Raw genomic sequence first — 141794 nt, 5'->3', positions numbered from 1 at the left:
GGGGGTTAAATTTCTTACGTTTCGGGGTTAGTAATTCTTACGTTTGGGGGTTAGTAATTCTTCTTTTTGGGTGTTAGATTTCTTACGTTTTGGGGTTAGTACTTCTTATGTTTGGGGGTTAAATTTCTTAGGTTTTGGGGTTAGTAATTCTTACGTTTGGGGTTAGTAATTCTTACGTTTGGAGGTTAGATTTCTTACGATTTGGAGTTATTAATTGTTACGTTTGGGGGTTAGTACTTCTTACGTTTGGCGGTTAGATTTCTTACGTTTGTGGGTTAGATTTCTTACGTTTGGGGGTTAGTAATTCTTACGTTTGGGGGTTAGATTTCTTACGTTTGGGGGTTAGTAATTCTTACCTTTGAGGATTAGATTTCTTACGTTTTTGGGTTAGTAATTCTTACGTTTAGGGGTTAGTAATTCTTACGTTTGGAGGTTAGATAACTTACGTTTTGGGGTTAGTAATTCTTACGTTTGGGGTTAGTAATTCTTACGTTGGGGGGTTAGTAATTCTTACGTTTGGGGGTTAGATTTCTTACGTTTTGGGGTTAGTAATTCTTACGTTTTGGGGTTAGTAATTCTTACGTTTGTTGGTTAAATTTCTTACGTTTTGGAGTTAGTAATTCTTACGTTTAGGGGTTAGTAATTTTTACGTTTTGGGGGTTAGATTTTTTACGTTTTTGGGTAAGTAATTCTTACGTTTGAGGGTTAGATTTCTTATGTTTTGGGGTTAGCAATTGTTACGTTTGTGGGTTAGATTTCTTACGTTTAAGGGTTAGTAATTCTTACGTTTAAGGGTTAGTAATTCTTACGTTCGGTGTTTCTTATTTTTACGTTTGGGGGATAAATTTCTTACGTTTTGGGGTTAGTAATTCTTACGTTTAAGGGTTGAGGAATTCTTACGTTTTGGGGTTAGAATTCTTACTTTTTAGGGTTAGTAATTCTTACGTTTGGGGGTTAGTATTTCTTACGTTCGGGGGTTAGATTTCTTACTTTTTGGGGTTAGTAATTCTTACGTTTGGGGGTTAGATTTCTAACGTTTTGGGGTTAGCAATTCTAACGTTTGGGGGTTAGATTTCTTACGATTTTGAGTTATTAATTCTTACGTTTGGGCCTTAGTAATTCTTACGTTTGAGGATTAGATTTCTTACGTTTTTGGGTTAGTAATTCTTACGTTTGAGGGTTAGAAATTCTTACGTTTGTTGGTTAGATATCTTACGTTTTCGGGTTAGTAATTCTAACGTTTGGGGGTTAAATTTCTTACGTTTTGGGGTTAGTAATTCTTACGTTTGGGGGTTAGGGAATTCTTACGTTTTGGGGTTAGAATTCTTACTTTTTAGGGTTCGTAATTCTTACGTTGGGGGGTTAGTAATTCATACTTTTGGGGGTTAGATTTCTTACGCTTTGGGGTTAGTAATTCTTACGTTTGGGGGTTAGTAATTCTTACGTTTGGGGGTTAGATTTCTTACGTTTTGGGGTTAGTAATTCTTACGTTTTGGAGTTAGTAATTCTTACGTTTGGGGGTTAGTAATTTTTACGTTTGGGGGTTAGATTTTTTACGTTTTTGGGTTAGTAATTCTTACATTTGAGGGTTAGATTTCTTATGTTTTGGGGTTAGTAATTCTTACGTTTGGGGGTTAGATTTCTTACGTTTAAGGGTTAGTAATTCTTACGTTTAAGGGTTAGTAATTCTTACGTTTGGGGTCTAGATTTCTTACGTTTTGGGGTTAGTAATTCTTACGTTTTGGGGTTAGCAAATCTTACGTTTGGGGGTTAGATTTCTTTCGTTTGGGGGTTAGTAATTCTTACGTTTAGAGTTAGATTTCTTACGTTTTGGGGTTAGTAATTCTTACGTTTGGGGGTTAGTAATTCTTACGTTTGGGGGTTAGATTTCTTACCTTTTGGGGTTTGTAATTCTTACGTTTGGCGGTGAGATTTCTAACGTTTTGGGGTTAGTAATTCTTACGTTTGGGGGTTAGTAATTTTTACGTTTGGGGGTTGGATTTCTAACGTTTTGGGGTTAGCAATTCTAACGTTTGGGGGTTAGATTTCTTACGATTTGGAGTTATTAATTCTTACGTATGGGGGTTAGTAATTCTTACGTTTGGCGGTTAGTTTTCGTACGTTTTGGGGTTAGTAATTCTTACGTTTGGGGTTTAGTAAATTCTTACGTTTGGGGTTTAGAATTCTTACTTTTTAGGGTTAGTAATTCTTATGTTTGGGGGATAGAAATTCATACGTTTTGGGGTTAGATTTCTTATGTTTTGGGATTAGTAATTCTTACGTTTGGGGGTTAGTAATTGTTACGTTTGGGGGTAAGATTTCTTATGTTTTGGGATTAGTAATTCTGACGTTTGGGGTTAGTAATTCTTACGTTTGGGGGTTAGATTTCTTACGTTTTGAGGTTAGTAACTCTTACGGTTGGGGGTTAGTAATTTATACGTTTGTTGGTTAAATTTCTTACGTTTTGGAGTTAGTAATTCTTACGTTTGGGGGTTAGTTATTTTTACGTTTGGGGGTTAGATTTCTTACGTTTAAGGGTTAGTAATTCTTACGTTTAAGGGTTAGTAATTCTTACGTTTGGGGTTTAGATTTCTTACGTTTTTGGGTTAGTAATTCTTACGTTTGGTGTTTGTAATTCTTACTTTTGGGGGTTAGTAATTCTTACGTTCGGGGGTAAGATTTCTTACGTTTTGGGGTTAGTAATTCTTCTGTTTGGGTGTTAGATTTCTTACGTTTTGGGGTTAGTACTTCTTATGTTTGGGGGTTAAATTTCTTAAGTTTTGAGGTTAGTAATTCTTACGTTTGGGGGTTAGTAATTCTTACGTTTGGGGGTAAGATTTCCTACGTTTTGGGGTTAAAAATTCTCCTGTTTAGGTGTTAGATTTCTTACGTTTTGGTGTTAGTACTTCTTATGCTTGGGGGTTAAATTTCTTAAGTTTTGAGGTTAGTAATTCTTACGTTTGGGGGTTAGTAATTCTTACGTTTCGGGGTTAGGGAATTCTTACGTTTTGGGGTTAGAATTCTTACTTTTTGGGGTTAGTAATTCTTACGTTGGGGGGTTAGTAATTCATACGTTTGGGGGTTAGATTTCTTACGTTTTGGGGTTAGTAATTCTTACGTCTCAGGGTTAGTAATTCTTACGTTTGTTGGTTAAATTTCTTACGTTTTGGAGTTAGTAATTCTTACGTTTAGGGGTTAGTAATTTTTACGTTTTGGGGGTTAGATTTTTTACGTTTTTGGGTAAGTAATTCTTACGTTTGAGGGTTAGATTTCTTATGTTTTGGGGTTAGCAATTGTTACGTTTGTGGGTTAGATTTCTTACGTTTAAGGGTTAGTAATTCTTACGTTTAAGGGTTAGTAATTCTTACGTTCGGTGTTTCTTATTTTTACGTTTGGGGGATAAATTTCTTACGTTTTGGGGTTAGTAATTCTTACGTTTGGGGGTTGAGGAATTCTTACGTTTTGGGGTTAGAATTCTTACTTTTTAGGGTTAGTAATTCTTACGTTTGGGGGTTAGTATTTCTTACGTTCGGGGGTTAGATTTCTTACTTTTTGGGGTTAGTAATTCTTACGTTTGGGGGTTAGATTTCTAACGTTTTGGGGTTAGCAATTCTAACGTTTGGGGGTTAGATTTCTTACGATTTTGAGTTATTAATTCTTACGTTTGGGCCTTAGTAATTCTTACGTTTGAGGATTAGATTTCTTACGTTTTTGGGTTAGTAATTCTTACGTTTGAGGGTTAGAAATTCTTACGTTTGTTGGTTAGATATCTTACGTTTTCGGGTTAGTAATTCTAACGTTTGGGGGTTAAATTTCTTACGTTTTGGGGTTAGTAATTCTTACGTTTGGGGGTTAGGGAATTCTTACGTTTTGGGGTTAGAATTCTTACTTTTTAGGGTTCGTAATTCTTACGTTGGGGGGTTAGTAATTCATACTTTTGGGGGTTAGATTTCTTACGCTTTGGGGTTAGTAATTCTTACGTTTGGGGGTTAGTAATTCTTACGTTTGGGGGTTAGATTTCTTACGTTTTGGGGTTAGTAATTCTTACGTTTTGGAGTTAGTAATTCTTACGTTTGGGGGTTAGTAATTTTTACGTTTGGGGGTTAGATTTTTTACGTTTTTGGGTTAGTAATTCTTACATTTGAGGGTTAGATTTCTTATGTTTTGGGGTTAGTAATTCTTACGTTTGGGGGTTAGATTTCTTACGTTTAAGGGTTAGTAATTCTTACGTTTAAGGGTTAGTAATTCTTACGTTTGGGGTCTAGATTTCTTACGTTTTGGGGTTAGTAATTCTTACGTTTGGGGGTTAGGGAATTCTTACGTTTTGGGGTTAGAATTCTTACTTTTTAGGGTTCGTAATTCTTACGTTGGGGGGTTAGTAATTCATACTTTTGGGGGTTAGATTTCTTACGCTTTGGGGTTAGTAATTCTTACGTTTGGGGGTTAGTAATTCTTCCGTTTGGGGGTTAGATTTCTTACGTTTTGGGGTTAGTAATTCTTACGTTTTGGAGTTAGTAATTCTTACGTTTGGGGGTTAGTAATTTTTACGTTTGGGGGTTAGATTTTTTACGTTTTTGGGTTAGTAATTCTTACATTTGAGGGTTAGATTTCTTATGTTTTGGGGTTAGTAATTCTTACGTTTGGGGGTTAGATTTCTTACGTTTAAGGGTTAGTAATTCTTACGTTTAAGGGTTAGTAATTCTTACGTTTGGGGTCTAGATTTCTTACGTTTTGGGGTTAGTAATTCTTACGTTTTGGGGTTAGCAAATCTTACGTTTGGGGGTTAGATTTCTTTCGTTTGGGGGTTAGTAATTCTTACGTTTAGAGTTAGATTTCTTACGTTTTGGGGTTAGTAATTCTTACGTTTGGGGGTTAGTAATTCTTACGTTTGGGGGTTAGATTTCTTACCTTTTGGGGTTTGTAATTCTTACGTTTGGCGGTGAGATTTCTAACGTTTTGGGGTTAGTAATTCTTACGTTTGGGGGTTAGTAATTTTTACGTTTGGGGGTTGGATTTCTAACGTTTGGGGGTTAGATTTCTTACGATTTGGAGTTATTAATTCTTACGTATGGGGGTTAGTAATTCTTACGTTTGGCGGTTAGTTTTCGTACGTTTTGGGGTTAGTAATTCTTACGTTTGGGGTTTAGTAAATTCTTACGTTTGGGGTTTAGAATTCTTACTTTTTAGGGTTAGTAATTCTTATGTTTGGGGGATAGAAATTCATACGTTTTGGGGTTAGATTTCTTATGTTTTGGGATTAGTAATTCTTACGTTTGGGGGTTAGTAATTGTTAGGTTTGGGGGTAAGATTTCTTATGTTTTGGGATTAGTAATTCTGACGTTTGGGGTTAGTAATTCTTACGTTTGGGGGTTAGATTTCTTACGTTTTGAGGTTAGTAACTCTTACGGTTGGGGGTTAGTAATTTATACGTTTGTTGGTTAAATTTCTTACGTTTTGGAGTTAGTAATTCTTACGTTTGGGGGTTAGTTATTTTTACGTTTGGGGGTTAGATTTCTTACGTTTAAGGGTTAGTAATTCTTACGTTTAAGGGTTAGTAATTCTTACGTTTGGGGTTTAGATTTCTTACGTTTTTGGGTTAGTAATTCTTACGTTTGGTGTTTGTAATTCTTACTTTTGGGGGTTAGTAATTCTTACGTTCGGGGGTAAGATTTCTTACGTTTTGGGGTTAGTAATTCTTCTGTTTGGGTGTTAGATTTCTTACGTTTTGGGGTTAGTACTTCTTATGTTTGGGGGTTAAATTTCTTAAGTTTTGAGGTTAGTAATTCTTACGTTTGGGGGTTAGTAATTCTTACGTTTGGGGGTAAGATTTCCTACGTTTTGGGGTTAAAAATTCTTCTGTTTAGGTGTTAGATTTCTTACGTTTTGGTGTTAGTACTTCTTATGCTTGGGGGTTAAATTTCTTAAGTTTTGAGGTTAGTAATTCTTACGTTTGGGGGTTAGTAATTCTTACGTTTCGGGGTTAGGGAATTCTTACGTTTTGGGGTTAGAATTCTTACTTTTTGGGGTTAGTAATTCTTACGTTGGGGGGTTAGTAATTCATACGTTTGGGGGTTAGATTTCTTACGTTTTGGGGTTAGTAATTCTTACGTCTCAGGGTTAGTAATTCTTACGTTTGTTGGTTAAATTTCTTACGTTTTGGAGTTAGTAATTCTTACGTTTGGGGTTAGTAATTTTTACGTTTGCGGGTTAGATTTTTTACGTTTTTGGGTAAGTAATTCTTACGTTTGAGGGTTAGATTTCTTATGTTTTGGGGTTAGTAATTCTTACGTTTGGGGTTAGTAATTCTTACGTTGGGGGGTTAGTAATTCTTACGTTTGGGGGTTAGATTTCTTACGTTTTGGGGTTAGTAATTCTTACGTTTTGGGGTTAGTAATTCTTACGTTTGTTGGTTAAATTTCTTACGTTTTGGAGTTAGTAATTCTTACGTTTAGGGGTTAGTAATTTTTACGTTTTGGGGGTTAGATTTTTTACGTTTTTGGGTAAGTAATTCTTACGTTTGAGGGTTAGATTTCTTATGTTTTGGGGTTAGCAATTGTTACGTTTGTGGGTTAGATTTCTTACGTTTAAGGGTTAGTAATTCTTACGTTTAAGGGTTAGTAATTCTTACGTTCGGTGTTTCTTATTTTTACGTTTGGGGGATAAATTTCTTACGTTTTGGGGTTAGTAATTCTTACGTTTGGGGGTTGAGGAATTCTTACGTTTTGGGGTTAGAATTCTTACTTTTTAGGGTTAGTAATTCTTACGTTTGGGGGTTAGTATTTCTTACGTTTGGGGGTTAGATTTCTTACTTTTTGGGGTTTGTAATTCTTACGTTTGGGGGTTAGATTTCTAACGTTTTGGGGTTAGCAATTCTAACGTTTGGGGGTTAGATTTCTTACGATTTTGAGTTATTAATTCTTACGTTTGGGCCTTAGTAATTCTTACGTTTGAGGATTAGATTTCTTACGTTTTTGGGTTAGTAATTCTTACGTTTGAGGGTTAGAAATTCTTACGTTTGTTGGTTAGATATCTTACGTTTTCGGGTTAGTAATTCTAACGTTTGGGGGTTAAATTTCTTACGTTTTGGGGTTAGTAATTCTTACGTTTGGGGGTTAGGGAATTCTTACGTTTTGGGGTTAGAATTCTTACTTTTTAGGGTTCGTAATTCTTACGTTGGGGGGTTAGTAATTCATACTTTTGGGGGTTAGATTTCTTACGCTTTGGGGTTAGTAATTCTTACGTTTGGGGGTTAGTAATTCTTACGTTTGGGGGTTAGATTTCTTACGTTTTGGGGTTAGTAATTCTTACGTTTTGGAGTTAGTAATTCTTACGTTTGGGGGTTAGTAATTTTTACGTTTGGGGGTTAGATTTTTTACGTTTTTGGGTTAGTAATTCTTACATTTGAGGGTTAGATTTCTTATGTTTTGGGGTTAGTAATTCTTACGTTTGGGGGTTAGATTTCTTACGTTTAAGGGTTAGTAATTCTTACGTTTAAGGGTTAGTAATTCTTACGTTTGGGGTCTAGATTTCTTACGTTTTGGGGTTAGTAATTCTTACGTTTTGGGGTTAGCAAATCTTACGTTTGGGGGTTAGATTTCTTTCGTTTGGGGGTTAGTAATTCTTACGTTTAGAGTTAGATTTCTTACGTTTTGGGGTTAGTAATTCTTACGTTTGGGGGTTAGTAATTCTTACGTTTGGGGGTTAGATTTCTTACCTTTTGGGGTTTGTAATTCTTACGTTTGGCGGTGAGATTTCTAACGTTTTGGGGTTAGTAATTCTTACGTTTGGGGGTTAGTAATTTTTACGTTTGGGGGTTGGATTTCTAACGTTTTGGGGTTAGCAATTCTAACGTTTGGGGGTTAGATTTCTTACGATTTGGAGTTATTAATTCTTACGTATGGGGGTTAGTAATTCTTACGTTTGGCGGTTAGTTTTCGTACGTTTTGGGGTTAGTAATTCTTACGTTTGGGGTTTAGTAAATTCTTACGTTTGGGGTTTAGAATTCTTACTTTTTAGGGTTAGTAATTCTTATGTTTGGGGGATAGAAATTCATACGTTTTGGGGTTAGATTTCTTATGTTTTGGGATTAGTAATTCTTACGTTTGGGGGTTAGTAATTGTTACGTTTGGGGGTTAGATTTCTTACGTTTTGAGGTTAGTAACTCTTACGGTTGGGGGTTAGTAATTTATACGTTTGTTGGTTAAATTTCTTACGTTTTGGAGTTAGTAATTCTTACGTTTGGGGGTTAGTTATTTTTACGTTTGGGGGTTAGATTTCCTACGTTTAAGGGTTAGTAATTCTTACGTTTAAGGGTTAGTAATTCTTACGTTTGGGGTTTAGATTTCTTACGTTTTTGGGTTAGTAATTCTTACGTTTGGTGTTTGTAATTCTTACTTTTGGGGGTTAGTAATTCTTACGTTCGGGGGTAAGATTTCTTACGTTTTGGGGTTAGTAATTCTTCTGTTTGGGTGTTAGATTTCTTACGTTTTGGGGTTAGTACTTCTTATGTTTGGGGGTTAAATTTCTTAAGTTTTGAGGTTAGTAATTCTTACGTTTGGGGGTAAGATTTCCTACGTTTTGGGGTTAAAAATTCTTCTGTTTAGGTGTTAGATTTCTTACGTTTTGGTGTTAGTACTTCTTATGCTTGGGGGTTAAATTTCTTAAGTTTTGAGGTTAGTAATTCTTACGTTTAGGGGTTAGTAATTCTTACGTTTCGGGGTTAGGGAATTCTTACGTTTTGGGGTTAGAATTCTTACTTTTTGGGGTTAGTAATTCTTACGTTGGGGGGTTAGTAATTCATACGTTTGGGGGTTAGATTTCTTACGTTTTGGGGTTAGTAATTCTTACGTCTCAGGGTTAGTAATTCTTACGTTTGTTGGTTAAATTTCTTACGTTTTGGAGTTAGTAATTCTTACGTTTGGGGTTAGTAATTTTTACGTTTGCGGGTTAGATTTTTTACGTTTTTGGGTTAGTAATTCTTACGTTTGAGGGTTAGATTTCTTATGTTTTGGGGTTAGTAATTCTTACGTTTGGGGGTTAGATTTCTTACGTTTTGAAGTTAGTAATTCTTACTTTACGGAGTTTGTAATTCTTATGTTTGGGGGTTAGATTTCTTACGTTATGGGGTTAGTAATTCGTACGTTTAAGGGTTAATAATTCTTACGTTTGGGGTTTAGATTTCTTACGTTTTGGGGTTAGTAATTCTTACGTTTGGGGGTTAAATTTCTTACGTTTTGGGGTTAGTAATTCTTCCGTTTGGGGGTGAGATTTCTTATGTTTGGGGGTTAGTAATTCTTACGTTTACGGTAAGATTTCTTCGTTTTGGGCTTAGTAATTCTTACGTTTGGGGGTTAGTAATTCTTACGATGGGGATTAGATTTCTTACGTTTTGGGGTTAGTAAATCTTCCGTTTCGGGGTTAGCAATTCTTACGTTTGGGGGTTAGATTTTTTACGTTTTGGGGTTAGTAATTCTTACGTTTGGGAGTTAGTAAATTCTTACGTTTGGTGGTTAGGATTCTTACTCTTTTGGGTTAGTATTTCTTACGTTTGGGGGTTGGTAATTCATACGTTTGGGGGTTAGATTTCTTATGTTTTGGGATTAGTAATTCTTACGTTTAGGGGTTAGTAATTGTTACGTTTGGGGGTTAGTAATTCTTACGTTCGGGGGTTAAATTTCTTACGTTTTGGGGTTAGTAATTCTTACGTTTGGGAGTTAGTAAATTCTTACGTTTTTGGGTTAGAATTCTTACTTTTTGGGGTTAGTAATTCTTACGTTTGGGGGTTAGTAATTCATACGTTTGGGAGTTAGATTTCTTATATTTTGGGATTAGTAATTCTTACGTTTGTGGGTTAGTAATTGTTACGTTTGGGGGTTAGCTTTCTTACGTTTTTGGGTTAGTATTTCTTACGTTTGGGGGTTAGATTTCTTACGTTTTGGGGTTAGTAATTCTCACGTTTGTTGGTTAAATGTCTTACGTTTTGGAGTTAGTAATTCTTACGTTTTTAGGTTAGTAATTTTTACGTTTGGGGGTTAGATTTCTTACGTTTTTGGGTTAGTAATTCTTACGTTTGGGGGTTAGATTTCTTACGTTTTGGGGTTAGTAATTCTTACGTTTGGGGGTTAGATTTCTTACGTTTTGAGGTTAGTAATTCTTTTTTTTGCGGGGTTAGTAATTTTTACGTTTCGGGTTGAGATTTCTCACGTTTTGGGGTTAGTAATTCTTACGTTTGAGGATTAGATTTCTTACGTTTTAGTGTTAGTAATTCTTACGTTTGGGGGTTAGTAATTCTTACGTTTGGGGGTTAGATTTCTTACGTTTGGGGGTTAGTAATTCTTACCTTTAAGTTTTAAATTTCTTATGTTTTTGGGTTAGTAATTCTTACGTTTAGGGGTTAGTAATTCTTATGTTTGGGGGTTAGATTTCTTACGTTTTGGGGTTAGTAATGCTTACGTTTGGGGGTTATTAATTCTTACGTTTGGGGGTTAGTAATTCTTACGTTCGGGGGTTAAATTTCTTACGTTTTGGGGTTAGTAATTCTTACGTTTGGGAGTTAGTAAATTCTTACGTTTTTGGGTTAGAATTCTTACTTTTTGGGGTTAGTAATTCTTACGTTTGGGGGTTAGTAATTCATACGTTTGGGAGTTAGATTTCTTATATTTTGGGATTAGTAATTCTTACGTTTGGGGGTATGTAATTGTTACGTTTGGGGGTTAGATTTCTTACGTTTTCGGGTTAGTAATTTTTACGTTTGGGGGTTAGTAATTCTTACGTTTTGGGGTTAGTAATTCTTACGTTTGGGGGTTACATTTCTTACGTTTTGAGGTTAGTAATTCTTTTTTTTGCGGGGTTAGTAATTTTTACGTTTGGGGGTTAGATTTCTTACGTTTTTGGGTTAGTAATTCTTACGTTTGGGGGTTAGATTTCTTACGTTTTGAGGTTAGTAATTCTTTTTTTTGCGGGGTTAGTAATTTTTACGTTTGGGGGTTAGTAATTCTTACGTTTGTTGGTTAAATGTCTTACGTTTTGGAGTTAGTAATTGTTACGTTTTGGGGTTAGTAATTTTTACGTTTGGGGGTTAGATTTCTTACGTTTTTGGGTTAGTAATTCTTACGTTTGGGGGTTAGATTTCTTACGTTTTGGGGTTAATAATGCTTACGTTTTGGGGTAAGATTTCTTACGTTTTGGGGTTAGTAATTCTAACGTTTGGGGGTTAGATTTCTTAAGTTTTGGGGTTAGTAATTCTTACGTCTTGCGATTAGTAATTCTTACGTTTGGGGGTTATATTTCGTACGTTTTGGGGTTAGTAATTCTTACGTTTGGGGGTTAGATTTCTGACGTTTTGGGGTTAGTAATTCTTACTCTTGGGGGTTAGTAATTCTTACGTTTGGGGGTTCGTAATTCTTACGTTTAAGGATTAGATTTCTTACGTTTTTCGGTTAGTAATTCTTACGTTTAGGGGTTAGTAATTCTTACAATTGGGGGTTAGATTTCTTACGTTTTAAGGTTAGTAATTCTTACGTTTGGAAGTTAAATTTCTTACGTTTTGGGGTTTGTAATTCTTACGTTTGGGAGTTAGTAAATTCTTACGTTTCTGGGTTAGAATTCTTACTTTTCGGGGTTAGTAATTCTTACGTTTGGGGGTTAGTACTTGTTACGTTTGGGGGTTAGTAATTCTTACTTTTGGGGGTTAGATTTCTTACGATTTGGAGTTAGTAATTCTTACGTTTGGGGGTTAGTAATTCTTACGTTTGGGGGTTAGATTTCTTACGTTTTGGGGTTAGTAATTCTTACGTTTGGGAGTTAGATTTCTTACGTTGTGGGGTTAGTAATTCTTAGATTTGGGGGTTGGTAATTCTTACGTTTGTTGGTTAAACTTTTTACGTTTTGGAGTTAGTAATTCTTACGTTTTGGGGTTAGTTTTCTTACGTTTTGGGGTTAGTAATTCTTACGTTTGTAGGTTAGATTTCTTACGATTTGGAGTTAGTAATTATTACGTTTGGGGGTTAGTAATTCTTACGTTAGGGGGTTAGATTTCTTACGTTTTGGGGTTATTAATTCTTGCGTTTCTGGGTTAGTAATTCTTACATTTGAGGATTAGATTTCTTACGTTTTGGGGTTAGTAATTCTTACGTTTAGGGGTTAGTAATTCTTACGTTTGGGGGTTACATTTCTTACGTTTTGGGGTTAGTAATTCTTACGTTTGGGGGTTAGTAATTCTTACGTTTGAGGATTAGATTTCTTACGTTTTGGGGTTAGTAATTCTTACGTGTAAGGGTTATATTTCTTACGTTTTAGGGTTAGTAATTCTTACGTTTCGGGGTTAAATTTCTCACTTTTGGGGGTTAGTAATTCTTACGTTTGGGGGTTAGCAATTCTTACGTTTGAGGATTAGATTTCTTACGTTTTGGGGTTAGTAATTCTTACGTTTGGGGGTTAGTAATTCTTACGTTTGGGGGTTAGATTTCTTACGTTTTGGGGTTAGTAATTCTTACGTTTGGGGGTTACTAATTCTTACGTTTGGGGGTTAGATTTCTTACGTTTTGGGGTTAGTAATTCTTACGTTTCGGGGTTAGTAATTCTTCCGTTTGAGGATTAGATTTCTTACGTTTTGGGGTCAGTAATTCTTACGTTTAGGGGTTAGTAATTCTTACGTTTGGGGGTTAAATTTCGTACGTTTTGGGGTTAGTGATTCTTACGTTTGGGGGTTAGTAATTCTTACGTTTGGGGGTTAAATTTCTTACGTTTTAGGGTTATTAATTCTTACGTTTGGGGGTTAGTAATTCTTACGTTTGAGGATTAGATTTCTTACGTTTGGAGGTTAGTAATTCTTACGTTTGGGGGTTAGATTTCTTACGTTTGGGGGTTAGTAATTCTTACGTTTGGGGTTAGATTTCTTACGTTTGGGGGTTAGTAATTTTTACGTTTGGGGGTTAGATTTCTTACGTTTTGGGGTTAGTAATTTTTACGTTTATGGGTTAGTAATTCTTACGTTTGGGGGTTAGATTTCTTACATTTTTGGGTTAGTAATTCTTACGTTTGGGGGTTAGTAATTCTTACGTTTAGGGGTTATATTTCTTACGTTTTGGGGTTAGTAATTCTTACGTTTATGGTTAGATTTCTTACGTTTTGGGGTTATTAATTCTTACGTTTGGGGGTTAGTGATTCTTACGTTTGGGGGTTAGATTTCTTACGTTTTGGGGTTAGTAATTCTTACGTTTCGGGGTTTGTAATTCTTATGTTTGGGGGTTAGATTTCTTACGTTTTGGGGTTAGTAATTCTTACGTTTGCAGGTTAGATTTCTTACGATTTGGAGTTAGTAATTCTTACGTTTGGGTGTTAGTAATTCTTACGTTTGGCGGTTAGTTTTCTTACGTTTTGGGGTTAGTAATTCTTACGTTTGAGGGTTAGTAATTCTTACGTTTGGGGGTAAGATTTCTTACGTTTTGGGGTTAGCAATTCTTACGTTTGGGGGTTAGTAATTCTTACGTTTGGGGGTTAGATTTCTTATCTTTTTGGGGTTAGTAATTCTTACGTTTGGGGGTTAGTAATTCTAACGTTTGGGGGTTAGTATTTCTTACTTTTGGGGGTTAGATTTCTTACTTTTTGGGGTTAGTAATTGTTACGTTTCGGGGCTAGTAATTCTTACGTTTAAGAATTAGATTTCTTACGTTTTGGGGTTAGTAATTCTTACGTTTAGGGGTTAGTAATTCTTACGTTTGGGGGTTAGATTTCTTACTTTTTGGGGTTAGTAATTCTTACGTTTAGGAGTTAGTAATTCTTACGTTTGGGGGTTAGTAATTCTTACGTTTGGGGGTAAGATTTCTTACGTTTTGGGGTTAGTAATTCTTACGTTTGGGGGTTAGTAATTCTTACGTTTGGGGGTTTTGATTTCTTACGTTTTGGGGTTAGTAATTCTTACGTTTGAGGGTTAAATTTCTTACGTTTTGGGGTTAGTAATTCTTACGTTTGGGGGTTAGTAATTTTTACGTTTGGGGGTTAGATTTCTTACGTTTGGGGGTTAGTAATTCTTACGTTTGGGGTTAGATTTCTTACGTTCCGGGGTTAGTAATTCTTACGTTTGGGGGTTAGTAATTCTTACGTTTGGGGGTTAGATTTCTTACGTTTTGGTGTTACTAATTCTTACTTTTCGGGGTTAGTAATTCTTACGTTTGGGGGTTAGATTTCTTACGTTTTAGGGTTAGTAATTTTTCCGTTTGTAGGTTAGATTTCTTATGATTTGGACTTAGTTATTCTTAAGTTTGGGGGTTAGTAATTCTTACGTTTGGGGGATAGTAATTCTTACGTTTGTGAGTTAAATTTCTTACGTTTTAAGGTTAGTAATTCTTACGTTTGGGGGTTAGTAATTCTTACGTTTGAGGATTAGATTTCTTACGTTTTGGGGATAGTAATTCTTACGTTTGGGGGTTAGATTTCTTACGTTAGGGTGTTATTAATTCTTACGTTTGTAGGTTAGATTTCTTACGATTTGGAGTTAGTAATTCTTACGTTTGGGGGTTAGTAATTCTTACGTTTGGCGGTTAGATTTCTTACGTTTTGGGGTTAGTAATTCTTACGTTTGGGGGTTAGTAATTCTAACGTTTGAGGGTTAGATTTCTTACGTTTTGGGGTTAGTAATTCTTACGTTTCGGAGTTAGTAATTCTTACGTTTAAGGATTAGATTTCTTACGTTTTAGGGTTAGTAATTCTTACGTTTAGGGGTTAGTAATTCTTACGTTTGGGGGTTACATTTCTTACGTTTTGGGGTTAGTAATTCTAACGTTTGGGGTTAGTAATTGTTACGTTTGGGGGTTAAAGTTCTTACGTTTTAGGGTTAGTAATTCTTACTTTTGGGGGTTTTTAATTCTTACGTTTGAGGATTAGATTTCTTACGTTTTGGGGTTAGTAATTCTTACGTTTCGTGGTTAGTAATTCTTACGTTTAGGGGTGAGATTTCTTACGTTTTAGGGTTAGTAATTCTTACGTTTGTAGGTTAGATTTCTTACGATTTGGAGTTAGTAATTCTTACGTTTGGGGGTAAGTAATTCTTACGTTTGGCGGTTAGATTTCTTACGTTTTCTGGTTAGTAATTCTTACGTTTGGGGGTTAGTAATTCTTATGTTTGGGGGTTAGATTACTTACGTTTTAGGGTTAGTAATTCTTACGTTTATGGATTAGTAATTCTTACGTTTGGGGGTTACATTTCTTACGTTTTGGGGTTAGTAATTCTTACGTTTGGGGGTTAAGAATTCTTACGTTTGGGGGTCAAATTTCTTACGTTTTAGGGTTAGTAATTCTTACGTTTGGGGGTTAGTAATTCTTACGTTTGAGGATTAGATATCTTACGTTTTGGGGTTAGTAATTCTTACGTTTAGGGGTTATGTTTCTTTCGTTTTGAGGGTAGTAATTCTTACGTTTGGGGGTTTAATTTCTCACGTTTGGGGGTTAGTAATTCTTACGTTTGGGGGTTAGCAGTTCTTACGTTTAAAGATTAGATTTCTTACGTTTTGGGGTTAGTAATTCTTACGTTTGGGGTTAGTAATTCTTACGTTTAGGGGTTATATTTCTTACGTTTTGGGGTTAGTAATTCTTACGTTTGGGGGTTAGTAATTCTTACCTTTGGGGGTTAGTAATTCTTACGTTTGGGGGTTAGATTTCCTACCTTTTGGGGTTAGTAATTCTTACGTTTCGGGGTTAGTAATTCTTACGTTTGAAGATTAGATTTCTTACGTTTTGGGGTTAGTAATTCTTACGTTTACGGGTTAGTAATTCTTACGTTTGGGGGTTAGATTTCTTACGTTTTGGGGTTAGTAATTCTTACGTTTGGGGGTTAGTAATTCCTACGTTTAGGGGTTATATTTCTTACGTTTTGGGGTTAGTAATTCTTACGTTTGAGGTTAGATTTCTTACGTTTTGGGGTTAGTGATTCTGAGATTTGGGGGTTAGTAATTCTTACGTTTGGGGGTTAGATTTCTTACCTTTTGGGTTAGTAATTCTTACGTTTCGGGGTTAGATTTCTTACGTTTTGGGGTTAGTAATTCTTACGTTTGTAGGTTAGATTTCTTACGATTTTGAGTTAGTAATTCTTACCTTTGGGGGTTAGTAATTCTTACGTTTGGCGGTTAGATTTCTTACGTTTTGGGGTTAGTAATTCTCACGTTTGGGGGTTAGTATTTCTTACGTTTGGGGATTAGATTTCTTACGTTTTGGGGTTAGTAATTTCTACGTTTGGGGGTTAGTAATTCTTACGTTTAAGAAATAGATTTCTTACGTTTTGGGGTTAGTAATTGTTACGTTTAGGGGTTAGTAATTCTGACGTTTGGGCGTTAGATTTCTTACGTTTTGGGGTTAGTAATTCTTACGTTTGGGGGTTAGTAATTCTTACGTTTGGGGGTTAAATTTCTTACGTTTTCGGGTGAGTAATTCTTACGTTTGGCGGTTAGTAATTCTTACATTTGAGGGTAAGATTTCTTACGTTTTGGGGTTAGTAATTCTTACGTTTGGGGGTTAGATTTCTTACGTTTTGGGGTTATTAATTCTTACGTTTGGGGGTTAAATTTCTTACGTTTTGGGGATAGTAATTCTTACATTTGGGGGTTAGTAATTCTTACGTTTGGGGTTAGATTTCTTACGTTTTGGGGTTAGTAATTCTTACGTTTAGGGGTTAGATTTCTTACGTTTTGGGGTTAGTAATTCTTACGTTTTGGGGTTAGTAATTTTTACGTTTGGGGGTTAGATTTCTTACTTTTTGGGGTTAGTAATTCTTATGTTTGTACATTAGATTTTTCACGATTTGGAGTTAGTAATTCTTACGTTTGGGGGTTAGATTTCTTACGTTTTGCGGTTAGTAATTTTTACGTTTCGGTGTTAGTAATTCTTACGTTTAAGAATTATAATTCTTACGTTTTGGGGTTAGTAATTCTTACATTCAGGGGTTAGCAATTCTTACGTTTGGGAGTTAGATTTCTTACGTTCGGGATTAGTAATTCTTACGTTTGGGGGTTGAATTTCTTACGTTTTGGGGTTATTAATTCTTACGTTTAGGGGTTAGTAATTCTCACGTTTGGGGGTAAGAGTTCTTACGTTTTGGGGTTAGTAACTCTTACGTTTGGGGGTTAGTAATTCTTACGTTTGGGGGTTAGATTTCCTACCTTTTGGGGTTAGTAATTCCTACTTTTTGGGGTTAAATTTCTTACGTTTTGAGGTTAGTAATTCTTACGTTTGGGGGTTAGTAATTTTTACGTTTGGGGGTTAGATTTCTTACGTTTGGGGGTTAGTAATTTTTACGTTTGGCCTTAGATTTCTTACGTTTTGGGGTTAGTAATTCTTACGTTTGGGGGTTAGTAATTCTTACCTTTGGGAGTTAGATTTCTTACGTTTTGGGATTAGTAATTCTTACGTTTCGGGGTTAGTAATTCTTACGTTTGGGGGTTAGATTTCTTACGTTTTGGGGTTAGTAATTCTTACTTTTGTAGGTTAGATTTCTTACGATTTGGAGTTAGTAATTCTTACGTTTGGGGGTTAGTTATTCTTAGGTTTGGCAGTTGGCTTTCTTACGTTTTGGGGTTAGTAATTCTTACGTTTGGGGGTTAGTAATTCTTACGTTTGGGGGTTAGATTTCTTACGTTTTGGGGTTAGTAATTCTTACGTTTCGGGGTTATTAATTCTTACGTTTTGGGGTTAGTAATTCTTACGTTTGTGGGTTAAATTTCTTACGTTTTGGCGTTAGTAATTCTTACGTTTCGGGGTTAGTAATTCTTACATTTGTAGGTTAGATTTCTTACTATTTGGAGTTAGTAATTCTTACGTTTGGGGTTAGTAAGTCTTACGTTTGGCGGTTAGATTTCTTACGTTTTGGCGTTAGCAATTCTTACGTTTCGGGGTTAGTAATTCTTACGTTTGGGGTTAGATTTCTTGCTTTTTGGGGTTAGTTATTCTTACGTTTGGGGGTTAGTAATTCTTACCTTTGGGGGTTAGTAATTCTTACGTTTGGGGGTTAGATTTCCTACCTTTTGGGGTTAGTAATTCTTACGTTTCGGGATTAGTAATTCTTACGTTTGAAGATTAGATCTCTTACGTTTTGGGGTTAGTAATTCTTACGTTTAGGGGTTAGTAATTCTTACGTTCGGGGGTTACATTTGTTACGTTTTGGGGTCAGTAATTCTTACGTTTGGTGGTTAGCTTTCTTACGTTTTGGGGATACTAATTCTTACATTTGGGGGTTAGTAATTTTTACGTTTGGGGGTTAGATTTCTTACGTTTGGGGGTTAGTAATTCTTACGTTTGGGGTTAGATTTCTTACGTTTTGGGGTTAGTAATTCTTTCGTTTAGGGGTTAGATTTCTTACGTTTTGGGGTTAGATTTCTTACGTTTTGGGGTTAGTAATTCTTATGTTTGTAGGTTAGATTTCTTACGATTAGGGGTTAGATTTCTTACGTCTTGTGGTTAGTAATTCTTACGTTTTGGGGTTAGTAATTCTTACGTTTGGGGGTTAGTAATTCTTACGTTTTGGGGTTAGATTTCTTACGTTTTGGGGTTAGTAATTCTTACGTTTCGGGGTTAGTAATTCTTACGTTTGGGGGTTAAATTTCTTAGGTTTAGGGGTTAGTAATTCTTACGTTTGGGGGTTACATTTCTTACGTTTTGGGGTTAGTAATTCTTACGTTTGGGGGTTAGTACCTCTTACGTTTGGGAGTTAAATTTCTTACGTTTGGGAGTTAAATTTCTTACGTTTTGGCGTTAGTAATTCTTACGTTTCGGGGTTAGTAATTCTTACGTTTGGGGGTTAGATTTCTTACGTTTTGGGGTTAGTAATTCTTCCGTTTGGGGTTAGATTTCTTGCTTTTTGGGGTTAGTAATTCTTACGTTTGGGGGTTAGTAATTCTTACCTTTGGGGGTTAGTAATTCTTACGTTTGGGGGTTAGATTTCCTACCTTTTGGGGTTAGTATTTCTTACGTTTCGGGGTTAGTAATTCTTACGTTTGAAGATTAGATTTCTTACGTTTTGGGGTTAGTAATTCTTACGTTTAGGGGTTAGTAATTCTTACGTTCGGGGGTTACATTTCTTACGTTTTGGGGTTAGTAATTCTTACGTTTGGTGGTTAGATTTCTTACGTTTTGGGGATAGTAATTCTTACATTTGGGGGTTAGTAATTTTTACGTCTCGGGGTTAGATTTCTTACGTTTGGGGGTTAGTAATTCTAACGTTTGGGGTTAGATTTCTTACGTTTTCGGATTAGTAATTCTTACGTTTAGGGGTTAGATTTCTTACGTTTTGGGGTTAGTAATTCTTACGTTTTGGGGTTAGACATTCTTACGTTTACGGGTTATATTTCTTACGTTTTGGGGTTAGTAATTCTTACGTTTGGGGGTTAGTAATTCTTACGTTTTGGGGTTAGTAATTCTTACGTTTGGGGGTTAAATTTCTTACGTTTTGGCGTTAGTAATTCTTACGTTTCGGGGTTAGTAATTCTTACGTTTGGGGGTTAGATTTCTTACGTTTTGGGGTAGTAATTCTTACGTTTGGGGTTAGATTTCTTGCTTTTTGGGGTTAGTAATTCTTACGTTTGGGGGTTAGTAATTCTTACCTTTGGGGGTTAGTAATTCTTACGTTTGGGGGTTAGATTTCCTACCTTTTGGGGTTAGTAATTTTTACGTTTCGGGGTTAGTAATTCTTACGTTTGAAGATTAGATTTCTTACGTTTTGGGGTTAGTAATTCTTACGTTTAGGGGTTAGTAATTCTTACGTTCGGGGGTTACATTTCTTACGTTTTGGGGTTAGTAATTCTTACGTTTGGTGGTTAGATTTCTTACGTTTTGGGGATAGTAATTCTTACATTTGGGGGTTAGTAATTTTTACGTTTCGGGGTTAGATTTCTTACGTTTGGGGGTTAAAAATTCAAACGTTTGGGGTTAGATTTCTTACGTTTTGGGATTAGTAATTCTTACGTTTAGGGGTTAGATTTCTTACGTTTTGGGGTTAGTAATTCTTACGTTTTGGGGTTAGTAATTTTTACGTTTGGGGGTTAGATTTCTTACGTTTTGGGGTTAGTAATTCTTACGTTTGGGGGTTAGATTTCTTACGTTTTGGGGTAAGTAATTCTTACGTTTGGGGGTTAAAGTTCTTACGTTTGAGGGTTAGTAATTCTTACGTTTGGGGGTTAGATTTCTTACGTTTTGGGGTTAGTAATTCTTACGTGTCGGGGTAAGTAATTCTTACGTTTAGGGGTTAGATTTCTTAGGTTTACGGGTTAGTAATTCTTACGTTTGGGGGTTACATTTCTTACGTTTGGGGGTTAGTAATTCTTACGTTTGGGAGTTAAATTTCTTACGTTTTGGGGTTAGTAATTGTTACGTTTGGGGGTTAGTAATTCTTACGTTTAAGGATCAGATTTCTTACGTTTTGGGGTTAGTAATTCTTACGTTTAGGGGCTAGTAATTCTTACGTTTGGGGGTTAGATTTCTTACGTTTTGAAGCTAGTAATTCTTATGTTTGGGGGTTAGTAATTCTTACGTTTAGGGGTTATATTTCTTACGTTTGGGGGTTAAATTTCTCACGTTTGGGGGTTAGTAATTCTTTCGTTTGGGGGTTAGCAATTCTTACGTTTGAGGATTAGATTTCTTACGTGTTAATGTTAGTAATTCTTACGTTTAGGGGTTAGTAATTCTTACGTTCGGGTGTTAGATTTCTTATGTTTCGGGGTTAGTAATTCTTACGTTTGGGGTTAGATTTCTTACGTTGTGGGGTTAATAATTCTTACGTTTGATGTTTAGTAATTCTTACGTTTAGGGGTTGGATTTCTTACGTTGTGGGGTAAGTAATTCTTACGTTTCGGGGTTAGTAATTCTTACGTTTGGGGTTAGATTTCTTACGGTTTGGGGTTAATAATTCTTACGTTTGTAGGTTAGATTTCTTACGATTTGGAGTTAGTAATTCTTACGTTTGGGGGTTAGTAATTCTTACGTTTGGCGGTTAGATTTCTTACGTTTTGGGGTGAGTAATTCTTACGTTTCGGGGTTAGATTTCTTACATTTTGGGGTTAGTAATTCTTACGTTTCGGGGTTAGTAATTCTTACGTTTGAATATTAGATTTCTTATTTTTTGGGGTTAGTAATTCTTACGTTTGGGGGTTAGATTTCTTACGTTTTAAGGTTAGTAATTCTTACGTTTGGGGGTTAGTAATTCTTACGTTTGGGGGTTAAATTCCTTACGTTCCGGGGTTAGTAATTCTTACGTTTGGGGGTTAGCAATTCTTACGTTTAAGGATTAGATTACTTACGTTTTGGGGTGAGAAATTCTTTCGTTTAGGGGTTAGTAATTCTTACGTTTGGGGGTTAGATTTCTTACGTTTTGGGGTTAGTAATTCTTGCGTTTGGGGGTTAGTAATTCTTACGTTTAGGGGTTATATTTCTTACGTTTTGGGGTTAGTAATTCTTACGTTTGGGGTTAGATTTCTTACGTTTTGGGGTTAGTAATTCTTACGTTTGGGGGTTAGTAATTCTTACGTTTGGGGGTTAGATTTCTTACGTTTTGGGGTTAGTAATTCTTACGTTTCGGGGTTAGATTTCTTACGTTTTGGGGTTAGTAATTCTTAACTTTCGAGGTTAGTAATTCTTATGTTTGAGGATTAGATTTCTTACGTTTTGGGGTTAGTAATTCTTACGTTTAGGGGTTAGTAATTCTTACGTTTGGGGGTTCAACTTCTTACGTTTTCGGGTTAGTAATTCTTACGTTTGGGGGTTAAATTTCTTACGTTTGGGGGTTAGTAGTTCTTACGTTTAGGGGTTATATTTCTTACGTTTTGGGGTTAGTAATTCTTATGTTTGGGGGTTAGATTTCTGATGTTTAGGGGTTAGTAATTCTTACGTTTGGGGGTTAGACATTGTTACGTTTACGGGTTATATTTCTTACGTTTTCGGGTTAGTAATTCTTACGTTTGGGGGTTAAATTTCTTACGTTTGGGGGTTAGTAATTCTTATGTTTGGGGGTTAGCAATTCTTACGTTTGGGGGTTAGATTTCTTACGTTTTGGGGTCAGTAATTCTTACGTTTGGGGGTTAGTCATTCTTACGTTTGGGGGTTAGATTTCTGATGTTTAGGGGGTAGTAATTCTTACGTTTGGGGGTTAGACATTCTTACGTTTAGGGGTTGTATTTCTTACGTTTTGGGGTTAGTAATTCTTACATTTGGGAGTTGGATTTCTTATGTTTTGGGGTTAGTAATTCCTACGTTTAAGGCTTAGTAATTCGTACCTTTGGGGGTTAGATTTGTTACCTTTTAGGGTAAGTAATTCTTACGTTTGGGGGTTTGATTTCTTACGATTTGGAGTGAGTAATTCTTACCTTTGGGGGTTAGTAATTCTTACGTTTGGCGGTTAGCTTTTTTACGTTTTGGGGTTAGTAATTCTTACGTTTGGGGGTTAGATTTCTGATGTTTAGGGATTAGTAATTCTTACGTTTGGGGGTTAGACATTCTTACGTTTACGGGTTATATTTCTTACGTTTTGGGGTTAGTAATTCTTACGTTTGGGGGTTAAATTTCTTACGTTTGGGGGTTAGTTATTCTTACGTTTGGGGGTTAGCAATTCTTACGTTTGGGGGTTAGATTTCTTACGTTTTGGGGTTAGTAATTCTTACGTTTGGGGGTTAGTAATTCTTACGTTTGGGGGTTAGATTTCTGACGTTTTGGGGTTAGTAATTCTTACGTTTCGGATTCGTAATTTTTACATTTAGGGGTTATATTTCTTACGTTTTGGGGTTAGTAATTCTTACGTTTGGGGGTTAGATTTCTGATGTTTAGGAGTTAGTAATTCTTACGTTTGGGGGTTAGACATTCTTAAGTTTAGGGGTTATATTTCTTACGTTTTGGGTTAGTAATTTTTACGTTTGGGAGTTGGATTTCTTATGTTTTGGGGTTAGTAATTCTTACGTTTGGGGGTTTGATTTCTTACGATTTGGAGTTAGTAATTCTTACGTTTGGGGGTTAGTAATTCTTACGTTTGGCTGTTAGCTTTCTTACGTTTTGGGGTTAGTAATTCTCACGTTTGGGGGTTAGATTTCTTACGTTTTGGGATTAGTAATTCTTACGTTTCGGGGTTAGTAATTCTTACGTTTGAGGATTAGATTTCTTACGTTTTGGGGTTAGTAATTCTTACGTTTAGGGGTTAGTAATTCTTACGTTTGGGGGTTATATTTCTTACGTTTTGGGGTTAGTAATTCTTACGTTTGGGGGTTAGTAATTCTTACGTTTGGGGGTTAAATGTCTTACGTTTTAGGGTTAGTATTTCTTACGTTTGGGGGTTAGTAATTCTTACGTTTGGGGGTTAGACTTCTTACGTTTTGGCGTTAGTAATTCTTACGTTTGGGGGTTAGATTTCTTACGTTTTGGCGTTAGTAATTCTTACGTTTATGGGTTAGATTTCTTACGATTTGGAGTTAGTAATTCTTACGTTTTGGAGTTAGTGATGCTTACTTTTGGGGGTTTGGTTTCTTACGTTTTGGGGTTAGTAATTCTTACGTTTGGGGGTTACTAATTCTTTCGTTAGAGGTTTAGATTTCTTACGTTTTGGGGTTAGTAATTCTTACGTTTAGGGGTTAGTAATTCTTACGTTTGGGGGTTAGATTTCTTACGTTTTGGGGTTACTAATTCTTACGTTTGGGGGTTAGTAATTCTTACGTTTGGGGGTTAGATTTCTGATGTTTAGGGGTTAGTAATTCTTACGTTTGGGGGTTAGATATTCTTACGTTTAGGGGTTATATTTCTTACGTTTTGGAGTTAGTAATTCTTACGTTTGGGAGTTGGATTTCTTATGTTTTGGGGTTAGTAATTCTTACGTTTCGGGGTTAGATTTCTTACGTTTTGGGGTTAGTAATTCTTACGTTTAAGGGTTAGTAATTCTTACCTTTTGGGGTTAGATTTCTTACCTTTTGGGGTTAGTAATTCTTACGTTTGGGGGTTTGATTTCTTACGATTTGGAGTTAGTAATTCTTACGTTTGGGGGTTAGTAATTCTTACGTTTGGCTGTTACCTTTCTTACGTTTTGGGGTTAGTAATTCTTACGTTTGCGGGTTAGATTTCTTACGTTTTGGGGTTAGTAATTCTTACGTTTCGGGGTTAGTAATTCTTACGTTTGAGGATTAGATTTCTTACGTTTTGGGGTTAGTAATTCTTACGTTTAGGGGTTAGTAATTCTTACGTTTGACTGTTAGTTTTCTTACGTTTTGGGGTTAGTAATTCTTACGTTTGCGGGTTAGATTTCTTACGTTTTGGGGTTAGTAATTCTTACGTTTTGGGGTTAATAATTCTTACGTTTGGGGGTTAGATTTCTTACGTTTTGGGGTTAGTAATTCGTACGTTTGGGGGTTAGTAATTCTTACGGTTGGGGGGTAGATTTGTTACGTTTTTGTGTTAATAATTCTTTCGTTTGGGGGTTAGTAATTCTTTCGTTTGGGGGGCTAGATTTGTTACGTTTTGGGGTTAGTAATTCTCACGTTTGGGGGTTAGTAATTCTTACGTTTAGGGGTTATATTTCTTACGTTTTGGGGTTAGTAATTCTTACGTTTTGGGGTTAATAATTCTTACGTTTGGGGGTTAGTAATTCTTACGTTTAGGTGTTAGATTTTTTACGTTTTGGGCTTAGTAATTCTTACGTTCGGGGGTTAGTAATTCTTAATCTTTGGGGTTTGATTTCTTACGTTTTGGGGTTAGTAATTCTTACGTTTAAAGGTTTGTAAGTTTTACGTTTGGGAGTTAGATTTCTTACGTTTTGGGGTTAGTAATTCTTACGTTTTGGGGTTAGTAATTCTTACGTTTGGGGGTTAGATTTCTTACGTTTTGGGGTTAGTAATTCTTACGGTTGGGGGGTAGATTTGTTACGTTTTTGTGTTAATAATTCTTTCGTTTGGGGGTTAGTAATTCTTTCGTTTGGCGGGCTAGATTTGTTACGTTTTGGGGTTAGTAATTCTTACGTTTGTGTTTTAGTAATTCTTACGTTTGGGGGTTAGATTTCTTACGTTTTGGGGTTAGTAAATCTTACGTTTTTGGGTTACATTTCTCACGTTTTGGGGTTAATAATTCTTATGTTTGAGGGTTAGTAATTCTTACGTTTAGGGGTTAGATTTCTTACGTTTTGGGGTTAGTAATTCTCACGTTTGGGGGTTAGTAATTCTTACGTTTCGGGGTTAGATTTCTTACGTTTTTGGGTTAGTAATTCTTACGTTTTGTGGTTAGTCATTCTTACGTTTGAGGGTTAGTAATTCTTACGTTTGAAGGGTTAGATTTCTTACGTTTTGGTGTTAGTAATTCTTACGTTTGGGGGTTAGTAATTCTTACGTTTGGGGGTTAGATTTCTGACGTTTTGGGGTTAGTAATTCTTACGTTTGGGGGTTAGTAATTCTTACGTTTAGGGGTTATATTTCCTACGTTTTGCGGTTAGTAATTCTTACATTTCGGGGAGGGATTTTTTGACGTTTTGGTATTAGTAATTCTTACGTTTGGGGGTTAGTAATTCTTCCGTTTAGTGGTTAGTAAATCTTACGTTTGGGGGTTAGATTTCTTACGTTTTGGGGTTAGTAATTCTTACGTTTGGGGGTTAGTAATTCTAAAGTTTGGGGGTTTCATTTCTTACGTTTTGGGGTTAGCAATTCTTACGTTTGGGGGTTAGATTTCTTACGTTTTGCGGTTAGTAATTCTTACGTTTAAGGGTTAGTAATTCTTACCTTTGGAGGTTAGATTTCTTGCGTTTTGGGGTTAGTAATTCATCAGTTTGGGGTTTAATAATTCTCACGTTTGGGTGTTAGATTTCTTACGTTTTGGGGTTAGTAATTCTTACGTGTGGGGGTAAGATTTCTTACGTTTTGGGGTTAGTAATTCTTACGTTTGGGGGTTAGTAATTCTTACGTTTCGGGGTTAGATTTCTTACGTTTTGGGGTTAGTAATTCTTACGTTTGGGGATTAGATTTCTTACGTTTTGGGGTTAGTAATTCTTACGTTTAAGGGTTAGTAATTCTTACGTTTGGGAGTTACATTTCTTACGTTTTGTGGTTAGTAATTCTTGCGTTTTGGGGGTTAGTAATTCTTACGTTTAAGGGTAAGATTTCTTACGTTTTGGGGTTAGTAATTCTTACGTTTGGGGGTTAGATTTGTTACGTTTGGGGTGAGTAATTCTTACGTTTGGGGGTTAGATTTCTTACGTTTTCGGGTTAGTAATTATTATGTTTGGGGGTTAGATTTCTTACGTTTTGGGGTTAGTAATTGTTACGTTTAAAGGTTTGTAAGTTTTACGTTTGGGAGTCAGATTTCCTACGTTTTGGGGTTAGTAATTATTACGTTTGGAGGTTAGATTTCTTACGTTTTGGGGTTAGTAATTCTTACGTTTAAGGGTTAGTAATTCTTACGTTTGGGAGTTACATTTCTTACGTTTTGTGGTTAGTAATTCTTGCGTTTTGGGGGTTAGTAATTCTTACGTTTAAGGGTAAGATTTCTTACGTTTTGGGGTTAGTAATTCTTACGTTTGGGGGTTAGATTTGTTACGTTTGGGGTGAGTAATTCTTACGTTTGGGGGTTAGATTTCTTACGTTTTCGGGTTAGTAATTATTATGTTTGGGGGTTAGATTTCTTACGTTTTGGGGTTAGTAATTGTTACGTTTAAAGGTTTGTAAGTTTTACGTTTGGGAGTCAGATTTCCTACGTTTTGGGGTTAGTAATTATTACGTTTGGAGGTTAGATTTCTTACGTTTAGGGGTCAGTAATTCTTTCGTTTTTAGTAATTCTTACCTTTAAAGGTAAGATTTCTTACGTTTTGGGGTTAGTAATTCTTGCGTTTAGGGGTTAGTAATTCTTACGTTTTAGGGTTAGTAATTCTTACGTTTAGGGGTTAGTAATTCTTACGTTTGTAGGTTAGAGTACTTACGTTTGGGGTTAGTAATTCTTACATTTGGGGGTTAGTAAATCTTACGTTTCGGGGTTAGTAATTCTTACGTTTGGGGGTTAGTAATTCTTACGTTTGGTTGTTAGTAATTCTTAATCTGTGGGGTTAGATTTCTGACGTTCTGGGGTTAATCATTCTTACGTTTGGGGGTTAGTAATTCTTACGTTTGGGGGTTAGATTTCTTACTTTTTGGGGTTAGTAATTCTTACGTTTAGGGGTTAGTAATTCTTACGTTTGGGGGTTCGATTTCTTACGTTTTGTGGATAGTAATTCTTACGTTTTGGGGTTAGTAATTCTTACGTTTCGGGGTTAGATTTCTTACGTTTTGGGGTTAGTAATTCTTACGTTTGGGGGTTAGTATGTCTTACGTTTTGGGGTTAGTAATTTTTACGTTTGGGGGTTAGTAATTCTTACGTTTGGGGGTTAGTAATTCTTACTTTTAGGGGTAAGATTTTTTACGTTTTGGGGTTAGTAATTCTTACGTTTGGGGGTTACAAATTCTTACGTTTGGGGGTTAGATTTCTTACTTTTTGGGGTTAGTAATTCTAACGTTTGGGGGTTAGATTTCTTACGTTTTGGGGTTAGTAATTCTTACGTTTAAGAGTTAGTAATTCTTACGTTTAGGGGTTAGATTTCTTACGTTTTGGGGTTAGTGATTCTTACGTTTGGGGGTTAGTAATTCTTACGTTTGGGGGTTAGATTTTTTTTACGTTTTGGGGTTAGTAATTCTTTTGTTTAAGGGTTAGTAATTCTTACGTTTGGGGGTTAGTAATTCTTACCTTTGGAGGTTGGATTTCTCTCGTTTTGAGCTGAGAAATTCTTAGGTTTGGCGTTTAATAATTCACATGTTTGGGGGTTAGTTTTCTTACGTTTTGGGGTTAGTAATTCTTACGTTTGGAGGTAAGATTACTTACGTTTTGGGATTAGTTATTCTTACGTTTGGTGGTTAGTAATTCTTTCGTTTGGGGGTTAGATTTCTAAGATTTTGGGGTTAGTAATTCTTACAATTAAATGTTAGTAATTTTTACGTTTGGGAGTTAGATTTCTTACGTTTTGGGGTTAGTAATTCTTACTTTTTGGGGTTAGTAATTTCTACGTTTGGGGGTTCGATTTCTTACGTTTTGGGGTTAGTAATTCTTACGGTTTGGGGGAAAGATTTCTTACGTTTTGGGGTTAGTAATTCTTACGTTTGAGGGTTAGGAATTCTTACCTTTGGGGGTTAGATTTCTTACGTTTGGGGTTAGTAATTCTTACGTTTAGGGGTTAGTAATTCGTACATTTGGGGGTTAGATTTCTTACGTTTTGGGGTGAGTAATTCTTACGTTTGGGGTAAGATTTCTTACGTTTTGGGGTTAGTAATTCTTAAGTTTGGGGGTTAGTAATTCTTACGTTTGGGGGTTAGATTTCTTACGTTTTGAGATTAGTAATTCTTACGTTTAGGGGCTAGTAATTCTTACCTTTGGGCGTAAGATTTCTTACGTTTTGGGGTTAGTAATTCTTACGTTTAAGGGTTAGTAATTCTTACGTTTCGGGGTTATATTTCTTACGTTTTGGGGTTAGTAATTCTTACGTTTGGGGGTTAGTAATTTTTAATCTGTGGTGTTTGATTTCTTACGTTTTGGGGTTAGCAATTCTTACGTTTGGGGGTTAGTAATTCTTACGTTTGGGGGTTAGATTTCTTACATTTTGAGGTTAGTAATTCTTACGTTTGGAAGTTAGTAATTCTTACGTTTGGGGGTTAGATATCTTATGTTTTGGGGTTAGTAATTCTTAAGTTTGAGGGTTAGTAAGTCTTACATTTGGGGGTTAGAGTTCTTACGTTTTGGGGTTAGTAATTCTTACGTTTTGGGGTTAGTAGTTCTTACGTTTGGGGGTTAGATTTGTTAGGTTTTGGGGTTAGTAAATCTTACGTTTGGGGGTTAGATTTCTGACGTTTTGGGGTTAGTAATTCTTACGTTTCGGGGTTAGTAATTCTTACGTTTAGGGGTTATATTTCTTACGTTTTGGGGTTAGTAATTCTTACGTTTAGGGGTTATATTTCTTACGTTTTGGGGTTAGTAATTCTTACGTTTAGGGGTTAAACTTCTTACGTTTTGGCGTTAGTAATTCTTACGTTTTGGGGTTAGTAATTCTTACGTTTAGGGGTTATATTTCTTACGTTTTTGGGGTTAGTAATTCTTACGTTTAGGGGTTAAACTTCTTACGTTTTGGGGTTAGTAATTCTTACGTTTAAGGGTTAGTAATTCTTAGGTTTGGGGGTTAGATTTCTTACGTTTTGGGGTTAGTAATTCTTACGTTTGGGGGTTAGTAATTCTTATGTTTTGGGGTTAGATTTCTTACGTTTTGGGGTTAGTAATTCTTACGTTTAAGGGTTAGTAATTCTTACGTTTTGGGGTTAGATTTCTTACGTTTTGGGGTTAGTAATTCTTAAGTTTGGGGGTTAGATTTCTGACGTTTTGGGGTTAGGAATTCTTACGTTTTTGGGTTAGTAATTCTTACGTTTGGGGGTTAGTAATTCTTATGTTTTGGGGTAAGATTTCTTACGTTTTGGGGTTAGTAATTCTTACGTTTAAGGGTTAGTAATTCTTACGTTTTGGGGTTAGATTTCTTACGTTTAAAGCTTAGTAATTGTTACGTTTGGGGGTTAGATTTCTTACGTTTTGGGGTTAGTAATTCTTAAGTTTGGGGGTTAGATTTCTGACGTTTTGGGGTTAGGAATTCTTACGTTTTGGGGTTAGTAATTCTTTCGTTTGGGGGTTAGATTTCTGACGTTTTGGGGTTAGGAATTCTTACGTTTGGGGGTTAGTAATTCTTATGTTTAGGGGTTATATTTCTTACGTTTTGGGGTTAGTAATTCTTACGTTTGGGGGTTAAACTTCTTACGTTTTTGGGTTAGTAATTCTTACGTTTGGGGGTTTGTAATTCTTACGTTTTGGGGTTCGATTTCTTACGTTTTGGGGTTAGTAATTCTTACGTTTAAGGGTTAGTAATTCTTACGTTTGGGGGTTAGATTTCTTACGTTTTGGGGTTAGTAATTCTTACGTTTGGGGGTTAGTAATTCTTACGTTTTTGGGTTAGATTTCTTACGTTTTGGGGTTAGTAATTCTTACGTTTAAGGGTTAGTAATTCTTACGTTTTGGGGTTAGTAATTCTTAAGTTTGGGGGTTAGATTTCTGACGTTTTGGGGTTAGGAATTCTTACGTTTTGGGGTTAGTAATTCTTTCGTTTGGGGGTTAGATTTCGAACGTTTTGGGGTTAGGAATTCTTACGTTTGGGGGTTAGTAATTCTTATGTTTAGGGGTGATATTTCTTACGTTTTGGGGTTAGTAGTTCTTACGTTTGGGGGTTAAACTTCTTACGTTTTGGGGTTAGTAATTCTTACGTTTGCGGGTTAGTAATTCTTACGTTTTGGGGTTCGATTTCTTACGTTTTCGGGTTAGTAATTCTTACGTTTAAGGGTTAGTAATTCTTACGTTTGGGGGTTAGCTTTCTTACGTTTTTGGGTTAGTAATTCTTACGTTTGGGGGTTAGTACTTCTTAATCTGTGGGGTTTGATATCTTACGTTTCGGGGTTAGCAATTGTTACGTTTGGGGGTTAGTAATTCTTACGTTTGGGGGTTAGACTTCTTACGTTTTGGGGTTAGTAATTCTTACGTTTGGAGATTAGATTTCGCTCGTTTTGGGGTTAGTAGTTTTTACGTTTAATGGTTAGTAATTCTTACGTTTGGGGGTTAAATTTCTTACGTTTTGGGGTTAGTAATTGTTACGTTTGGGGGTTAGTAATTCTTACGTTTTAGGGTTGGATTTCTTACGTTTTGGGGTTAGTAATTTTTACATTTAAGGGTTAGTAATTCTTACGTTTGGGGGTTAGATTTCTTACGTTTTGGGGTTAGTAATTCTTACGTTTCGGGGTTAGTAATTCTTAATCTGTGGGGTTTGATTTCTTACGTTTTGGGGTTAGTAATTCTTACGTTTGGGGGTTAGTAATTCTTACGTTTGGGGGTTAGATTTCTGACGTTTTGGGGTTAGTAATTCTTACGTTTGGGGGTTAGTTATTCTTACAATTAGGGGTTATATTTCTTACGTTTTGGGTTAGTAATTATTACGTTTGGGGTTAGATTTCTGACGTTTTGGGGTTAGGAATTCTTACGTTTGGGGGTTAGTAATTCTTACGTTGAATGGTTAGTAATTCTTACGTTTGGGGGTTAGATTTCTTACGTTTTGGGGTTAGTAATTCTTACGTTTGGAGGTTAGTAATTTTTACGTTTGGGGGTTAGATTTCTTACGTTCTGGGGTTAGTAATTCTTACGTTTGGGGGTTATATTGCTGAGGTTTTGGGGTTAGTAATTTTTACGTTTGGGGGTTAGTAATTCTTACGTTTGGGGGTTAGCTTTCTTACGTTTTGGGGTTAGTAATTCTTACGTTTTGAAGTTAGTAATTCTTACGTTTGGGGGTTAGATATCTTACGTTTTGGGGTTAGTAATTCTTAAGTTTGGGGGTTAGATTTCTGACGGTTTGGGGTTAGTAATTCTTACGTTTGGGGGTTAGTAATTCTTATGTTTAAGGGTTATATTTCTTACGTTTTGGGGATAGTAATTCTTACGTTTGGGGATTAGATTTCTGACGTTTTGGGGTTAGTATTTCTTACGTCTGGGGGTTAGTAATTCTTACGTTTAGGGGTTATATCTCTTACGTTTTGGGGTTAGTAATTCTTACGTTTGCGGGTTAGATTTCTTACGTTTTGGGGTTTGTAATTCTTACGTTTGGGGGTTAGTAATTCTTACGTTTTGGGGTTAGATTTCTTACGTTTTGGGGTTAGTAATTCTTACGTTTAAGGGTTAGTAATTCTTACGTTTGGGGATTAGATTACTTACGTTTTGGGTTTAGTAATTCTTACGTTTGGGGGTTAATAATTCTTACGTTTAGGGGTTAGATTTCTTAAGTTTTATAGTTAGTAATTCTTTCGTTTAAGGGTTAGTATTTCCTACCTTTGGAGGTTAGATTTCTTACGATTTGGGGTTAGTAATTCCTACGTTTGGGGTTTAGTAATTCTCACGATTGGGGGTTAGATTTCTTACGTTTTGGGGTTAGTACTTCTTACGTTTGGGAGTTAGTAATTCTTATGTTTGGGGGTTAGATTTCTGACGTTTGGGGGTTTGTAATTCTTACGTTTGGGGGTTAGATTTCTTACCCTTTGGGGTTAGTAATTCTTACGTTTCGGGGTTAAATTTCTTACGTTTTGCGGATAGTAATTCTTAAGTTTAAGGGGTTAGTAATTCTTACGTTTGTGGGTTAGATTTCTTACGTTTTGGGGTTCGTAATTCTTAAGTTTGGGAGTTAGTAATTCTTACGTTTTGGGGTTAGATTTTTTATGTTTTGGGGTTAGTAATTCTTACGTTTGCGGGTTAGTAATTCTTACTTTTGGGGGTTAAATTTCTTACGTTTTGGGGTTAGTAATTGTTACGTTTGGGGGTTAGATTTCTTACGTTTAGGGGTTAGTAATTCTTACGTGTGGGGGTTAGATATCTTACGTTTTGGGGTTAGTAATTCTTACGTTTGGGGGTTAGATATCTTACAGTTTAAGGTTAGTAATTCTTATGTTTGGGGGTTAGATTTCTTACGTTTTGGGGTTAGTATTTCTTACGTTTGGGGGTTAGATTTCTTACGTTTGGGGTTAGTAATTCTTACGTTTGGGGGTTAGTAATTCTTACGTTTGGAGGTTAGATTTCTTACGTTTTGGGGTTAGTAATTCTTACCTTTGGCGGTTAGTAATTCTTACGTTTGGAGGTTAGATTTCTTACGTTTTGGGGTTAGTAATTCTTACGTTTGGGGGTTAGTAATTCTTACCTTTGGCGGTTACATTTCTTACGTTTTGTGGTTAGTAATTCTTACGTTTGGGGGGTTAGATTTCTTACGTTTTATGGTTAGTAATTCTTACGTTTAAGGGTTTCTAATTCCTACCTTTGGAGGTTAGATTTCTTACGTTTTGGGGTTAGTAATTCCTACGTTTGGGGTTGAGTAATTCTCACGTTTGGGGGTTAGATTTCTTACGTTTTAGGGTTAGTAATTCTTACGTTTGGGGGTTAAATTTTTTACGTTTTGGGGTTAGTAATTCTTACGTTCTGGGGTTAGTAATTCTTACGTTTTAGGGTTAGTAATTCTTACGTTTGGTGGTTAGTAATTCTTACGTTTGGAAGTTTAATTTCTTACGTTTGGGGGTTAGATTTCTTACGTTTTGGGGTTAGTAATTCTTACGTTTAAATGTTAGTAATTCTTACCTTTGGAGGTTAGATTTCTTACGTTTTGGGGTTAGTAATTCTTACGTTTGGGGTTTAGTAATTATCACGTTTGGGGGTTAGATTTCTTACGTTTTGGGGTTAGTAATTTTTACGTTTGGGAGTTAGATTTCTTACGTTTTGGGGTTAGTAATTCTTACGTTTGGGGGTTAGATTTCTTACGTTTTGGGGTTAGTAATTCTTACGTTTGGGGGTTAGTAATTCTCACGTTTGGGGGTAAGATTTCTTACGTTTTGGGGTTAGTAATTCTTTCGTTTGGAAGTTAGATTTCTTACGTTTTGGGTTAGTAATTCTTACGTTTGGGGGTTAGTAATTCTTACGTTTTGGAGTTAGTAATTTATACTTTTGGGGGTTAGTAATTCTTACGTTTGGGGGTTATTAATTCTTTCGTTTAGGAGTAAGATTTTTTACGTTTTGGGGTTAGTAATTCTTACGTTTGGGGGTTAGTAATTCTTACGTTTTGAGGTTAGATTTTTTACGTTTTGGGGTTAGTAATTCTTACGTTTGGGGGTTAGTAATTCTTATTTTTGGGGGTTAGATTTCTTACTTTTTATGGTTAGTAATTCTTACGTTTAAGGGTTACTAATTCCTACCTTTGGAGGTTAGATTTCTTACGTCTTGGGGTTAGTAATTCCTACGTTTGGGGTTGAGTAATTCTCACGTTTGGGGGTTAGATTTTCTACGTTTTGGGGTTAGTAATTCTTATGATTGGGGATTAAATTTTTTACGTTTTGGGGTTAGTAATTCTTACGCTGTGGGGTTAGTAATTCTCACGTTTTGGGGTTAGTAATTCTTACGTTTGGGGGTTGGTAATTCTTACGTTTGGGGGTTAGATTTCTTACGTTTTTGGGTTAGTAATTCTTACGTTTGGGGGTTAGATGACTTACGTTTTGGGTATAGTAATTCTTACGTTGAAGTGTTAGTAATTTTTACGTTTGGAGGTTAGATTTCTTACGTTTTGGGGTTAGTAATTCTTAGGTTTGGGGGTTAGTAATTCTTACTTTCGGGGGTTAGATTTCTTACGTTTTGGGGTTAGTAATTCTTACGTTTGGGGTTTAGTAATTATCACGTTTGGGGGTTAGATTTCTTACGTTTTGGGGTTAGTAATTTTTACGTTTGGGAGTTAGATTTCTTACGTTTTGGGGTTAGTAATTCTTACGTTTGGGGGTTAGATTTCTTACGTTTTGGGGTTAGTAATTCTTACGTTTGGGGGTTAGTAATTCTCACGTTTGGGGGTAAGATTTCTTACGTTTTGGGGTTAGTAATTCTTTCGTTTGGAAGTTAGATTTCTTACGTTTTGGGTTAGTAATTCTTACGTTTGGGGGTTAGTAATTCTTACGTTTTGGAGTTAGTAATTTATACTTTTGGGGGTTAGTAATTCTTACGTTTGGGGGTTATTAATTCTTTCGTTTAGGAGTAAGATTTTTTACGTTTTGGGGTTAGTAATTCTTACGTTTGGGGGTTAGTAATTCTTACGTTTTGAGGTTACATTTTTTACGTTTTGGGGTTAGTAATTCTTACGTTTGGGGGTTAGTAATTTTTATTTTTGGGGGTTAGATTTCTTACTTTTTATGGTTAGTAATTCTTACGTTTAAGGGTTAGTAATTCCTACCTTTGGAGGTTAGATTTCTTACGTCTTGGGGTTAGTAATTCCTACGTTTGGGGTTGAGTAATTCTTACGTTTGGGGGTTAGATTTTTTACGTTTTGGGGTTAGTAATTCTTATGTTTGGGGATTAAATTTTTTACGTTTTGGGGTTAGTAATTCTTACGCTGTGGGGTTAGTAATTCTCACGTTTTGGGGTTAGTAATTCTTACGTTTGGGGGTTGGTAATTCTTACGTTTGGGGGTTAGATTTCTTACGTTTTTGGGTTAGTAATTCTTACGTTTGGGGGTTAGATGACTTACGTTTTGGGTATAGTAATTCTTACGTTGAAGTGTTAGTAATTTTTACGTTTGGAGGTTAGATTTCTTACGTTTTGGGGTTAGTAATTCTTAGGTTTGGGGGTTAGTAATTCTTACTTTCGGGGGTTAGATTTCTTACGTTTTGGGGTTAGTAATTCTTACGTTTGGGGGTTAGTAATTCCTACGTTTGGGGGTTAGATTTCTTACCTTTTTGGGGTTAGTAATTCTTACGTTTGGGGGTTAGATTTTTTACGTTTTATGGTTAGTAATTCTTATGTTTAAGGGTTAGTAATTCTTACGTTTGGGGGTTTGTAATTCTTACGTTTGGGGGTTAGATTTCTTAGGTTTTGGGGTTAGTAATTCTTCCGTTTGCCGGTTAGTAATTCTTACTTTTGGAGTTAGATTTCTGAAGTTTTGGAGTTAGTAATTCTTACGTTTGGGGGTTAGATTTTTTACGTTTTATGGTTAGTAATTCTTACGTTTAAGGGTTAGTAATTTCTACCTTTGGAGGTTAGATGTCTTACGTTTTGGGGTTAGTAATTCCTACCTTTGGGGTTTAGATTTCTTACGTTTTGGGGATAGCAATTCTTATGTTTGGGGGTTAGTAATTCTTACGTTTGGGAGTTAGATTTCTTACACTTTGGGGTTAGTAATTCTTAAGTTTGGGGGTTAGTAATTCTTACGTCTGGGGGTTAGATTTCTTACTTTTTGGGGTTAGTAATTCTTTCCTTTGGGGGTTAGATTTCTAAAGTTTTGCGGTTAATAATTCTTACGTTAAAGGGTTAATAATTCTCACCTTTGGAGGTTAGAGTTTTTACGTTTTGGGGTTAGTAATTCTTACGTTTGGTGTTTAGTAATTCTCACGTTTGGGGGTTAGATTTCTTACGTTTTAAGGTTAGTAATTCTTACGTTTGGGGGTTAGTAATTCTTACGTTTAGGGGTAAGATTTCTTACGTTTTGGGTTAGTAATTCTAACGTTTTGGTGTTAGTAATTCTTACGTTTCGGGGTTAGATTTCTTACGTTTTAGGGTTAGTAATTCTTACGTTTGCGGGTTAGTAATTTTTACTTTTGGGGTTAGATTTCTCAAGTTTTGGGGTTAGTTATTCTTACATTTGGGGGTTAATAATTCTTACGTTTAGGGGTTAGATTTCTTAAGTTTTATAGTTAGTAATTCTTTCGTTTAAGGGTTAGTATTTCCTACCTTTGGAGGTTAGATGTCTTACGATTTGGGGTTAGTAATTCCTACGTTTGGGGTTTAGTAATTCTCACGATTGGGGGTTAGATTTCTTACGTTTTGGGGTTAGTACTTCTTACGTTTGGGAGTTAGTAATTCTTATGTTTGGGGGTTAGATTTCTGACGTTTGGGGGTTTGTAATTCTTACGTTTGGGGGTTAGATTTCTTACGTTTTGGGGTTAGTAATTCTTACGTTTGGGGGTTAAATTTCTTACGTTTTGGGGATAGTAATTCTTAAGTTTAAGAGGTTAGTAATTCTTACGTTTGTGGGTTAGATCTCCTACGTTTTGGGGTTCGTAATTCTTAAGTTTGGGAGTTAGTAATTCTTACGTTTTGGGGTTAGATTTTTTATATTTTGGGGTTAGTAATTCTTACGTTTGCAGGTTAGTAATTCTTACTTTTGGGGGTTAAATTTCTTACGTTTTGGGGTTAGTAATTCTTTCGTTTGGGGGTTAGTAATTGTTACGTTTGGGGGTTAGATTTCTTACGTTTAGGGGTTCGTAATTCTTACGTGTGGGGGTTAGATATCTTACGTTTTGGGGTTAGTAATTCTTACGTTTGGGGGTTAGATATCTTACGGTTTAAAGTTAGTAATTCTTATGTTTGGGGGTTAGATTTCTTACGTTTTGGGGTTTGTAATTCTTACGTTTGGGGGTTAGATTTCTTACGTTTTGGGGTTAGTAATTCTTACGTTTGGGGGTTAGATTTCTTACGTTTTGGGGTTATTAATTATTATGTTTGGGGGTTAGTAATTCTTATGTTTGAAGGTAAGAATTTTTACGTTTTGGGGTTACAAATTCTTACGTTAAGGGGTTAGTAATTCTTACGTTTGGGGATTAGATTTCTTACGTTTTGGGGTTAGTAATTCTTACGTTTGAGGGTTAGTAATTCTTACGTTTGGAGGTTAGATTTCTTACGTTTTATGGTTGGTAATTCTTACGTTTGGGGGTTAGATTTCTTACGTTTTGGGGTTAGTAATTTTTACGTTTAGGGGTTACTAATTCTTACGTTTGGGGGTTAAATTTCTTACGTTTTGGGGTTAGTAATTCTTACCTTCGGGGGTTAGTAATTCTTACGTTTGGGGGTTAGATTTCTTACGTTTTGGGGTTAGTAATTCTTACGTTTGGGTGTTAGATTTCTTACGTTTTTGGGCTAGTAAATATTACGTTTGGGGGTTAGATTTCTTACGTTTTGGGTTTAGTAATTCTTACATTTAAGGGTTTTTAATTTTTTCGTTTGGGTGTTAGCTTTCTTACGTTTTGGGGTTAGTAATTCTTACGTTTGGGGGTTAGTAATTCTTACGTTTGGGGGTTAGATTTTTTACGTTTTGGGGTTAGTAATTCTTACGTTTAAGGGTTAGTAATTCTTACGTTTGAGGGTTAGATTTCTCACCTTTTTGGGTTAGTAATTCTTACGTTTGGGGGTTAGTAATTCTTACGTTTGGAATTTTAATTACTTACGTTTGGGGGTTAGTAATTCTTACGTTTGGGGGTCAGATTTCTTACGTTTTGGGGGTAGTAATTCTTACGTGTAAGGGTTAGTAATTCTTACCTTTGGAGGTTAGATTTCTTACGTTTTGGGGTTAGTAATTCTTACGTTTGGGGTTTAGTAATTCTCACGTTTGGAGGTTAGATTTCTTCCGTTTTGGGGTTAGTAATTTTTACGTTTGGGAGTTAGATTTCTTACGTTTTGGGGTTAGTAATTCTTCCGTTTGGGGGTTAGATTTCTTACGTTTTGGGGTTAGTAATTCTTACGTTTGGGGGTAAGATTTTTTACCTTTTGGGGTTAGTATTTCTTACGTTTGGGGGTTAGATTTCTTACGTTTGGGGTTAGTAATTCTTACGTTTGGGGGTTAGTAATTCTTACGTTTTGGAGGTTAGATTTCTTACGTTTTGGGGTTAGTAATTCTTACGTTTGGCGGTTAGTAATTCTTACGTTTGGAGGTTAGATTTCTTACGTTTTGGGGTTAGTAATTCTTACGTTTGGGGGTTAGTAATTCTTACCTTTGGGGGTTACATTTCTTACGTTTCGTGGTTAGTAATTCTTACGTTTGGGGGGTTAGATTTCTTACGTTTTATGGTTAGTAATTCTTACGTTTGGCGGTTAGTAATTCTTACGTTTGGAGGTTAGATTTCTTACGTTTTGGGGTTAGTAATTCTTAGGTTTGGGGGTTAGTAATTCTTACTTTCGGGGGTTAGATTTCTTACGTTTTGGGGTTAGTAATTCTTACGTTTGAGGGTTAGTAATTCCTACGTTTGGGGGTTAGATTTCTTACCTTTTTGGGGTTAGTAATTCTTACGTTTGGGGGTTAGATTTCTTACGTTTTTGGGTTAGTAATTCTTACGTTTGGGGGTTAGATGACTTACGTTTTGGGTATAGTAATTCTTACGTTGAAGGGTTAGTAATTCTTACGTTTGGAGGTTAGATTTCTTACGTTTTGGGGTTAGTAATTCTTAGGTTTGGGGGTTAGTAATTCTTACTTTCGGGGGTTAGATTTCTTACGTTTTGGGGTTAGTAATTCTTACCTTTGGGGGTTAGTAATTCCTACGTTTGGGGGTTAGATTTCTTACCTTTTCGGGGTTCGTAATTCTTACGTTTGGGGGTTAGTAATTCTTACGTTTGGGGGTTAGATTTCTTACGGTTTGGGGTTAGTAATTCTTATGTTTGGAGGTTTGTAATTCTTACGTTTGGGGGTTAGATTTCTTACGTTTGGGGTTAGTAATTCTTACGTTTGGGGGTTAGTAATTCTTACGTTTAGGGGTTAGATTTTTTACGTTTTGGGGTTAGTAATTCTTACGTTTGGGGGTTAGTAAATCTTACCATTGGGGGTTATATTTCTTAAGTTTTGGGGTTAGTAATTCTTACGTTTGGGGGTTAGTAATTCTTACGTTTGGGGGTTAGTAATTCTTACGTATTGGGGTTAGTAATTCTTACGTTTGGGGGTTAGTAATTCTTACGTTTGGGGGTTAGATTTCTTACGTTTTGGGGTTAGTAATTCTTATGTTTGGGGATTAAATTTTTTACGTTTTGAGGTTAGTAATTCTTACGCTGTGGGGTTAGTAATTCTCACGTTTTGGGGTTAGTAATTCTTACGTTTAGGGGTTGGTAATTCTTACGTTTGGGGGTTAGATTTCTTACGTTTTGGGGTTAGTATATCTTACGTTTGGGGGTTAGATCACTTACGTTTTGGGTATAGTAATTCTTACGTTGAAGGGTTAGTAATTCTTACGTTTGGAGGTTAGATTTCTTACGTTTTGGGGTTAATAATTCTTAGGTTTGGGGGTTAGTAATTCTTACTTTCGGGGGTTAGATTTCTTACGTTTTGGGGTTAGTAATTCTTACGTTTGGCGGTTAGTAATTCCTACGTTTGGGGGTTAGATTTCTTACCTTTTTGGGGTTAGTAATTCTTACGTTTGGGGGTTAGTAATTCTTACGTTTGGGGGTTAGATTTCTTACGTTTTGGGGTTAGTAATTCTTACGTTTGGGGGTTAGTAATTCTTACGTTTGGGGGTTAGATTTCTTAAGTTTTGGGGTTAGTAATTCTTACGTTTGGGGGTTAGTAATTCTTACGTTTGGGGGTTAGTAATTCTTACGGATTGGGGTTAGTAATTCTTACGTTTGGGGGTTAGTAATTCTTACCTTTGGGGGCTAGATTTCTTACGTTTTGGGGTTAGTAATTCTTACGTTTGGGGGCTGGTAATTCTTACGTTTAGGGGTTAGATTTCTTACGTTTTGGAGTTAGTAATTCTTACGTATGGGGGTTAGGTTTCTTACGTTTTGGGGTTAGTAATTCTTAGGTTTGGGGGTTAGTAATTCTTACTTTCGGGGGTTAGATTTCTTACGTTTTGGGGTTAGTAATTCTTACGTTTGGGGGCTGGTAATTCTTACGTTTAGGGGTTAGATTTCTTACGTTTTGGAGTTAGTAATTCTTACGTATGGGGGTTAGGTTTCTTACGTTTTGGGGTTAGTAATTCTTAGGTTTGGGGGTTAGTAATTCTTACTTTCGGGGGTTAGATTTCTTACGTTTTGGGGTTAGTAATTCTTACGTTTGGGGGTTGGATTTCTTACGTTTTGGGGTTAGTAATTCTTACGTTTGGGGGTTAGTAATTCTTACGTTTGGGGGTTAGATTTCTTACGTTTTGGGGTTAGTAATTCTTACGTTTGGGGGTTAGTAATTCTTACGTTTGTGGGTTAGATTTCTTACGTTTTGGGGTTAGTATTTCTTACGTTTGGGATTTAGTAATTCTTACGTTTGGGGGTTAGATTTCCTACGTTTTGGGGTTAGTAATTCTTACGTTTGGGGGTTAGATTTCTTACGTTTTGGGGTTACTAATTCTTACGTTTGGGGTTAGTAATTCTTACGTTTGGGGGTTAGTAATTCTTACGTTTGGTGTTAGAGTTCTTACCTTTTGGGGTTAGTACTTCTTACGTTTGGGGGTTATATTTCTTACGTTTTGGGGTTAGTAATTCTTACGTTTGTGGGTTAGTTATTCTCAGGTTTGGGGTGTAGATTTTTTACGTTTTGGGGTTAGTAATTATTACGTTTGGGAGTTAGTAATTCTTACGTTTGGGGGTTAGATTTCTTACGTTTTGGGGTTAGTAATTATTACGTTTGGGGGGATAGTAATTCTTACGTGTGGGGGTTAGATTTCTTACGGTTTGGGGTTAGTAATTGTTACGTTTGGGGGTAAGTAATTCTTACGTTTGGGGGTTAGATTTCTTACGTTTTGGGGTTAGTAATTCTTACGCTTGGGGTTAGTAATTCTTACGTTTGGGGGTTAGATTTCTTACGTTTTGGGGTTAGTAATTCTTACGTTTAGGGGCTGGTAATTCTTACGTTTGGGGGTTAGATTTCTTACGTTTTGGAGTTAGTAATTCTTACGTTTGGGGGTTAGGTTTCTTACGTTTTGGGGTTAGTAATTCTTAGGTTTGGGGGTTAGTAATTCTTATTTTCGGGGGTTAGATTTCTTACGTTTTGGGGTTAGTAATTCTTACGTTTGAGGGTTAGTAATTCCTAAGTTTGGGGGTTAGATTTCTTACCTTTTTGGGGTTAGTAATTCGTACGTTTGGGGGTTAGATTTCTTACGTTTTTGGGTTAGTAATTCTTACGTTTGGGGGTTAGATGACTTACGTTTTGGGTATAGTAATTCTTACGTTGAAGGGTTAGTAATTCTTACGTTTGGAGGTTAGATTTCTTACGGTTTGGGGTTAGTAATTCTTATGTTTGGAGGTTTGTAATTCTTACGTTTGGGGGTTAGATTTCTTACGTTTGGGGTTAGTAATTCTTACGTTTGGGGGTTAGTAATTCTTACGTTTAGGGGTTAGATTTTTTACGTTTTGGGGTTAGTAATTCTTACGTTTGGGGGTTAGTAAATCTTACCATTGGGGGTTATATTTCTTAAGTTTTGGGGTTAGTAATTCTTACGTTTGGGGGTTAGTAATTCTTACGTTTGGGGGTTAGTAATTCTTACGTATTGGGGTTAGTAATTCTTACGTTTGGGGGTTAGTAATTCTTACGTTTGGGGGTTAGATTTCTTACGTTTTGGGGTTAGTAATTCTTATGTTTGGGGATTAAATTTTTTACGTTTTGAGGTTAGTAATTCTTACGCTGTGGGGTTAGTAATTCTCACGTTTTGGGGTTAGTAATTCTTACGTTTAGGGGTTGGTAATTCTTACGTTTGGGGGTTAGATTTCTTACGTTTTGGGGTTAGTATATCTTACGTTTGGAGGTTAGATCACTTACGTTTTGGGTATAGTAATTCTTACGTTGAAGGGTTAGTAATTCTTACGTTTGGAGGTTAGATTTCTTACGTTTTGGGGTTAATAATTCTTAGGTTTGGGGGTTAGTAATTCTTACTTTCGGGGGTTAGATTTCTTACGTTTTGGGGTTAGTAATTCTTACGTTTGGCGGTTAGTAATTCCTACGTTTGGGGGTTAGATTTCTTACCTTTTTGGGGTTAGTAATTCTTACGTTTGGGGGTTAGTAATTCTTACGTTTGGGGGTTAGATTTCTTACGTTTTGGGGTTAGTAATTCTTACGTTTGGGGGTTAGTAATTCTTACGTTTGGGGGTTAGATTTCTTAAGTTTTGGGGTTAGTAATTCTTACGTTTGGGGGTTAGTAATTCTTACGTTTGGGGGTTAGTAATTCTTACGGATTGGGGTTAGTAATTCTTACGTTTGGGGGTTAGTAATTCTTACCTTTGGGGGCTAGATTTCTTACGTTTTGGGGTTAGTAATTCTTACGCTTGGGGTTAGTAATTCTTACGTTTGGGGGCTGGTAATTCTTACGTTTAGGGGTTAGATTTCTTACGTTTTGGAGTTAGTAATTCTTACGTATGGGGGTTAGGTTTCTTACGTTTTGGGGTTAGTAATTCTTAGGTTTGGGGGTTAGTAATTCTTACTTTCGGGGGTTAGATTTCTTACGTTTTGGGGTTAGTAATTCTTACGTTTGGGGGCTGGTAATTCTTACGTTTAGGGGTTAGATTTCTTACGTTGAAGGGTTAGTAATTCTTACGTTTGGAGGTTAGATTTCTTACGGTTTGGGGTTAGTAATTCTTATGTTTGGAGGTTTGTAATTCTTACGTTTGGGGGTTAGATTTCTTACGTTTGGGGTTAGTAATTCTTACGTTTGGGGGTTAGTAATTCTTACGTTTAGGGGTTAGATTTTTTACGTTTTGGGGTTAGTAATTCTTACGTTTGGGGGTTAGTAAATCTTACCATTGGGGGTTATATTTCTTAAGTTTTGGGGTTAGTAATTCTTACGTTTGGGGGTTAGTAATTCTTACGTTTGGGGGTTAGTAATTCTTACGTATTGGGGTTAGTAATTCTTACGTTTGGGGGTTAGTAATTCTTACGTTTGGGGGTTAGATTTCTTACGTTTTGGGGTTAGTAATTCTTATGTTTGGGGATTAAATTTTTTACGTTTTGAGGTTAGTAATTCTTACGCTGTGGGGTTAGTAATTCTCACGTTTTGGGGTTAGTAATTCTTACGTTTAGGGGTTGGTAATTCTTACGTTTGGGGGTTAGATTTCTTACGTTTTGGGGTTAGTATATCTTACGTTTGGGGGTTAGATCACTTACGTTTTGGGTATAGTAATTCTTACGTTGAAGGGTTAGTAATTCTTACGTTTGGAGGTTAGATTTCTTACGTTTTGGGGTTAATAATTCTTAGGTTTGGGGGTTAGTAATTCTTACTTTCGGGGGTTAGATTTCTTACGTTTTGGGGTTAGTAATTCTTACGTTTGGCGGTTAGTAATTCCTACGTTTGGGGGTTAGATTTCTTACCTTTTTGGGGTTAGTAATTCTTACGTTTGGGGGTTAGTAATTCTTACGTTTGGGGGTTAGATTTCTTACGTTTTGGGGTTAGTAATTCTTACGTTTGGGGGTTAGTAATTCTTACGTTTGGGGGTTAGATTTCTTAAGTTTTGGGGTTAGTAATTCTTACGTTTGGGGGTTAGTAATTCTTACGTTTGGGGGTTAGTAATTCTTACGGATTGGGGTTAGTAATTCTTACGTTTGGGGGTTAGTAATTCTTACCTTTGGGGGCTAGATTTCTTACGTTTTGGGGTTAGTAATTCTTACGCTTGGGGTTAGTAATTCTTACGTTTGGGGGCTGGTAATTCTTACGTTTAGGGGTTAGATTTCTTACGTTTTGGAGTTAGTAATTCTTACGTATGGGGGTTAGGTTTCTTACGTTTTGGGGTTAGTAATTCTTAGGTTTGGGGGTTAGTAATTCTTACTTTCGGGGGTTAGATTTCTTACGTTTTGGGGTTAGTAATTCTTACGTTTGGGGGCTGGTAATTCTTACGTTTAGGGGTTAGATTTCTTACGTTTTGGAGTTAGTAATTCTTACGTATGGGGGTTAGGTTTCTTACGTTTTGGGGTTAGTAATTCTTAGGTTTGGGGGTTAGTAATTCTTACTTTCGGGGGTTAGATTTCTTACGTTTTGGGGTTAGTAATTCTTACGTTTGGGGGTTGGATTTCTTACGTTTTGGGGTTAGTAATTCTTACGTTTGGGGGTTAGTAATTCTTACGTTTGTGGGTTAGATTTCTTACGTTTTGGGGTTAGTATTTCTTACGTTTGGGATTTAGTAATTCTTACGTTTGGGGGTTAGTAATTCTTACGTTTGTGGGTTAGATTTCTTACGTTTTGGGGTTAGTATTTCTTACGTTTGGGATTTAGTAATTCTTACGTTTGGGGGTTAGATTTCCTACGTTTTGGGGTTAGTAATTCTTACGTTTGGGGGTTAGATTTCTTACGTTTTGGGGTTACTAATTCTTACGTTTGGGGTTAGTAATTCTTACGTTTGGGGGTTAGTAATTCTTACGTTTGGTGTTAGAGTTCTTACCTTTTGGGGTTAGTACTTCTTACGTTTGGGGGTTATATTTCTTACGTTTTGGGGTTAGTAATTCTTACGTTTGTGGGTTAGTTATTCTCAGGTTTGGGGTGTAGATTTTTTACGTTTTGGGGTTAGTAATTATTACGTTTGGGAGTTAGTAATTCTTACGTTTGGGGGTTAGATTTCTTACGTTTTGGGGTTAGTAATTATTACGTTTGGGGGGATAGTAATTCTTACGTGTGGGGGTTAGATTTCTTACGGTTTGGGGTTAGTAATTGTTACGTTTGGGGGTAAGTAATTCTTACGTTTGGGGGTTAGATTTCTTACGTTTTGGGGTTAGTAATTCTTACGCTTGGGGTTAGTAATTCTTACGTTTGGGGGTTAGATTTCTTACGTTTTGGGGTTAGTAATTCTTACGTTTAGGGGCTGGTAATTCTTACGTTTGGGGGTTAGATTTCTTACGTTTTGGAGTTAGTAATTCTTACGTTTGGGGGTTAGGTTTCTTACGTTTTGGGGTTAGTAATTCTTAGGTTTGGGGGTTAGTAATTCTTATTTTCGGGGGTTAGATTTCTTACGTTTTGGGGTTAGTAATTCTTACGTTTGAGGGTTAGTAATTCCTAAGTTTGGGGGTTAGATTTCTTACCTTTTTGGGGTTAGTAATTCGTACGTTTGGGGGTTAGATTTCTTACGTTTTTGGGTTAGTAATTCTTACGTTTGGGGGTTAGATGACTTACGTTTTGGGTATAGTAATTCTTACGTTGAAGGGTTAGTAATTCTTACGTTTGGAGGTTAGATTTCTTACGTTTTGGGGTTAGTAATTCTTAGGTTTGGGGGTTAGTAATTCTTACTTTCGGGGGTTAGATTTCTTACGTTTTGGGGTTAGTAATTCTTACCTTTGGGGGTTAGTAATTCCTACGTTTGGGGGTTAGATTTCTTACCTTTTTGGGGTTAGTAATTCTTACGTTTGGGGGTTAGTAATTCTTACGTTTGGGGGTTAGATTTCTTACGGTTTGGGGTTAGTAATTCTTATGTTTGGAGGTTTGTAATTCTTACGTTTGGGGGTTAGATTTCTTACGTTTGGGGTTAGTAATTCTTACGTTTGGGGGTTAGTAATTCTTACGTTTAGGGGTTAGATTTTTTACGTTTTGGGGTTAGTAATTCTTACGTTTGGGGGTTAGTAAATCTTACCATTGGGGGTTATATTTCTTAAGTTTTGGGGTTAGTAATTCTTACGTTTGGGGGTTAGTAATTCTTACGTTTGGGGGTTAGTAATTCTTACGTATTGGGGTTAGTAATTCTTACGTTTGGGGGTTAGTAATTCTTACGTTTGGGGGTTAGATTTCTTACGTTTTGGGGTTAGTAATTCTTATGTTTGGGGATTAAATTTTTTACGTTTTGAGGTTAGTAATTCTTACGCTGTGGTGTTAGTAATTCTCACGTTTTGGGGTTAGTAATTCTTACGTTTAGGGGTTGGTAATTCTTACGTTTGGGGGCTAGATTTCTTACGTTTTGGGGTTAGTAATTCTTACGTTTGGGGGTTAGATGACTTACGTTTTGGGTATAGTAATTCTTACGTTGAAGGGTTAGTAATTCTTACGTTTGGAGGTTAGATTTCTTACGTTTTGGGGTTAATAATTCTTAGGTTTGGGGGTTAGTAATTCTTACTTTCGGGGGTTAGATTTCTTACGTTTTGGGGTTAGTAATTCTTACGTTTGGCGGTTAGTAATTCCTACGTTTGGGGGTTAGATTTCTTACCTTTTTGGGGTTAGTAATTCTTACGTTTGGGGGTTAGTAATTCTTACGTTTGGGGGTTAGATTTCTTACGTTTTGGGGTTAGTAATTCTTACGTTTGGGGGTTAGTAATTCTTACGTTTGGGGGTTAGATTTCTTAAGTTTTGGGGTTAGTAATTCTTACGTTTGGGGGTTAGTAATTCTTACGTTTGGGGGTTAGTAATTCTTACGGATTGGGGTTAGTAATTCTTACGTTTGGGGGTTAGTAATTCTTACCTTTGGGGGTTAGATTTCTTACGTTTTGGGGTTAGTAATTCTTACGCTTGGGGTGAGTAATTCTTACGTTTGGGGGTTATATTTCTTACGTTTTGGGGTTAGTAATTCTTACGTTTAGGGGCTGGTAATTCTTACGTTTAGGGGTTAGATTTCTTACGTTTTGGAGTTAGTAATTCTTACGTATGGGGGTTAGGTTTCTTACTTTTTGGGGTTAGTAATTCTTAGGTTTGGGGGTTAGTAATTCTTACTTTCGGGGGTTAGATTTCTTACGTTTTGGGGTTAGTAATTCTTACGTTTGGGGGTTGGATTTCTTACGTTTTGGGGTTAGTAATTCTTACGTTTGGGGGTTAGTAATTCTTACGTTTGGGGGTTAGATTTCTTACGTTTTGGGGTTAGTAATTCTTACGTTTGGGGGTTAGTAATTCTTACGTTTGTGGGTTAGATTTCTTACGTTTTGGGGTTAGTATTTCTTACGTTTGGGGGTTAGTAATTCTTACGTTTGGGGGTTAGATTTCCTACGTTTTGGGGTTAGTAATTCTTACATTTGGGGGTTAGATTTCTTACGTTTTGGGGTTAGTAATTCTTACGTTTGGGGTTAGTAATTCTTACGTTTGGGGGTTAGTAATTCTTACGTTTGGTGTTAGATTTCTTACCTTTTGGGGTTAGTAATTCTTACGTTTGGGGGTTAGATTTCTTACGTTTTGGGGTTAGTAATTCTTACGTTTGTGGGTTAGTTATTCTCAGGTTTGGGGTTTAGATTTTTTACGTTTTGGGGTTAGTAATTATTACGTTTGGGAGTTAGTAATTCTTACGTTTGGGGTTTAGATTTCTTACGTTTTGGGGTTAGTAATTATTACGTTTGGGGGGATAGTAATTCTTACGTGTGGGGGTTAGATTTCTTACGGTTTGGGGTTAGTAATTGTTACGTTTGGGGGTAAGTAATTCTTACGTTTGGGGGTTAGATTTCTTACGTTTTGGGGTTAGTAATTCTTACGCTTGGGGTTAGTAATTCTTACGTTTGGGGGTTAGATTTCTTACGTTTTGGGGTTAGTAATTCTTACGTTTAGGGGCTGGTAATTCTTACGTTTGGGGGTTAGATTTCTTTCGTTTTGGAGTTAGTAATTCTTACGTTTGGGGGTTAGGTTTCTTACGTTTTGGGGTTAGTAATTCTTAGGTTTGGGGGTTAGTAATTCTTATTTTCGGGGGTTAGATTTCTTACGTTTTGGGGTTAGTAATTCTTACGTTTGAGGGTTAGTAATTCCTACGTTTGGGGGTTAGATTTCTTACCTTTTTGGGGTTAGTAATTCTTACGTTTGGGGGTTAGATTTCTTACGTTTTGGGGTTAGTAATTCGTACGTTTTTTGGGTTAGATTTCTTACGTTTTGGGGTTAGTAATTCTTACGTTTGGGGGTTAGTAATTCTTACGTTTGGGGGTTAGATTTCTTACGTTTTGGGGTTAGTATTTCGTACGTTTGAGGGTTAGTAATTCTTAAGTTTGGGGGTTAGATTTCCTACGTTTTGGGGTTAGTAATTCTTACGTTTGGGGGTTAGATTTCTTACGTTTTGGGGTTAGTAATTGTTACGTTTTGGGGTTAGTAATTCTTACGTTTGGGGGTTTGTAATTCTTACGTTTGGGGTTAGATTTCTTACGTTTTGGGGTTAGTAATTCTTACGTTTGGGGGTTAGATTTCTTACGTTTTGGGGTTAATAATTCTTACGTTTTCGGGTTAGTTATTCTTAGGTTTGGGGTTTAGATTTTTTACGTTTTGGGGTTAGTAATTATTACGTTTGGGAGTTAGTAATTCTTACGTTTGGGGGTTAGATTTCTTACGTTTTGGGGTTAGTAATTATTACGTTTGGGGGGTTAGTAATTCTTACGTGTGGGGGTTAGATTTCTTACGGTTTGGGGTTAGTAATTGTTACGTTTGGGGGTTTGTAATTCTTACGTCTGGGGGTTAGATTTCTTACGTTTTGGGGTTAGTAATTCTTACGTTTGGGGGTTATATTTCTTACGTTTTGGGGTTAGTAATTCTTACGTTTGGGGGTTAGTAATTGTTACGTTTGGGGTTAGATTTCTTACGTTTTGGGGTTAGTAATTCTTACGTTTGGGGGTTAGATTTCTTACGTTTTGGGGTTAGTAATTCTTACGTTTTGGGGTTTGTAATTCTTACGTTTGGGAGTTAGATTTTTTACGTTTTGGGGTTAGTAATTCTTACGTTTGGGGGTTAGATTTCTTACGTTTTGGGGTTAGTAATTCTTACGTTTGGGGGTTAGTAATTCTTACGTTTGGGGGTTGGTAATTCTTACGTTTGGGGGTTAGATTTCTTACGTTTTGGGGTTAGTAATTGTTACGTTTGAGGGTTACTAATTCTTACGTTTGGGGGTTAGATTTCTTACGTTTGGGGGTTAGTAATTCTTACGTTTTGGGGTTAGTAATTCTTACGTTTTGGGGTTAGTAATTCTTACGTTTGGGGGTTAGATTTCTTACGTTTTGGGGTTAATAATTCTTACGTTTTCGGGTTAATTATTCTTAGGTTTGGGGTTTAGATTTTTTACGTTTTGGGGTTAGTAATTATTACGTTTGGGGGTTAGTAATTCTTACGTTTGGGGGTTAGATTTCTTACGTTTTGGGGTTAGTAATTATTACGTTTGGGGGGTTAGTAATTCTTACGTGTGGGGGTTAGATTTCTTACGGTTTGGGGTTAGTAATTGTTACGTTTGGGGGTTTGTAATTCTTACGTTTGGGGGTTAGATTTCTTACGTTTTGGGGTTAGTAGTTCTTACGTTTGGGGGTTATATTTCTTACGTTTTGGGGTTAGTAATTCTTACGTTTGGGGGTTAGTAATTCTTACGTTTGGGGTTAGATTTCTTACGTTTTGGGGTTAGTAATTCTTACGTTTGGGGGTTAGATTTCTTACGTTTTGGGGTTAGTAATTCTTACGTTTTGGGGTTTGTAATTCTTACGTTTGGGGGTTAGATTTTTTACGTTTTGGGGTTAGTAATTCTTACGTTTGGGGGTTAGATTTCTTTCGTTTTGGGGTTAGTAATTCTTACGTTTGGGGGTTAGTAATTCTTACGTTTGGGGGTTGGTAATTCTTACGTTTGGGGGTTAGATTTCTTACGTTTTGGGGTTAGTAATTGTTACGTTTGAGGGTTACTAATTCTTACGTTTGGGGGTTAGATTTCTTACGTTTGGGGGTTAGTAATTCTTACGTTTTGGGGTTAGTATTTCTTACGTTTGGGGGTTAGATTTCTTACGTTTTGAGGTGAGTAATTCTTACGTTTGGGGGTTAGATTTGTTACGTTTTGGGGTTAGTAATTCTTACGTTTGGGGGTTAGTAATTGTTACGTTGGGGGGTTAGATTTCTTACCTTTTGGGGTTAGGAATTCTTACGATTGGGGGTTAGTAATTGTTACGTTTGGGGGTTAGATTTCTTACGTTTTGGGGTTAGTAATTCTTACGTTTGGGGGTTAGATTTCTTACCTTTCGGGGTTAGTAATATTTACGTTTGGGGGTTAGTAATTTTTACGTTTGGGGGTTAGATTTCTTACGTTTTGGGGTTAGTAATTCTTACGTTTAGGGGTTAGATTTCTTACGTTTTGGGGTTAGTAATTGGTGTGACTGTGGTACAAGAATGAAGGTTTCCTTTGCATTGTGGGTAATGGCGGCATTTTTCGACGGGGAACACACAGTCCCGTTGTCAAAGGAAAATTGTATGTCTAAAACCAACTCTTCTTTTCGCCATTTCGATCACGACATAGCTTGGCAAATGGGCCACAACTCACGGTAATACCGGCTTAACTAAAGATTACCGTGGACAGGAATATTGAAGAGTTGCTGATAAACTTTCCGCCTGGATCGATCCACCAGCGCTTAAAAGCGCTTTCAACGATGGAAGGATGGAAGACACGTTTCGTTTCTTTGAAAGGTGCCAGTGATTTGCGGGTATCCGGACTTCATGATGCCCTGCAACCACCAGGCGGTCAAAAAAATCAACAATAACTAAGCCACATAAATACGACATGGAACCTCTACGAATCTTCATTAACATAACTAAGCCTTCCCGCCAAAAACGACACAATGGTCCGGCCAAAGTATTCTTTTCCAGATTCCCTCTTCCTTTCTTCCGTGGAGGAAAATAGGCACCCAGAAGGAAAACTAAGGCAAGTTTCACTTTATCTTTACACTTCCAAATGAGTAAGTCACCATTCAAATCTTAACTCTACCTTTTACTTGTAACTTCTGGTCCCTGTTGTTCAAATAGCGGATAACTCTATCCAGTGGATAAATCGCTATCCAGCAGATAAAATGTACTCCAACCAATACATTGTATCCACTGAATTAGCGACTTATTCGCTGGATACAGTTATCCACTATTAGTTTTTATTCAATATTTCAAATATAAAAGGTTTCTTTTGCAGGTCACAGGTCAGAAATACAGCTCACTGTGATAATTGTATACAACCAAGCTAAACAGAGTTCCCTAGCCCTAACCCCATACTAAAAAGCTAATATTTTGGGGTTAGGGGATTCTTACACTCTTGCTTACATGCCAGTACAACATTGACCTGCGGAATGTGACCTGCACATTTTTTCTGTCCCACAATAAATGCATCTGTTGTTTATTCCCAACGTAAAACATCCAAGCATAGTTATGCCCAGAATTTGTATAGTGTGGCAATTCAGTAGTAACTTACTGCATTGCAGGCTGCTCTGTTGTATGAAATGGTCTTCATTTTTGCAGAGCCTGAGGATGAAACTCTAAAGTGTGACTATCCAAACAAAAGCGAGCAAGCAGTACTTTCCCATACTATTATTTTCCAATCCGTACAAGGTGGTTCTAGAATCTGTGGAAATTTTAAAGTGGGCCCATTAAAATCACAGCTACTGAGCAATACGTTCCTGTGGCACTGTTTATTGCATAGTATCAAGTAATTCTAACTTTCGAGGTTGTTGATAAAATCCTTAAGTGCAACCATTTAAATAACAGTTACTGAGCAGCACTTCCCTTTGTTGCTGTTTATTATGCTGCATCAAGTGGTTTTGACTTTTTGAGGCTGTGGATAAAACTCTAAAGTGTGACCATTTAAATGTTAGATCACTTTGTGTAATGCAACAAGAGGAATTAGGGACTGCCATAGAATACCCTGAAATACATAATATGATTAATTATTAGGATAAATGTGATGATATATTTCCAGCCTGGTAAATGAATGAGAATGATGTGTTATTCTAGAAAGTGACACAGGCATACTCGGAAAAAAGAAACTCGAGTGCTCCTATCAGGAGTCGAACCTAAGACCTTCCGATTACTAGTTCGAATGCTCTACCACTGAGCTACAGGAGACTTGTTGGAGCTAAGGCCATTAAACTAGGTTCATGGGACAAATATCCTGCATACTGCTAGGATTTAAATGTCGAACGTGAGGTAAATGTAATAAATGTGACACACTTGCAAGAAGGTCAAGCTACATAAAAATGTTATTTTACCAGCTTGTCAACACAACTAAACAATAGCAATAGCTTTAGGGGCTTACAGACAATGTATGTAAAATAGATAATCATGGGGATATATGGAATATTTACTTGATCAAAAATTCACTCTCAAATCAACATACCTTTTCTTTTCAATGGTGAAAACAGAAAAAAATGTTCTGAATTTGTAGTAGCTCACTACACCCGTTTCTTTCAAAAAGGTACTGTCCACTGCTCTCATTTGGATTATTCATCTCTGCAGACAGTTGAAAGGGCCAGGATGATAGAGAAATGTGGAAAAGAAACTTTCACAGCAGTCAGTCTTAACTATTTATTTTGCAGTAAAATATCCTTTACAGTTACCACTAGCTACTATCAAGTTTCATGAGGATTGGATTGCTAACAACTCATAACAATTTGAGTCATTGTCAGGGCATGGTACCTATTAGACTAAGCATATGTTAATTTACATCTTGTAAAGCTTGATCCTCAGTGTATAACATTAATTTTAAATTGTTTCTTCTCGAGTGAAGCCATTTTTCAGTTTGACTGACATAACAACAACCATTGAGGGGAATGCACCACATCCTAACATTACACAGTTACCATCTGTATTTCTTAACCATGCTAACATTCATGGATCAAGGCAAGTTTAGAGCTATTTTCGTGTGTTGCAAAGCTCAGTTCTGCTTGATTCACATGTTATGTTGCATAACCTCTTTACCATCCCTTTTACCATACAGGTGTATATCAAGCAAGCTGTCTAGTTTGCCTTATTACCTCCAGATCTAAACGAATTTCCAAATACATAAACCTGACGACTTAACACATATATTTTATTTTATCACGAAACCCGCGTGTCTCTACTGAAACGGGACCCGAAGCTCCGCGTGACGTCGCACTGGTTTGCTGACGAGATTGACGGGAGATAAAATGATAACTGCTAATGTGGGATAAATTGGCCACAAAGTGACGCTTTTATTTCACCCGACATCAAGAATATCGATATAATAAACATCACGCAATCTCTTAAGCAAAGGTGGGGTTAAATATCGGCCACCGCCACAAAAATGTGGCAACCCCACCAAGACGAAAAGCAGAGCCTCGATATCACCGGTGACAAACCGAAGAGAACGGTAACGATGCGAGCCCATGACTGACCAACGTTACGTTCAACATGAAAACGATATAACAGTGTAAATGATATAAACGGTGGCGGGCACAGCCCGTGAAAGAGACAAACAATTGAAGCAGTCTGGAGCAAGCTAAGAAAACCATATCAGTATCTAGATCTAGGAAAAATTAAAGACAACATAACCAAATACTACTATTCGAAATCGCTAAGCAGTCAGAAAAATGAATGCCGAGGATGAACCGACAGCCCAATGTCTGACTCAATTCATCCTGGACGCAATCTGTAAACAATTGTCAGCTTGACGAGCGTGAAAAACAAATTATTCTAAAACGAGGAGGCGAATTAGCAGCCCATGACTGACCTAAGTCGCCTACCCGCGTTATGTAGGAATTTAAAGCCGTAGAATTTATAATCGACGCAAAGGCGAATGCACCGCAGCGGCGAATTAGCAGCCCATGACTGACCTAAGTCGCCTACCCGCGTTATTTAGGAATTGAGAGCCGTAGAATTTATAAGTAACGCAAAGGCGAATGCACCACAGGCAAGAAATAAGAAAGGGTAGCAGCCCATGTCTGAACTACGCCATGACCCATTCATCCCTAAATATATTACTTAGTAGTTAGTTGGCATGTAAAGTGCCCGACCTGATGTAGAGCTTGAATGCGTCGGACTTCCAGCGACCAAGAGCCCGGATTTGAGCGTCGGAGTAACCATTCTCAGCTGCAAGACAAGCGGCCCCTATGCGGAAACTATGACTTTTATATCGAGAAGTGTCGAGCCCACAAAAAGTTAAACAACGACGTAGCTCAGAATTGAAATGGGTAATAGTAATAGGGCTCCCATCAGAACAGCAGAAAAGTGGCCCGGGCTTATTGCCTCTTAACCGGCAATACTCGAGGAGCGATTTTACCGGGCAGAATGGAAGGGAATCTTCGCGTTCAATAATGATATCATGGGGCCGATTGTCCGTGTTATGTTTAAAGCGAGCAAGTGTGATCTTGACTCTGCGGATGTCAGCTGAACTCGTAAGAAAGCTGACGTTGCAGTATTGAACAACGCTATCAGAACAATCGAGGCTTTTGGTCGCTAGCTCTCCGACACGGAAAAACCCGTAAAAAGCTAATAAAAACATGGTGGAAAACGTAGTGCGCTGAGAGGCCGAAGAGTTGGTATGCTGCAATGAGCGGACCAGTTGATGGAGAACAGATCTTGTAATGGGCAGCCTAATATCAGCCGACTTCGAGCGACTGATAGCCCTCATAAGTTTTTGAATGACGAATGTTTTGGTAGGATCGTGTACACCGGCTATTTTGTGTACATAACTAGTAGCGGAGAGATAAGACGTTACGGTTGCGTGTGCCAATTTTCGGGCGTTAAGATAGGAAATGAAAAGGGCCAAGGAAGCGCAGGTCAGAGGGAGCAAAGGGGGAGCTGAATTAAAATAGTGTGTGTAAAACTCGGTAAAGACTGCCCACGTTCTCTGATACATTTTCCGAGTAGCAGAAGATAAGGAGGACTCAAGCAGAGCACTCAGGTTAGTGACCAACTCTCCGGCAGAAGGCTCTCGGGCACAGCCGTCGGAAATTCGTCCACCCCCGGACACAATACCTTGAACTTGTCGACCTGAAACCGGGAAATGTAATCGGCGGGAGTATTGTGAACACCTTGAATATGCCTAGCTCGAAACATTATGTTGTGTCGCAAAGAGGTTAACACCAGGTCACGGACCAATATCATCACCAAGTTGTGTTTAGAAGTGTGATGATTAATGATGTCAACCAAAGCAGCATTATCGGTGTTAAAAATGACACATCTGTTGGCCATCAAAGGCCCCCAGATGCGCAGAGCGATAACAATCGGGAAGAATTCTAAAAAGGTGATATTAAAATGCTTCCATGTTTCCGGCCACGCGCCGAAGAACCAATGCTTACCAAAGATAGCGCCATAGCCCTTCGAGCCGGCGGCGTCAGTAAATAACTCGAAAGGATTCGAGACCTCCCATAACTCAGTATAGAAAAAGGTCTTACCATTAAAGTTTTGTAGGAAAGAAAGCCAAACCTGAATGTCAAATTTCGTTTCCTTAGTCAAGCGAATACGGTGATGAGGGCGCTGGATGCCCCTGGTAAGATTGATCATTCGGCGAAGAAAAGCGCGGCCGGGGATGACAACCGAGCAGGTAAAATTCAAAAGGCCTAGTAAAGACTGAAGCTCTCGAAGCGTTACTTTACGCCTCATATAAAAATGATGTAGTAGCAGCTGGCATTTTTGAAACTTATCTTCCGGTAACCTAGCTTCCTGTCGCACCGAATCGAGAGTGATGCCAGCAAACTGTAGCGTGTTGAATGGCCCGACGGTTTTCTCCTGTGCTATTGGAACCCCGAGATAGCTACACATGCGAAGGAAACTGTCAAGATCGGATTGACATTTTTCCTTCGTAGGGGCAATGAAGAGAAAGTCATCCAAAATGTGCACAACACCTGAGGCATTGAACAAATCTTTAGATAGCCACTTGAGAGCTGAGCGAAAAGCTTCGAAAATCGCACAGCTGGAACTACATCCCATTGGCAGAGCGCGATCAAAATAATACTGGTTAGCCCATTTCATGCCTAATAGAGCATGATCCTTAGGGTGAACCGGGATGATGCGAAATGCAGATTTAATATCGGTCTTAGCCATAAAACAGCCAGCTCCTAACTTCTTGATGACAGATATGGCATCACTAATAGACGCATAGTGAACTGATGAGAATTCTTTAGGAATGTAATCGTTAACAGATGAACCCTTAGGATACGACAAATGATGAATTAAGCGAAATTCAGAGGGATCCTTTTTGGGAACGATGCCTAAGGGAGAACAGCGTAAATTCGGAAAAGGAGGTGAAGAAAACGGGCCGGCTATTCTGCCCGCTTCGAGCTCCTTTTCTAGTTTAGCGGTAACAACGTGAGGTTGCTCTTGTGCACTCTTCAAATTAGGGGATTCGAAAGGGCGCCTTTCCCCCATAAACTTAATTCGAAAACCAAAAGAAAAGCCATCAATCAAATATTGTTTTAAAGCTGGAGCATAACCCTGCAAAAGAAAATCAAGCCTTTCCACCCTTACGGGGGTAACCGGACTGCTGAGTAGGGGGATGGGCTTGTTTGGCTCCGGGGCTGGCAGGGGGGGCGCGTTGTGAACTAGGGGATGAACATTGACTTGAGGGGTGGGGTGAACCACATTTGAAACAAACGTGGTCGTAGCGGCACCCACCACAGAATCGCCCGGCGTGAAATGCCCAACAAGTTCCCTTCGGAAACGACTGGCGGTTCCGAGAGCGCGTGGAGACCTTATCAGAGGGAACCTGCGGTCGAGCACGAAAATTTGTCACTGCCCTTAGCCATAGTTCCCAATGAATAGTATCCCAAGGGTATTGGTCGGGAGCTGACTGTCTTATGTAACGAAACTGTTCGTCATAAAATGACCAGTCACCTGGTTTGGACGCAATGTCCCTCACGACCTCGCAGTATTTCATTAACTTAGGAGCCTCAGTAGGAAATTTCTCGACATAAATAGCGACTAAAGTATTAAAAGCTGACAACCACTGACTGAGGTTATGAATCTTCTTAGGTGGCTGGCTAGGTTCTAGTGTCAACTGGGGCTGAGTAGACGACGTACTTGAGGGAGTTAGGGACAGGGAATAACGATCGGTATTTGGGGACAACGAAAGCAACCCGCCAAAATCAACATATTCGTTACCCCAAATTTTTGCTTTGAGTTTTGGGTTGACTCTAGAGCCGAGAGCTATGGCTATGCTTGAAAATGGCTGCCGAGGGGAACTCTGAGGCTGAGTACCTTGTGTGATAGCTGTGATATCCCCTTGAATGGCCTCACTGGCGGAACGTTCCCCATCATTTTCAACAGGAGGAATTGAAGATGCTCTGAGGTCTTGAGTCAAGCTGCGGGTGCCCCTGGGTCCCAACGCCTGTTGTATCGCCTGAGAAATGGTCGTCGAGATGGAGGTGGATAGCGTTTGCAGATCAACTGAGATCAAGTTCTGGTTGTGATGGTTGCTCTGGTTTTGAGAAGCAACAGCGTCGTCTGGAGAAACTTTTTCTTTCGTTGTCAGTGCCAAGGTAAATGAACCAATATCAAAAATACATAGACCAGAGACGTCTAACCACATGTCATGCTAACACTTCCTTAAAAATACAGTTAAGAGAAGGGAGAGAGCTGGTTAACTTCAAAACTCTATCCTCATTTCTCATGGAGTATAGTTTACAAACAATTAAAATTAATAAAACTAATATGGAAAGCATTACTTACAAACAGTATGTTCTCGCATTTAATGTAAATGCTTGTTTTCACGCAGCTTTGTACAAGAATTCAATGTTCAATATACTGTGGATTATGCTTGGTTGATTTCTAGTGTTTAGTTACGATTTTGTCTGGGGTGTATAGGTCCTCACTTCCTCTATCCACCACCAAGCTAAAGTAGTAGAACCAAAATAAAGCCTTATTATTATTATTATTATTATTATTATTATTATTATTATTATTATTATTATTATTATTATATTTTAATAATGCTAGCCTGTCAAAATCTTCCTCGACCAGCGAAATTCACTTCAGTCTTACAGTCAATCAGTAACTTCATTGTCAGTTGTGCTAGTTGGCTACAAGTGGCCTACTGCTTGGCAACACTTCTGACAGTGAAGTTACAACTGCAGGTAAGCACTGGCCACTCACACATAGAACCACTTGGATTCATGTAATTAGTTTCTTATCAATCTCATTAATCTCACATTCTTTTGCAAAATTCAGGTATAACAGCATCACTGAGTCGGAGATTGTGCAAGCCTCAATCTTTTTGTAAGAAGTGTGACTATTGCTACTTCTACTTATGCAATTCTGCATGTGTGGAGGAAAAGCTTCATGATGTTGAAGCATCTGAGGAAGACAGAGCTCTGTCCCTTTATAATTAAAAGCCTGAGAGTGAATATGCTGAGAGTTTAAACAAGAGACCATTCACACAGGTGTGTAAATAATAAAGCATTTTTACACATCACCTCATGGTTGTCATAAAAAAAATACATCAGTGATTATTCAAAAGATAAACAAAAGTCATCATTCACACCTCCTGTTCTTTAGAGTTCCTGCAAGCAATGGCTGTGTTCCAAGTGGCGGAGGTTAAAGAGATGTGAATAAAAAAAATTATATTCCCATTAAAATAATTGTACATAGTTGGTGATTTTCTGAAATTAAACGTTATAAAATTATTTACGCTTCAGTTCAAATCACAGTCAGTCACTTGTTTTTGGTGTGTCCCTGGCGGCACTGATTAGCATCCATATCTCAGGACTGACATAGCAGCAGCTCTGATTGATATTAAACAGCCTGTCTTAAGCCTTGATAATGATAGACAAGCCATGATAACTACAAGCCTTATTAATATTGATCAGACAGATGGTTGCGATGACAATCATAAACCGTTGAATTATCACTTAGTGGGCATGTAAAACTAAATTACCTCCACCTGCAGAGTATGATAATAATAGAAGCCATGATATGCCTGGACAAATACATAAACCATGGTTATATTAAAGCTCGATCATGACAAGTCAGCTAGGTTGTTATATATATTAGATGGCTCGGCATTAACTTGTTGACATTGAAAATGTTTTGTTATTTTTAAGAATTGCCAGTCCATCACTTGATGTTAATAACATCACAATTTCAAATCAGAACAAAACTGAAGTTGTATGCGGCAGGCCAGGGATTAGGTCAAATTGATTCAATGCGCGCACGTAAATATTAACCAGAAGAAAACAAGAAAATAAACTGTGTCTGTTAAAGAGAGCTCGGAATTCAATTTTCATCCCATGTGGAGTGAGTCTTGTGGTTGATGATGAGCCTCATTTCTTCTTCATGTCATGCTTTGTGACAATTTAGGGGCAGGCCAAACCTACATTTCATATGTGAACATCTCTCATATAGGGTATTGGTACTTCCTCCAGCAGTTCAGTGGCAAAGAGAAAACGTCCTGCTCTGGTTCAACTTTTAAAAACAATGCTTTAGATTCTTTCAAGCAACAGTTTCTCAGTTGTTTTTACTTTTAATTTTTTTTAACATTTCGCTAACCTATTCAAATCAAATTTTCTTCCAGAGCTCTTATTTAAAACAGCACCTTTCTTTTGTTAAGCTAAGTCAGCATGGTAAAATAACTGACATAACTCAGCTCCTTTCCCCTCTTCCCACCCCTCAAAGGTGCGAGTCAGTCTTAAGTCTAAAGCCTATCTGGTGGGGGAGTAGAGGTGATTGATTACTCACATTTTTCAGCTTTCTGAAAATGTCCTAGTGCCTATGAAAAAAATAATAATAATAAAAAACGGAAACAGTTTTACCAACAAATTTAAGGCATAAGACAGGATACTGATGCCACATCAATATTATTTTACCTCTTCATATGTAGCAGTTGGTGATGATGCAAATATGGCAGATGCTAGTTTCCTTGTCACCCAACCCATGTCAGCAAAGGTAAAACACCTGTACACAGTAAAAAAAGACACACTGTGGTTTTTTTTTTTTTTTTTTTTTTTTAATGTGTTTGAAAAAAGTTTGAAGAAAACACAGAAACAAAGAATAATTATTATTCAAACGCAGTAATCTGCGGGCTGCTCCTTTTCGATTTGTGATTTGGTTGGACTTTCAGTCTTTGCTTTGTCTGGTAAAAGCCTTTGTTTATGAGAAAATGTTCTCAGTTACAAGATGGGAACTGCTTTAGGGACAGGTATTTGGGGAAACATCGTATTGCTACAAATTAAAAGTCAAAACAGGGCAAAGTGACCTTACCAAATATCAAGTAAATGGCGAGAAGTTGGATCAGTGGGATTCAACTCAATCGCTTTCTGCAAAACAAGTTAAGTTGAAAACAATAATTATTTCAAAAGCTTATCGGATTTTCAAACAATGTATATCATGTTACAATGCAAAGAAATAATAGCACTCATTGTAAATATCAATAATGTAATAAGTCATCAATTACTCATTCTCATACTCAAAACCATAATATTTATTCTGGGTGTTCACGTTACAAGACAGATGGGTTTTTTTTCAGTGAGGTACTACTGCAAATAATAAATAAAATCAAACCACGAATGTCAAAAAAGTTACAAGTTGAAATTTCAAACAAGATATTTTAAATTCTGATTAAGAAGAAAATTGTGAGTACATTCCAGTTAATGTTTCATCTACTATATCATTCTATTACCACCATATCTAACTCAATCCAATGTTTTACGAGGCACCTGTATTTGTATCAGTATGGGGAGATGTTCCCTTAACCCTTCTATAGGAGTTCTTGCCTCCACACTTTTTTCTGTTGCAAAATATTAAGCAATACTGCTATTTTAAAGCTTTTCGAATTCTTTTGTCTCCCACTTTCCACACAGCTCTCACAGACTTTGCCGGTACCACCCCGATAAAGAGATAAGAGATAAAGATAAAGATTTTAATTATTGAAAACAATACATGGCAGCCAAGGGCTGAATTGCGTACCGTTAAAATGTAAGTAATAAAATTACCTAAATATATAATAATGCCATATAATAAATTGCTATTAAGTTCGATTTAGTTCGAAAAGCTATTTACAAGATCTAAAATTAATTCATACAGTATTTATATTAAAACATGACTCAATAATAAAATTATTTCTTGCACGTTTCGTGTTTATTTTTGGAATGTCAAAATTGCGTAATCGTCGGAGCGAATATTTGCAGGCCTGATGTGAAGGTGGCAATAATGCCTGTAGCCTATGATCTGAATCACTTAGGATCTCGTTGAAAAGCGTGACACAAAATATTACTTTGGTGGACGCTAAGCTGTGCTATCTCCATGTGAGTAAGAGCTTCATCGTAACTGAGGCTGGGGCGTATGGTTTTTAAAGCCCTCTTCTGGACTCGCTCTAGTTCATTAACACCCCCGTCTACAACAGAGGAAAAGTTTTCAGCAGGAGCTGTAGCTCAATCAGGTCATTCACTGGGTCACCATGATCACCTTCTCCATTGAGAATGGAAATTTTGGTTAAATGGTGACAAGGGTATCAACGAACACAGAAGTCCACACATTGGTTTCAGCTAGAGAACACTGATGGCAAATTCCAGATGATAAAGTAAACCAACCTAACCAGTTATAATTATGCTGCCATACCCTTTCCACGCAAGATTTTGTCAGTTTGGAATCCACCCCACCTCTCTGGAAATGAAAATTTAGCCTCATATTCCCTTGACTTTCGCTTATGGCAGCTCCTCTCCCTTGGAATTAAATTACAGTGAAAAATACCTTTTCATCACGGGTAAGGATATTTTCTTGGCCTGCACATTCTGACAAAATTGTTTCCCAAATAGCTGCCCATTTTATATATTAATTAATTTGCTTAATTCACAGTATTATACATTTTGTAAATTAGACCGTAACTTAGAATTTTAGTTGTTATTAAAATTTATTTATAATCCCCAAACGAAAGAAATCTAACCCCCAAACGTAAGGATTTGTAACAACCAAACGTAACAAATCTAACCTCCAAACGTAACAATTTATAACCCACAAACGTGGAAAAATCTAACCCCAAAGCGTAAGTATTTGTAACCCCCAAACATAAATAATCTAACCCCCAAACGTAAAGAATTTTAATCCTTAAACGTAAGAAATCTAACCCCCAAGAGGTAAGAATTCATAACCCCCAAACGTAAGGATTTGTAACCCCAAAACGTTAGAAATATAACCCATAAAGAAAAATATTTGTAACACAAACTTAACAAATCTAACCCCCAAACGTAAGAATTTATAACCCACAAACGTAAGAATACTATCCCCCGAACGTAAGAATTTATAACCCCCAAACGTAGGAAATCTACCAACCAAACGTAAAGATTTGTAACCCCCAAACAAACGAAATCTAACCTCCAAACATAAGAATTTATAACACCCAAAAACAAGAAATCTAACCCCCAAACGTAAGAAATCTAACCCCTAAACGTACCGATTTGTAACCCCAAAAACGCAAAAAAATATAACCCCCAAACGTAAGAAATATAACCCCAAAACGTAAGGATTTGTAACCCCCAAACGTAAGAATTTATAAACTGCAAACGTAAGAACTCTAACCCCCAAACCTAAAAAATATATAACCCCCAAACGTAACATACCTAACCCGAAAACGTAAGTGTTTGTAACCCCCGAAGGTAAGAAATCTAACTCCCAAACGTAACGATTTGTAACCCCCAAACGTAAGAAATCTATAACCCCCAAAAGTAAGAAATTTAACCCCAAAACTAACCAATTCATAACCCTAAAACGTAAGAAATCAAACCCCCAAACGTAAGAATTTAAAACCCACAAACGTAAGAAATCTAACCCCCAAACGTAAGAATTTATAACCCCCAAAGGTAAGAAATCTAACCCCCAAACGTAAGAATTTGTAGACCCCAAACGTGACAAATTTAGCCCCAAAACGTACCAATTTAAAACCCTCAAACGTCAGAAATCAAACCCCCAAAATAAGAATTTAAAACCCCCAAACGTAAGAATTTATAACCCCAAAACATAAGAAATCTAACCCCCAAAAGTAAGAAATCTAACCCCCAAACGTAAAGATTTGTAACCCCGAAACGTAAAAAATTTAACCCCTAAACGTAAAGATTTGAGGACTCTAACCCTAAAATGTACAAGTTAATAACCCTCAAACGTAAGAATTTGTAGACCCCAAACGTGACAAATTTAGCCCCAAAACGTACCAATTTAAAACCCTCAAACGTCAGAAATCAAACCCCCAAAATAAGAATTTAAAACCCCCAAACGTAAGAATTTATAACCCCAAAACATAAGAAATCTAACCCCCAAAAGTAAGAAATCTAACCCCCAAACGTAAAGATTTGTAACCCCGAAACGTAAAAAATTTAACCCCTAAACGTAAAGATTTGAGGACTCTAACCCTAAAATGTACAAGTTAATAACCCTCAAACGTAAAAAAACTAACACCCAAACGTAAAAATATATAACCCCCAAACGTAAGAAATCTAACCCCCAAACATAAGGATTTGTAACCTCCAAAGGTAAGAAATCTAACCCCCAAACGTTAGGATTTGTAACCCCCAAAGGTAAGAAATCTAACCCCAAAATGTAAGGATTTGTAACCCCAAACTTAAAAAAATCTAACCCCCAAACGTAAGAATTTATAACCCACAAACGTAACGATTTGTAACCCCCAAACGTAAGGATTAGTAACCTCAAAACTTAAGAAATCTAACCTTTAAACGTTAAGATTTGTAACCCTCACTGGTTAAAAAATCTAACCCGCAAACGTAAGGATTTGTAACCCCCTAACGTAAAAAATCTAACCCTTAAACGTAAGGAATCTTAACCCTCAAACGTAAAAAATCTAAACCCCAAACGTAAGAAAATATAACCCCTAAACGTAAAAAAGCTAACTCCCAAACGTAAGAATTTATAACCTTTAAACGTAAGGAATTTAACCCCCAAACGTAAGAATTTATGACCCCCAAACGTAAGAAATCTAAACCCTTAACCTAAGGATTTGTAAACCCCGAACGTAAGAAATATAACCCCCAAACATTAGGATTTGTAACCCCCAAACGTAAGAAGTCTAAACACCAAACGTCAGAATTTATAACCCACAAACGTAAGGAATTTAACAACCGAATGTAAGAATTTATAACCCACAAACGTAAGAAATCTACCCCCCAAAGGTAAGAATTTATAACCCCCAAACGTAAGAAATGTAACCCCCAAAAGTAAGGATTTGTAACCCGAAAACGTAAGAAATCTAACCCCCAAACGTAAAAATTTATAACCCTCAAACGTAAGAAATCTAACCCCCAAACGTAAGAAATTTTAACCGCCAATCGTAAGTAATGTACCCCCCAAACGTAAAAATATATAACCCCCAAACGTAAGAAATCTAACCCCTAAACGTGAGGAATTTTAACCCATAAACGTAAGAAATCTAACCCCCAAACGAAAGAATTGTAGCCCCGAAAAGTAAGAAATCTAACCGCCAAACGTAAGGATTTGTAACCCACAAATGTAAGAAATCTAACCCCTAAACGTAAAGAATTTATAACCTCCAAACGAAAGAAATTTAACCCCTAAACATTAGGATTTTTAACCCCCAAAGGTAGGAAATCTAACCCATAAATGTAAAGATTTGTAACCCCGAAACGTAAGAAAGCTAACCCTTAACGTAAGGATTTGTAACCCCTAAAGGTAAAGAGTCTAACCCTAAAATGTACAAATTTATAACACTCGAACGTAAGAAATCTAATCCCCAAACGTAAGAATTTATGACTCTTAAACGTAAGAAATCTAACCCCCAAACATAAGACTTTTTAATCCCCAAACGTAAGAAATCAAACCCCCAAACTTAAGGATTTGTAAACTCCAAACGTAAGAAATCTAACCCTTAAACGTAAGGATTTGTTACCTCCAAACTTAAGAAATCTAACTCCTAAACGTAAAAACTTTATAACCTCCAAACGTAAGAAATCTAACCTCCAAAGGTTAGGATTTGTAACCCCCAAAGGTTAGAAATCTAACCCCCAAACGTAAGAAATCTAACCCCAAAACGTAAGAATTTATAACCCCCAAACGTAAGAAATCTAACACCCAAATGAAAGAATTTATAACCCCCAAACGTAAGAAATCTAAACCTTAAACCTAAGGATTTGTTAGCCCGAACGTAAGAAATATAACTCTTAAAGGTTAGGATTTGTAACCCCTAAACGTCAGAAAGCTTACCCCCAAACGTAAGAATTTATAACTTTCAAACGTAAGTTATCTAACCCACAAACGTAAAATTTTATAACTTCAAAACGTAAGGATTTGTAACATCAAAACGTCAGAAATCTATCTCCGAACCGTAAGAAATCTAATTCCTAAACGTAAGAATTTATAACCCGCAAACGTAAAAAATCTAAACCCCAAACTTAAGGATTTGTAACCCCGAAACGTTAAAAATCTAACTCTCAAACGTAAGAATTTATAACCACCAAACGTAAGAAATATATACTCCAAACCTAAGGATTTGAAACCCCCAAACGTAAAAATTTATAACCCCCAAACGTAAGATTTTATAACCCTCAAACGTAAGATATCTAACCCCCAAACGTTAGAAATCTAAACCCGAAACTTTAGAAATCTAACCCCGAAACGTAAGGATTTGTAACTTTCAAACGTAAGAAATCTAACCCCAAACGTATGAGTTTGTAACTTCCAAACGTAAGAAATCTAACCCCTAAAATCTAACCCCCGAAGGTAAGACATCTAACCCCTGAATGTAAGGATTTATAACCCTCAAACGTAAGAATTCTAACTCCTAAACGTTAGAAATCTAACCCCCAAACGTAAGGAATTATAACCTCCAAACGCAAGAAATCTAACCTACGAACGTAAGTATTTATAACCCCCAAACGTAAGAAATCTAACCATCGAAAGTAAGGGTTTATAACCCCCAAACGTAAGAAATGTAACCCCCGAACGTAAGAATTATTATGCCCAAACATAAGGATTTGTAACTCCAAAACGTAAGAAATCCAACCCCCAAACATAAAAATTTATAACCCTCAAACGTAAGAAATCTCCCCCTTGAACGTAAGGATTTGTAACCTTCAAACGTAAGAAATCTTACCCATAAACGTAAGGATTTGTAACCTCCAAATGTAAGAACTCAAACCCCAAACGTAAAAATTTATAACCACAAACCGTAAGAAATCTAACCCCGAAACGTAATGATTTGTAACCCCCTAAACGTAAGAAATTCAACCCCAAACGTAAGATTTTATAACCCCCAAACGTAAGAAATCTAACCCGTAAACGTAAGAATTTATAACCCCCAAACATAAGAAATCTAACCCCGAAACATAAGAATTTATAACCCCCAAACATAAGAAATCTAACCCCTAAACGTAGGGGATTGTTACCCCCAAACGTAAGAAATCTAACCCCCAAACTTAAGGATTTATAACCTCCAAACGTTAGAAAACTAACCCCTAAATGTAAGGATTTGTAATCCCGAAACGTAAAAAATCTAACTCCCAAAGGTAATGATTTATCACCCTCAAACGTAAGAAATCTTATCCCCAAACGTACGAATTTATAACTTCCAAACGTAAGAAATCTAACCCCCAAACGTAAGAATTTGTAGCCTTCAAACGTAAGACGTCCGACCCATAAACGTAAGGATTTGTCGCCCCCAAACGTAGAAATTTATAACCCACTAACGTAAGAAATCTTACTCCCAAACGTAAGGCTTTTTAACCCCCAAACGTAAGAAATCTAACCCGCAAACGTAAAAATTTATAACCTCCAAATGTAAGAAATCTAAGCCATAAAAAGAAAGGATTTGTAACCCCCAAACGTAAGATTTTATAATCCCCGAACGTAAGAAATCTTACCCATAAACGTAAGATTTATAACCTCCAAACGTAAGGATTTGTAACTTTCAAACGTGAGAAATCTAACCCCCAAACGTAACGATTTAGAACCTCCAAACGTAAGAAATCTAACCTTCTAACGTAAGAATTTATAACCACTAAACGTAAGAAATCTAACCCCCAAAGGTAAGTAATCTTACCCCGAAACGTAAGGATTTGTAACCCCCAAACGTAAGAAATCTAACTTTTAAACGTAAGAAATCTAACCCCAAAACGTAAGGATTTGTAACCCCCAAACGTAAGAATTTATAACCCCCAAACGTAAGAAATCTAACCCACCAAACGTAAGAATTTATAACCCCAAAACGTAAGAAATATAACCCCCAAACGTAAGGATTTGTAAACCCCAAACGTAAGATTTCTAACCCCCAAACGTAAGAATTTATAACCCCTTAAACGTGAGAAATTTAACCTGCAAACGTAAGAATTTATAACTTTCAAACGTAAAAAGTCTAACCCCTAAACGTTAGAAATCTAACCCCGAAACGTAAGGATTTGTAACTTCCAAACGTAAGAAATCTAACCCCCAAACGTATGAGTTTGTAACTTCCAAACGTAAGAAATCTAACCCCCAAAATCTAACTCCCGAACGTAAGACATCTAACCCCCGAACGTAAGGATTTATAACCCTCAAACGTAAGAATTCTAACTCCTAAACGTTAGAAATCTAACCCCCAAACGTAAGGAATTATAACCTCCAAACGTAAGAAATCTAACCTCCGAACGTAAGTATTTATAACCCCCAAACGTAAGAAATCTAACCATCGAAAGTAAGGGTTTATAAACCCCGAACGTAAGAAATATTACGCCCAAACGTAAGAAATCTAACCCCCAAAGTACGAAATCTTACTCTCGAACGTAAGGATTCATAACCCCCAAACGTAAGAAATCTAACCCCCGAACGGAAGGATTTATAACCCCCAAACGTAAGAAATCTAACCTCCGAACGTAATTATTTATAACTCCCAAACGTAAGAAATCTAACCCCCGAACGTAAGGATTATTTGTAACCTCCAAACGTAAGACATTTAACCCCCGAAAGTAAAGATTTATAAACCCCCAAACGTAACTAAATCTAACCCCCGAACGTAAGTATTTATAACCCCCAAACGTAAGAAATCTAACTCCCGAACGTAAGGATTTATAACCCCCAAACGTAAGAAATCTAACCCTTGAACGTAAGGATTTATTACCCCCAAACAGAAATCTAACCCCCGAACGTAAGGATTTGTACATCCTTACGTTCGGGGGTTTGATTTCTTAAGTTTGGGGGTTATAAATACTTAAGTTCGGGGTTAGATTTCTTACGGTTGATGTTAGAGCAGGTTGACTTAAGAAACATTTTTTTGTGGTACGTAAGAACGCTACAACTGTCATTCGTTTTTCATCTTCCGTGAACAAGAGTTTTAGGGTGTCTGTAAAACGCGGACCCTCTAAAAATTAAACTAAAATTAATTAGAATGAAATTAAGAAAATAATGATAACAATCAATTAAAGAAGAATAATGTAATATATATAAAAGACTGATAAGTAGTTTGACCTAAAAAAGAATAAGAAAGGGTGAATAAAACTAAGGGCTTGTTTACGAGGGAGGGTAAGCCTAGTGCTTAGAGATACTGTAGCATGAGGGTTAAAGATAGCCCTGGTTTATAACCAAATTTTTCTCAGGTAGGGTTACCCTATTACTCGGGTCAACTATACTACAAAGCGTTAAGCGCGCGAAAATTGTAGAAAATTATAAAATTGGCTTGTAGACCATTCACCAGAAACATTTTCGGTTTCTGTGGGTGAAGGAAGGTAACAATGGTGGTATTGACTCGTTGCGCCATTTTGACCGCTCTTTTCAACTTTTCAAAGGGTCCGGAAACAAGTTAAGAAAATGTCCCGAGTTGGCGAGTTATCCCTAGCAGTGCGTTGACAAGGCAGGGTTACCATGGCGACACGTCGCGTAAAAAAGAAGAAATTTGAGAGTAGTAGGACTCTCTTGCTAGGGTAACCATAGCTCTTACCCTCTCTTCTTGTAAACAGGCTCAAAAACAAGAAGGAAAAATTGGCACGTGACTAGCGGAGTTCTTGCCATACCAAAGGTGAGAGTTCCCGACTCCCAAACGGTTGTCTTCCCTTCTCGACCATGAATGAACAAGCCCTTTTTATGCATAGGTATAGCTTTTGGCTTTTGCTTCTTTAAATTGATCAGGGACATTGCCAGTTGCAAAGGAAAATAGTAAAGTAACTCAATAGGAAAAGATATGACCCGTTTTAATGCTTTAAGCAAGGTTACAGGGATGCTGAAAGGTCCACTTGCCTTAATAGCAGTCGGCAATTGGAAATTTTGTTTAAGATACTTTATATAAACAAAACGTTGCACAAATTACACTTTCGAGAACTTTTAAAACACCGCTCGTACCTATTAGTCACGAATTGTACTCAAAGTCGTGCCATTTCCAATACGGCTAATTGTTTTTAATTCTTATTTCAAACTTCAGGAGAATCAACCATCGCCGAGAACGCTTAATTATTTGTAGCTGATACAAAGAAAATTCGCTGCCATATATGGTCGTATTCAAGGGCCCCTGTCGTATTATCTTAAACACGTGGTTTGTCACATTATCAAAGAAGACACATCAAGTTTTAAAGCAGGAAAAATTTCATTCTATTGTAGGCAGTCTAGCCAAATCCGATCACAGCTTGCGTAAGCCTTCAGTTCTGACCGAACGCACCCGTTGGCACGTAGACAAACTAATCTTTTATATTTGAAAAACTCCATCAAATGAACAAATTTCCTCTGCGTTTGCTGCAAACAAACACTTACGATGTTTAAATTGGGAGGAAATTTCCATTTTAATTAATTCGACTGTTCTTCAAAGGTATTGTTCAGATTTTCCTGTCTCTATTTTACCAAGCTGTTTTAAAAGAAGTTTTCGTAGTAAACCTTTTGAAATAGCATTTTTTTTTATTTCAAAAGTATCCATGAAATACCAAGCAATCCTTCATTTTGTGAAAAGTGAAAACAATTATCAGGCTGCGATCGTTTTGTGCAAACATTGACTCTCTTGGAACATGTAAAGCGTTGGGTTTGCTGAGTTTTATTAATATAATTAAAGCCAAACGGCCGTTTGCCATACGGCGTACTGAAAAGAACTGCAAAATAAAAATATAGCATAAGATTTTGCAGTCGAATACAAGGCTGAAATTTCACACAAAATATTTTTGGCTTAGTTTTAAGATTATCAACGCGTTTCGCTTGGCACATCGAATTCAACAAATTGGAGGAAACAACCTGCTTTCTCAATCACTTTTTGCGCCAAAAACAACAAAAGTGTTGCTTACGTGTGGTGTCATCAAGCTAAGTTTTTCAAACCTGCACTCACGCAAGTAAAAGACAATACGTTATCCAATGCGGTGGGTAAAACACAAATTCTTAAAGAAAAAAGCTGAAAAAGGGATTACGCAGATGAGTTCCCGGCGGTTTCAAGCTGTTAAAGAAAGAAAACATATCATTTAATCCAGCGGAAATGACCTATAGGACATTAAATTGAAACAAAGTTAATTGTATGCGAGAGGTCTCTGAACTGATGAAAGCAGGATTCGTTTTCAGTCGTACGGTAGAGGACACTGACAAGCTGTATTTCATCTAACTGCCACTAGTTTCCAGATGCCCTTATATAAACACCATCAGGCTATCGCACGGTATAACACGAGTAAATAGAGCTTTGCAAACTTGTATAAACGTCATCGGAAGTTTGTTTTACTGAGAAATAATTGTTACGTCTCTTCGCAGCACGCAAAACGCTATCCTAATGATGGCTTTTTTGCTATAAGGGCTTTCGAAAAGTGAAATTTGGCGGCTCGCTTCATCTTTCCGTTTGATGCTGAAAATATATTGAAGGAAGCAACTGATTAGAAAGCAGTCATCGATGAGCATGAAGGAAAGCGATTATATTTCAGGACGTACGAGCTTCATGGACGAGAAAACAAACAGTGACACGCTTGTTCAGAAAGCGAAAACTAGGAAAGTTCAGTTTTCGCGGCCATTGGAATATTGGAGAGAATTTGACAAAGAAACTGGAGAATTGAGCGAAATAACAGACGCGAAGGTAAAAGAAGTAGAATTATCACAACATTGTAAAAACGTTGAAACGTTAGACAACATTGATCGAGGTAACAGCGGCCAAAACATCGCAAAGACACAAAGCATAACGGAAGTCATCCAATCCTTTCAAAAACGACAGGATAGAAGGATAAATGCGTTGAGACAAGTGGAAGAGAAAAGCCCAAAAGATTGCAACACCGAACGTAAACAACGTTTGAAATTAGCTTCAAGTTCTTCATATAACAAACAATTGCACAAAAGATCGCTACTTTGTAACGTTGCAAACTGTTCTAAATTAGACACGAGCGAGAAATTTTTGTGGAATCTCCGCAAGGAATCTCCGCATGTCCAAAGCTATTTCACATATTCGTTCTCGACATCTCTCTGCATGTTAACAAGCTTCAAAGCGCCTCCGCCTTTACCGTTAGTTTGCACAAAAAGCAAGGTGTATGATGAAAGATTGCTGCCAAGTACATTTGAAAGCGCGAGGGGTTATCCTTCACCTAAGACCAGAGAAAATGGACTGCCGCCTGTTATCGGGAAATTACCAACACCGTATATTGTACAACTTTTCGACTAGTATATGACTTGGTTTAGAAATGAAATTTTTACGGATCCATATTATTTGACACCGGATTTCCCATGTATAACACTGTAACAGCAACGTCTTCCCCCGAGCCTGAATTGCCAACGCGCGCGGTCTTGAATGCCGCGAACATCCTCGGGACGAGATTGCTATTGCGAGCCATATTTCACACCTTTGAAGTCAACTCCGCGCTAAAAATTTGCGAACTGGGTCTGATGACAAACGGTTCCTGACAAAACTCGAAGCATGATCGATTCTCTTGTCAAGCATCTCACGTTTTGCACGTTCTTTCATTGCATTCTAATAATGGCTTTAAAACTAATAAATTAAGGATAATGATTGTCAGACATACAAGGTAATGAATTTTTTTTGGAGAACAGTTTGCCGTTCAAAGTGAGGTGTCTTACCTGTATAAGTTAGTGAAGGTTCTCCGTTTTTGCATGAATATCGATGCTAATTGGTGCTCTACCACTTGCGGAAAATTTGCAGTTTAAATTAATGTACAATGGTTTGTTTAAATTAAATTGTTCTTCACTGAGTTAGGGGGTTTCCATTTCAATAAACGGTGAAAGTTAAGGAAAGTTCGTAAGTGATGTGAGACAATTTTTTGACGTTTATTTTAATATCAATACAATCAGTTTTCCATTTGATCTATTTTTCCTAACCTCATCAGTCTCAAGATCTCTCTTTTCCCTCGCATGTTGAACCCTCAGACCTTGAGAAATAGGTGTACTTCTCCCAGACTAGGACTTCTCCTTACAAGATGCCGCGTCGTAACATGGTAACGCCGCAAACTTCGTCTACATATGAGCAGTGAAGAAGTTTTAGGTTCATTAAGGACCATTAAATCCGGCGGCACCTCTATGCGCGGCCAAAACTCCCTGAAACCGGCTCCAAAACAGAAAACCAGTAACTGCGTTTGTAAGGACCATGGCAATAAAATCGAAAACACCGGATTCTGCAGCAAAGGATCTGACCAGCAATAAATTGACAAGCAAAAACTATAAAAAAAAAAAAAAGAAAGCAAGGCTGCGAATATCACGGTTAGGGAAAATCCTGAACAAAAAAAGGATATACCTTTCCAAATCATATTGAATTCTATAATTAATAACAATAATAATAATAATAATAATAATAATAATAATTAAAAATGAAAATTCTCTATTAAAATATTCCACACAAATTGCTATTTACAAGTTAAAAGTATATAAAAAAGAGCTATTAAAAACCTATTCACATTTCATTTCGATTAAAAAAAGATAATATTTTAAGCAACAATGTTTTTGTAAAGAAAAAGAAAAAAAAAACAAATGTCATGAAGTTTTTAAAAAAAATAAAATTCGGCATCTTAAAATAGTTTCACTTGATAAAAAGAAAAGAAAAAAAAAATAAACAAAATACGCATCTCTCAAATGGCCCCTTCTGCAGTTTCAATGTCAATGTCCGCGTTCTTGATGTCACGTTGAATTCTTCGTAATGTCCTAGAACCTCTAAGACAGACGAGTGCAGATCTTAACAGTGCAAATGAAATTCGGCTCCTGATCCATGACATGGTTTTGGCATATTGCTCCCCTTTCTTGATAGCAATCAGCTCCGCTAATAGACTATGGTATCTCAAGCATTCATTGCCCATTCCGCCTGTTGTAGTGAAGACCAAAGGTGTAAATGTTCCATGCTCAATGTCGAGAACTCTCCTTGAGTAATAATAATAATAATAATAATAATAATAATAATAATAATAATAATAATAATAATAATAATAATAACAATAATAATGATAATAAAATGTAATTATTCTTTCAAGAGGAGGCCTCCATCACTAAAAAGTGGTTTTCGGAGGGGTCCCCTAAAATAAAAAAAAATTGAAACAAGCAAAATAATAATAAAAAAAAACCCTAGAATAAGATATAAAAATAGGTAACAATAAAAATTAAAATCATACGATAAAAATATAGACAACTAACCTAATACAAATCACATAAAAACTTATTCAGATTCCTTTTAAAAATCGCGTCAGGCATATGTCTTTTTAATTCGTTAGGCAGGAAAGCCCAGTCGTTCAAAGCTCTAAAGTATGTAGTACATCTTCCCCATTCCTTTCGCGGCTTAGGAAGTCTTGGTAGAAAACCGTTTCTAGTATTACAATTATGCAATTTTCTTAAAGGGGTTCTAAAAATATCAAAACGTTCTGGAACATCTCCCTTTATCGCATTCTGAACAGCAAGACATCGATGTCTCCATATCTCCAGCTTGGTATTTCCCTATAAAGGACAGCTGCAGTTATTTTGATGCCCGTGAGACCAAGAGTCATTCATCTTTTATATAATCATATAATAACGACACTCGCTCTGTGATTTTTTTTTTTACTGACGACGGCACAGAGGATTTATAAGAACGTCTTTGAGGCTGGAACATTCTTATAATATTATTGTTGGCAATTTGAGCCTGAAAAGTTCTTAAGATGTTCTTAACTTATCTGTTATAATATTTCAATGAATCTATGCAGACGTCACTAAGACACCTAGTATTTGGGTTAATTTGACAATATAGACTAGATTTTTCATGTATTATTTTATCCGTATTTATACTGTTCATTTTAAAACTATTTGGTTGGAGTAAAAACGTTCTTAACTGACTCTAAATTTTAGTTTATCTCAGCCTTAACGTTCTTATCAAAAAAAAAAAAAAGGAGTGAACTCTGCATCCATCCCTTTCGACACGACCTTGAGGAGTCACAACTCTTATTCGAGATTTTGCTTGCAACGCTTCATAAACTCTGCTAGGATGCTATTACATTCCATCACATCCACGAAAGACAAAAATCTTCGTTTTAACTGCATTTTTAGTGAAACTTGTTCAACTAAAAGTTCAACTGGGAGATCAACTTGGCCTGGGGCAGATTGTCGATGATTTTAGTTGAGATACAAACCGTGCACGCCATTATACACGTTTTTAAATCGATGTTTCTGCAGCTGTAGTCATGGAGTTTTGTTGTAATGCTAATTTCCATATGAAAGATCAAACTATTTATTCAGTGTCTCAGCTCTTTTGTGTCGCTGGATTATTGGAGTTAACGTAATGACTGATTAGTGTCGCTTCTCTTGACCTCGAAGCAAAGCCAATTGTACTTTTACCAATCGGAAACACAGTCTTCGATTACCAGTCAAAGCATTGCGATAAGGCACGTTTAGTTTAATACGAACGAAACGCGGTGAGTAAACGGAGGAATAAGAGTGTTTACGTTGCTATCGAAAGCCGGCAAAACAGCGAGAAGAACGGAAAGAACGACTAAAAACCTTAATAATGGCTACTGCTGACTCTTCTTCACTTCGACTTTGATTGTGTGGGAAACCGAAGTCAAGGTGACGTGCATTCAAGTTGTAACTTCAATATGAAGGGATGGTGTTGAATTTAATTATTCAATCAACCTTTTGGGACTGATGGAATGGTTCTCAGTGGCCTGTTGTATTCAAAATGCACCATTGTACGGATCAATTAGACTAAAACTAGCCAAGACAAAAGACGCAATTTGAAAGAGGTGAAGCAATTAGATGTTTATACCAAGATATTCTGCACATCACTAATCCACTCGGCGAGCCATTAAGTGATAAAACAGAAAGCCTTATTACCTTGTCAGTGATTGATTGGCTGCACTCTTTCGAGTATCAGGGATAAATTTGAAACGCACAAAGCGAACAGAAACATCTGTCCTCATGACAAATAATCGAGGAAAACGGCGAAGAAAGAAAGGCAAGACTTCTCAAAGACGCGCTAAAGAACTGAGTTCAACAGAGGAAGACGAAATTAATCTGAAAGGAACTAAAGAAGACAACGCGGAACCTGTACCGGACGAAGTACGACTGAAACTTATTTGTGCAGACCCTTATAGTTTATACGAAAGGACTTCGCTTAGACAGAGAACAAGGAAGGAAAATGACGGTTCTGAAACTGCTTTTGGGAAATATGAAGAAGACAGGAAGCATGTGAGCAAAGGTCAGCATAAACTGTCTTTACCGCCATTGAAAGAAAGAAGACTCGACCGCAAGCAATTGACATTTGAGAATGGAGGACGTGTGATCGAGCATTCGATACTTGATACAAAAACAAACGATAAAATCCAAAATGACAATATTACTGTAACATCCGAAGGTCGAAACAAGCTGGCCCTTAGCTTATCCTTCGCAGGGATTTATGATTTGGACGAAATGAATCTCGAGGGAAAACCAACTAACACAAAAAAGAACAAAAAACTTGATGGGATTTTGAAATCGAGCAGCGATAGAACAGAAATCAAGGATACTTTAGACAAAACGGAAGGCTTCTCTGATGGAGTAACGAAATCCAAGGATCCTGAAAAAAATACCAATGAAAGAACGAAATGTTATGTCATCAAAACGTTAACACTTGAGGACGAAAGCCCCTCAAGCCAAAGAACTTTATTTCAAGATAAACTTGTACTTCCTGGAATTAAGAAGAATTCTGTACCGACTCATTCAACCAAAGGGTTTGGTGGTGAACGTAAGGTCGTGACAAAAGCTAGGGTAGAGAACAGGCTACCCAGGATTGATGATAGTGAGAACAGGAAACTGACTTTTACTGATAGCTGTTCTAAACGAACGAACATCATTGCCCACAGACGAAAAGAACGAGTTCACGATAACTCGTTTGAAGAAGTTTACATAGGGAGAAATATGCCATGGTTACCAGTTTTAATAAACGGGAAGACTACAATGTCTTAACCTCGACCTAAGATGACAGAGATAGTTCTAAACAAACATGTATTTATTTCTTAGTTTCACTACTAAATACTTCTGTTCTTCCACTGAAGACTATGTGTCTTTTCGAAAAAATTCTCGTTGCGGAAGTTCTAGCCCTCAATGTTTTGATACTTCGAGAAGTCGTTTTTTTGTTCATTTTGTTTTGTTTTTTCACTTCGAAGCGACTATAAAACTAATAAAAAGTTGAGTTGTGCATTCATTCATGGCGGAGAAATTTTCGATAGTATTTTTCCATGTTCGCCTATATAATATCAAGGAAACCGTAGCATTTTCACCTAGTGTAAAATTAGAGATTAAGTTCTGTCGTTTTCGTTCTTCACTCGGGAGAAAGAGTCATTCGTAGGCGGTTCTGTACATGCTCAATGCTATATGCAATACAGTCGAACCTCCATGTGCGACCACCTCTTGTAAGCGACCACCTCCCATAAGCGACCACCATATCCAAAACACCAAAGTTTTCCGAGTCAAAGGCCCATAGCCGGAAACTCTCGTATGCGACCGCGGCCACTTTTGGAGGTGACGGCATTATAATTTGTCGTTCCCTTTAACCTCTTTTAAGCGACCACTTGACCCATGGTCTGATCTCTATGTTCGCCGTATGCACTACACCACTCAGAGTTCACGCGGAACTTTGAGTGACAACCTAGCACTGCTCGTATTGGAACTAGGAAAATGCATGCAATAAATTCTATTCGAATAGATGTGTCGGACCTGTTCCTGGAAGAGCTTCCCTCTGGTTCGACTATCGTAAGCGACCACCTCCCGTAAGGACCGTAAGCGACCATTAAATCTTGGCATGTTGGGTGGTCGCTTACGGGAGGTTCGACTGTAGTTATGGACAGCCTCGTTCCCAGACCCGAACGCGCTTATCGAGCGAAGTTATAAATTCCATAGAAACGCGGACAGTTCTGTCTTAAGATAGAGGGATTAGTTACTAAAGAAACCGTGGTGCTGCGTCGGTGGGGAGTCGAAACCAATGTTTGGTTTTATCAACTTTAATTGGCCTACGTAATGAGATTCGAGTGCTGACGTTTCGAGCGTTAGCCCTTCCTCAAAGCGAATAAAAAAATTCTGACGAATTCTGACGCTTCAAACGTCAGCACGCAAACCTCATTATGAAAGCGAGGCTTCACGCACAGACTTCACGTGCAGACAAAACTAATTTTCACATGAAAAGCTTTGCACGTAGCCTCGCTTTCGTAATGAGGTTCAAAGCCACTCGGAAATTGCACATTTAATTCCTTTTATATTACATTCAGATGAGCAGCAACAACTATAGGAAGAAAGACAAACTGGTAAAGAGATTGTTGATAATTTTTTTAGTCCTTTTCATCAAACTGTGACAGGCACAATCCCTTAACTTTAAACTTTTTCCTCTTGTAGCTAATGGGTTTGATGTCTGTATTTTAGTCCTCATGGGAAACAATGTTGTTTTACTGTAATTAGTTCGCCCGCTTTACAATTCAGTTATTTAATGAAATGTCTCTCTAAAGATACCTTAAGACACTTTCCTGACATTCGGGTTAAATGAAAGTACAATTTCGATCCATTCTACATTAAAATTCTTTTCATTCACAACCAGACTTTAGGGTAAACAACTTTGACACGGAGCAGTGTTTTTACTCGCACTTCATTACACAAGCCACTTAACATAAACTAGGTAAGTAAAGTGAAGTACATCTCAAGTTTTCGCTAAGTACTAAAAGTATATCACACCCACCAGTCGTTTCAACAAAGGGCGCGGGTTCTCTTAAGCAAGCGCCAATAAACCAGTTGTCATAATTTGTTTTTCACTACTAGAGCAATTTGTCTCCCTTTGTTTAGAGATGGATTAGAGAAACCGCGTATAATACCGAAATTATTCCTTTTCCTGATCCGTCTTGAATAAAGGAATTAACGAGTAACTCGATCACTGCTTCACCGAGTCCCTGGCAATTAAGGTTGACTTCATATTAAGAGGAGTTTGGTGCGGTGAATACAGTTTTCTGGGCTTCTTTGAATCCCACGGCGTCCGGTCGACAGAGAAGTGAGCAGTGCTACACTCTATGAATATTTTATTTCTGTTGATGGCGCAGAAATTAATCACTCTGTCAATATTGCCAACCAATTGACGCCAGACTTATACAAATGTCTCTGCGTTTATCCGCAGCCAAGATGGACTGGTGGTTGATTTCCTTCACCAGCGCAGCACAAGAGTTCTGTTGAACTGTGCAGATATTACGGCAAACATTGCAGTGATCAATTATGGCGAGAATAAGCGAATACAATGTGTTATTCCAAGACGTACAAATCTTTAAAAAAAGAGTCTTAAACATCGCAGACAGCAAGTCTAAACGACCGCCATTCTTTTTACCGAAGATGAATTGCAAGAAAACATCGATGGCGGAAGAGAAATGCCAACAAATCGACATGGAACTTGATGTGCAAGGATTTGGAAGAAAAAGTTTCAGCGAAGACAACGTTTTTAGAAAGAAAGTTACACGAACGGGGAAAAAGGCAAGGAAACACAGGAACACAACAAATAGCTTGTCATCTCCTGGCAACAAGAACGATGATCACAATCTCCATGGATTTTCTCTACCACCGATAGATTTCAAGTCTCTGGAATTAAACGCAGTGGATAATACATCGGCCGTGTTGGATAACAAGGAAATGCCATATCGCCACTTTGAACTTGCGCTCAACACGCTCATGAATGTGATCGAGTCAAGCAAGGAACAACAGAAAAAAACTCAAGAACGATTTCAAAGGAGTATTGTACACGGTGAACAAAAACCAATTAATGAAAAGCTAACACCTGCAGTCCGAGCGAAAACTAGCAGTACATTGAGTGATACTAAACATGATAACCCTGATTAAAAGTTGCGAGGGCTGGATTGAATTACTCGTTCAAAACCGTTTCTTCAGTAAATGTGCATTATAGTTGGCCAAAACAATTTTCCAAAATTAATCTGTTTTGCGACAAGATTGCACGCCAATATGGAAAACTTGTTTAATCTTTTCGTTAATATTCGTAGTAACCATCCAGAGGGAAGAAATCATCGAAGTATTAATTTTTTGAAACCGAGTAAGTTGTGTTTGGACTGGACATGCTAGAACAATAGATTGTTTCTTCAGTGACCTGGCTTGGAAGAGAGGCTGGAGTCAAATCTGTTTTGACACGTGCCTCACTGCTGCTTGCAATCAACTTTCCCCTTGCGGACACCCCTATAACATGGACAGCAGCTAAATCCCCTAAATAAATTACAGACGTTTGACTCAAATAAATTCCCGCTATTACGGACTCTCGCTGAATGTATAATTTATGTAAATCATGTTGTCCAGCCTCACTTTCAACCAAAGGCCTGGGTACTAAGTACACAACTATAAAATGTTCACACGACCATACTTAAGGTAATTCCAAACCTTAACGGGTGTCCCTCAGAGAAAATGTATGCGCGCTGCTTTTATAGAAACCCTTGATGTATAAAAGCTAATAAACTCTACAATCTCGCTTTTGTAGGCGAGCGCAAGCAATGAAACCCAAAACGCTTGCTTTGTAAAACAATTTTGTTGTCATTGATTTTGGACGCAATTATGAAGCCAGCCCATTTCATTGAAAACTCATTTTTATTTGCCAAGTCCACTTACTCTGCACTGAAATATCTCCTAAACATTTCTACTTGTATCTCGCTTCTGTTTACTCAATACCGGCGGCAGATTCTGCCTGACAAATTAAGTATTAAGATTGTGCAAATTCTAGGATGGAGTACATTTATTCACACTGTTCTTGATGAAACAATGTTACATTTTAAAAGTATATCAACCAAAGCCAATGAATAAATACTTCTCGAGCCATTGGTGACGTATAAATTACACAGAGAGAAAACTACTGTATTATATTCCTCAAGTAATAATTACAAAGCCGATCTTTCAAAGAAGCATTGAAAGTAGCAACTTCAAAGCTCAAAAATAAGTTGAAGTTGAAGCTGTCGTCATTCGTCAAAGCGAGACTCCGATTTCCTTGGCAGTTCATATAAAACAGAAGAAGGACAGTTTCGTGCTACAGATAAATAAAAGATTTCCATATTCAGCTTGGAACCGGATATTCCGTGATAGTGTTACCACGCACATTTATATTGGTGTTTCAATGTCACGTTTCGGTTCCGTATCACCAGTCTGGCGCGACCCAGTCAAAAAATTTCATGGCTAATTCAAATCCGAGGAAGCAGGCCTGTTGAGAAGACAAATAAAAAAAAGAAAAGAGTTTTACTCACATTTGCGTCATAATTTTCAACTTATAAAGAAATAAAGTGAAATTTATACAACATCGTGATTTGGTTTACGCGAGATTTTATACGCGCTCGCCGCCAGTTGCATGTTTTCCCGCGCTCGGCGCCGGTTGCGTATTTTCCCGCGCTTGGAGGCGGTTGTAACTTTTCCCGCGCTTGGCGATGGTTGCATGTTTGCCCGCGCTCGGCACCGGTTGTATGTTTCCCCGTGCTCGGCGCCGGTTGTACTTTCCCGCGCTTGAAGACGGTTGTATGTTTTCCCGAGCTCGGCGCCGGTTGCGTATTTTCCCGCGCTTGGAGGCGGTTGTATGTTTTCCCGCGCTTGGCGCTGGTTGCATGTTTTCCCACGCTCTCCCCGCGCTCGGCATTTACCCTCGCTTCAGGCATCGATGGTGTGATTTCTATACTTTTCTGACAAGCATCGGTTCTTTGTGTTCTTTGGTTTACATTTGATTTGTTCACTTCTTTATTTATGTTTCTGATGGTAGTCAGATACAATCTGTCTCGTTTTGGTTTAAAGACAGTCATTAAATGTATCATTTAAAGTTTTCAATTTCAACCGGATTCGACAAACGGGTCACAAACTTACCGCATTTGCTGGGAAAGCCCTGAGCATGACTGGCGTTAATCCTTTAAACAAAGCACCGGCGCCTTCTTCACGCATCTGAAAAAAAAAAAAAAAAAATGGAATTGATATCACGCAAGATAGAGTGCTAAGTGTATTTCTCGCAAATGTTCACAGACGTACTATTAAGCCTGGTTGACATGTGTGTGATAAAAAAAAAGAAAAAGAAAAATTGTGTTAACTAGTGTAAGATGCGCAGTACTTTTGACTGTCCTGTGCTTATGCTTTTGTTGCTGAGCTTTATGCTTATGCTTAATATCTCACAACGGTTTGAACACACTTGTGATATAAGCACAGGCACCCCTGACATACCGGTAAGTACAAACATATGAAAGGAAACAGTTTCTTTTCTTGTGCTTACAATATTATTAACCACTTATCTCATCCCGGTTCACACAATTTTTGTTCGAATTATCGAACAAGAGCCTGGTTCACACTTAAGCTTTTAGTCCTGGTTCAAACTTGTGTTCAGTGTCTTTATTTCACTAGTCAGTACTAGTGTGAACCGATGCGAGATAAACCCAAGATAAGATGGCTTGTTCCTAAAGAAACTGTGTTGCTTCATCGGTGGGGGCAGGAAACAAATGTTTTGTTTTATCAACAGAATTGATCAGGCAATTTGGCCACCATGAAGAGATGCGTGTAGACGTTTCGAGTGTTGGCCCTTCATCAAAGAGAATCTGAAGAAGGCCCAGCACACAAAACCTCAGCACTCAAATCTCTTTAACCCTTTCCCGTCCGAGGGAAATGGCGAATTTTTCTAAATCGCTAAGTATGAACTGGGAGACCACATGTGATATACCATTTAAAAGGTATTTTCTGGGGTGTGCTATAAATCACACCAACAGAGATGGAGGAGGTCACATATTAGAGTGAGAAAAGTCCAAAACGAAAGAAGAAAAACATTGAAAATTTTCTCATTCGTTGTACATACTGGGTATCCCCCTAAACTATAGCTTAATGTACAGCTCTCAGTGCATTGCTTGTTGTAAGATATCAACTGGACCCTTAACGTACAAAGAAAAAAAATCCAAAAGTTTGAGGGGTGGTAAAACAAGTCTCATATAGGAGGGGGGCATGATTTTATGCCTTCAATTTATAGATCTTTCAAAGATCTTTTGGTTGTGCAAATTTCACACAAATTGACCAAATACTGAGCTCATAATTGCATCTTGTGCCATATGGCACTCTTGGTCGGGAAAGGGTTAAGGTGGCCAAAGTACCGTATAAAAAAAACAACAAAAGAGCTTGGCAGCACTGCATGTGTGTATTTGCCCTCCCCCCCCCCCCCCTCTGAGCTCAGCAGCACTACACATTTGTTTCTTGTCTTATTTCACTAGTGACAACCAACGTGAGATAATCACAAGTATTTATAACTGCTAACATCCCTTTCAAGTGGACACCCCTCCATGACAGATAATTAATTCTCTCAGAGCTGATGGAGACCACTTTAAGATAGAGAAAACACCTCTTTTTAAAGCAAACACGAACAACTGTTAACTTGACAGAACTCAAAGATGGATGCCTCTCTGCACCAGACACCTCTTTAACATGAACACTTCTCTAAGGTAGGCAGCCAAAATTAGTCCCAGCTGTGTCTAAATTATAGAGAAGTCACTGTCCATTGGCACTTATCTTACAACACATTTTCACACGACGTCAAACAAAGAGCTTACCATGTGTCTAAAAACATCCCTGACTCCATTAGGATAAGACCCTTCAGGGGCTGCAAAACAAATGTCATTAAAAACAGAGATCAGAATTTTACTTCTCATTATTGCAGTGTTTTAACGTAACAACTTATGAAACTTGTTTCAGGGAAGGAAGAAAAAGTTACCAGTAATTGAAAGATGTATTTTTTCAGTCAGTGACACAGGCATACTCGAAAAAAGAAAATCCGATTTCTCCCAACAGGAGTCGAACCTAAGACCTTCCGATTACTAGTTTGGGTGCTCTATCACTGAGTTATAGGAGACTTGTGACGTAGGAGCCAGTCCATTAATCTAGACACATGACTGACTGAAAAAATACATCTATCATTTGTTTGCCAGGCTTAAAACGTCACAATTCTTTCAAAAAATTAACTGTTAGGAGAAGTGCATTTAACATGTCACAAAATATGGGGACCTAGTGTATACTAGTTGGAAGATAAAATTATAGACTTATCAGAGCTAGGCAGATGTGTGATATTGATCTATTTTTCATCTACACCCTCAAAGCATTTGACTTAATTTGACCAAAATAGAACTTGGCCCATAACTTTGTTCATCTTAGCAAAGGAAATTTGATAAGAAAAAAATTGAAAGGCCGAGTGTATAAATTATAACCATCTTATGTCGAAAGCTAAGCATATTGCAGTGGAAAAACCAGGGAGTGATGTTCTCTGACAAAATTGAAGGACATCCAAAAATTCAGACACGTTTGAGAAAAACTAAAATCGGCCTAAAATTTGACATTAGACAGTCATGCACGGTCCCAGCCATTCAAATGGATAAATGGATAACCACTCAGCAACAGAAAGATACCAATAAGGACTCTGAGTTGAATTTTTTTATAGTTCAAGTTACTCATGACATGCTCGAATATATTTGTTATAACACAACTAAGCTCCATCACTGTATTTACTGTTGTTGTCTTTACCAAGGCTAATGGTAGTATAGAACATGCAGTTCCAGGAAATATCCATATCCCCACTCCCCCTCCCCCAAACACACACAGACACAGACACAGACACACACAGAAGGGATGGAGAATTCCAGGGGGGTGGGGTCCTCAAAGACCAAAAGACTAAAAGGGAAGTATGAAGGTAAATTGTGTGTGTGTGAAAGGGGGGGGGGGGGGGTGTTTGTGAAAATCCCTTCCATGAGGGAGGTATGGACATTTTCTGGAACAGAAGAGGGACTTATGATGCAAGCTTACCTTTATAGGACAAAGACATTGCAGTAATATTCAGCTCTACTGTGACCCAAAATGCTTTCAAATTACAACAGCAAAATCAGGTACAGCAACTAGTGGGTCATACCTGTTTGTAATCGGGACTTCAGCACATCAGGAGCAATAGCCACAGTCCAGTTCATCATACCTGCAACACCTACAGATTGAAACAAAGCAAAAAATGTACTGCTTAAGGACAGTGCCTACTATTGTTACTGCACATACGTTCTGCACATCTCAAGATACTTGGGTTTCCTATGGTTGGTGCCTACTAATACAGGGATATTTTCAATTTTGCGTGGTTTAAAACTAAGTGGAGAAAGCAGAACTTAGTAAGTGCTCCAATGACTTACCTCCAGCACAAAGAATACTTAAAGGACCAACCTCTTTTCGGCTGTGACAGGAATATAAAAAAAAATGAAAATAATAAATAACTGACAAGGCTCCACAATGATAGTATAGAAAGGGAGAAAGTGAGAAGGAAGGGAAGGGCCTGTTAGCTTCCTGCTTCCCATACCCAACAAAATGGGCTCCCAATGCTTTACAAAAACCTCAGCCACTTTTTCCTTTGCTACACAATATTGCATGATCAACATATTTTGGATTTTTTCTGTTTTCTTTGGATAACCCTCAGCGCCTCGGGAAAATAATGGATGTGTGTGCTATATAAATGAACTATTATTATTTATTATTATTTTTGGGATATGGTGGCCTACAACAGTTCACGCGAGAAACTCAGGCTGCCCCTTTTTTGCTGGAATTTGGTATTATCCTTGGAAAAAAAAAGCCACCTCAAAATTCAACATAGCCCTTTTATGCCAAAAGCCCTTCACACATGTATATTGTTAATCTATGTTAATTTTATATTTCAAGTAAACATAAAAAATATATATATTTCTTACAAGTCATATCGTAAGATGCATCATGTGACATTACTTACGTTTTTCCTGCAGGAGTTAATGCATTAAGAAGAAATTCGTACGAAGCAAAGTACATTCCAGTGGCAGGGACATCTGTCAAAATACAATTTACATACATAATAAGTTAACAGATTAAGATCAGTGTTAAACATATGGGAGTTTTGTTCATATTGGACTGTTGTGTGTATGCTGAATGACATCAAATACAACCTTACCTCTAAGTAAAGTTGCACAAGTTCCTTTGTACACTCCACGGATTCCGCTTTGCTTATAAAGCTTTTTCACGACATCAGCTGGGCCAGCATATTTCTTCTCTGCTCCGGAGGCTTGCTGGATCTACAAAGAAGAAAGGTACTTTTACTAACAAATAAAATGTTCTCTTACTTTTCATATCATCCTCCCCCACTCCAAATCATTGGGCTCTCTCTTCTCATTAAAAAAGCACCCCATTAAAGGGACAGTATCACGCTATTTTTAGTAACACATTGAAAGTTGGAAAAGACGCTATTCGGTTGATAGCAGCCAAGATATAATGACCAAAATTCCATTAAAAGACTATCAGAATGCAAAGAAACTATCCATGGATATTTTCGCCGGTAGATGACCAAAATAAAAATGGGTTCAAATTTGAAAACCTTGGGCCTACGTTTTCAATTTTCGCTGCCGTAACGCACTAAAAATTGGTTGTACTACATTTTGGCTCAACCTTTCGTCTCAGTAGAATCACTATTAACATTTTTTTTAATAAGCGATTTAGAAGTTAATTAACACAGTGTTGAAAGTTTAAATTTAGTGAATTTTTGCCCAAAATCATGATATCTCCCATGATACTGCCCCTTTAAGAACTCTCATTTTAATGTGAAGGTCCACAAAATATATAACGCAGCCATCCAACCCAAGGGTATAAGTGTTTTCTAGGGAATTCAAAAACACAATTCTCACAGTCATGTAGCTTAACAAGTAGCAAGACCTAATAAATTATTGCTTAAACAGTCACTGAATGTATCCATGGGTCAATAAGCATATCTGACTCGGAAATCAGTACACTTTGTACGTCTGCAACCCATGTATGGCCTCAGACCAATGTAACCTGCATTTCACTCCCAGATATGGCAGTACTTGTACATTGAGTTTGCTGCTGGTTTTCACCTCACTCTAAGATCTTTCAACACTCTTCAAGTTTTCTCCCTACATGTCTCATGTGTTTAATCATGGTGTATTTTTGATTGTGCACGTAAATAAAACAACACTTGGAAGTGACAGACTTGACAGTTTACCTGTAAAATGCATTTTATTCTTTCTCCTGGAGCCATGATAACTGTTGTGCAGACTCCAGCAAAAAATCCTGAGGTCACGATCTGAAAATAGCTGTCGAAAAATGCATTCACCTTTGAACTGCAATTAAGTGATTAGCACCTAATTTACCTTACATCACTGGTTGTCAAACATACAGGTTGTGAGAATAAAGGAAGTGATCACAAAAGATGAAATGTTTTGATGCTTAAACAAATTTTCCTAACTAGTACTAAAAGAAATATAGAGAAAACAGTGAGGTGAATATACTTGTTAGACTTGTTGTCACAGCAGTCAAGGGAAAGGCAGATTTGGGACATTTCTGAAGGATTTTTTCAATAAACCAACCAAGGACAGGAAATATAACTTTTAATACGTTTCAAACTTAATGATATTTGCCACACCAAATTCAAACTGCTGTACCAAACTGATTCAGACCCCACTCTTTTGCCATGCAGACTTAATTCATCAATTAGGTTCAACACATAAGTGGAGTGGCATCTAGAACAGGCCTTAGTTATTCAATGTATATTTTGGCACAAAATTTAAAGTCCAAAGTTTTCAACAGCAGACAATTCTAGCTAATAATCTCAGGACATTTTTACTTACGTTGGGTCATCATTTGGATTTTTGAGTTGCAGTTTTTTGCCCATGTTGAATCCCCAGAAACAGATGGCAAATATTGGTGCGACGCCAACTACAGGAGCTGCCATTCCTTTATAAAGGCCAAGAAATCCCTATAATTATAAAAATATAATATTTAACTTACAGCACTAAAAAATGTAAATAAACAAAATAAAAACTGCCTGAAAATGAACTGATGATATGAATAGAAGTATAGATACAGTAACTGTGTAAAAAGACTCAGCATCAAACACCGAAGCTGTCAATGAAATGATCAATAATTAATGCTAACAACTTGGTTTTGCCACTGAAAGCCAGAGGTTCAAAGTTTGAATCAGTTGACAGGTCTGGATGTATAGGCAACCAGCCTTATGTGCCAATCAACAACAATAAAATGGAAACTCCAACACCCCCTCCCCCCCCCCCCCCCTCAAAAATAAAATAAAAAAATAAAAAAAGGACTGTACCATGCCTAGCCATGGGTAGTCGAAACATCATATCACTTATTTTGTCGCAAATTTTGGTCTTCAAATGATTTTGCCTTTTGTCTCAAAAGAGTTTTTTTTTAAATGTATCATTAATGTACTTCAATCTCTGTCTGAAAGGCATGAACAGCTGTTCAAAGCTGAACATTTGTTCTTGAAGAGAGGAATGAATCACATGCAGTAGGGCATTCAATGGTTTTGTGGCCCGGAGGGCAAATCTTCCAAAGTCCAAACCCAGGGGTTGCCTCAGAAGGGGATGTGAAGGGAAAGAATGTTAAACTTTTGAAATGATTGGCATATTAATTTCAAACTTTGAAAACAGAGCCCTTGTTCGTCTGTTATAGAGGCACGTGCCTCCCAACTGGGTATGGTTTTCAACCCACTTTGGTCAGCTGAAAATAAGAATAGATTTTTGTAATAATAATTATTAGTTTGGTCTGAAGTCTGAAAACAGGTATAGATTTTAGAGGCCAGGTCTGGAAATGGGTATGGTTTCCCAGACCACATCTGAAAACAGGTATGGATATTAAAGGCTGGGTCTGAAAATGATTATTGAAAACTTTTGGTCTTAAAAATGGTCAAGGTTTGCGGGACCAGGCAGCAAAACCCCACTGCACAAACTCAACGGGTAGAAACTTCTTCCTCTACGCATATTTTTTTAATTTACCTTCACACCTACTACATAAATCATAGATTCAGTATTATTATCATTATTAACATAAATTACATTAATTATATAAAGAGTTTCAATTATTTAAATGAAAACACTATAAGTGCCTAAACATTGAAGGGAAAAAAAAATAAAAGAAACAAAAATTATTACTCTTAGCATTACATTGGGCTTAGTTACTTAAATTCTTTTCCTCAAACATTTTCCATTTTCTCAAGAAGAAATTCATGCTATTGGATTTTCCATGAATATATTTTTCATTTCCATGTTTAATTAATTGAAAGAATTGCTTTGAAATGGCTAAAAGTCGGCTTAGTCTTTCTATTTAATTTCTACATGACCAATACATGACCTAAAATTATTATATAATTGATCATGAACAGATCCATTCCTCTACGCATATGCTGGCCAATCACCAATACAATCCCTAAATAGATTAACAATATTATTATTACTTTTACACTGTAGATCTACTTTAAATATGAGACTGGTAGTGCCTCCAATAGTGCAGTTGCACAATAAATTACACCCAGTGGCATGCAGAGCGCTGGATGAATTATTATGCAATGAGTTTTCAAACTAACACATCATTGTTGTTTCACTGCAACAGTGATATCTCACCTCTTTCCTAATTGTTTTCAAAGCACAATCAAGGGTTCCAGTAAACATTGGCTTCTGTCCTGGCTCAGGGGTTGGCATTGTTTGAAGGCGAACCTGGCAAATTTAACATCATTTTATCAAAACTCAACTCAATTCAATATACTACACTAATAAATAATTCAGCTTTCCTTGGACAGCAAACATACTTCCCAAAATCAAAATAAACTTCTCCTAATTTTTTTCTTGTATATTTATGTGATTTACTAGATATAATTAGTATATTCTCTGTGTATATCAGTTTAATTAACAGGGTCTCCTCCTTGAATGGAGCTGCGGCACTTTTAAAGAGGATTATCCCTTTTCAGCATTGCACCTTTATATATTATACTTTGTTGAATAAATGTGAATAAAGTTTGTTAATAGAAGATTGTGTCAAAAGTAATGTTGCGTGACCAAAACAATATCGACTATTGTACCTTACCAGTATCGGGTTGGTTTCAAACAAGAAAAGTGCGACTGAATATTTCTTTCTGTCGTAATTTTAAAACACCGTAAATAAAACGTTCATTAGTAAAATTACCATTTCTGCCATTGGGCCGTTAAGTCGCTGAGTGCAGACAGAATATAACTCGTTTTGAAAAAGTCCAATTTTCACCACGTTTGAAACAAGAATGACTAATCAAAATCCACATTAAAAACTTATATTAAACCAAAACTCTTGCTTGTAAAAAAGTATATTCGTTTATACTTTCTTCGATTTAATACAGATATTTCTTTCAATGAATATTCTCGGTTATGTGAAAAAACATAAAGGGAATTGGCAATAATCGAGTCCACCGGTCGCTACTGGTTAGATTACTACTGAGTGAAACTTTGATGGACTTTGCCCCCTTGCAAAAGATTAAAATCAAAGAAAAAATCTTCCATTCTAAATATCAATCCTAAGGAACCTTTGATATTTTCAAGACAAACTGTGAAATTATCTTATGTGTCCTATAACGTGGAAGAGATGAATTATAAAGTAAATTGTAAAATATATGTAAAATTCGTGCGGCAAATTCATTCAGGCCATCCACGTCACGTCGGAATTTACGTTCGTTTGAGTGTACCTTTATAGTATCCAACGGATGTCCAGAAACCACACAACATATTCCTCCAAACCCTCCAGCAAGGAAATTCTTCACGCCAGAAGTACTTCTAGTTTGCTTTTTTGGGGCTTCCGCGACAGCCAGCTCCTGTTCTGCCATCTTGCTCATGCACCTCTGCTTGTCAATGGCAGTAATTTTTCGTCATGAGTAGTCATAAAGTGGGCGTGTAGGGGATTGGGCTTGAGTCTCATACCCAGTCTCCGATTAAAACTGTCACGCAATCGTCACGCAATGACATGTGTAACGTCCCAAAAAGGCCACGATCAGCGTAGACTACGAGTAGTTCCCCATTTTTCCTCAGGGATGGTAGGGCGAGCGAAACGCGAGCGCTCGCGTTTCGCTCGCCCTACTATCCCTGAGGAAAAATGGGGAACTACTCGTAGTCTACGATCAGCGTTCACTGACCACCACGGCCCACGGCCCGGCCCTCCGGTACATAGTTTCATGGTACTGCCCGGAGCAAAACGCATGTCGCAATTGACTAGGTTCAAGAAGAGAGAAACACCCAAACTCTCAAGTAAATTCCTTTCCTTTATTCTCACCGATAAAAACTTTACTTCCTTACCAGGCCCCATTTGTTCAAAAAGCGGATAGCCGTATCCAATGGATAAATCGCTAGCGGATAAAATGTACTCCAACTAATACAATTTATCCGCAGGAAAGCGACTTTTCCGCTGGATAAAGTTATCCGCTCTTCGAGCAACTGGGGCCAGGTATTTTTAAAATAACATTCAACATGAATTAGTGTCACGAGCTTGTCTTCTGCGATACATTGGAAGCTTTGAACATAAAAAGAATCTGTACAACGTCTTCCCTGGCGTCAGTCTGATCGTTTATTGTTAATTCCTATGACCAGAAAATATGCGAAGTTTCCACTGGGTCATCTTCTTGGAGCGTTTGTAATCTAAAAGTTGATAGCTTTTCCTGCATAAGAGGCGATGTTAGCTTCTCTAAACGCTTCTGATACCGTCTGCAACGAAAACAAAAAATGGGGTTATTAGGAATAAGACATTTTACAGCGAAGCCAGCCAAACCCTGAGCACTTTTAACCCCAAGTTTTCGCACATGCACTTAAATCGCAATCAACTAGCCAATAATAATAATAATAATAACTACTTATATAGCGCTTATCCAGTTCTGTTCTAAGCGCTTTACAAAGTAAAAATCATATTTGTTTAAAATAATTCGAAAAAAGATGAGTCTTAAGTTTACGTTTAAAAACATTTAAATTGTCGCAATTACGGATGTCGATAGGTAGTTTGTTCCAGAGTTCTGGGGCCGAAACAGCGAAAGCTCTGGAGCCATACGACTTTAGATTATGGTTGATATGACATAGGCGAAATGCGTCAGACGACGATCGGAGCGTTCTTGAAGTTGTATAGCGGCGTATCAGGTCTTGTATGTAGATGGGGGACTGTTGGTGAAGAGCTTTGTGGGTGAGCAGAATTATTTTGAATTTGATTCGCTCGGAAACTGGAAGCCAGTGGAGTTCAAATAAAATAGGGGTTATGTGGTCATACTTGCGAGAGCCTGTGATCAGTCGAGCCGCGGCATTCTGTACTGACTGAAGCTGTTTAATGACATATTTCGGAACATTGTATAAGAGAGAGTTACAGTGATCCAACTTGGAGGTTATAAAAGCGTGGACTAGAGTCTCAGTGGTTGTAGTGGATAGCAATTTTCTTATACGAGAGATGAACTTGAAGGCAGCTTCTAGGAATTGCTTCAAGGGTTCTGGCCTTCAGTTCGTTGCCTAGAGGCCCTCCTCCAAGTCTGATCGGAGGGTAAATCTTTGCAGAACTACGCGATTTACCAAGCCGTGCTAACACTGCTGCCCTTCACGTCATTGTGGCTGTTATTAACCCTTTAATCCCTAAGAGTGCCATTTGGCACATAATGCCATAACTCTGTCAGTATTTGACAGATTTCTATGAATTTTTGACACCAAGATGGTCTTGTGAAGATCTACTCATTAAAATGATAAAAACTTAACCCCCTCCTATATGTGATATGGTTGACCACCCCTATAACTTTTCAACTTTTTTCCCCTAGAAGTTGTGGGTCTTAAGACATCTCTCACATAAATGAAGATGTTGAGACCTGAAAAATAAGCTATAGTTTAGGGGTATACCTAATATACACAAGGATTGGGGCGTTTTTGAAGTTTTAAATTTTTGCGTTTTAAGGCCATTTATCTCAAAGCCATAACTTTTCTTACTCATAATTATATCAGTTATGAAATACACTCCTGAGTAGCTTTAAAATGGTATATCATACATGGACATTGAGTTTGTAGTCTTGGATCTGGAGAAAACGTCGTTTTGCTTTAGGGGTTAAAGGGTTAAGCCCAGTGAAGGAAAACACTCCCCGACTCGCTAAAACAATTTCAAAGACGAAAATACATACCTCTTTCTACCATCCGAGTACGAGGTCTGTACTGTAAGTTACAGACCGAGTTTTTCCCGTTGATTTATGGCCCAAGCTCTCCGCGGCGCCATAAATCAACGGGAAAAAACGAGGATCCGTAACTTACAGTACGGACCGAGAAAACGAGGTTAGTAAGATATTTATTATATCTTTGAGGCTAATCGGGCGCGCGGGAAAGGAAACTAGTTGAAGTCAAGGGAAATTTAGCAGGCCGTACAGTGAAATACGGCCCGCAAAATTGACCAATCACACCACGCGTACTAACTGAGAGATATAATAAAGTAACTTAGCAGTTATTAAACTACTTCGTGAAGTTCATACCGGGTGAGCGTGGCACACACGCGCGATGTCCTCGCTTGACGCCCCATACTCCATTGCAAGCGCAGCCTCATTGATCATCTCGCCAGCAGCTGGTGTGATCATATGGCATCCCAGAAGTCGGTCTGTCTCCTTGTCACTCAAAACCTTCACCATGCCGTCGATATCGGCATTTGTTCGTGCGCGACTGTTTGCAGAGAGAGGGAACTTTCCAACCTTGTAAGCCACACCCTAAAAATGAACAACAGGGCAGATTTGAAATTCTGATTATAGCAGAGCGGAACTCTCCTGTTCCAGAAATTGGAGTCCATTACATGAAAAAAATCACATTAAAATTAGTCCAGTTTACCAAGTTTGAGGTTCTGTCGATAGATTGCAACCATGTAGAAGTCGTAGAAAAATTAGAGACTTTGTATGGATTTGAGGAACGTCATCTCTGAATTAAAGACATTGTATGGAATTTGGGCAACCTTTGACAGCTAGGTCTCAGCCAGGTTACCACGTATTGAAACATAACCAAGCTTGGTAGACTTGCTAATTTATATGTGATCTTTCTGGCGATGGGGTTCATTTCTTCATATAACGCAATTTCAGCAATGTGTAAGCTAGGGCCCAGCCCCTTTAAGAACTTTGGAACGGGAAATCCTGAGGTCTTACGCTTCTCGTGGTAATAACTGAAAAACTCTTACCTCTTCTTTGAGCATTTCTTCAGTTTTCCCAACCCAAGCCACTTCAGGGTGCGTGTAAATCACATTTGGTACACAGTTGTAATCAATGTGGACTGCACCGCCAGCAATACCCTCTACGCAAATTATACCTGGGGGAAAAACAGCACAATTATCCTTAAGTCATTAGCATTAGTTAATTTTTTTTCTTTTCTTTTTTAAAACATTTGGTAGATAGACAATCTTGAGTCAACCCTCTTTTACGCGGGAGTCAGTATGGTACCCTATGAACCGCTTATCAACAACAACTGAAAATTTGACAAACACCGTGTGCATTAGATTAACAACAAACAAAACGAAACTGTAAAGCCGGACTGACCAAGGAGACTTCAGAGCAACTAACATCACAGTTTAACTGACCGATCAAACCAATAACATGAGCTGACAAAAATACCACTAATGATACACAATCCTAGTGATTCTTAGATGACTTTTGCTCTCAGGGTGACTAAACATCAGTGAATGTCACCAACAACAGTCTTCCTCGGACCACACCGTCACGCTAGACGGACTACTTAGATTCCTGGAGCTCGTTTCTAAAAGTTAACGAACATCGCGCACAGGAAGGCCAGTTCACACGTTACAACTGTAAAAGGTTTGAACCCAGGAGTTATGTCATAACCACGTATTCAGTTATAAAATTGTGATCACCAGAGTGAGTTTAGTCCTGAGAAGGACTGTTTGAAGTGACATTGACTGACGTTTCGACCGGCAACCTGAACGGAAGTCATCTTCAGAGTCAAGTGAATTGTGGAACGTCAGTAGATAGTATAAATGGTTTGAACCAAGGTGCCAATTTGTTGGCCGACTTCTTTCTCTGTTGGTGTAGCGCGGGGTGCATAGGAATCAGCCGGATTAAATAAATAATAAAAAAAAATCTGTAGCACTGCCACAGATGTTTACAAACCAGGCCGATTTTCGTCCACTCACTCATTTTCTTTGCCAGATTGGACCAAATCCGTCCCATTAATTGGTGCGTGTAAATCAGCCTTTGACTTGTTTTTGGGCCCGATATATGATCCGGCGGGACTTATGAGAAACAGGCACCTGGGTTCAAACCATTTACCACATGCATGCATGACTTTCAAGAAGTAATTCGCGCTAAACTCACCTTCATCTTCGGCCTTGTGTGCCAGCATGGGTCCGTGAATACAGTCACCAATAGCGTATATACTGAAACAAACAGAATTTTACTCAGAACTGTGGCCTTTACTGAAGAAAAGACACTCATGAAACATAGATTTGGTTTAGTGGTCACATCGATAGAAACATCAACGAGGTTAAATCGCCGGCAGCTGCTGTTTTGTTGCATTTACTACACGGGAGAAGGTCCACAGGTCCCAACGATGACGTAATTGACCAACTAGAACAGGATACCCAACCGCTAAGGAGAGCTCAACCCAAGCTTAAAGAGCAGCGTAGTGATTCGAAGAAACTCGTCCAACGTGTGCGCATGCCCTCGATCTAGTAATATTTACTGAAGGGGACTTTGATTTGTTCTGTCTTTGATCGTAATAACTGTAATAATATTAATTTTCTCCTTAAACAGTTCTAAGTCTGGCCCGCCTAGTTTAGCTCTCGCTACCTGCGGGCCAGTCTCTCTTTTTTGCTAAATTTTTCAATTTTTTAATAAACTTGAAACTTGAAAATTATTAAAATAAACGTCTCGTAAAACCTCACGGTGCTACCCTGCAGCGCACTATACCACCCCTCCAAGGAGGAGTTGAAATCCTTTCAGGTCGCGTTCGATTCACCGCATTCCGGGATAAGAATAAGCGGAATAGCTGTTAGATTTCTCTTTTCGGGTAAATTTGGGAAGACGTATCTATTAACATTCGCTGATACACGATAATTTAAGAGCCATTTTGCGTCCCAGCGACTCCAAAAACCTCTTACGAGGGATTTATAGTAATCATTGTATGTATCCCCCCCTATTCCGGAATAAGGTCAATCGAACGCACGGGTCTTACAGTCAGCGTGAGTCAACTCATGGTAAAGAAACCAGTGACTCACCTTGGAACATTGGTCTGAAATCTTTCATTGACAATGACTCGGCCTTGCGCATCTACTGGAATGCCAACTTTCTACAAGGAAACACCCAAAAATAACATAAACACAAGAGATAGTAGACCAAGGAAACTGAAAGCAGCATTCTAGAATTAATGCCCGTCATTTTTTGATGACGTTTTAACTATTGGTACGGCAGAGCCAGCTGAGAAAGTTTCTACGACGACATGACAAGAAAGGCAAAAAATACAGGCAGGTGAGTTCCGAGGTTAACAATGGCATTCACTGCGAGCTGTCTCCTTCTTCTCTTAAGTTCTGTAGCGCGCGATGGATCTCACGCGCGGCGAGATGAGACCGCGAGAAACGTGGGCGTGGAGGGAAGGAAGAAGAAAGCTTTTCCTCCCTCTCTCCAATCCCTCCTCGTTCAATTTTCCAATTTGCATAATTTTTACCATCACTTTGCACGCGCGATCTGAGGAAAACAGTATGACTGCTCGCAATCTAACAATAACTAACAATGGCACAAATGAAAAAAATAACTCAGCTGCTTGAACTAGCAAAAAGAAAAGAAAACGCTCAATTTACCGTTAAAGGTCAACTCCAAGCTCATGGATCTAAAAAAAACACTGCTGTGCTTATAAACTGCAAAACAGTCGTATTTTTTGCGAACGCGAGCGACTGTCAATATTCGAACGAAAGGTCTGGAGCGAGTCTAAAAACGGCGAGGGAGAATGGGGACTGCGGGCGTGTGAGGCTCGCGCGCTTCACTCGCGAGGATCACGCTTACGGCGCTTCGCGCCTTTCGAAAACGTCCGAAGTCTACTGTGCTTACCTCTAGTCCTAATCTTTCGGTGTATGGCCGTCTTCCTACACAAACTAAAAGAACATCTCCTTCAAGCTGTGGAGTAAAACAAAATCGTCTTGACATGCCTGTATTTCAAGTGCCAGAACAACAACAGCACTGCTATTTTCTTAAATAACAAAGCATCAAATGCAAATAATCTAACCACCACTTAATTTTCAATTTCTGTCTTCGCAATTTATGTTCACATGGCAAAGCTAAAAAAATAAAAACGATAATTATTTGACTGACATACCTCTTCCTTTTTAGAGCCATCCTTAGCTGACTCCACACTGGAATGAAAAGGCAACAGGAATATAAACACTTGCAAGTTGCGTGGCAATGAGCAGAACTGAGAATAAATAAGGTGGTCCCACAGGGCAACCACAAAAGTTGAGAAATAAGATTAAGTTATCAGCTTTTGTTGTTGGTTTCCTGTGGTTATAATCAGAAAAGCTCAGATCCGCTCACGCACAAAACAGCTAAGCACAGGACTACAGTGCTGTCAAAGAAACCACAAAGAAACGAACAATGTTAGCTGACAACTTAATCTTATTTCTCAACTTTTGTGGTTTCCCCGTGGTGGTCCTTCCGTAAATGTCACTCAGGGCTCAAAAACGTGTCAGTTTCTCAAATCATGGTTTATACACCTGGGTTTGAGGAGTGTTTAACTCTACTGTTTACAAACAAGGTAGATGATCCTAATGATATCAACATAGTAGCTTCTTAAGACTGTTTGAGGGAACAGTTCAGAGATAGACACAATGACCTGAAATCACTCAACTTCGGAGGAAAACAATCAACGCACTATTCCTCCACAAACATAATATTATCGTGATAATAATGTGGATTTAAATTAAACTTGACCTTCCTTCACCAGGCATGTTCCTTACCTAACTTTGATGCCATCCGCTGTTCTGGTTGCACCTGAAAGTAAGCCCCATTCTGTTACTACAAAGCTAACAGAAAAAGTTTTAACTATGGCAATTAAATCTTCCCCAACACTACTGAAGTTTTGATTCATAGGCTTAACCCATTCATTCTGAAGTGTGGGTAAGATTGAAACAAGAAAAGAAATCCTCTTTCAAATATCAAGCAACAACCAGCCCCAAAAGAAAGTAACAAACTGAGCCGCTTTTACTTTAATGCCACCCTTTGAGGCTTTGCCCACAGACTAAAATTTAGTATCACCACCTCAGTCCATAATAAACAGCACCACAAGAAAGTACCGCTCGGTAGCAATGGTCACACTTAAGGATTTCATCCACAGACTCAAATGTTAGCACAACTTTGTGCAGCATCATAAACAGTAACAGTATAATGCTACATGTAAATATAGACTCAAAAGTTCGAGTCACCAACTGAAGGTACAGCACATTAACCCTTTAAGCCCTAACAGTGATCAGCATGAAATTTCTTCTTGTAATATCAATGCTTATTCAATCCGTGAGGTCATGAGAATTAAGGATATGATCACCCAAGGTGAATTTTCTTGATATTTTAATAACTTCTCCCCAGTACTTTTAAAAGAAAAGTATGGGGACAACATAGGAGAATTTTTTATTTGATAAATTAGGGGTTAAAGGGTTAAAGAACACCACTTCAGTCATGAGGAAAGAGTTTGATCCCTTTAATTTCCAATGTCAACACATGTGTATAACCTTCTTATTGTTCTCTAGTTGGGAGAATTTTTTGAAGAATTGAAACATTCTATCATTGGCCTGTTTTTCCGTGGGATTTTCGAGACTCATACACTTCGGTCGAACTGGCGGTAGTTCGATCAAAGTGTACGAGTCTCGAAAATCCCACAGAAAAATAGGGGACTGTGAACAGTCTACAGTCAAGTAGTGACACTGTAAGGCGACATTCCATGCTGGTCAGTATTGGAGGCTTAGAGGGTTAGGCTAAGTATTAAGAAATAGGAAACTTAAGCAAGGACAATGGCAACAGCAATGACAGCACTGAAAAACAAAAGGCTTAATGACGAAAAACAATCCCTCTGCATTTGTGTTTTAAAATTTTGGAACATTTCTTTGCCGTCTTCTGCAAAGCAGCATGAAATGACCAATTCAAGTTTTCATGGGGAACGTGAGCACACAATGGTGAATTTTCCATTCTGTTTCTTAACTTGAACATCACCCCTACCATTTTGGTTCCTGGGTAGTTCACCTTTTCTGTAGAAGTTGAACGAGTTGAAATAAGCGCGAAGTAGCTCAAATAAACTAAAGTTATATTCTCAAGTGACAATTATTTTGTTGGCATTGCCGCTGCTGCTGCTTAAGTTCCCTAATGACCATGAGCTCCAGATCATGTCACTGTTGGTTAGCAACAAATGTTGCAAAATAATTTTAGTTCTTTTTTGGGAAATTTGCAGCCACTCCTGAATGAACCAGTCTATGATATAATGTACTTACTTGTGACTTTAGTGTTCAGTTTGAACTTCATGCCTTGTTTTTGTAAAATTCTCTGGAAATTTTTCCTAACAAAACAAAAAGAAGCCAGTTTTAACCCCAACGTCACAAGGCCGTTTCTTAGAATTCCCTCATTTATCACAGAAACAATAAACACAAAATAAGAAATCTTATTGTATTGATAGTACCCATATAGCTGAACTGTTGTATTTTACTTATTTCATTAGTTTGGTTACCTCAAACCCCTTACTATGCTGAGCACAAAACTTATTACATAATTACATTCAACATAGAAAGATCACACCCCTAACACAGATTGGAGTCAAGATTGTATGGGACAATCGATCGATGAATTAATGGATCTTGGGACGCATATATCTGGCATCCCCCGCAGATTTTGCAGGGGCAGATAACATCATCACCAACGTGGCAAAGGAGAGAGAACCTGGGATTGAGATCATCAAACACACTCCCTAATCTTTGATTATTACTAGTTTATAATACAGTGTGTGTTATTGTGCATGTACTGCTCTACACAGTAGTTAAAGTACAGTGGGATCTTGATTATTTGAACCCTCGATTTTTTGAAACTCCCGATCCTTCGAACCAAAAGTTATTACTTTGGATTTACTTCGGTAAGATTTTTATCCCCAATTTTTGGAAACCCTGATTTTTCCAACCATGCAAATTCAGTTTCGCTAGGAGGTTCAAAAAATTGGTCAGTGATGAACTTTATTATTTATCATGGGCTATCTCAAGCTTCTGCTGTCTCAAGCATCTCTCTGTCTTGAAAATACTTCCTACTGTGACTTACGAGACTTCAGCATCAATGCCTAGGCCACCAATATGACCTAAGAACTCAACAGCAGTTACTTGTGAGCCCAGTCTGGACCAAACAGAACCCTAAAATAGAACAACAAACCAGTTTGTGACAGTCTCTGGTTAAACAGGACACCTTTTTATCATTTGGCAGTTCTAAAATTTCTGTAAGTAATGAGAGCAGGGCTGTTCCAGTGATATGTGTACTTGCTTTTTAAAAAATGGGGCCAGAGTCCAAAACATACATGTGTAATACTGTAGTTATGTGGTTTACAACATTTAATTTAATAAAATTCCAATTCAGTCAAGGATCTAAGCCACACAGGTTTGTCATCGCATCTGTTCAAATGAGATCAGAAACAGCAGTGCATCTAATAACAGGGTATCTGCTTTTGATATACTTGTCTGCTTTTAAGAGAAATTTTGACAAAAGATGTTCAACTGTTTGAGATCAGTTTATAATTTAACTATCATGGTTTATATTCATGCAAAATTAATAAACTAGTGAACACAATGGCACACCCACCAATTCAACACCAATCACGCCAGCGCCAATCAAGATCAATTTCTCTGGCACTCTGTTCAGAGACAGAGCACCCGTGGAAGAAATTACTACTTTTTCATCAATCTGTAGAAAGAGTAAGTTAAGTTATAGCAATGAGATAGTTAGGCTCAATTTCCGCCGCTCTCTTGAGTCCGCTCGTTTCCCGAACAGCGGCTGGAAATTGAGCCTATGAGGATAGTACTAAATGGAGTTTCTGATCAGCTAATAAGTCTGTAAGCAGCTCCTCTCCATACTTCAGAGTGAAGCCTGACTCTGCACAAGCGTAAGGGAAGTGCATGCATTCTATCACACTGCAATCCAGCAATTTTTGCTGTCCATCACTTGAGCTACATGTATTTCATTGCTGACTGGCAAATATACATTGTAACGTTGCAGATAAAATTCAATAACGAATCAATCAATTTTATTAATTTGCTGAATGTAAATGTACAATTTTTTTAGTTCTTTGCTCTTGTCTTGTTTATCTTTTAATTAGTATGAGACAAAAGGGAAAAAATTTATTATGATTTATGATTTATATGGTGCTAATGAAATCATGCTACTGATCCTTCCTCATTGCTGAAAGCTACAATGTAGGCCAAAAACCTTGAAACAGTTTGTGCATGTAGTTAACTCCTGGTGTAAATAAGCAATGTATATTGTAATATCGGAGGCCATAGCAGAGTACTTTGTCGTTGCAATTTGTAATTTGCGATACGTGTAATTTGTTAAAGATGTGTTACTTTAAATAAATATTAAAAAAAAAAATGTAGTTAACTCCACCTCTCCCATTTAATGTTGATCGCATTAAGATTTTAAGACTCTGTTTACTTACAGTGTGCACAACAATGTTTCATTATGAAAGACATTCACGCAAATTAAGAAAGAATGTTCCAAATCTTAATTATTAATATCAATCAACAGTGTAGAGCTATATTGTACTTTACCAAATGACCAGAAGTGTATGGTAACCTTAACTGAAATGCAGTTTAAAATACAGTCGACTTCCGATAACTCGAACCTTCAATGGAAATTGAAGTTATCGGGAGCTCGAGTTTTCGAGGGTAAAATTATATAGAAAATGACCTGAGGCTCGAGTTAGCGTGAGGTTTGAGTTAGCAGGGGTTCGAATTATCGGGAGTCGACTGTACTCACATAGTTGGTTAAATTAAATCCTACCTCAGTTCCAGGGAAAGGGGTAACTTCAGATCCAGTGGCTATCATGATATTTTTGGTCTGAATCACTTCTGTACTTCCATCGTCTTTATGCACTGTCACCTAAAATAACAAACACAACAAAAGGTTATTACTAACAATAATTTATTGTAATTGAAGGGATCATTGTATAACTGAACAACATGTACCTGTATGTCGCAATTCAGATTGCTTTTTTGTTGTTTTAGCTCAGACTCACTGGAGTTTTTGCAGGTGGCCTTAAATTCCTTCAAGAAATGTTGCTCCCATGTTTTATCCACTGTTTTGTGCTCGTTTACAATAAAATCCTATGATTATGGCAAGATTTCTGTTTTTATTGATCACATTTAACAAAGCATAGAGCAACAGATAAAACATTGGAGCAACATTTCCTGAACAAATTCAAGACCATGACATCTTCATGTTCAAGTGACAAAAATAAAGTTCAAACAGTCTAATGTATGCGGTGAGCGGTGTGAAGTGATTAAGCATTTACATTTACATTGTGCAAAACTCTTATTGCCAATTTTTATTCTTAAATGTTTGTCCAAATCTAATCTCATTCGAATTCAAGGCCACATACAAAAGCTATGGTGAATCTGAGCTACAACAACAAAAAGCGATCTCATGAAACATGACATACTGTACACCTGTAGGTTGGTTATGCCGGCTTCAATTATTTTTGTAGTGGAAAAACAACAAGATGATTGTAATTGCATTTTTTACTGCTGTCAAGGAGACAACTAAGAGAGGCCAGCACAGTGGATTGAACTCCACCAATCAAAACCAATCTTCAGTCTGGGAAACTAACTCAAGTATAATCCCATAATCATACAAAAATACCTTGTGTCAACAAAATCAACTATTGTACTAATTATAAAATAATCAGGATTTATGGAACTCACCTCATTTGGTCCAGAAATTGAACCATGTCCACTCACCTGAGTAACCTGCAATGATGCAGACATACAGTCATGTAATAACATCCTTTACTTGCTTATTAAATAATAAATTCATTAACGCAAATAAAAACTATAAAATAACAACCATTATAATAATTTCATCAGGCATTGCGGCGTATTTCACGGGCTAAAATGAAGAATTCATTGGGCTAAAATGTGAACCAATAAGAAAGGAGAAAATAATGTAGCCAGCCAATAAGAACTGGAAGCCATTCAACTGTTCGCGCCGTTTTCTTACTTGTTTGACTGGAAGCGCTGCCATCTGCAAAGAAATTGTTTTGAGCTACAAAATCAATGGAAAACCTAACGAAGAAGCAAATTCCCAGTCGTCTGAGCTAGATGAAGAGGACTTTAATACAGAAACTGTGGGCGATGGTGGAAATAATGCCAGTAGTAGCTCCATGGCCGGGGCGAGTCAGTGCAATTTGTCTTCTTTGAGCGAAACCCGCTTAGTTTAAATAAGCAATTGCACAATTAATTTTAACAGTCGTAAGTGACTATTTCTTCGCTGTTTACAAAATTCTGTTATTTTCCTTTTGAAAACTTTAACCCTTTCCCGACCAAGAGTGCCATATGGCACAAGACGCAATTATGAGCTCAGTATTTGGTCAATTTGTGTGAAATTTGCACAACCAAAAGATCTTTGAAAGATCTATAAATTGAAGGCATAAAATCATGCCCCCCTCCTATATGAGACTTGATTTACCACCCCTCAAACTTTTGGATTTTTTTTCCTTTGTACGTTAAGGGTCCAGTTGATATCTTACAACAAGCAATGCACTGAGAGCTGTACATTAAGCTATAGTTTAGGGGGATACCCAGTATGTACAACGAATAAGAAAATTTTCAATGTTTTTCTTCTTTCGTTTTGGACTTTTCTCACTCTCATATGTGACCTCCTCCATCTCTGTTGGTGTGATTTATAGCACGCTCCAGAAAATACCATTTAAATGGTATATGACATGTGGTCTCCCAGTTCATAGTTAGCGATTTAGAAAAATTCGCCATTTCCCTCGGACGGGAAAGGGTTAAAGCAAAGATTCTTTTGACAAATTTTGCCGTGTTCTGCCAAAGTTTTAAGTTTTTGTGACAATGAAAGCTTTTGCACAATAAAATAAACGCCGACGCGATTCCGGCAGCGTTCACAGAGGATATCGCAATCGCTTACTGTACTGTCTTTGCTTCCTTTTGTGAATGCCCTCTGAATGATATCTATTCTCAGAACTCATTTGAGTCGGGCCAAAAACATATTTACGCCCGCGAACATAAACTCTATTGATATATCAATGTTGGTCATTAGATGGCATGAGGTATAGGCTGGAGTACAGATTGTTTGATTCTGAGAGTCACAGAAAAGGAATCATAATTCAATCAGTACTTTACAGGCAAGATTGCGTTAAATCTTGAGAATCAGAGCTTCATAGGTCATTACTAGGCTGAAAGGGAATTCAAACATTTTGCTCTCATCATTTTGCTGTCACCCTTCTTGCACTCTGATACAATGCATGGTTTGAGGTTGAGAGGCTAATGGAAATGTAAGGTTTGCTGAACTTTTGCTATGAATTTTATCAAGAATTATTAATGGTTTGAGAAGTTCTATCATTCACACACCCAAATGAGTGTTTCATGTAATATATCAAACACGAGAAGGTCTGTTTCATCAGATATCCAAACACTGAAAAGTAGGTTGAAAAAACGAGGCGCAGCCAAGTTTTTTTAAACGACTTCGAGGTGTTTGGATATCTGATGAAACACACTTTCGAGTGTTTGATATGGCTTCTCAAATAATCAATAATTCTTGGAGAAATTCAAGGCTAAAGTTGGCAAAATTTTATGGTAATTAGGATCACATATCCAAACCACGGTCATGGTAGTGATTTTCTTTGTTTTCTCTCAATGAATTATTAATGAGTTGAGAATTGATTTTCAAACACCTCAAAGTTGGTTGGAAAAAAAATTAACTAGCCTGTAATTCATTTTTTCAACACGCTTCTCAGTGTATGTTTGGAAGTTGGTTGAAACACTCAGATTGCTCATGTTTGATTATAATACCTGAAAAAAACCCATTTTATTAAAAGATTTCAAATATATTTTACCTTGTTCTGTTTAAACAAATGCGCTATTCCATTTGTAAGTGTCTTTACAGCTGTTGACTTCTGTTCCATCATTTTCTCTAGATTTAATTTTACTTCACCCACTACAACAACAAATGAAGCAAATATAAAATTAATTAAAACATTAAACTTTCACAATAAATTATAAATCGTTGATGCTCTGAGTAAAAATGTTTTGATACAATTCATACAGTGCATCATACATATATTGACGGGCAACCGTGTAATTTCAAATCCTCTTAAATTTAGATAGAAGAAAGATCCTCGCAGTTAGTACGCAACTTAAGCAGTTGCGAAAAGAAAGCCTGAAAAAGTTCAGGCTTTCTTTTTGCAACTGCTTAATATGTAATCTTTCATCCGCAGTTCAATATATGATGTTTCATTTATTCATATTTGTTTATTCATCCTTCACTTGAGGGTATATTACAAACTCACAATATGACCAGCTCCCAGTTGGCTTGATAGCTCAGTTGGTAGAGCACTGCACCGGCATCGCAGAGGTCATGGGTTCGAATCCCGTTCAAGCCTGAATTTTTTCAGGCTTTCTTTTCACAACTGCTTAAGTTGCGTACTAACTGCGAGGATCTTTCTTCTATTTCATCTTTCATCCGCAGTTCAATATATAATGTTTCATATATTCATATTTGCCTCTTAAATTTGCAGGTCATGTTTTTTTTAATGTTTTATAATAATACACTAGGATACCAAACGAAAGACCTTTTTTTCAATCATAATGGTATAATCATCATTTACTCACCCTCTATTCCTCTGTTTTTGAAATCTGCAGTAACAGCTTGATGATACAAGTGTGAATTATTTAACAACGCCTGCAAAAAAAAGACAATTAAAAAAGTGTTATCTTATGAAAAAATTAACCTTTCTTTATTACAGTGGGAAATCACTTATAGTGCCTATGAAGTAAAAAATAAATTATGCCATTTTCAAGGGCCTTTCAAAGTGACAAATAATAGCATTTTCATTATTTTCCGAAATATTTCCTCGCTTTCCAGAGATATTCAAGTTTTGATCAAAGAGTGATGACGTCACAAATCACCTCAGCACAAAGTTAATGTCACTGTTCCGTTTAATATATCCAAACACACAAGCTTTAATGAAACGTAGAGTAATAAACTAAAGTAAGGACCACTAGACACGTTTGGCATTAATCTGGGGGACACCGCTCGGCGATTGGCGTGACTGGCGACTTCTATTGCGTGACCATTTTAAGGCCTCACTTCTCTGGCACTTCCAGCTGCACCTAGGCCAACAACAACAAAACACAACAACGCACTGCAACAGCAGCACAGCTAGGCCAGCAGCGCCACTCCAAGAAGAGTATTGGCAGGTCGCAAAACTAGAGCGCTACGAGCTGCCATCTAGGCCAGCAACGCGCAAACCTAATTAACTGAATGACCTATTATGCCTCACCTATCTCTCCAGCACTGCTGGGTCGGACCGGAGTATTGGCAGGTCAATATTACCAAAAGTCATTGAAATGAACTAGAGAACTTAGCTTGGGGAAGTCGCTACGCAGACTTAACCGAAGCGCAAACTCTAATAGGCATCCCCAAGTTTATTTGTTATATCACAGATCAACCCCCAAAGGGAGGGAGGAAGGGTACATTTTTACAGCGTAACAGTAGATAAAACCATGTCGTAACCAAGTGTGACTTAGAACCTTCTATCACACATTTAAAGCTAGACAGCGTTCAATGTCAGGGCAAATGGCCAGGGTTGTACTATGCTTATGATAGACTTTACATCATAGCAAACCAGACATGAATGCACCATTCACTGGTTTAGCCATACAGAAAAAGGGAACTAACTTGTCTCCAGACAATGTCGCAACATATTACAATGTGACTATTGACCAACGTGACAATGATACAGTGATAAGTCTAAAGTACAGTAGGTAGAGATGCCCCCTGGGGCTAAGGGCGTCACGTTCCATTAACTGCGTTTTTCCTCACTTTCCAGAGATATTCAAGTTTTGATCAAAGAGTGATGACGTCACAAATCACCTCAGCACAAAGATAAATCACAAAATCACGAATATCTTGGGAAATATTGGAATGATGCTGCTCAAACTTGGCAATTGAAAATGTACCTCAAGTAAGACACAAAATGGTACATCAAGTACCTATACAAGTTGTACAAAAGCTCTCACTGGCACATCTTTGGCACTGTTGGCAGTGGGAAATTTTTTGGAAGCCTAGTGACTAATTTTCAGTCTCTACAACCTCATTACTGTCTTGCCTGATACATAACGTGCAAGGTGCCTAGGCACTGAATCCAAGGAAATGAGGTCATCTCTAAGAGGTTCTTAAATTAAAGGACCTCAAACAAATTAAAAATAAGATAAATGGTGACTGAAGAGGTTGTTTACCTTTGATGGAATGCAGCCAACATTTAGACATGTTCCTCCCAGAGATTTTTCTTTTTCGACACATACCGTCTATGAATAGAAGTAAGTCAAGACTTAGAACCTTGACATTAACAGGAGATGGAATCACATGAGCCTTTATTTATAATAGTAACTGACATTGTGGTATATCAAAGGTGATTGTCAATAATTATGGCTTGCTAACTTGTGCAAACAAAATAAAAGCCTTAAGCATCCCCTCTAAAATACATAATTATATACAGCTGTACCTGAATATTCAAACAAGAGCTTTGCTAATACTAGCACTGACCAATCATGGTGTGTGTATGTATGATGTGGCTTAAATACTTTTTGGTTTAAATTTTTTCAAACCAGTTTAATCTTTCTTTTCCTTTGCGTAGTATTCATTATCCAAGACAAAGGGAAATAAAATTCAAACTGGTTTGAACATTTTTTAACCAAAAAATTTTGAAGCTCAACATATACTTAACCCCTAACACCGACCTAGGTGGGCATACGTACATGTAGAAGAACAGGCCTTTATCAGAATCTTGATTACTTTAAAGACATTGAAATCTTTCCTTTGATACAGACCTTCAACCCAAGCTGCGCTGCTTTGATTGATGCTACATATCCACCAGGACCAGAACCAATCACCACAAGATCCACTTCACCTTGAGAAGAACACACATAACCACCAATTAAAGACAAAGTCAAAACTGCATTCAGTGGCACCATATTAAAAATGCAGTTCCAGAAAAAATCCATACCCACCCCATGGAAGGTCATTGGAAATTTCTAGGGGGGGGGGTCTTAGAAGTCAAAATTTTAGCAGCGAAGTATGGAGTAAAACTGGGATTTCCTAGGGGAGGCAGGGTGCAAAACAAAAAACTTTCCGTGGGAGGAGTATGGACATTGTCTGGAACTGCACAATAGACAATGGAGTGATAAGTGCCCTAGTATTTCAGTAAATCACATTTCCTTATTTTTAGAATAGCACAAGTTACCAAAATTGGTTACCTTAAAAGTACTTTAAACAAACAAGAAATTGATAGACTTTCATATCCACCTTGCTCAGTTAAAGCCTTTGACATTCTCATGTCCCCATTCACTTGTTTCAACTATTAATCTTCTGCTTCTTAGGGCGATGATTTGACAAACAAACGCTTCTTCTTCTTGGCCACTTTGTTAAACCACAAGAGGTCACATTTCTTGGACAAAAAAAATTTCACCTGATCTGCCATTTATGCCCAGTCTTCACTGTGCAGTCCTCATTTTATACCAAGTCTGCAATTTATACCCAGTCCATAGTCCTTGGTCCATCTTTTTGTCCACCATGTGTTCGTGTGTTATACTCATCAACCCATATAAAACTGATCACCAGACAAACAGGCTAATAAACCAGACTCTAAACCACCGCAATGCAATATTACCTCCAAATACAATTATTTTAAGGTGTTCTTCAAAACTAAAACAATATTCCTTGGAACTTGGTGAGCTAATGATGAAGACAACTTCCCTTGCACAGTGTTAATTCAAGGTTAAAGGGGAAGTATCACGCAAATTTGCTGTCACTTCAATACCCAAAAATGTTTGTCTGTCAGGTAGAAACAAAGAAATAATTGTCTAGTTTTGTTATAAATTATCACCCTAGTGCAATAAAACTGTCGACTAGTGCCTCTGGCCAGAGACAGAGTAGGTCGGTATGGATTGAAACTTGAAAAATGTTAGGCTAATGTTTTTCAAGTTCTCGCATTTTTGTTTCCAAAATGCGCTAGAACAGATCACAAGTTGTTCCTTTCAAGAATTGAGTTGATTTCCTTCCTCTCGTCATTCTAGAATTATTTGGCAGCTGATTGAAAGTCTTATTTCACCATATTTAACAAAAGATACCAAAACCCCATGATACTTCCCCTTTAAACGTTCTAATGCCGTTGTACAATACGTCCAACAATTTGCTTGAAATTTGACTGGGTAAACATTTATATTTAACATCATGTCAACTTTGTCAAATATTGTACAACATGTAACTGTAAGCTTAAGCTTATGTAAGAACGTTTACTTGAAAGTAAGACATGATATGATGACTTCAGCTAGCGCTAACAAGTTTCAGTAAATAAAAACAATACTCAGAGGCATCAATAATATATTTACCATTTGTTGCATAACCTCTAGAGATACTAGTTCCAGCAACGGGAAGACTTCTTCCAATTCCAATAGTCCATCTCAAAGCCTGAAGAATTAAAAGTCGATAGCTTGTAAGTCAGACACTGTCTGCAACTATCTGCCGACTGTAATTAATGGTGCCCGGGAATGGATGGCAAGCGAATCGCAAAATGCCTTCAACTACAATGTTATTATGTTACCTCTGGCACTGTTGAGGGTAAGCCACAACTACGTCGGACGAATGACAACATGTTTTGCGAGGAATTACGGCTAAGATGTGATGTAACCTTTCCTTGCAAACAACTGCAGTGATCTTGCTTGGTAATGCAATATTTTGGGGAATATCCGCTATCTTATCGCGGTCTCAACGCATCCTAGGTTAGTACTTTATGTAAAACCACTTAAATTGTCGTCAACTATACATACAGTATTGATACCGTATTACAAGCTAAATAATCATGCTCCTTCCAGCTTTTGTTTATGTTCTATTTCCCCTCTTATCGGCTTTTGTTGTAGTGTGGAGTTTCACGATCTTCGAGCGTGTAAAAGTTGAACTTGGCTTGGAACACTATGCCGAGAAAGGCGACCCTTCTACCTTCCTCAAAATGCCAGCGAATGCTTCTATCAACTTAGGTTATACCCTGCTTGGATTGTACTGGCTGCGGAAAGTCTACAAACTGCAAAAGAAGTTAGGAGATGAAGCATTCTTTTATTACATGTTTGCCTGGATGTCTGTGTTCTATGGCTTTGTTCAATTTGGAAGAATAGTGTCCCAAACCCGCCTGTTTGCGGTGATGGATCAATGGTTTACGCTGCCTTTCTTTGCATGGATCGTGTGCTGGAATGAGTTCGTGTATCGGGGCTACTGGCAAAGCGGTCGGTATCTTACCATTATGCGTATTTCTGTATTGAGTTACTTCGTCGTTTTCTTTCACGATTTTGGTTTTGAAGCAGTGCTCGGGCTTCACATCTTAGCTGCTCTGGTTTATTCTCTTCGAACACAGTGCAAACCAGGCCTTGGTACTGATAGATCATGGATTTCTCTCATTCTTGCTTTGGTCTCTTGCGTTGGTTTTGTTTACTTAAAACTCGCTGATCATTACTTGGCGCAGTTTTCGTTGTTCCAAACATTCACTGGACATTTTTGGTCCAAAGTTTGCGATGTTGGACAAATTCACTTTGCAGTGAACTTCTTTAAGAATTTAGAGACTCGAACTGCGAAGGAGAAACTTCACAAACGTTAATTTAGTTCTACATTAAACACCTCTGTTGGAAGACCTGAAAATGGGGCACGATACCAGCAACTTTTTTTGTTATCATTTTTATTATTAAAATCATCTTGTGGAAATGGCTGGGAGTTCAGCTGGTTTGAATTTGTCCACCAGAAAGAGGGGGCAAATTGACCAAAATTTTCAATGTGACTTCTTGCAAATTGTACTTGCTTAAGGACGGTGCCTACTAATACCGAAATATTTTTGTGCGGCTTATGACTATACGGGAAAAGCAGATCTTAGCAAGGCCTATTGGAATCCAAAAAGGAAATTGGGGGTTGGCACGCATTTTTCAGAGATAATTTAGCAGTAATATCTCTAAAAAACGCCAAAATATAAGGCAATGTATGGGATTTTTTCCTTAATTGAAGCTTAATTATCTCTGAAAAATGCATGGTTACCCCCAAATTATTTTCTTTTGAGATACCAAAAGCATTTGGTAAGTTCTGCTTTCTCCGTATAGTTTTAAACCGCGCAAAAATATTCCTGTATTAGTAGGCACCAACCATAGGAAACCCGAGTATCTCGCGATGCGCAGAACGTATGCGCAGTAACAATAGTAGGCACCATCCTTAATGCTACAAAATAGAAATGAACCAACAAAAACATGTTGCTTATTTTTCCATGAACCTTCAATAATTTCCTGTAATGTGCTTCCTATGCAGTTCTCATCATGGGACCTGCTCCTGCTTCATGTCCCCTGGTCTGCCTCGTTCCCAGACGTCTCTCTCTCTCTCTCTCTCTGCACGCAAAGGACGACAGGAAGGAGAAAGGGAGAGTTTCTCTTCTCTTCTTTCTCCTTCCTGTGGTCCCTTGCACTTCGTCACCAGTTACTCACGTTTTGTGCTCGCCTTTGACCAAAATGCGAAACAAAGTGGTCATTTAAAAGAGCTCACATGCTTTGGGCCCCCAAAATTCCCCACTTTAGAAACTACAGGGAGACTGGTAAGAGTGAGGGATTATGGAATCGTTTGGGTGGATGATGGAAATTGCACTTATGAATAAGTGCATTTCTCAGCAGTCAGTTAGATAAGAAATTTACTCTTTCAGGGGAAAACTATATTTAACAAGAGCAACACTGCACTGAGAAAATGCCAAAAAGTGCACTCATTCGTCGGTGTAATGTCCATCCCCCTACCCAAACTGTCCCCACAATCCCTTACTGATACCAGCCTTCTCACAGTTTCAACAACATTAAATTATTTATTTTGTACCAAAAAATAAAGAAATTACAATATTTATTAATAACGTTATTTGAACAAGATAGCAGGTAGCAGGCACTAAAACGTTTCAGTAGCGTAAAAGTTGCTTGATTACTTGACGTTCTGTCATTGCCCCCTCCCCCCCATCCACCCCCTACCCTCACAGCAGCAGCACAGGGGAGCTTTCACACACACTCATACCACCAAAGGGCAGTGGGGAGAATAGGGCTGTTGATGTTGGATACCCATTAAGTAATAGACCTTATTTGTTTTCTTGGTACTGAACCGGATATAGCTTGCAATGGAGACTCTTGCTGGGGAAATGCATAATTAAAAATATTTGCATATGAAAAGATTCCACTGCTAAGCCTTGTGTACCAACCTAGTTCCCAGGGTTTCTCTTCTTCCCTCTCCAGGGGGCAGGAAGAATAGAGACCCTGGGAACTAGGTTGCTTGTGTGCTTGCCATCTAGTTCCAGTTCAATACGTACCCAGAGTAGTAATGAATATGGTCTATTTCGTCAGATCTTTGGTAGATCTTGACTGGTGACAACATTTTGTTAAGACACAAATGTTGTACTATAGCCCAGCAGGTTCTAGAGTTTTTAAGTTCCATTCCTTCTTTTGATGGCAATTTACTTGTTATGCACTTCTCAATGTTCAACACACAATGAGGTAAATTTGTTTGGACTTTATTACTTTTGCCTCTCATAAGCAAAAAGGGATAAAATATTATTACTCTACTTACTATAAAATTGCTAAAAAAGCTGTTAAGTACATTTTCTTTTTGGAAAAAAGAGAAATAGCACAGAGAACATTCCTCATTTGAATACAGGTTTTGTACCGAACCTTTGTCAGTCGAGCCCTAGCAATTTTTTTTTCTAGAAAAACGAAAAAGTCTCTAAACCTTCACTCCCTTTAAAATTACTAATTACGCTAAAAATTACAGCTTAGTAAAACCTACGGTTCCATCTAGCACAATAATAACAATAACAATTTTTAGGAAGAAGGTACATGATAGAATAAAAATACTATTTAAATACAAACTCATTCTCACCAATCGTCATTCTAGACTTTTCTCATACATTAAAAACTTTTGGGAAGTCTCAACTCTTCCATATAAGTTACAGGAAATGTGCATCTTCTTGATCCCTAACATGAATATGCAACGTGTCTATTGTGCCCCATGATTTTGTGATGTTGAAGAATTCCGACAATAATAGTTATTAATAATATTAATTTAATGACCACGTAAAGTAAATGGAACAGATTCATCGCCCTATCTCCAGCGATATAAATAATACTTATTATTAACAAAGGTAAAACAAAACAAAAAATTACAAGAGACATCATTCCAAGCCTCTTTGCTATTTTCTAAAATATTTAAAAATATATTTACATGGAGACTGTGCATCATAAAATTAGATGCAAAAAGAGTATAAATATACCTTATATACTGTATTAGCAGTATTGGAAATGTTACTCTGCATTAAGAGTAGACACAGATGAGAGTGATGCTTCATCACATGAGTAGTTGTACTTTAATTCTAGTACAGTATTTGGGTCCTTGAGAAGTTCCGTAATGTTGTCCGCAAACTTGTCTCTGACTCGATTGAACTCCATTACACTCTCAGGCTCTTCACGGATCCAAAAGTTGCTGAACTCAAAAAACAGATAACCTAGAGGACAATGTAATAGTAATAACTGGTTTAGTACCTTGAACATTATAATATTGTTGTTGAGCAATTTTGCAGCAGCATAATTATCCAGATTACATGTCAGCATTTGCAAAAGACCAGCAATGCTGTTCTTAAAAATTTAGTTTTCAGTGGGAAAATGTTTGTCCTGTTTTAATTACAAAAAACAGACTTAAATCCTTCCGTAAAATATTTCATTATTGTTTTGGAGTTAGTGTTCAACTATGTTACATACACCAGCATTCATCAAGTTTACACAAGCTAACAACTGAAAATTGGGATTATTGGCATTGTTAAATCCAACACATTTTTAATTAACTACTCTAGATAATTTTTCAGGAGATTTTATAAATTATTTATTCTGTAGATGCTGAGACTCGACCAGGCTGTTAGTCTACTTTTTAGGTAACAAAGTTCTCCCACTCAACCTTTACCAATATTTCAAGGCATCTTTTAAAAGTTAAACATAATATTATGATACTCACAATAAACCTGATGAAAATCTGTCACTGTTGGTCTGCCCTGCTTGCAATTGTAAAAATGGTTCCTAAGTATTCCATCGTTCAAAAACTGAAGAGCCAATGACGTGATGTTGATTCCAGCAATGGCATAGGAAAACCTGCAAGAAATTATCAAAGCTGAAGTCTGTGCTTTGAAAGACTAATATTACTCTATAGGACAAAGTTATGGAGTGTGTCCATGGACTCCACTTCACTGATTCCAAGGATTGGACAGAAGATCATGGCACATTGTTTGTTGTCATTGTCATTATATTGTTATGATTGTGTTACCAATAAGCTGGTGGCAAGGACCAACAAACAGCTGCTGCAGTAGCTAAATATAATGTGCAAAGCACTCTTAAGTTCACGGTATACAGGGCACCCAGCTGCAACAGTTGTCGTACCGGGCAGTGATGGCAAGGTACAGGAGTCACTCACGATAGAAGAGACTCAAGCAGACAGTGGGTGTGTGGCTTAGCATGAATGTCACATGGAACAATAGTTGATTTAGAAAGTTCTGTGAAACAATATCATGAAAACTACCTTACCAAAAATGAGGATGATGAGAGTGAGACAAAACCTTCCTGGCGGCTGCTGTATGTTGTGAGGCAAAAAATCTACACAAAACAGAAATAACAAAAATTAGGTAGCTGTTTTAAACAAAACATTCCATTTCATTTACAGTCAACTCCCTTTATTGCTGACAGCCTCAGGACCACAAGTTAGTGTCCTTAATAGCGAGAGTCCGTAATAGTGGGAAATTACTTCAGTCAAACATCTGTACTTTATTTTTGCCAGGGATTTTACTGCTGTCCGTATTATCGGGGTGTGTGAGAGGTGATTATTATGAGAGGTGTCCACAAGGCAACAGTTGACTGTACTTGCATTCAAAAACAGGTTAGCTAATTTAAAAAATAACTGCTTTCACAGACTACTTACAATAAATTATCAAGGGCAAGGACACCTGAAACGACAAAAAAACATCAATTATTTAAAATAAACACAAAATGTACATGAATGATGATGGACAACAGAATGGACTGGCTACATAATCATTGTTACAGTCAAGATGTGTGACCACTTGAGAGAAAGCTTCTCAAAATCTGTGAGTGAACTTGTTACATCTCCATGGATTAGTGCCTTCACTCATAAGAGACTATCAATTTTACATCTAATCAACCAGACAGTAAGCTCATTTTTTGTTTTCTTTTAATAGGCACAATTTTTTTTAAATATACAAGTGCAATCATTAACAAAATTTGGACCATAGACCGTAATGTTCATCACTACAGTGTATTTAGTAGTTCATAAAATTTGAGATTGATTGCTTCAATTTTGGTCTTGGACAGTATAAAGGTCAACTCTGTACTAAGCAAATAATGAACCATGAATGAGGGAGTTCCAGCATACCCATTCCTCTGAAATCTGTCTGAGGGTCCTTTCCTTGAAAACCAATATCTCCCCACTGTTTGGTAATTCTCTCCTTCAGGGGCGTGTTGGGCATCATTAACTTCCAAATCTTTAACAGAAAAAAATTAAGTACACAGTCAGAACATTGGTTGTAATAGCTAACAACATAGTTCTCTCTGTAGTGTCTCTGTATGGAAAGGAAAATTTTAAATATGCAATAATCAGAGCGGACTACAGTAATAAAAATAGGTTTAAAAGTAAACTTAAGCTAAATAAATTAAAAACAATAAATGGGAATTTCACTGGGACATTCACAGTATGGATCTTTATCCACTGTTTCCAGGTCAAATTGGAATTAGGAAATGTTGGTTTTTGTGGAGGTAGGAAAACCAGAGTACCTCGGGAAAAACCCTTCCAGCAGGGATGAGAACCAACAACAACAAACTCAATCCACTGGCCACAGTGGCAAGAGGAGAGTGATCTCACCATGTGCGCCATCCCTAGTGTGAGTAATAATAAATTGTAGTCAAGATACTTGAAACAGCCAAAAAATAATAAACTTTAAATACTAAAGAGTCTGGACAGTGTACCTGCATCAATCGTTCCTCGTGAGTGGCATCCTCTGATGAATATGGCTCTTTTCTTAGCTCCTCAACCTCATGACAAAGGTCTGTATAGCCACATATCTGATTTAGGCAAATGAACATGGAATCTGCAAACCTGAAATCAATTCACAATTTAAAATTACCTTTTGATTAATCATTAATAATAATATGAATGTAAATGCATATACAGTTGAACCTCCATGTGCGACCACTTCTCGCAAGCGACCACCTCCCATAAGTGACCACCTACTGTATCCAAAACACCAATTGTTTTCCAGTCAAAGCCCTATAGTTGGAACCTCTCATAAATGACCACCTCTAATAAGCAACCACTTCCCATAAGCGACCACCTATCCAAAACACCAAATTTTTCCCAGTCAAAGCCCTATAGTTGGAACCACTCGTAAAAGACCACCTCTCATATAAAGCGACCGCAACCACTTTTTGATGTGACAGCATTATTATAGTTTTTCATTGTTTTTAACCTCTTGTAAGCAACCGCTTGACACATGGTCTGATCTCCATGTCCTCTGTATGTACTAAGTATATGTTGTGGTTTAATTTTATCCTTGGTTTAAATTTTATTTTCCATTGTTTCAAACTCATCATCATACATTACCATACCTAAGAACAATAGGATGATAAAATGTAAACCAAGGATAAATTTGAACCACAACATATACGCTACTCAGAGTTTACAAGGAACGTTCAGTGACAACCAAGCACTGCTCGTATTGGAACTAGGAAAAGTGTATGCAATAAATTCCCCTTGAATAAGCAGATTTGTCAGACCTGTTCCTGGAAGAGACCCCCGGCCCTCTGGTTCGACTCTCGTAAACGACCACTTCCCTTAAGCGACCACTAAATCTTAGCATTTTGGGTAGGCCCTTATGGCAGGTTTGACTGTAGTAATTTTCTGTCACTGAACCTCCTCAAAAATACATGCACTTGTTTTTATGGCTTCATATGTGAGGTGGAGTCATTACTTACACATTTTCTTGTACACTGTTTATTTTCTTCAAACTAACTATCAATGTAACTGCTTCTTGGACATTCACATTGGCTCTATCGACAAGCTCTCTAAGTTCCTGCAAAATCAAAGCAACAATATTATCACATTTAGTCATGTCTCAAAATAATGTTAGGCTCGATTTCCACCGTCTCCCGGGTCCGGTCTTGTGCGAGCTCATTTTCCCGAACAGCGACTGGTAATCGAGCCTACTCAAATGTTGGTCTTTAATTTTTTTCCCAAATTATTCCATTGCAAAGCAAAGCATACTTTTTTATTATTACTTCAAAATTTAATAATCTGGCACATAACTGTTGACATTAAGTTTTCAGGTTAAGTCATGTCGATACACTGTCCCAGCAAGTGAATGTGACTCAGTCTCATCTGACAATGGACTCAGAAGTTATCATGACTTTTGCTAGTTGCCAAACAAGTTACTGTACAAGATGTATTTCAGTGTAGACTGGCATGCACAAAGCTGGGGATGCAAAAGTTTCAACTTGCATTTTGAAATCTCTGTTAGGCTATTAGTCTAAAAACAACACTAAAAAACAGTAAGGTCAGGAGACAGAGTCTTTGGATGTAGAGTCCACCATCAGTATATATCAAATTTAGCTCATCAGGACACCATGGTCTGGGTTTAAAATCATCAAGATTTTGAACAGGTGGGTATGAGGTTATTAGTGCACCGGGGTGGGATAGTTAAATTGGATATGTCCTTTCACGGGAAAAGTCGGTCAAGATGTTTAAAGGAGCCTGGCAAAGTTGTGTTGAACGTTACAGATGGTCAATTTGCGTGGTGCTTGCACACTCAGACCCTTATGAAATCCCAGCAAAATGCATGTTTCAAATCTAAGTTCCAATCACTCGTTGGATAAGAGCTTGCAGGATACATTCAAATATTAACTGTACATTGATTTACCTCATTAGTAGATTTTATTCACTTGTTTTTTTTTTTATTGTGATAATTTTTGTTGTATTTATTTATTATGATAGTATATATACAGTAACATGGTTTCATTCTAGCCTCTGTGATTTAACACTGTATAATTATACATGTGTAGTTTCTATATTTTAGTTTGTATTGTAACTCTGTAATTTAGCCTTACAGGCTACTTTAATGAGTTCTTAATAAACGGCCACTGTTATTATTATTTATACTAACCCTTGTTTTTGATTGCCTCAAGGATTTTTCTGTAGGAGAACAAACAATAATTCAAATTGATGGTGCACTTTGATGATAATTTACTTTGTAAAAATTATATTACAATACGGTAGCCTGAGTGTATGTCTTAGTTAAGCAATAACAAATAATTAGTCATAATGATCACATGATTGTGACAGTGCTTTGTTGAGTACAGTTCTATGCCCTTACTCAGTAATGACTTTACTAAATTGCATACTTTTTCACTTCATAGGTCTTCAATATTATTATTCTTCAAAGGGACAGATTGGCGTCTGTGTCAACTTTTGCTAAGAAAATTTAAATCTTATTGTGGGACTGGCGATTTGGAGTGGTTTGTCTCAGACCCTGCCTTCACAAATTAACAAGCTATGTTTATCAAGGCTTACCAACTTGACCTGTCCTTTGTGCTCCTTGACCTGCCTTGTAGCAGATCCTCTGCAACTCACACTGACCAGTGGAATAATGAAGAAGTAGCTTGACAAGTCGTCGATACCAATAGCAAAGATACCTCCACACATCAGCCATTACTGCTTCATCTACTGGTTTCTGTGAACCACAAGATACAAAAAAATAAACATGTATAGGTATATATTTGATTACAGATGCTTGTTTTAAGCAATAGTAAATAAAGGAAGCTATCCTAACATCAGGCAATATATCTCTGCGTCCTTTATAAATGTACCTTGAATTATGCAAGGACCACTTGTACAAACAGCAGCAAAGTGTAGCCTGATCTTTGTGTAGATCAGGATCAGCAATATTGAATAAAATGTAAAACCAAGTGTAAGGCTGTTTGGACAGCTAAAAAGGGCAATTTTATTGCCCAATATTGTAACCATGTATTTCCATTTTTACTTAGCTTTTTGCAGTCCCTGAAGAAGGTTAGCTGTCCAATCAGCCTAGCATTTGGTTTTATGTTATAAATTTACCTTGTCTAACATGTAAATAGAGTAAGAATGAAATGTATGGTTATCTCAAGAAATCAACCAAAGCTGAATTTCTCACCAGATATGCAGACTATAGAAACCATACAGAAAACACCAAGAAGTAAAGTTATGTTGACATCTACTGTTGGAAGTTGTTCCAAAACTATATTAAATATTGTAGCCACCGCAGTACTAAATAAGAGAAATTTATTATAATAATAATTATTACACATACATGTAGTATTGCAGGTTCTGCCAAGTTTCTGCTGTATTATGGTTTACTTTGGCCATGCCCTGATGCATGTTCCCCTCATTAATCATTTCAACATTGTGTGTGAGTAAAATATTTCCCAGATATTAAAATAACACTTCATCTTTAAACCAGTCTCAAAGTTGTTATTGTTAAACTAAAGAACTACACTCAGAAATTCCATTAACCTTAAAGCAAGATCATTGTCAAGAAAATTAATTCCTTCAATTCACAGAGACTAGTTCACCTTTTTCGTAGCAAAAAGTACACAGTTGTATATATATAATATTGTTACCGTCATGTTTGCTATTCATACTTTTCTAGGTTTAAAATGAAAGTCATGTATGTTTTTGCAAACTTTGCAAAACAGTTTGCAGTTAGTTTGCAGCATGTCATTTGCGATCTTAAGTTAAACTGTAAAAAATCAACAATCGCTAAAATCCTTTCGCTGCTCGGCCCTAATATTATAAACCATATACAGCACAGTTAAAATAAAGGAATCAATTTGCCCTACCATGATGATAGACGCTGGGAAAATAAGTTTAACGAAACCTTGACAACCACCTCAAAACAGAATTGAGCTAAAATGGCAGAAAACTCTCGAATAACTGTACTAATAAGCTTGAACACTTGGTTGTGAAGTTAGGGATACATGCTTAGCTTCGTCGACCAAAGATTGCTGACTTTGTAAGGCGGGTGTGTTGTGTAGAAATATTCTTGGCTCATCCTGATTACATGAAGGGCATTTTTATACACGCCTTCAGCGGAAAACCTCAATCAAACGCCCTTATTGTCTGGGCAAAGATAAATTCATCCATTTACAATGCGTTCACATTCCATCGCAACAAACAAAGTCAGCACAATTTTGTTTTCTTTTCTTCTTTTTACAATCCGAATCATACAAAAAATAGTCGTAGTCAAAACTACCTCAATAAATCTTAATACCAAGAAAGCTACTGGGAATGAAGCAAGAAATATACCACTACACACATGAATTTGGTAATCTTTGCTCATGTCTGCAAGCGTAGTGTGCTAAATAAGTCTGCCGGAAAAGGTTTGGTCTAGATAGTTTAGTAACGGATTAACACCGATAAGGTGAACCATTTTTAGAAAAAAAACTTGCTATACTTACTCTTTATGACGTAAATCATTTCCTGACCGCTTAACCGAGACAACAAAACGCCGAAAAACAATACTTTGGCCGCCAATATTTCTCTTTGCCCGTACTTGTGTTTCGGTAGTTACTTCGTTTATCCTTTTATGAAGTACATTATTCGTGGTTTGAGGGAAGTAAACTGCTGACCAGCATCCATGACGTCAGTGCTATTGAGGTGGACGTCGACCCCCATCGACCCTTGCACCCCTGAAGGTGGCACACATGTACATGTAACCTATGCCAAGTCCTCGATGGAGCTTACGTGAGCTCTTCATATTCTTCTATCTTCTTCTTCTTTGGGCATGGGGGCGGGAAGAAGAGAGACACTGGAATTGAGCTTACTTCTTAAGCTCTCTTTTTTTTTCTCAGTAACAAAGGAGGTGTTTTTCGTTTTAGGGCGCTTTCCGCATCAGAGAGAGGTGCTGACTGAAGTAATGCAGTTCTTGAAATGACTGAAATACCATTCCAAGTCAAGCTTTTTAAAGGGCCCTAGTCAGCCACACCTTTGTTTTTGTTTATATGCGAAAGTTTGGCTATTATATTTTATTTAGAGCATGTCAAAATGAACGAAACCACTGTAAACCACTAAAGATAATGAAACATACTTTCAGGAACACAACTTACAGTTAATCAATAAGATTTCGCTCCACCATGCAATATCAATAATTTCGATGGCATCGAAAATGGCCGGGCTGACTAGGGTCCTTTAAGGGACGGTCCCTATCACTGGTCCCTATAAAGCTTATCGTAAATCCGTCGTCAAAAAGAGATAATGAATTGCTTTAATAAAACAAATGGTTCAAGGCTAAATGCAAGAAAAGATTACTGTTAGTGAACGAGCCAATCAACGAAATTTAGAGCAAACGGCAAACGCCTGGCTGAAATTTTCTCTTTGATGAAAAACAACGAAGCTTTTTTGGTTTAAGCTTATCTTCAGTCAGTCGGCGACAGCTATCGAGCAAACACGAAAAAGAGAGAAGTGAGTACGAGAAACACAAGTTTATGCATTTTAGAACAAGCAGTGGCTTGACGTTTCCCGTTTGGCGTTACCCGTAAACGCGAAGCTAAATCTCTCTAATTATTGACGTCGTTCCAACGTCAAACACCGCTCCATCGTTACTGGTAAGAAACCACAGAAAACTTTCAAGGCAATTGGAATTGCCAAATTATTTGCAGCATGAGAATTTCAAACATCCGCCGCCTGTGATAGTCTTCAAACGCATTGGAAACTCGTCTTTAATTTAAGGTCGTCATTACAAATTCAGTGTCGAGGATACAGAATTAGTCTGCAAAGCAAGCTTTTTCGTGGAGTTTTATGCTTTCCACACAGCGAAAAACGCACAAACGGATACGCTTCAGTGCTGCGCAAGCTAGTACAGCCGGAATGTAGTTTCCATGACAAGCCTCAGGCAGTTAAGCAGTGCTAAGTAAGCACGGTGCTTGAGATGCGCGGGGGCGAAGTTGCGTCACCGTTCAACTCGCATTCCAGTTCATTTGTTAGCTTTCGAATGGCTGAGCAGTTGGAAATTTATTGACTGTCTTTCAAATTTTACTTTACTTAGAAATTGCCGCAACTGTTTTGATTTGTCCAATAACAGCTTTGTCCATGGACATTTTTCAGGGTTCACTATTTGGCGGGCCCGAGAACGAGGTTAAAACCTCTGTCCTTTTTATCCACTGAGCACAATGCTGTCATACCAGAGTCAGTCAATCAAACATGCTTACGAAAACGAACAACAAAGACGTAGATCATCAAGTTGGTAGCAACCAAAACAAAACAGTTGCATTAATTAACGCTAGTTTTTTGCCGAATCATTGGAATCATATACGCAGATACCTATATTGAATATTTCCCTAGTTTGCTGAATCATGAACAAACAATTCTCTTGACACTTATCGTATTTCCTTGTTCAGTTTCCACAGCAACTTAACTTGTTATAAAAGAAGAGGGCTTCTGCAAAAAACTGCCAATCCTTGTTTTGATGAAGTACCGGATCGTACCAGTCAATATCAGCATCCCAGGTAAGAGTATAAAAATCGCTTTTAGCTTCTATCCAAACCTTTTTCACTTGTTCGGCTTAATTCGTTTTGCAACCGTAAACAGAATATTTGGCCATCGGTTTAATTAGCTAGTGTAGTAGCAAACTGAAACAACACAACAGCGTTTATAATTATTTGTAGTAGCGAATTGACCCTCTACGGTTGGCCTTTCCAGTTTCTGAGTGGAGCCGGAACAGAACATCTCTTTTTGACAGTTGTTTTCTCTCTGGCTGTAAGAGTTACATTTCCCAGTTAAATATTTTTGAGAATGGCCCGCATTTTGCATGCACCTAAACGACATTCAGCTGTATGAAAAACATTTGTTTGCATCCAAATGCAAATGACGGATTCCAAATATCTCATGTGATTTTGTTGAGAATCTTTTCGAGTTAATTTCGCTATACTGACTTATTGTCAATGGATATCTCACGGCTACTTTTTAAACCAACCGGAGCTCATTGATTAGCAAGCGTAGCAGTTGCCGTTTCAGGAAAATAAATATATGGACCTTCAGATCAGAGTACAAGTACGAGATTAAGTACGACGGTACGACTTTCAAGTTTCAAATCAGTCACATCCCCAGAACTCTCGCTCCTTCCCGTTGTTTACCGGCAGATAAGGAGACCCTAGAAACAAGACTGGTGTGACAAGCGGTACGCGGTTATCTTAATCACGCAAACTAGATTGGAAAAGTCGTACTCGTACTCAATCTCGTACTCGTAGTCAAATCTTAAGGTCCCTAATAACTGCTACGCAGTACCAATTGATTCAATCGATTTCATGGCCCTAAGGTATCACAGCAAAAGCGCGGTCCACGCTAGTTCGTGCACGCACTAACGCGAGTACAGGTGTCGGAGGATCAAATAAGTCGTTTTTTCCATACTTCAGTTGCTCTTGCAAGTAGTTTACGTCGGTCGAAATTGTTCCCTGAACCACGTTCAACTCTCGCTGAACTTTTCTGACTTTTTCCGCCGACGCAAGCCCTCTGTACATTTTCTCTATTTGTTTACGCGAGCCGAGGTAAATTCGCACCCGGTCGTTAACGCAAGAGAAACTCCTCACTAGTGAAGCTCATAACAGAGCTTTTGTACAAATTGGTTGACATAATGTTCCACTTTTCCAGAGCTTATTAGTGACTCGAAACGGACAAATCAATGTTTTTCTCAGCCTTCAGTCTAAATATACTTATACTTTTGCTTTTCAAAATTTAGAACAGAGAACAAACAATGAGCGTAGCCATGGTAACCATGATGTTGGTAGCGTTACTTGTTCCTGCCGCTAATGGCGTGGAAACTTACGACACTGGTAAGGGACAGGTGCATAGGCTTGACGTGACACAAGATGTCACGCTAGAAAGAGGTTCAACGAACTTTAACTATTTGAAGTATCTTATCGTATCCAAGCATCCGGATTTCCCCAACAAGCGATCTCTGGTGCAATTCGAGAACCTTCCCACAAGCTGTCCGGCTCCACTGATTTCCGCCGCCAAAATGTACCTGTATTACGAGTATGCACACAAGGCAAGCTATAAAACCATTGAGGAAGTGCCTTTCATCCCACGTTTTCTGGAGGTGCACTTGGTGAAAAAGACCTGGAATGAGGCTCAAACGACTAGTACCAAGCGCCTTGGTGGTGCTATTTGGTCCACTCCATATCTTGGCCTGGATAACACTGATGCTGCTGCCACACCGCAACCAGGCCAAGTCACAATCTTTCCATACCGTCCCAGTGGTTTCGTGGAGTTCGACGTCACAGATGCAGTCAAACGTTGGGGAAACGGAGTACCCAACAACGGTCTGCTAATTCGCGCAACCAATGAGCACGTCGACGGGAGAGATATCCGCTTTGCCAGTAACGCCTCACCCGATTCTTCAAAGCACGCCTTTATTCTTGTACGATGTGTAACCCCACTGCAAGCCGAGTATATTCCAGAGGAGTTGTCAACTCGCCCAACCCTTGGCTTAGGCGACTTAGTCGGATATCAGGGCTGAAGACCTCTCAGAGTTGCTTTAAAACTTGCTTCAGAAAATCGAAAAATGGGAAAGTACTGACAGCTTTCTGAAAAAGAATCGCATTACATTAACAGATTGAAGTTATAAATTGACTGCGCTTCGCTTCTCGGGAAAAGTTTTTCAGTTTACCATCTCTTTCTACACTATAAAACCGTGGTAGCCTAGCAACACAAAGCTCTATATACCTTAACCTTAATTTTCAGTAAATTTCTACTGTCGTTAACAGAATTACTGTACCTTTATTACAACCTTGTTCCTGCCTCTATTAACCTTGCTAAGATGGTCGGTATGGGGCAGTAACTGATAGATGAAAATTCAGAGGCCAAAGGTTTAACGTTAACTGACAGCTGAGAATTGCCGCGGTCTTTATTCGATAGCTGCGGACAGGAGCCCAGTGATAAAACTAAGTAATATAGCGAAGAAATGGCCAAAAATATAATTACAGTGACTGTACATGACACCACGAGCGCTCCATCCAGGCTGGCTGTCAAGTGTTCCCCATTTCTGACACATTTATTCGAATTTCTGATGCATGTTTGAGAGACTAACACGTAACGGTTGAACAGATTTTGAAACGAATTTGTAATAACTAAAGGCGATTTATGCCAAGGACAATATCCGTATTTATAATAAACTGCAAGAAAATAAATGCATCGTGTCCGTGAATAAATCACTGATACTCGGTAGGATCTTAATCCAACTTTTGTCTTAGTTGTTTTGTTTTCTAGTGCTTTTCTTCTGTTACGCATCCGTAGTTTTTCTCGTGTACTCTCTTTTTATATAGAACGTCTAATTGTGGGGCTAAGGTGTGCTTATTTTTGGCAATTTGAGCCTGAAAAAGTTCTCGAGATGTTGTTATGCGGACTTGACCAAGACACCATCAAAGAGCAATATGTGCCGTAATTTGTTGTCAAGTACGTTTCTCGTGATATGCTCTGTTGCGCGGCTTACATGTACTCTTGTGGACTGTATAGACTGAAGTTTTACATGTATTATTTTATCCGTATTTCATTCTGTTCATTTGATCAAAATAAAAATGGTCATAACTGGCTGTCCGGTCTGGGTAATGTTCTTAGTGTGTTCTTCAATTTTAGTTAACCTCATGTTCTTATGAAAAGTATTATAAAACTAAGATTGTAGTCACTTAGCGTTATGTTTCACTGACTTGTTCATTTAATAGTGTTTCGTTTCATTTACGTCGCTTTCAGTTAATTTTCTTCGTTTACGCGTAATTTACTAGAAGATATATCTCAGTTTCGCCTTAATATAGGTTTTTCTTGCATTCATGTTGAGCGCAGTTTAAGGCGCGGGTAAACCTGAAAGCCGTTTCCATGCCGCTTAAAATCGGTTTAATGGAAATATCTCGTTCACGTTTCAAGCAATCCAAAAACTCTCTGCTTATCCCGTAAATCTATGTTGTTGGGTGTTTTGTGAATTTTTAGGTGAATTTTGGGTATATTTGGGAGGAGATAGTTTTTCTAGAAGGATTGGTAAAATTAAGAGAAATAAGAAATATTGAAGATTTAGTGAAGTTTTAAAATTAGAATTTGTAGTTTATTAATAGACGGATACCAAGTTAGTCCACTAGCAACCTGGGGTGCTCTTGCGTGGGTATCAACTGTCTGTTGGTGTTTTAAAAATCATTTTCTTTCTTTTATCTCTTCTTCAAACCTCTTAAAATTCCATTCAAATTCACGTTTACCCCCACCTTAATTTCCACCAGAAGTAGTTTTCCTCCTTTAAAGTAATAGGCCATTTTACAGTTGTGTGCTTAGTGACCTGGCCTTGGATTGGAAACGAGGCTGCCGGTGACCATATTTTGATACAAACCTCAGCGCTTTTCATATGTAGATGAAAACTAGCATAAGAACAGCATGATCTACATATGAAAAGCACGGTGAGGTTTGTATCAAGACAAGGTCACCCCCAGCCTCGCTTCCAATTCAAGGCCAGGTCACTAAGCACACAACTGTAAAATGGGCTATTGCCGTGGTCGCAACCGTGTGAGTACTCGTTATCGTGTGATCTTGTAAGATGAATATCCTTTCTTGCGTATCTTTTATTTCATCAACCATTTGAAACTTTTAATTTCGTTTATATTATAGTTTTAACCTTCATTTGAGTTGATTTTGCCTAGTTCCCAGGCCTCTCTCTGTCTTTCATCTTGGTCATGTCAATACGTGTCGGGTCACGTGGTTTGAGCGAAAGAGCGAGGCTTTCCACGGCCGTTTGCCTCGGTTACATCCCAACATTTTTCATTGATAACCAAGGTTTCCTGTCTTATTTTCAACATACACAAAAACAGTGTCTCGTCTCTGTCAGAAATCCTCGTCAACCAATACTGGTTGTTTTAATTTGCTCATTTGTCAGTTTTTCTTTTGGGTTACACGACAAGTTATAATTCTTTGATATTTCAAAACTCTTTCAAACTGTGTCAAGCGTGTTGTTTGATCAACTGGGCTGAATTCCAAAAGCATTGCTGGGTCCAGTTGTTGAAAGCCCGATTAACCTAATCCTGGATTAACGTGAACTCTGATGCGAGTTTAATTACCAGAAAGTAGAAATTCTTTCGAAAGATTTTTGTTCCTCGGTTTTTAACTTAGATGTTTCTTTACCAATGGCTTAAAATAAGCCTTTAAAATCATTTTCAATGAGCGAGCAAAAATAGCATAAGGATAAAAGCTACTTGAGAGTGTTTGCAACAAACACTGGGCAATGTTAAACTTGAACATAGTATAAACATGAAAAATATATGTCATGATGAAGTGATCCTTAAAACACGAGCAGCAGTGTTTTATCAGGATTTAAAACCACGAGGCGCAACCGAGTGATTTTAGACCCGATAAAACCCGTGCTGCAAGTTTTTTTGAACGGCTTCAAAAACATTCCTGGAAAAGCGTGTTTCAAGAGAGGTCATAACAATGATGCTTTTGTGAACGTTGGCGTAGAAATTAGCATACGAGAAAAACATTAAACGCCGCATACTAATAAGGAGGAGGTTTTATCGGGTTTTAAAACCACTGCACGCGATCTTTTATCGACCATTTGATAGGTCAACGGGCTTATGAATTATTAATGAGTTTTTGAAGGTGTGTTTGGACAAACCCTCATGAGAATATGTATAACTAACTGAAACGCGAGTGTGAATAGCAGACTACACAACAGCAACAACAAAAACAACAAAACTTTATTACAACAAATTAGATAAATTAATACAAAAATTCTTCCACCACATGTAGCTGGCTAATCGAGGCAGGGAGAGAAGTAAAAGAAGTTACAAATAAATAAAATTGGAACTAACCGTTACAACACGAGTTGAAAAAGCAACAAGTCAAAGATAAACTAGCTAATATCAAGGATTATGCAAGGATGTAAAAATGAGATATAACTGACATTGTATAGACTGGTAAATTTAAGGAGAAACGGAAAGAAAAATACAGAACTATAGTTATTACACACACTTTATCTGTCACATGCAATTCACGAAAAGATGTGAAATCGAAGCTTACAAAATACTTTTCACAATATTTATTTATCAAGATATCTAGCTGTGGTAGCTCTAGTCTGCTCTTTCCTGCAACTAAATTCGCTACAGCTTTCGGTGAAACTTTCACTGAGTGAAAGTTCTTAAATTTAGTTCAAGGGAACTTCTTGATCTTGCAGTTACTTTTTCCAAGCAGGACTTGTTTATTCTGTCAGTGGGATTTGTTATCCCCAAAGTGGTCTTTGTTAATCCCATAATCTTCCCTTAGATGAGGCCTATTCATTCCCCTTAGGGAGTTTTCTTTCCCAAGGTGGGCCTTGGAAAGCTTATCGATTTGTATGCATCTGACATGTGAGATCATCGCTCTCCCCATGTTTGCACCGCGTTGGACACGACGATCGTAGAGATAACAACGACGTAAAACTTGAAAGCATCTTTTAAAGCATTTGTTTCCCTTCTCACTTTCAGCGTCCTTCCGAAAAGCACATGGTTTTTGACGAACAATGGTTGTCAAACCTCACTCTCGACACATTGACATATTCCGATTGGCCATACGCTTACCGAAAATTGCGGCTGTTACTTCAAGTAATCCATCGCGAAATGGGAAAAATTGCTGTACATCTCTTGCCATTTGAAAGAAACAAACCAGGTCACCAGTTCACCACATTATACTAAAAAGAAAACAAATACTCATTTAAGGCCCGGAGGACCAAAGAGTGAAGCGTTTGCACTCGGGCGCCGAGAGCCGCCCACCTCAGTACATGAAGTTCTGGAACCGTCACCGCAAATACTTTCTGCGCAATTTAAATGAGTTAGGAGATATTCAGACTATGAGAACTTGGTACTTGGCAAAAGATTTTGCCAATAAAATTTGTAGATAGTGGGAATTCGCGTTTGTAATGTTTGTATTTATTCGTCTCTTTTCATAGTTCATCAATATGTGACTCATATCGAACCTAAATCAGTCTCAGGTCAGTGGTGAGTAAAATATTTGGCCATTAACTGTTAATTTACACGGTTTAATTTCTTCAGATATTGATTTTTATGGAAATTGTTTGCTATAACTTCTCACACAAACGCAGTATAACTGGCACGCTGTTTGCCCGCGAGTTCAAAATGTCACCCAATATTGATAATTTGTGTTCAAGGGCTTATTAATATAACGGGGAAGGGTGCGTTGATGATTTCAAAGGCAACGTAGTTTGAAAAATAAAAGAAATATTTAGCATCTGACATTTATAATAGAAAAATTGGCAAACCAACTCTCTCCTTAACGAGTACAAGACATCAGTAACAACGGAAAATTAATAAATTTGTCTCAAAATTTGCCAGCCGTGCAAAACGCTTTCTATAATTATCAGCTGTATATTTCTATTTGTATATTTGATCTTTGTTATACAGAGCATATGTAATATATAATATTGGCTGTATAATTGTTAGTCTTCCACGCAGTCGTTTTTAGGGGACTCGTATTATTTGTGGGGAGGAAAAAACGACTGCGTGGGAGGCTATATTTTTGTATGTAAGCTCTACCGGCACGTCCAACCTCGTTCCCAGGGTCTCTCCCCTTCACGTCCTGGGAAGTGAAGAGGAGAGACCCTGGGAACAAGGTTGCGGCACGTCATTCTTTTAGTGATGGCCATTAAAATTTTAAGAACCTCGGTATTGTTTCACTCCCAATCTGAACCTATATTGAGAATTTGTTAAGAAAGTCGAAATATTGGCCTGCATTAAATCTGCCCTGCATACTGTTTATCCGATGAAAGTGAATATATGAAAATTAATGCGGCGTGCAGTTGCGAACTTAAAAAGCCTAAAAAAAAATTTCAGGCTTGAACGGGATTTGAACCCATGACCTCTGCGATGCCGGAGCAGTGCTCTACAAACTGAGCTATCAAGCCACCTGGGAGCTGGTCATTTCGTGAATTCACAAAATGACCAGCTCCAAGTTTCGTTTTATATGTATAGGTTTAATGCTTGGAAGTTATAATTGACGACACCCTTCCTTGGGAGGGCCGACCACATTGAACATATAAGTAAGAAGATAATCAAAGAATTGGCATATTGTAGTTTAGTACGATAAAGCACTTGCTACCTCAGTTTAGGCTCGGAAACTCATGATCTCCACTATTTTGGATTACTCAGTGATATTACCTGGGGAGATAGAAACAATATATAAGGTGCTTATGGAGTCCCTCTTGATAAAATTATTCTCGATCGCGCTACTAGCTCTTCTGCGACTCATGCACTTAACGACCAGGGACTAATCTTCAGGTTTGGCGCAAAATCCTTCGACTCATTTATGTTTTAAAAATCATGCGGTATCAAGGAACTCTTGGATCACAAATAGGATTTTAGTACTGGCTCATCTTATCAAAATTATGGAACACGTCGTGCCAGTGACTTAGTCGAGCGAGAAGCAACAAGGACCAGTTGTGTTCCGATAGTCTGACAGTTCAGAGTTTTAGAAACTCTATTTTTAAATTTTCATTGTAATTTTACTTTTTCCTTGTGCTTTTATCTTTTTTCCTTAATTTTTATTGTTTAGCATCTTTCTTTTCTCTTGGGTCTAGTCATAATTCTCGGACTTTTTTGTAATTTTTACAACTACTTTGTTGACAGGTCTCGTGTGAAAACAACCTACGGATGATGGCGATTTCCTGTATAAAGAAAGTCATCATCATCGTCGTCGTCATCATCATCATCATCATCATCATCATCATTATTATTATTATTATTATTATTATTATTAATCGTAATAGGACTGAGTGGAGTCCGATTTGTTTCATCACGAGTGTGTTTACAGACTGTTACCAATAGTAATCAAAACCATTACAATTTCCGAGAACAAATGGCCATGTGACAAATTAACAATGTTCTTGTGGACGTTTCGGAGAATGTAAAAACAAATACAATTAAATCTGCATTTCCACAGCGACAAACCTATGAGTGGTGCCGGATCACTTGTAGAACTGCATGGATCAGCAAAATATTTCAAATACAAAATACTAACGGCAGACAAGAGAGGATGAAGGTACCTTCATCCTCTCTTGCGGCAGACTGATCCTAACCGAGGAGGTGACGAGCTTGATAGAATAAACAACAAAGGCTAAAATAACCGAAATATATTTGTTTTATAAAACAATTTTTTTGCCCGATATTTCGGTTAGCAATAGAAACCTTCCTCGGAGGCTGAACGGAAAAGAAAAGCGAGAAACATAAAAGGATCGTTACAAATAAAGATTTAAAATATAAAATGCGTGAGAATGATTGGTTGTTTAGGACTAAGTTACAAGTGTAAGATATGTCGATTGGCGTGCTTCGTCACGTCTATTTATACCAAGAGGATGCAATGCTTTAGCTTTGTTGATTAAATGAGCTTCACGAGCCTCTCTAACTGAGTCACGTTTGCTGTCTTTGCTGCGTATAAGTTCAAGCGGGATTAGGTGGACGTCGTTTATTGAGTGGCCAGGTTGGTTGAAATGTAACGAGACAGGAGTATGGCTGATTAGTTGATGGTGATTAAAGATAGACCTGCGGTCAGTCAGTTCCCCGAAACGTTCACTGAGTTGGCGCTTTGTCTCCCCAATGTATTGAGAGTGGCACTTCTTATACTTACAGCTGACGAGACACGGTAAAAATAAGATCGGTCGAGCTTACACTCTTTTCTTTTTTATAAGAGCCTTTCTACGTTGAGGCTGAGATTAACTAAAATTTAAGAACATTACCCAGGCTGAGAGAACATTTTATTCCGACCAAATGTTTTGAAAGTGAACAGTATAATTACGGATAAAATAATACATGTAAAAACTTCAGTCTATATTGTCCAATTAACCCAAATAATAGGTGTCTAAGTCTTGGTCACGTCCGCGTAGATTTATTGAAATACTATATTAAGAACATCTTTTAGAACAGCCACCCTCAACCCACCTGAATAGACGTTCTTATATAAAAAAAAGAGTGTAATTTGACAATTGCTGGTTGCAATCTATTGTCAGTTGGCTAAATACGCTTCAGTTAAATGCATCCCTTAGTTTTTTTGTGCGAAGACGGATCGAAGAAGTATATTGTGCGCCGAGGTGAGGGTAATTTATTATAGCGGTGTTTGTAACTCCTAGCCGAGATTTCGACGCGTACGTTTGTATTTATATGCGAGGCGCAGCTATCTTTTTCTTGGCTCAAAGCCGTGACAGAAAACCCGGAAATGTCTGGAAACTGATCTGTCACTTGAAAAGGAAGGGGAAGTAAGTTAAGACAAAGAAACGAAGTTCGTCTGTTTTTTTTTTTTTTTTTTTCCAGTTATTTTTGACAACAAAAGACAATTCAGCAACACAGGAACAAGTAATCCTGACTGAACACCACTCCTTTACTGAACAAATCATGTTATTGCAATTCCTTTTTCTCTGTTCTAAAGAAAAGAAGAATTATTTTTATTTCTATCCTCCAAAGATCGGTTTGGGCACAGCAACAACGTTCCTCTTTAACTAATTCAATTTCTACATTCAGTTTTCCGGCCTTTCACTTTCTCGGCTCAGTTTTCCAAGAAGGAAGAATCTCTAATGTCTTATGAATATCAGATTGTTATCGTTACACTCCTTCCTTTTTATAAGACCGTTTTCTATAAGAAAGTCAGTTGAGGCGAAGATAAACTAAAATTTAAGAACATACTACGTAAAAACATTATCCAGGCTGAGAGTCAGTTTAAGAACATTTTTGTTTTCACCAAAATGTTTTTAAAGTGAACAGTATAAATACGGATAAAATAACACATGTAAAACTTCAGTCTGCGTAAATTTGTTGAAATATCAGCAGGTAACTTACGAACATCTTAAGAACTTTCCAGGCTCAAATTGCCAAAAAATAAAGTAATAAGAAGAACGCCCATCATCAGCCCCCAAATTAGACGTTAAATATGAAAAAAAGAAAAAGAAATAAAGTGTTTTCTGAGTGTATTATCCAAAGAATGACTGGAAGATTTATATATTCCGGTCTAAACTTTCTCTTTTTAAAAGGAAGGAACAATATTTTATATTTATTTAGTTTATTCTCGAACGATCGATCGGAGGCCTAGTTTGCTCCCCATGAGTACCCCGTTCAGGTCTACATTTTAGCCTGAGCATAAATTCCATTCAGCTTCCGTGAGTCGCCATGGCGTTTTTCGGATCAGTGCTATTGTGTAGTTTCTGGATTGTTTTTTTTCTTTACTGTTTTCATATCTATTGTCTTGCAAAAGTCCGGTCCATCTGTTTAAACCCTTACTCAACGTTTCGTGACCACGAGGAAACAGGATGCTTAATTGTGAAAGAGACATCGTGGTGTTTTTGACCGCATTAGAAAGTTAGGATCTTTTGATTGTTTATCGAGTTTTTTTTTTGTTCCTTAGCATTCATAAATAAACTTTCTTTGTCCAGTTTTACACGAGTCAGTACTTTTCAAATGTCTATATAGACACAGGGAGAAGTCTCGTGTTCTCAATGCACGAAAATCAAATCATACTTTCTTGATTGATCTTTTCAAATTATTTGTCAGAGGTAGACGGCTGTGTAAACTGACGAATAGACAGTTCAAGATAATAGTCTTGAGTGACAGTTCACCTTGGTGTACAAAGGGTCGTCGCGGCTTTTTAGGGCGCTCCTGGTGCGTGGAGAGTAAACATGCTTTAGCCGGAAATGAAGCTTTCGTGATCTTGATTGCGTGCGATAGCCAACATCGTTTGTTCACGAATATTTTCGCCTTAGCGTCGGCCCTAGTGTCTTCTGACCCTTCCGCTTGTAGTAATTGTCGTCGAGAGCATAGAAATTGTATGACATGACCCCAGGGGAGCTGAACTGTTCAATAAGAACTTTCCACGTAGTCTTTTGTATAAATTCGGAAAAGCGGTAAATTATTTATGGAAATATATTTCACTGTGGTCACGTGATTCCACGAGCACCTGTACCAAATCCCATGAGGCCAATTTGCGCAAGTTTGGTTTGTGTATGAGAATTCCACGAAAAAGTTAGGACTTCGAACCACAGGCATGGCCGGAGCACTTGGAGTTATTTTATTCGCTTATATTTGCCTAGTTTTTCTAGTTACACATAGGATATGTATGATGCAGTGCAATCCTATGTCCAGGCCTGGTAAGAGTCGCCAAAATGGAAGATTAAAGGCAGTGTTGTTGTTTGTACCGCGCGATTGTTCTCCCCGATCGATCGTGGCAACGGCGGAGATGTACAAGTTTATGACCAATTTATATTTAGTGTTTGTGGTCTCGAACCCTAATTCGTGTATTTTGAACATTTGTAGGTGTATACCAAGGTGATATGGGCGATATGCGGTTCTCTGGGAGCCACGTACAGGTAAGAATTCGCTGTCAAAGTTGAAAGGTGTGTTGCGTTAGGTTGAGTTGTTTTGCTTTATAATGCAAAGAACTACGAGAAAACGCGGAAAGCTGGTGTTATAATTCCTAGTTACGTCCAGTCACAAGGAAATTCATCTCAGCCGGATGCCAAGATAACTTATTGCTAGTTATTTGCGTGGAGTTTTGGGCTTGTTAACTGTAGGTAAACTGCAGGTTACTCCAAGGATATATGTTTGATGATGGTGCACTCATGTTCATAGTCTGTCAAAATGTATATGGTCGTGGTTTTCGTTTGATAACCCAATGTTATTTTGTGATTTTTCTCAGGCTGATGGTTCACATCACAGTAGAAGGTAATAAAACGTATTTAAATAGGGTTTGCAGTTTGAAAGATAGGAAAACCACGATTACCAGATCGATCGCTAGAACCAACACCCCCATCTACTGTCTAAACGTTTCATCGCCCACGTAACACGAGGCTTTTCTGCTAGATCAGTTTGCTTATTGTTCAAGTGTTTAACTAAGTTGTAGAGATGTTTACTAGTTTTATTAAATCCGCGTTCTTTTCTTTATCCTCTACAATTTTTCTGTGGCTTCATAATCGTGCAGTTGCTTTGGCATGTTCTTGTCTTGCCATAACAATATTTTTATCACGGTCGTAACCGTCCGTATATTTACCGTGTCATTGGTATATTCTGTGCTTGCTTCCAAATCAGTTTAAACAGTGAGAAATTTACCACAAAATTCATCAGAACTGTCATAGGACGGTTTTACGCCATAATTGTGGGACTTGTGTAATTCGAGTCTTGACTTGAATTAACTTTATTTCTGTGTAATGTTGGGGGGTGGTGATTTTATGTTGTATTGATCTGCCATTCTGTCTACTGTCACAGACCAATTTTTCTGAAAATTTGTCCCTTACTTTATATTTGAGCAACTCATTTGACGTGCGTGAATGCATAGACGGTAATTTAGGTGTTTTTAAGTGCCTTAAAATTGGATAGTAATCGACACAAATAGCGAAAGTGATTGTCAAATCTTGAGGTGAAATCCTTATTTATCTCAATTTCGCAAACAATATGTGACAGTTTTGTTGTATTTTTTCTTTGGCTGTTTGAGCTGTTTTGACTTTTAAGCACGTTTAGGGTTTTTAAGTTAGTTTTTGTTTTCTCAATCTTTGCAATTTGTCAAACAGAGATCACTTTAACTCTCAGCTTCCTCAGGATAGCGTAAATAATTATTATGTTTTGACTAGGAAAACTAATATTTATTTTGCTTTTTTTTTTTTTTTTTTTCAGAGAACAACCCAATATTAGACATATTCGTTTTGAGCCGTCCTATTTAGATTTCTACGAACAGTAAGTTTAATATTTATTGTATTTTCATCTTTAAAAACGAATGCGCAACGTGTTGACACAGAATTGTAGCTCACTTTGGTCCTGTGACAAATCTATGACATCACATGTTTGACAGCCTACGACTTGTGCTAGGTGTATGATGCATTTTGAACAATTTCAAATTCAAGACTAAAAGAAAGATCATACAGTATTATATGTTCTTAACTGTTGTTCAAGTTTTACCTTTTTTTGTCTCCTTGTAATTGATTCATAACAAAACATGCCTTATGCATTAACTAACTAAACCATTGTATTTGATGTTACATGTATATTAGTTCAGATCCACTTTTGTCCTGATATATGCATAATGGGAGAACTGTTGGGTGTCGATAAAAAATGAAACCATGTGATTGTCATTTAAAAATGGTATCCAAAGTGCACTGCTTGATGATACAGTCAAACCTGTATTAGGCAGACACCTGTATTGAATTCTTGCTAGTAAAAATAATATCCATCTTTTTCTGGAAAATTCCACATCTCTGATCCGTACAATAATATTGTACTTTAAGGATCCAATGTGTGGACCACTTTACTGGAGCAAAATGAAACAATTTAACAAAAAAACATCTTGCGTTGACAGCAGTAGTTCAGAATGAAGTCCAACATGTGACTGAAAGCACATGTTTATGAAGACACACAGCATGATCTAGTGATAAATGGGATTTAAAATTGCAACAATTATTACAAATCTCTGAAAATTGGTTTAATCAAGAGTCCCTGTCTTATTTGCACAGACAAATTACAGTTACACAGGACTGTAGTACACAGTCTTCATGCAGTTTGTTTGGGGCAAGGCTAGGACAAAACATGGAGCCCCCTTTTGGACCTGGTCCGTGGACTGGTACTAAGACCCCATCCACACGTATCCGGATATTTTTGAATCCAGAACTTTTTTTTCCGGATACGGCTATCGTCCACACGCATCTGGTGAATTCGCAAGCAAATCCGGAAATTTTTTAATCCTCTCTCCAGAGTGGAAATTTTTGAATCCGATAACATTGTTGCGGATTCAAAAATATCCGGATACGTGTGGATGGGGTCTAATATACAGCCAGTCTATGAACCCAGTCCAAAGACCCTGTATTTTCTTACAACAAAGAAAGGATACAATATACACTTAATGTATGGTCCGGAGGGAACAGTTGGTCTTGTTTTCCTGAGACAAAACTAACTAGTTTCTCAAGAGACCATACATTAAGTGCTTTGTTATATATTTAGACTTTCCCTTCAACAATCACAGCAAAACAAACAAACAAACAAAAAAACTGAGAGGGCAACAACTGAGGAATTGTATCCTGGTCGGGATACATTTGTATTTGATCAGGGGCTTGTGACCAAGAATCAACCAATCACAGTGCTTGGTTTGTCTAGTGAAAGTCTAGGTATATAACAATAACAACAACAACAACAACAACAACAATTTATTGACAAATTCAGATGATATAAGGGGCTTGTCCCGCAAGTAAGGTTTATAAACTCACATATGTTAAGCTTACTTATGTAGCGGTGTATATGCAGTACAAGTTGTATGGGAAACTTCAGCGTTGAAATAGTTTAAAACTCGCACCTTCATGCCACTTACCTGCAAAAGAATGTACTTGGACATTTCCATCTTTGCGTTGCTTCATGTATTGAAAGGAATAGTGCGAGTTAAGTTTAATTGTATTGCATGTTAAGCAAATAACTTAAGACATAATCCGAAATAATTATTTCATTCACTTGAACATTCAATTCACAGGAGTTTGCTCACAGAACACTTTGATTTTTTTTGGTGTGGTAAGAAAAAAAGAAGTCCATGGGCTGGGTCCATAGACTGGGTCCATATGAGTGGTCCATGGACCCAGTCCAAAGAGGGGGAGCCCAGGGTTTATAAGCACCAGTTTTCAGTATGTTCTCTTATTGAAAACATTGGTTGAGATGTTAAAAGCATCATGTCAATTTGCCCAGTGGCTGGCCCTTAATGAATCCCTTGGATAGCAAGGTTTCATTCACCAAATATTCCACAGACTTAATTACAGGGTTAATTGAAAAAAGGTCATGACATACATTTTTAATTGTTAATTTATTTTTTTGGGGGCGGGGACGGAGGTGTGGGTGGGGTTTTCTGCTGGGTGAGCACAAGTATTTATGACCAACCAAAGGAGCAACATGTTATTTTTAAGTTTAAGTTGTTTTGGTACAATTGTACTTTTCCTTTTGTAAATTACCATTTTGACACCTTGAAAGAAGCTTCAAGGTAGCCATTGTTATTCAACTTATGCCAGCACTGTACATGTTCCAATTTGTGTTGGTTTCTATTCATTTTTCACTTGTATGTCTGAGACCCTATTCTGAGTTATACACTTGTAAGCCTTTTGACTGGCAAAGATTGCGGGGCTTGGTTTGATCAAGAATCATTTCCCTAGTTAAAAATACAGGTTTAGCAATTCAAAGTGAAATAGATGTAGTCCATATTTTAATTAGTGTGTGCACTGCACTGTGTCCAAGCACATTAATTAGAACTTATCGAATATTAAGAGACACAGCCAGACAGTGTGCAGTAGTTACCGACTGTCATCTCCAACATGCAGGTATAAAATTAATGCCAGTTAGCCTGCAAGACATGCTGTCTTCAATCAGACTTTTTTTCTGGTGTTTTTCAGTGACAAAACTGGGGACATGTCTGACAGAAGTAGATCTGTGCATGTACATACTAGTAATTATCATTCTTATCAGTGGATATAAACCATTTCATGTTACTTAATTTAGAACAGAAGCTGACCAGTAATATTTGATTTATATTTTTAGATCTGTGGGTATGCCAAGCATACGGAAAGTGTCCATTATAAACCCACACACAGAGCAAAATCTACAGCTGCAATCAGTGTCTGGTAGCACTGCACATTTCCATGCTTCGTTTTTTCAATCAAAAGTAAGTGCGCAATGTACAATGTACAATGTACAATGTACAATATTAATGTAGATAACATTTGCAGTTAATTGCTGCTGTATGCAAATTTGCATATCCATTTGCAAGTCTGGGTATTGTTGTTTTAGATAGAGGTGACAAATTTCAGTTCATGAAATTTTTTTTATGTCACAATGTCTGGAGGTTTAACAGTACTAGCCCTAAAGTTGTACCTGTGCAATTTTGCTTGATTTGGATATAAGTGTAACAACTATGCAAATTTTAGTGAACATCTGAATTATTTTTGGCTGGTACTAAAGTTGCACAGTTTCAAACTACATTGGCACTGTGTAGTGATAGTTGAGTTTCGTTAGTCAATTTCAACCTTTTTGATTGAAGTGTGAGTACAACTGTTCAAATAAAATTACAATCTCAGAGCACTTTGTCCATTGTTATTGGTTTTTGCCCATTGTCACATACGTGATAATGAAGTCAGCAGGAACACTGTAATGGTCATGACACTTTATCTGTGTTAATTTACAGAGTTAGGAGATAATCCTGTCCTCGTTTAAGTAAATTTCGTAAAAGAAGAAAAACCTTGTCTGTGTTTAATCCAAAATGTCTTTAAAACATCAAGGTTGTTTTGTACAGCCATGTAATTTTCTAATATTATTTGGATCCACTTGAATAAAGATTACATTACTTTCCAGCTTTGGAAAAGCCATTGAATTACATTACACTCTCAATATTATATTGTACTAAATATGAAACTAAGAAAGTTGTGTTTTTTTATGCAAAGTACATAGTACTGGCCAAGGGCAAAATGAATTTAACATGAGTAGTGTATTGTTGATGAGCTGAAGTGTAGACCTGAGGGTTTTCATTTGCTTTTTACTGCAAAAATTGACAAAAATAGCAGGGCTGTTGTTTGTTGTTACAGTATCGTTAATGGGTTAAAATGTTTTTTTTTTGCTGTATATATTGGTACTAGTTAGAGTGGTTAAATCGTAAGGTGCTTTGCATTTTTCGTAACTGGCTGCTTGGTTTAGTCAATTTGGTAATCAGAATGCATCAGTATGAAGGATGTGTTATATGCCAGTCCTTCATATTCCTTCAAAATGGCTCATGCAGTTTTCAGAATGTGCCATTTTGAAAATGCCTAGAACTAGCCCTTCCAAAATTAATGGAGTAATCTACATGTACTTATAAACTTGACTGTAGACTACACTGGCTAGACAATCCTGACAGATAGAAAGCAACCTTAAACAACCCCTGTCAGAATTATTTATATGGTGCCCTTTAGAATATGAGCTGGAAAAAGTATTACTGATAGGAATAGAGACTTGTATAATAAGATAATCAGATTAATTAAAAGTGAGACATGTTTCTTTTCTTTTGTCCACAGGTAGTTCAACCTTTAGGAAATACAACATTTGAAATAGTTTTTCTCGCAAGACTAGTTGGAAATGTAGAAAATACATTATTTATTCACACCTCCAAAGGAGTTTATCCCTATCAGGTATTTATGTCCACCTTGTTTAGAGTACAGTCATATGCTGGTGTAATTATGCATCGTAAGTCCTCAGCAACAAAGTAGCTGGTAGTCTTGACTAGATGTTTAATGTTTCTTATTATTACAATAAATTATTTGATGGTCATTATGTTTATATGGTACCAAAGGAAATGTGCGTGCTACAGTCAAATCCCACCTTGCAGACAGTTCACTATTATGGACACCCACAGAGAGCTCTTAGGAGCCGATGGGTACTGCATGGGAGTGTGCAAACATAGAAAATGTCACCCACGTGAATTGGGCTTAAACTTTCATCTTGGCCTCATCTTTATTCAGTGAAAAATAATTTTAGTAGCTAAGCAATTATTTTCTCATGTCACCAACTTGATAGTGGATTTAACGGAATGGTCCCACAATGAGTTTCCACCTGTTACCGTAGCTCTTCTCTTTCCAATGGAAACTTCTAGTTTAATTTACATCAGTAAGTTTTAGTTCACTCAGTGACATTGGTGTTTATTCATCATTATTTCAGGTGTTTGGAGTGGGGGTACCAAATCCATACAGATTGCGTCCTTTCTTAGGAGCAAGAGTACCCCTAAACTTTAGTTTTTCTACGCTAATTAATATGCATAATCCCTACAGTTCACCTTTGCAGGTAAGTGGCCCTCTGTTATCACAGCACTTTTATTGTTATAGTATTTATTGAAGGGGTGCTTGGAAAATAGCTGTAAGTGACTTCTGATAAACTGTTAGATTCTCCTCCCAAATTACCTTGCATTTCCTTGTAAAAAGTGGGAGAATTTAATGCAAGATCAAGAGTCATTTGGGCCATTTTCAAGTAACCACTTCAATTTCTTGCTTTTATATGTGTGATTTGTTTATGTTGGTTTGCTGGTTTCCATTCAATTTCACCGTGTATCCATAACATTTCCTCCATACAAAATATTTAGGCATTGCTCAGATCCTACTGACTTGCCTGGGAATTAAAGATAACCACGTACAGCTGTAGGGTCTGTTTCTCTTGCTGAAAAATATTTTTATGTACACTTGTAACTTTTGAGAGCAGTGAAACTCAAAATGTAGGACCGAAAAAGAATTAACAGTGAACTACAGCTGTACTGAGTGAACCACTAAGCTACACTGTATAAAATTAGATTTCAAAATTGAGACTAATTGTGGGTTTCAATAGCCCACTTTGAAAATGAGTGATGGCCAGGGTCGAGAGTAACTGCCCAAGTGATTGTGGGATTGTTTGGGGGGACGCAAAAATGCGAAGATAATAGCCAACGTCTCCCCAAACCTTCCCACAATCGCTTGGGCAGCTACTCTCGACCCAGGCCATCACTCTTTTTCAAAGTGGGCTATTATTGATTGATTACTTTATTTATGCATGGTAGAAATTCATCAGTAAATTGTTGCTTACTATGCTTGGTGACAACACGAACTTGTTTGTTGTTGTGTTCAGCATCATTGTCCTTTAATGTCATTGTCTTTACTACATGTAGGTAATAGAAATGTATTCAAGTGGAGGTGATTTGCATCTGGAACTTCCTTCTGGCTTGGAAGAAGCACCGCAAAAGCACTGGGTATGTTACCTAGTCCTTGCCTGTTTACTGTTTTGTTGAAGTCTAAAATAGCCTACACTGTAGATGTTAGTACTGTACAGTTTTTGAAAAGTACCTATATGTATTGGCCTCTCATCCCAAAACAAATAATGTGCATTGAAGCAATTCTAGCAAGCAAAACTCAAAAATTACTAAAATCATCACATTTCTTTTTCATCAAGCTAGTCTTTTGCGGCACTGTCGTAAGTTACCCAATAACCAATTATTACTAACATGTACATTGGGCAACTACATGGAAGCTGGCCAACAACTCGTTGTTTAAAATTGATGAAAGGAAAACACTTGTGAGAGGCTATCTTTGTTGAATTGACTACAGGATCTCCCTAATGTTGAACCAGCTGCATCAAAACTTATCACAGCACAGGTTTCATTTAATCATTCTTAATTTGCCTGCTACACTTCATGCAAAACTGGAATTTAATTGGATGTTCCAAGGAATTGAAAAATCAATAGCTGCTTTCACACATCTACTTCAGAAAACCTGTTTTATTAACCCTTGTACCACTTTGCATTTTTGTCATTGAAGTACCCTGGATACCAGTCAT

At 37.5% G+C, this 141794-nt stretch overlaps 11 protein-coding genes and 2 long non-coding RNA genes across 15 annotated transcripts in view; 6 read left to right on the top strand and 7 right to left on the bottom strand.

Moving 5' to 3' along the window:
* Window positions 1-53132: 53132 nt before the first annotated feature.
* On the bottom strand, window positions 53133-56318 carry LOC146451753 (uncharacterized). Its single transcript, XM_085098774.1, has 2 exons — window positions 55623-56318; window positions 53133-54993 (listed from the first exon to the last, which is right to left on the bottom strand). The coding sequence occupies exons 1-2, from the start codon at window positions 56316-56318 to the stop codon at window positions 53938-53940; spliced, it is 1752 nt and encodes a 583-aa protein (XP_084954900.1). The 3' UTR covers window positions 53133-53937.
* On the bottom strand, window positions 55856-57477 carry LOC146451752 (uncharacterized). The gene has a single exon (XM_085098773.1). It carries the CDS (start codon window positions 57475-57477, stop codon window positions 56398-56400), a length of 1080 nt encoding a protein of 359 aa, XP_084954899.1. The 3' UTR covers window positions 55856-56397.
* A 1860-nt stretch (window positions 57478-59337) lies between these two features.
* On the bottom strand, window positions 59338-60539 carry LOC146451751 (uncharacterized). The gene is made up of 3 exons (XR_014859983.1): window positions 60144-60539; window positions 59750-59837; window positions 59338-59652 (listed from the first exon to the last, which is right to left on the bottom strand). It is a non-coding gene; the product is annotated as an uncharacterized LOC146451751 (long non-coding RNA).
* A 9831-nt stretch (window positions 60540-70370) lies between these two features.
* LOC146451750 (uncharacterized) lies at window positions 70371-72007 on the top strand. The gene has a single exon (XM_085098931.1). It carries the CDS (start codon window positions 70717-70719, stop codon window positions 71470-71472), a length of 756 nt encoding a protein of 251 aa, XP_084955057.1. The 5' UTR covers window positions 70371-70716; the 3' UTR covers window positions 71473-72007.
* A 2638-nt stretch (window positions 72008-74645) lies between these two features.
* On the top strand, window positions 74646-76451 carry LOC146451749 (uncharacterized). The gene has a single exon (XM_085098786.1). It carries the CDS (start codon window positions 75192-75194, stop codon window positions 76215-76217), a length of 1026 nt encoding a protein of 341 aa, XP_084954912.1. The 5' UTR covers window positions 74646-75191; the 3' UTR covers window positions 76218-76451.
* Window positions 76452-77468: 1017 nt separating this feature from the next.
* Window positions 77469-79130, top strand: LOC146451748 (uncharacterized). 2 transcript variants are annotated; one of them, XM_085098790.1, is made up of 2 exons: window positions 77469-77551; window positions 78406-79130. In XM_085098790.1, the coding sequence occupies exon 2, from the start codon at window positions 78501-78503 to the stop codon at window positions 79113-79115; it is 615 nt and encodes a 204-aa protein (XP_084954916.1). In that variant the 5' UTR covers window positions 77469-77551; window positions 78406-78500; the 3' UTR covers window positions 79116-79130. The 2 variants fall into 2 exon arrangements, with proteins under 2 accessions (XP_084954916.1, XP_084954914.1); XM_085098788.1 differs by lacking the exon at window positions 77469-77551 and adding an exon at window positions 77811-77916.
* Window positions 79131-79846: 716 nt separating this feature from the next.
* On the bottom strand, window positions 79847-89960 carry LOC146451747 (mitochondrial carnitine/acylcarnitine carrier protein-like). Its single transcript, XM_085098787.1, has 11 exons — window positions 89788-89960; window positions 88700-88792; window positions 86909-87036; window positions 86284-86374; window positions 85222-85342; window positions 85027-85099; window positions 84440-84480; window positions 84175-84243; window positions 82829-82878; window positions 81117-81191; window positions 79847-80469 (listed from the first exon to the last, which is right to left on the bottom strand). The coding sequence occupies exons 1-11, from the start codon at window positions 89932-89934 to the stop codon at window positions 80407-80409; spliced, it is 951 nt and encodes a 316-aa protein (XP_084954913.1). The 5' UTR covers window positions 89935-89960; the 3' UTR covers window positions 79847-80406.
* Window positions 89961-90339: 379 nt separating this feature from the next.
* On the bottom strand, window positions 90340-109090 carry LOC146451745 (dihydrolipoyl dehydrogenase, mitochondrial-like). The gene is made up of 19 exons (XM_085098815.1): window positions 108938-109090; window positions 108726-108804; window positions 107166-107245; window positions 106575-106643; window positions 104946-105015; window positions 104171-104271; window positions 102018-102062; window positions 101098-101196; window positions 99901-100002; window positions 99370-99458; window positions 98559-98623; window positions 97038-97071; window positions 96401-96437; window positions 96136-96201; window positions 95310-95380; window positions 94408-94469; window positions 93261-93388; window positions 92575-92802; window positions 90340-90796 (listed from the first exon to the last, which is right to left on the bottom strand). The coding sequence occupies exons 1-19, from the start codon at window positions 108986-108988 to the stop codon at window positions 90731-90733; spliced, it is 1542 nt and encodes a 513-aa protein (XP_084954941.1). The 5' UTR covers window positions 108989-109090; the 3' UTR covers window positions 90340-90730.
* Window positions 105410-106086, bottom strand: LOC146451746 (uncharacterized). Its single transcript, XR_014859997.1, has 2 exons — window positions 105819-106086; window positions 105410-105740 (listed from the first exon to the last, which is right to left on the bottom strand). It is a non-coding gene; the product is annotated as an uncharacterized LOC146451746 (long non-coding RNA).
* Window positions 109091-109148: 58 nt separating the features above from the next.
* On the top strand, window positions 109149-110132 carry LOC146451744 (transmembrane protein 187-like). The gene has a single exon (XM_085098816.1). The coding sequence runs from the start codon at window positions 109196-109198 to the stop codon at window positions 109979-109981; it is 786 nt and encodes a 261-aa protein (XP_084954942.1). The 5' UTR covers window positions 109149-109195; the 3' UTR covers window positions 109982-110132.
* Window positions 110133-111885: 1753 nt separating this feature from the next.
* On the bottom strand, window positions 111886-120057 carry LOC146451743 (ELMO domain-containing protein 2-like). Of its 2 annotated transcripts, none has more exons than XM_085098915.1 (10): window positions 119925-120057; window positions 118003-118162; window positions 117596-117624; window positions 116412-116509; window positions 115407-115536; window positions 114817-114925; window positions 114346-114370; window positions 113955-114023; window positions 113392-113525; window positions 111886-112888 (listed from the first exon to the last, which is right to left on the bottom strand). In XM_085098915.1, the coding sequence occupies exons 2-10, from the start codon at window positions 118139-118141 to the stop codon at window positions 112689-112691; spliced, it is 933 nt and encodes a 310-aa protein (XP_084955041.1). In that variant the 5' UTR covers window positions 118142-118162; window positions 119925-120057; the 3' UTR covers window positions 111886-112688. The 2 variants fall into 2 exon arrangements, with proteins under 2 accessions (XP_084955041.1, XP_084955040.1); XM_085098914.1 differs by lacking the exon at window positions 119925-120057 and adding an exon at window positions 119307-119760.
* A 3146-nt stretch (window positions 120058-123203) lies between these two features.
* Window positions 123204-124104, top strand: LOC146451742 (uncharacterized). The gene has a single exon (XM_085098940.1). It carries the CDS (start codon window positions 123215-123217, stop codon window positions 123977-123979), a length of 765 nt encoding a protein of 254 aa, XP_084955066.1. The 5' UTR covers window positions 123204-123214; the 3' UTR covers window positions 123980-124104.
* A 9326-nt stretch (window positions 124105-133430) lies between these two features.
* Window positions 133431-141794, top strand: part of LOC146451741 (transmembrane protein 131-like) — a 29177-nt gene continuing 20813 nt past the window's right edge. The window contains exons 1-8 of the mRNA XM_085098718.1: window positions 133431-133606; window positions 133773-133825; window positions 134155-134180; window positions 135126-135185; window positions 138012-138135; window positions 139517-139630; window positions 140157-140279; window positions 141130-141210. Coding sequence (XP_084954844.1) covers window positions 133504-133606; window positions 133773-133825; window positions 134155-134180; window positions 135126-135185; window positions 138012-138135; window positions 139517-139630; window positions 140157-140279; window positions 141130-141210 — 684 coding nt within the window. The 5' untranslated portion in view covers window positions 133431-133503. The remainder of the gene's footprint in view (window positions 133607-133772; window positions 133826-134154; window positions 134181-135125; window positions 135186-138011; window positions 138136-139516; window positions 139631-140156; window positions 140280-141129; window positions 141211-141794) is intronic.

Source organism: Pavona decussata, unplaced genomic scaffold (genome assembly GCF_977016875.1).
Source record: "Pavona decussata unplaced genomic scaffold, jaPavDecu1.1 SCAFFOLD_386, whole genome shotgun sequence".
In the NCBI taxonomy this organism is placed as follows: domain Eukaryota; kingdom Metazoa; phylum Cnidaria; class Anthozoa; order Scleractinia; family Agariciidae; genus Pavona; species Pavona decussata.
This window is presented reverse-complemented; position numbering and strand designations above follow the sequence as displayed.

Excerpts from the sequence above, each read along its gene's own strand:
- LOC146451750 (XM_085098931.1), top strand. The coding sequence starts at position 70,717 with ATGAGCATGAAGGAAAGCGATTATATTTCAGGACGTACGAGCTTCATG.
- LOC146451752 (XM_085098773.1), bottom strand. The coding sequence starts at position 57,477 with ATGTGGTTAGACGTCTCTGGTCTATGTATTTTTGATATTGGTTCATTT.
- LOC146451747 (XM_085098787.1), bottom strand. The coding sequence starts at position 89,934 with ATGAGCAAGATGGCAGAACAGGAGCTGGCTGTCGCGGAAGCCCCAAAA. Across the intron at positions 88,793-89,787 it reads ATCCGTTGGATACTATAAAG|GTTCGCCTTCAAACAATGCC; the intron begins GTACACTCAAAC and ends TAAATTTGCCAG. Across the intron at positions 85,100-85,221 it reads TTGTGCAACTTTACTTAGAG|ATGTCCCTGCCACTGGAATG; the intron begins GTAAGGTTGTAT and ends GTATTTTGACAG.
- LOC146451753 (XM_085098774.1), bottom strand. The coding sequence starts at position 56,318 with ATGGGGGAAAGGCGCCCTTTCGAATCCCCTAATTTGAAGAGTGCACAA. Across the intron at positions 54,994-55,622 it reads CTGGCATCACTCTCGATTCG|GCATATTCAAGGTGTTCACA; the intron begins GTGCGACAGGAA and ends GTTTCGAGCTAG.
- LOC146451745 (XM_085098815.1), bottom strand. The coding sequence starts at position 108,988 with ATGTTGTCATTCGTCCGACGTAGTTGTGGCTTACCCTCAACAGTGCCA. Across the intron at positions 102,063-104,170 it reads ATTTGTTTAAACAGAACAAG|GTTACTCAGGTGAGTGGACA; the intron begins GTAAAATATATT and ends GCATCATTGCAG. Across the intron at positions 96,438-97,037 it reads GCGGATGGCATCAAAGTTAG|TGTGGAGTCAGCTAAGGATG; the intron begins GTAAGGAACATG and ends TTTTCATTCCAG.
- LOC146451742 (XM_085098940.1), top strand. The coding sequence starts at position 123,215 with ATGAGCGTAGCCATGGTAACCATGATGTTGGTAGCGTTACTTGTTCCT.
- LOC146451743 (XM_085098914.1), bottom strand. Across the intron at positions 114,926-115,406 it reads ACGAGGAACGATTGATGCAG|ATTTGGAAGTTAATGATGCC; the intron begins GTACACTGTCCA and ends TTTCTGTTAAAG. Across the intron at positions 113,526-113,954 it reads TCTCATCATCCTCATTTTTG|GTTTTCCTATGCCATTGCTG; the intron begins GTAAGGTAGTTT and ends AATTTCTTGCAG.
- LOC146451748 (XM_085098790.1), top strand. The coding sequence starts at position 78,501 with ATGGCGAGAATAAGCGAATACAATGTGTTATTCCAAGACGTACAAATC.
- LOC146451744 (XM_085098816.1), top strand. The coding sequence starts at position 109,196 with ATGCTCCTTCCAGCTTTTGTTTATGTTCTATTTCCCCTCTTATCGGCT.
- LOC146451749 (XM_085098786.1), top strand. The coding sequence starts at position 75,192 with ATGACAAATAATCGAGGAAAACGGCGAAGAAAGAAAGGCAAGACTTCT.